This window comes from Somniosus microcephalus, chromosome 6, assembly GCF_052327205.1.
Source record: "Somniosus microcephalus isolate GS21.2 chromosome 6, FLI_Smic_1.0, whole genome shotgun sequence".
NCBI lineage: Eukaryota > Metazoa > Chordata > Chondrichthyes > Squaliformes > Somniosidae > Somniosus > Somniosus microcephalus.
In genome coordinates this window covers 280339865-280481014 of record NC_140992.1, presented here as the reverse complement: position 1 = coordinate 280481014, position 141150 = coordinate 280339865, and the positions used below count along the sequence as shown (strand labels likewise).

Sequence of the window (141150 nt, the reverse complement as noted above, 5' to 3'; positions counted from 1 at the left end):
GAGGAGGAGGGTGAGGGGAGGGGGTGTGATGGGTGGAGGGTGTGAGGGGCGGAGGAGGTTGAGGGGAGGAGGGTGAGGGGAGGGGGTGTGAGGGGCGGAGGAGGAGGGTGAGGGGTGTGAGACACTGCGGAGATTTGATGGAGAGCCATTGTAGCTCTGAGGACCGGGTGATGGGCGAGTGGGACTGGATAGAATGGGAGCGGCAGTGTGTTTGAGTTGGAACTTGTGTAGAGAAGGGAGTGAGGAGGTTCTTGGAAAAGTTAATGGTGTGGATGATGGTTTAATTGGGGCTGTGGTAGAGGCAGCCCCTTGTATTCCAGTCCTCTCGATATAAAGGCCAGCATTCTGATTATTTTTTGTACCTGTCCATGACAGTTTAATGATTTATGTACCTGGACCCCCCAAGTCTCTCTGGAGCTCCACCACTTCCAGCTTTTCACCATTTAGAAAGTACGCTGTTGTCTAAAGTGTGATAACCTCGCATTTGCTTACATTGAAATCCATTTGCCGTAGTTTTGCCCATTCACTTAATCTATTAATATCTCTTTTTACTTTTATTTTTCCTACAATGCTGCCTATCTGGGTCATCTAAGTTACTAAATACAGTCAACACAGATCCCTGCTGGACTCCACAGGTCGGTCAGTCACTGAAAGAGAAAGACCATTTAGTGTTTCTCAGATCCTGTTCTAATGAGGGCTTTCTCCAACCGGCTTCTCTTCCAGTGACTGACCCACGTGTGTATCTCCAGCTTTTCTTTCAATCCCTGCAGCATTAATGGGTGAAGAGTTTGACCAGCTCACACTGACCGTTTGTCCTCTCTTGTGTCAGGCACACCCTGAGGTTTTGGAATGCTGCCTTCTTCGACGCAGTCCACTGTGAGCGCAGGAAGCGATCGCCAACAACCAGGTATGGGACGGACTCGGCTTATTGCACGTGCTTCGGGCTTCACCGCCCGCGATCACCCAGGGACAGGGCAAAGTACTGATGGAGGACTAGGTCACAATTAGAGGCTGCTGGTAAACAGCGCTGACCCCTGACTGACCCCCCCCCCGAGCACTGACGCACTGTGTGACGGGGAGGGGTGTTGGGTGTCCCGCTGGGGTCACTGGATGGTATCCGGGGCTGGATCCACGGTCGATGAATTGCTCCCCCTCCCCCAGTCAGTCTCATGGTTAAACCCCTCGTTTTGCCGTGGGTTAGATCGCATTCCTGAGCAGCGATGGAGCCTGGAATCTCTGCTCTCTGGCTCAGTGACGCTGGTCAGTACATTTACTTGCCAAACATCGGGGGAGTTTGACCGGTGGGTTTGTACCGGACGCTGTTAACAAAACGTCATTATTTACAGAGAAAACCTGGCGTAGAGAAATAGGAGACAGATTTCGTGTAAAACATGGAGTCGAGAGATCCCGGGGCCCCGATATTGGCTGGGAGTGAACCGGAAATCCCGGAGACGCCAAATTTATCACGGGACCTCCCTATCATTTTTTAAATTCCATTTCTCGCCTGGCAGATGGCCAGATTGACCGGCGGGACAAGCAGCGGTGGGAGGCGAGGGACCGGAAGGGAGGGGGTTGGGGCTTGGGCCAATCGCAGGGGGTGGGGGGCTGGCAGCGAGGAGAGGCCACAATTGGCAGAAGGTTTGTTTGGGGGGCCGGGGGAATCTCTCCTGCTGCGACTGGCCCACAAGCAGTGCTGGAAAAGCGCTTACCCGTCTCCATTTCGCTGCCGGGTTTCCTGAGCCCTGGAAAACCCAGTCAGTGTTGTATTTAAATCAGGCTCCCGAATGCACCATGGGAGATTGATTTAAATATTAATTTCGTTTCCCGTTGCCTCTGCAAGACGGCTTGCACCCACTGCCTTAAAAATGGCGGCAGATACGCAGCGAGTTGGGTTCATGGTTCACAATATATTTTTAACCCTCCCCCCTCCCCCAAGCCCCTGACCTTCTCCCACCCGCAATGGGGGGTTGATATTGGGAGACGTGGAGGAGGGAGTTCAGGCTGTTCCACACACTGAGCTGCCTCTGATCGGGCTAACACCGGATGGATTTGTGAATTCTGCTCCGACAGGGAGAAGTGGTGTCACATGACCCCGGAGGAGCGCGACGACAGCCATCGATTTAACGAGAATATCGCATTCGGGCAACTTGGGTAAGAACTGGGGGCGTGTGTGTATGTGTGGGGGGGGGGGGAAGGGGTGATATGTGTGGGGGGGGGGATGGATGTGTGGGATGGGAGTGTTGGGGATGGGGTGATGGTGGATTGTGGGGGTGTGTGTGGGGGGGAGGGGCGATGGTGGATTGTGGGGGAGGGGGTGATGGTGGATTGTGGGGGAGGGGGCGATGGGGTGGGTGGGATGGGGGTGTGGGGGTGATGGTGGATTGTGGGGGAGGGGGGTGATGGTGGATTGTGGGGGAGGGGGTGATGGGGTGTGTGTGGGGGAGGGGGTGATGGTGGATTGTGGGGGAGGGGGGTGATGGGGTGTGTGTGGGGGAGGGGGTGATGGGGTGTGTGTGGGGGAGGGGGTGATGGGGTGTGTGTGGGGGAGGGGGTGGATGGTGGATTGTGGGGGTGGGGGTGTGTGTGGGGGGAGGGGTGATGGTGGATTGTGGGGGAGGGGGTGATGGGGTGGGTGTGGGGGAGGGGGTGATGGGGTGGGTGTGGGGGAGGGGGTGATGGGGTGGGTGTGGGGGGGGATTGCGGGGGAGGGGGTGATGGGGTGGGTGTGGGGGAGGGGGTGATGGGGTGGGTGTGGGGGAGGGGGTGATGGGGTGGGTGTGGGGGAGGGGGTGGGTGATGGTGGATTGTGGGGGAGGGGGTGATGGGGTGGGTGTGGGGGAGGGGGGTGATGGGGTGGGTGTGGGGGAGGGGGTGATGGGGTGGGTGTGGGGGAGGGGGTGATGGGGTGGGTGTGGGGGAGGGGGTGATGGGGTGGGTGTGGGGGAGGGGGTGATGGGGTGGGTGTGGGGGAGGGGGGTGATGGGGTGGGTGTGGGGGAGGGGGTGATGGGGTGGGGGTGGTGTGGGGGGGGGTGATGGGGGAGGGGGTGATGGGGTGGGGGAGGGGGTGATGGGGTGGGTGTGTGCCTGACCCTGGGGTAACTCCCCCGCTGCTGTTATCAATGCTGATCTGGGATTTGCTCCTTTCTCTGCCGCAGGACTTTCACACACAACATGGTGGCTTTCGGACTAAACAAGAAACTCTGCAGTGACTTCCTGAAGAAGCAATCGGTGATCGGGAACCTGAACCAAGGCAAGAGGGGCGCGGCGGGGCGCGGCAGATTGATTCTGGGCAGGACTGGTGTCCTTTGAGCTCTGCGACCAGGTTGTTCACCCAGCTCAGACTGACAGGATGAAAGTCTATTTGTTCTCGATCCAGCTGTTCAAAATTGAAACTCTAGTTTGGATTTAATGAACGTTAACTTAGCAATCTGATCAAAGACAGAAGTAGAAGTACGCAATGCACACAGAAGGAGGGATTCCTGATGTTGGGTCATTGGGACATTGTAGAGGGAGCTTTACCCTGTATCTAACCCGTGTGGTACCTGCCCTGGGAGTGTTTGATGGGACAGTGTAGAGGGAGCTTTACTCTGTATCTAACCCGTGCTGTACCTGCCCTGGGAGTGTTTGATGGGACAGTGTAGAGGGAGCTTTACTCTGTACCTGGGAGTGTTTGATGGGACAGTGTAGAGGGAGCTTTACTCTGTATCTAACCCGTGCTGTACCTGCCCTGGGAGTGTTTGATGGGACAGTGTAGAGGGAGCTTTACTCTGTATCTAACCCGTGCTGTACCTGCCCTGGGAGTGTTTGATGGGACAGTGTAGAGGGAGCTTTACTCTGTATCTAACCCGTGCTGTACCTGCCCTGGGAGTGTTTGATGGGGACAGTGTAGAGGGAGCTTTACTCTGTATCTAACCCGTGCTGTACCTGCCCTGGGAGTGTTTGATGGGACAGTGTAGAGGGAGCTTTACTCTGTATCTAACCCGTGCTGTACCTGCCCTGGGAGTGTTTGATGGACAGTGTAGAGGGAGCTTTACCTCTGTATCTAGCCCCGTGCTGTACCTGCCCTGGGAGTGTTTGATGGGACAGTGTAGAGGGAGCTTTACTCTGTATCTAACCCGTGCTGTACCTGCCCTGGGAGTGTTTGACGGGACAGTGTAGAGGGAGCTTTACTCTGTATCTAACCCGTGCTGTACCTGCCCTGGGAGTGTTGATGGGACAGTGTAGAGGGAGCTTTACTCTGTATCTAACCCGTGCTGTACCTGCCCTGGGAGTGTTTGATGGTACAGTGTAGAGGGAGCTTTACTCTGTATCTAACCCGTGCTGTACCTGCCCTGGAGTGTTTGATGGGGCAGTGTAGAGGGAGCTTTACTCTGTATCTAACCCGTGCTGCACCTGCCCTGGGAGTGTGTGATGGGACAGTGTAGAGGGAGCTTTACTCTGTATCTAACCCCGTGCTGCACCTGCCCTGGGAGTGTTTGATGGGACAGTGTAGAGGCAGCTTTACTCTGTATCTAACCCGTGCTGTACCTGCCCTGGGAGTGTTTGATGGGACAGTGTAGAGGGAGCTTTACTCTGTACCTGCCCTGGGAGTGTTTGATGGGACAGTGTAGAGGGGAGCTTTACTCTGTATCTAACCCCGTGCTGTACCTGCCCTGGGAGTGTTTGATGGGACAAGTGTAGAGGGAGCTTTACTCTGTATCTAACCCGTGCTGTACCTGCCCTGGGAGTGTTTGATGGGGACAGTGTAGAGGGAGCTTTACTCTGTATCTCAACCCGTGCTGTACCTGCCCTGGGAGTGTTTGATGGGACAGTGTAGAGGGAGCTTTACTCTGTATCTAACCCGTGCTGTACCTGCCCTGGGAGTGTTTGATGGGACAGTGTAGAGGGAGCTTTACTCTGTATCTAACCCGTGCTGTACCTGCCCTGGGAGTGTTTGACGGGACAGTGTAGAGGGAGCTTTACTCTGTATCTAACCCGTGCTGTACCTGCCCTGGGAGTGTTTGATGGGACAGTGTAGAGGGAGCTTTACTCCTGTATCTAACCCGTGCTGTACCTGCCCTGGGAGTGTTTGATGGTACAGTGTAGAGGGAGCTTTACTCTGTATCTAACCCGTGCTGTTACCTGCCCTGGGAGTGTTTGATGGGGCAGTGTAGAGGGAGCTTTACTCTGTATCTAACCCGTGCTGCACCTGCCCTGGGAGTGTGTGATGGGACAGTGTAGAGGGAGCTTTACTCTGTATCTAACCCCGTGCTGCACCTGCCCTGGGAGTGTTTGATGGGACAGTGTAGAGGCAGCTTTACTCTGTATCTAACCCGTGCTGTACCTGCCCTGGGAGTGTTTGATGGGACAGTGTAGAGGCAGCTTTACTCTGTATCTAACCCCATGCTGTACCTGCCCTGGGAGTGTTTGATGGACAGTGTAGAGGGAGCTTTACTCTGTATCTAACCCGTGCTGTACCTGCCCTGGGAGTGTTTGATGGGACAGTGTAGAGGGAGCTTTAACTCTGTATCTAACCCGTGCTGTACCTGCCCTGGGAGTGGTTTGATGGGGACAGTGTAGAGGGAGCTTTACTCTGTATCTAACCCGTGCTGTACCTGCCCTGGGAGTGTTTGATGGGACAGTGTAGAGGGAGCTTTACTCTGTATCTAACCCGTGCTGTACCTGCCCTGGGAGTGTTTGATGGGACAGTGTAGAGGGAGCTTTACTCTGTATCTAGCCCCGTGCTGTACCTGCCCTGGGAGTGTTTGATGGGACAGTGTAGAGGGAGCTTTACTCTGTATCTAACCCGTGCTGTACCTGCCCTGGGAGTGTTTGACGGGACAGTGTAGAGGGAGCTTTACTCTGTATCTAACCCGTGCTGTACCTGCCCTGGGAGTGTTTGAAGGGACAGTGTAGAGGGAGCTTTACTCTGTATCTAACCCGTGCTGTACCTGCCCTGGGAGTGTTTGATGGTACAGTGTAGAGGGAGCTTTACTCTGTATCTAACCCGTGCTGTACCTGCCCTGGGAAGTGTTTGATGGGGCAGTGTAGAGGGAGCTTTACTCTGTATCTAACCCGTGCTGCACCTGCCCTGGGAGTGTGTGATGGGACAGTGTAGAGGGAGCTTTACTCTGTATCTAACCCCGTGCTGCACCTGCCCTGGGAGTGTTTGATGGGACAGTGTAGAGGCAGCTTTACTCTGTATCTAACCCGTGCTGTACCTGCCCTGGGAGTGTTTGATGGGACAGTGTAGAGGCAGCTTTACTCTGTATCTAACCCATGCTGTACCTGCCCTGGGAGTGTTTGATGGGACAGTGTAGAGGGAGCTTTACTCTGTATCTAACCCGTGCTGTACCTGCCCTGGGAGTGTTTGATGGGACAGTGTAGAGGGAGCTTTACTCTGTATCTAACCCGTGCTGTACCTGCCCTGGGAGTGTTTGATGGGACAGTGTAGAGGGAGCTTTACTCTGTATCTAACCCGTGCTGTACCTGCCCTGGGAGTGTTTGATGGGACAGTGTAGAGGCAGCTTTACTCTGTATCTAACCCATGCTGTACCTGCCCTGGGAGTGTTTGATGGGACAGTGTAGAGGGAGCTTTACTCTGTATCTAACCCGTGCTGTACCTGCCCTGGGAGTGTTTGATGGGACAGTGTAGAGGGAGCTTTACTCTGTATCTAACCCGTGCTGTACCTGCCCTGGGAGTGTTTGATGGGACAGTGTAGAGGGAGCTTTACTCTGTATCTAACCCGTGCTGTACCTGCCCCGGGAGTGTTTGATGGGACAGTGTAGAGGGAGCTTTACTCTGTATCTAACCCGTGCTGTACCTGCCCTGGAGTGTTTGATGGGACAGTGTAGAGGGAGCTTTACTCTGTATGTAACCCGTGCTGTACCTGCCCTGGGGGTGTTTGATGAGCAGAATTTCCTACTAACCAATTCCTTGCTCTTGTATTCGTGTTTCCAGAGCAGTACAAGTTGCTGTGTGACCACATTGAGCAGATGGCGGTGGAATGAAGCACAGGAACAAGACACCGTGTTCGACACACGAGCAGCCGGGAGGCTCCACCTTAAGCTACTGCCCTTCGACCCTGCGTCTTGCACCACTGCCGACCCTGGCAGTGAGGTCATCGGTTACTGTGGTTACACGGGGCGGATATGCCAACGTATCTGACTTGCTCTACAGTGATTGGTCGAGTTCTGCTGCGCGCCCACGAGTGTTTTATTGTGTACTCCGCTGGCGGGGCGACATGATTGGCTATTTCACTGACAAAATGCGTCTGGTTACCATGAGGGAACAGAGGGCGGTTATTGGATCTGCAGTGAATAATGCAACCGTAATCCGGCCATGTTAAACCCTCTCGAGGAAGAGCTTGACAAAATGTGAGGAACACGTTGGCAGATCAGCCTGTACCACGGATAATATCACCGCTCGGACCCTGCTCCATAGAACTAGGTGCTGCCACCGTGCTTAAGGTTGTGTGGGTGTGTGTGTCTGTGTGCGTGTGCCGTTCTCATGTTTACTGAAATGAAGGACCAATCACATCTGATGAGTGTTTGCCACCACTTGTGTCCGGCTAACTGGTAGCAGCCTCTGGGTTAACCCCATCTGGATGTTTAAACAGGGAAACAACTTGGCATTTTACTGAGGAGTCAGTTCCAGGGAAGCTGGGGTGTTAGTTTGTAACCTGCTCATATTCTGGGCTTGCCGTCCTTTGTGGTGTTAAAACCTGTGTGTGTGTGTGTGTGTCTCTATGTTGAAAATTCTGTGTCTGTGTGTGTGTGTGAATGACCGTGTGGACATTTTCATTGAACAATCTCCTGGTTACGTGGGATTTTGGAGATGAGCAGATTAAATTCTAAAGCCCATTAACTTGTTTTCTCCACTGTCGAGTCACTCGTGCTCAGGATCGCTTCTGTCACCAGCAGCACCGTCGCTGTGCCCCCAGGATGTGGGCCTGCTGCTTGGTGTGTGGAGGCGTCACATTGAGTTGCTCTCACATCCAGCAGGCAGCTTGAGGCCCCAGTTCCACACTACAGTAAAGGGCCAAGCTCTGCAACCGCAGTGTAGTTTAAATGTTCAAGTGATGATCTCCCACTAGATGTCATTTACACAAACACTGAAAACCTCAATCACATCCGCCACCCTTTCCGTCCTCGAGTTTAGGCTAAACACGGACACCTGGATCCGCCCATTTCCCAATCCCGCCTCTAACTGTGTCCTGCCTTAAAGGAATGCTGACTGTCCCGGGACAATAGCTGCCCTTCACCCTCGGGCCACTGAGGATCGGGAAGTTTATTAATGTATCTGTCTCCTGACTATTGATCTTGCGGTGTATTCTGTCTGATGTGCTGATACCTGCCATGTGATGTTTACATTTCTCAGTATCAGTGTGTTTTTTCTATAAGTATTACTGTTTTATTCAACATATCGAGCGATTTTAAATGTGAGAAAGGCCAAGTCTTTGAGGGATCAGAATGAGCCCATTCTCCCTGTCGGTTTAATTCCTGGTTTGTGATTCCAGAGCTGATCTTTGTTGATTTTAAATTGACAACAGGCTCTGGCATTGGAAGGTTCCATCGACTCTCCACTCCGAGAGGGCCCACTCCAGCACTGTATATACTGCAGCTCAGTAAATGCTGCACCGTGCAGACCTCCCTCTGCACCATCCCCACTCCAGCACTGTATATACTGCAGCTCAGTAAATGCTGCACCGTGCAGACCTCCCTCTGCACCATCTCCACTCCTGCACGTATATACTGCAGCTCAGTAAATGCTGCACCGTGCAGACCTCCCTCTGCACCATCCCCACTCCAGCACTGTATATACTGCAGCTCAGTAAATGCTGCACCGTGCAGACCTCCCGCTGCACCATCTCCACTCCAGCACTGTATATACTGCAGCTCAGTAAATGCTGCACCGTGCAGACCTCCCGCTGCACCATCCCCACTCCTGCACGTATATACTGCAGCTCAGTAAATGCTGCACCGTGCAGACCTCCCTCTGCACCATCCCCACTCCAGCACTGTATATACTGCAGCTCAGTAAATGCTGCACCGTGCAGACCTCCCGCTGCACCATCTCCACTCCAGCACTGTATATACTGCAGCTCAGTAAATGCTGCACCGTGCAGACCTCCCGCTGCACCATCTCCACTCCAGCACTGTATATACTGCAGCTCAGTAAATGCTGCACCGTGCAGACCTCCCTCTGCACCATCCCCACTCCTGCACGTATATACTGCAGCTCAGTAAATGCTGCACCGTGCAGACCTCCCTCTGCACCATCCCCACTCCTGCACTGTATATACTGCAGCTCAGTAAATGCTGCACCGTGCAGACCTCCCTCTGCACCATCCCCACTCCTGCACGTATATACTGCAGCTCAGTAAATGCTGCACCGTGCAGACCTCCCTCTGCACCATCCCCACTCCTGCACGTATATACTGCAGCTCAGTAAATGCTGCACCGTGCAGACCTCCCTCTGCACCATCCCCACTCCAGCACTGTATATACTGCAGCTCAGTAAATGCTGCACCGTGCAGACCTCCCTCTGCACCATCTCCACTCCTGCACGTATATACTGCAGCTCAGTAAATGCTGCACCGTGCAGACCTCCCTCTGCACCATCCCCACTCCAGCACTGTATATACTGCAGCTCAGTAAATGCTGCACCGTGCAGACCTCCCTCTGCACCATCTCCACTCCTGCACGTATATACTGCAGCTCAGTAAATGCTGCACCGTGCAGACCTCCCTCTGCACCATCCCCACTCCAGCACTGTATATACTGCAGCTCAGTAAATGCTGCACCGTGCAGACCTCCCTCTGCACCATCTCCACTCCTGCACGTATATACTGCAGCTCAGTAAATGCTGCACCGTGCAGACCTCCCTCTGCACCATCCCCACTCCTGCACGTATATACTGCAGCTCAGTAAATGCTGCACCGTGCAGACCTCCCTCTGCACCATCTCCACTCCAGCACTGTATATACTGCAGCTCAGTAAATGCTGCACCGTGCAGACCTCCCTCTGCACCATCTCCACTCCTGCACGTATATACTGCAGCTCAATAAATGCTGCACCGTGCAGACCTCCCTCTGCACCATCCCCACTCCAGCACTGTATATACTGCAGCTCAGTAAATGCTGCACCGTGCAGACCTCCCTCTGCACTATCTCCACTCCAGCACTGTATATACTGCAGCTCAGTAAATGCTGCACCGTGCAGACCTCCCTCTGCACCATCCCCACTCCTGCACGTATATACTGCAGCTCAGTAAATGCTGCACCGTGCAGACCTCCCTCTGCACCATCCCCACTCCTGCACGTATATACTGCAGCTCAGTAAATGCTGCACCGTGCAGACCTCCCTCTGCACCATCCCCACTCCAGCACTGTATATACTGCAGCTCAGTAAATGCTGCACCGTGCAGACCTCCCGCTGCACCATCCCCACTCCAGCACTGTATATACTGCAGCTCAGTAAATGCTGCACCGTGCAGACCTCCCTCTGCACCATCTCCACTCCTGCACGTATATACTGCAGCTCAGTAAATGCTGCACCGTGCAGACCTCCCGCTGCACCATCCCCACTCCAGCACTGTATATACTGCAGCTCAGTAAATGCTGCACCGTGCAGACCTCCCGCTGCACCATCTCCACTCCAGCACTGTATATACTGCAGCTCAGTAAATGCTGCACCGTGCAGACCTCCCTCTGCACCATCTCCACTCCTGCACGTATATACTGCAGCTCAGTAAATGCTGCACCGTGCAGACCTCCCTCTGCACCATCCCCACTCCTGCACGTATATACTGCAGCTCAGTAAATGCTGCACCGTGCAGACCTCCCTCTGCACCATCCCCACTCCAGCACTGTATATACTGCAGCTCAGTAAATGCTGCACCGTGCAGACCTCCCGCTGCACCATCTCCACTCCAGCACTGTATATACTGCAGCTCAGTAAATGCTGCACCGTGCAGACCTCCCTCTGCACCATCTCCACTCCTGCACGTATATACTGCAGCTCAATAAATGCTGCACCGTGCAGACCTCCCTCTGCACCATCTCCACTCCTGCACGTATATACTGCAGCTCAGTAAATGCTGCACCGTGCAGACCTCCCTCTGCACCATCTCCACTCCAGCACTGTATATACTGCAGCTCAGTAAATGCTGCACCGTGCAGACCTCCCTCTGCACCATCCCCACTCCTGCACGTATATACTGCAGCTCAGTAAATGCTGCACCGTGCAGACCTCCCTCTGCACCATCTCCACTCCTGCACGTATATACTGCAGCTCAGTAAATGCTGCACCGTGCAGACCTCCCGCTGCACCATCCCCACTCCAGCACGTATATACTGCAGCTCAGTAAATGCTGCACCGTGCAGACCTCCCGCTGCACCATCTCCACTCCAGCACTGTATATACTGCAGCTCAGTAAATGCTGCACCGTGCAGACCTCCCGCTGCACCATCTCCACTCCTGCACTGTATATACTGCAGCTCAGTAAATGCTGCACCGTGCAGACCTCCCTCTGCACCATCCCCACTCCTGCACTGTATATACTGCAGCTCAGTAAATGCTGCACCGTGCAGACCTCCCGCTGCACCATCTCCACTCCAGCACTGTATATACTGCAGCTCAGTAAATGCTGCACCGTGCAGACCTCCCTCTGCACCATCCCCACTCCAGCACTGTATATACTGCAGCTCAGTAAATGCTGCACCGTGCAGACCTCCCGCTGCACCATCCCCACTCCTGCACTGTATATACTGCAGCTCAGTAAATGCTGCACCGTGCAGACCTCCCTCTGCACCATCCCCACTCCAGCACTGTATATACTGCAGCTCAGTAAATGCTGCACCGTGCAGACCTCCCTCTGCACCATCTCCACTCCAGCACTGTATATACTGCAGCTCAGTAAATGCTGCACCGTGCAGACCTCCCTCTGCACCATCTCCACTCCAGCACTGTATATACTGCAGCTCAGTAAATGCTGCACCGTGCAGACCTCCCTCTGCACCATCCCCACTCCAGCACTGTATATACTGCAGCTCAGTAAATGCTGCACCGTGCAGACCTCCCGCTGCACCATCCCCACTCCTGCACGTATATACTGCAGCTCAGTAAATGCTGCACCGTGCAGACCTCCCTCTGCACCATCCCCACTCCAGCACTGTATATACTGCAGCTCAGTAAATGCTGCACCGTGCAGACCTCCCGCTGCACCATCTCCACTCCAGCACTGTATATACTGCAGCTCAGTAAATGCTGCACCGTGCAGACCTCCCTCTGCACCATCCCCACTCCAGCACTGTATATACTGCAGCTCAGTAAATGCTGCACCGTGCAGACCTCCCTCTGCACCATCCCCACTCCAGCACTGTATATACTGCAGCTCAGTAAATGCTGCACCGTGCAGACCTCCCGCTGCACCATCCCCACTCCTGCACGTATATACTGCAGCTCAGTAAATGCTGCACCGTGCAGACCTCCCTCTGCACCATCTCCACTCCAGCACTGTATATACTGCAGCTCAGTAAATGCTGCACTGTGCAGACCTCCCTCTGCACCATCCCCACTCCAGCACTGTATATACTGCAGCTCAGTAAACGCTGCACCGTGCAGACCTCCCTCTGCACCATCTCCACTCCTGCACGTATATACTGCAGCTCAGTAAATGCTGCACCGTGCAGACCTCCCGCTGCACCATCCCCACTCCAGCACTGTATATACTGCAGCTCAGTAAATGCTGCACCGTGCAAACCTCCCGCTGCACCATCCCCACTCCTGCACATATATACTGCAGCTCAGTAAATGCTGCACCGTGCAGACCTCCCGCTGCACCATCCCCACTCCTGCACTGTACATACTGCAGCTCAGTAAATGCTGCACCGTGCAGACCTCCCGCTGCACCATCTCCACTCCTGCACTGTATATACTGCAGCTCAATAAATGCTGCACCGTGCAGACCTCCCGCTGCACCATCTCCACTCCAGCACTGTATATACTGCAGCTCAGTAAATGCTGCACCGTGCAGACCTCCCTCTGCACCATCCCCACTCCTGCACTGTATATACTGCAGCTCAGTAAATGCTGCACCGTGCAGACCTCCCGCTGCACCATCCCCACTCCAGCACTGTATATACTGCAGCTCAGTAAATGCTGCACCGTGCAGACCTCCCGCTGCACCATCCCCACTCCTGCACATATATACTGCAGCTCAGTAAATGCTGCACCGTGCAGACCTCCCTCTGCACCATCCCCACTCCAGCACTGTATATACTGCAGCTCAGTAAATGCTGCACCGTGCAGACATCCCTCTGCACCATCCCCACTCCTGCACATATATACTGCAGCTCAGTAAATGCTGCACCGTGCAGACCTCCCGCTGCACCATCCCCACTCCTGCACTGTATATACTGCAGCTCAGTAAATGCTGCACCGTGCAGACCTCCCTATGCACCATCTCCACTCCAGCACTGTATATACTGCAGCTCAATAAATGCTGCACCGTGCAGACCTCCCTCTGCACCATCCCCACTCCAGCACTGTATATACTGCAGCTCAGTAAATGCTGCACCGTGCAGACCTCCCTCTGCACCATCCCCACTCCAGCACTGTATATACTGCAGCTCAGTAAATGCTGCACCGTGCAGACCTCCCTCTGCACCATCTCCACTCCTGCACTGTATATACTGCAGCTCAGTAAATGCTGCACCGTGCAGACCTCCCGCTGCACCATCTCCACTCCAGCACTGTATATACTGCAGCTCAGTAAATGCTGCACCGTGCAGACCTCCCTCTGCACCATCCCCACTCCTGCACGTATATACTGCAGCTCAGTAAATGCTGCACCGTGCAGACCTCCCTCTGCACCATCCCCACTCCAGCACTGTATATACTGCAGCTCAGTAAATGCTGCACCGTGCAGACCTCCCGCTGCACCATCCCCACTCCAGCACTGTATATACTGCAGCTCAGTAAATGCTGCACCGTGCAGACCTCCCTCTGCACCATCTCCACTCCTGCACTGTATATACTGCAGCTCAGTAAATGCTGCACCGTGCAGACCTCCCGCTGCACCATCTCCACTCCAGCACTGTATATACTGCAGCTCAGTAAATGCTGCACCGTGCAGACCTCCCTCTGCACCATCCCCACTCCTGCACGTATATACTGCAGCTCAGTAAATGCTGCACCGTGCAGACCTCCCTCTGCACCATCCCCACTCCAGCACTGTATATACTGCAGCTCAGTAAATGCTGCACCGTGCAGACCTCCCTCTGCACCATCCCCACTCCAGCACTGTATATACTGCAGCTCAGTAAATGCTGCACCGTGCAGACCTCCCTCTGCACCATCCCCACTCCAGCACTGTATATACTGCAGCTCAGTAAATGCTGCACCGTGCAGACCTCCCGCTGCACCATCTCCACTCCTGCACGTATATACTGCAGCTCAGTAAATGCTGCACCGTGCAGACCTCCCGCTGCACCATCTCCACTCCTGCACTGTATATACTGCAGCTCAGTAAATGCTGCACCGTGCAGACCTCCCTCTGCACCATCTCCACTCCAGCACTGTATATACTGCAGCTCAGTAAATGCTGCACCGTGCAGACCTCCCTCTGCACCATCCCCACTCCAGCACTGTATATACTGCAGCTCAGTAAATGCTGCACCGTGCAGACCTCCCGCTGCACCATCTCCACTCCTGCACGTATATACTGCAGCTCAGTAAATGCTGCACCGTGCAGACCTCCCGCTGCACCATCTCCACTCCTGCACTGTATATACTGCAGCTCAGTAAATGCTGCACCGTGCAGACCTCCCTCTGCACCATCCCCACTCCAGCACTGTATATACTGCAGCTCAGTAAATGCTGCACCGTGCAGACCTCCCGCTGCACCATCTCCACTCCTGCACGTATATACTGCAGCTCAGTAAATGCTGCACCGTGCAGACCTCCCGCTGCACCATCTCCACTCCTGCACTGTATATACTGCAGCTCAGTAAATGCTGCACCGTGCAGACCTCCCTCTGCACCATCCCCACTCCAGCACTGTATATACTGCAGCTCAGTAAATGCTGCACCGTGCAGACCTCCCTCTGCACCATCTCCACTCCTGCACGTATATACTGCAGCTCAGTAAATGCTGCACCGTGCAGACCTCCCGCTGCACCATCTCCACTCCTGCACGTATATACTGCAGCTCAGTAAATGCTGCACCGTGCAGACCTCCCTCTGCACCATCCCCACTCCTGCACGTATATACTGCAGCTCAGTAAATGCTGCACCGTGCAGACCTCCCTCTGCACCATCTCCACTCCTGCACGTATATACTGCAGCTCAGTAAATGCTGCACCGTGCAGACCTCCCTCTGCACCATCTCCACTCCTGCACGTATATACTGCAGCTCAGTAAATGCTGCACCGTGCAGACCTCCCTCTGCACCATCCCCACTCCTGCACGTATATACTGCAGCTCAGTAAATGCTGCACTGTGCAGACCTCCCTCTGCACCATCCCCACTCCTGCACGTATATACTGCAGCTCAGTAAATGCTGCACCGTGCAGACCTCCCTCTGCACCATCCCCACTCCTGCACGTATATACTGCAGCTCAGTAAATGCTGCACCGTGCAGACCTCCCGCTGCACCATCTCCACTCCACGTATATACTGCAGCTCAATAAATGCTGCACCGTGCAGACCTCCCTCTGCACCATCCCCACTCCTGCACGTATATACTGCAGCTCAGTAAATGCTGCACCGTGCAGACCTCCCGCTGCACCATCTCCACTCCACGTATATACTGCAGCTCAATAAATGCTGCACCGTGCAGACCTCCCTCTGCACCATCCCCACTCCTGCACGTATATACTGCAGCTCAGTAAATGCTGCACCGTGCAGACCTCCCGCTGCACCATCTCCACTCCTGCACGTATATACTGCAGCTCAATAAATGCTGCACCGTGCAGACCTCCCTCTGCACCATCTCCACTCCTGCACGTATATACTGCAGCTCAGTAAATGCTGTGCTGTGCAGACCTCCCTATGCACCATCTCCTCTCCACTCCAGCACTGTATATACTGCAGCGCTGTGATTCAATCCAACAGCAACAATGCAAGACTGTCTTGAACGTGCAGCAGAGTTGTCTACGGCGAGTCTTGCTGTGAAATAATGTGGGATAACTTGTTTTAAGTGACTGTCGTGTCCACGTGCCCGTAGTGAGTGTGTTGACCTGCAACTCTGTGAAACGTTGAATAAATTTCCATTTCTCTCTCATTGAACTACGGAGAAGATTTTGAGAGGAGTTTATTTCCCTGTATAGTATCTTTCTGATCTGTTGGGCCAGGTGTCTGGGAGAATTGTCACCTGGTAGGTGGCCAGTTATATCGAGTATTTCACATCCCCTGCACGTCCCAAACCTCTTCCCACCCAGTGAACTGCTTTCGAATGAGTGCAGTGGCCGTCAATTTGGACACAGCGAGGCCCCACAGACAGCCCAGTTTATCTGCTTGTTTGTATTGGCCAGAACACCAGGGAATCCTCTGCTCTTCGAATAGTGCTGTGGGATCTTTAACATCCGCCTGAGCGGGCAGATAGGGCTTCAGTTTAACGTCTCATCAGAAAGTCGACATCTCCGACAGGGCAGCGCTCGCGTGTCGGCCCAGATTATGACCCAAGTCCTGGAGTGGAGCTTGAACCCATGACCTTCTGACTCTAAGGCGAGAGTGCTGCCCACTGAGCCCAGGTCACACTGGCCAGGATCTGGGACTGAGCCGTCTGGGGGCCACATTCACAATTAAGGTCATAGGGAACAAAGGAGTGGCGAGAAATGGTGCAAACCCTTCAGAGTGACCGTTTCAGGCAGGAGACCTTCGGCCCATCTAGCCCTCCTATCCCTAGTGTTCCCTTGGTGCATTTCCAATAACCCTGAATCCCAATTATTGACTAGAACCTGTCTAGATCCTTCTTGCTCCATCCCCCCACCTCCTCTAGTGAAAGCGCTCTGCTGCATTTCCTATTTTCTTTCGTCCTTAATGTGTAATGTGCTTTAATTCTGTACACGACAAAAAAATTTATTGGATCCAATTTGTCTAAACGTTTTGTAATTTTAAACACTTCTATCGTATCCCGTGTCTTTTATCAAGAGAAAAGAACCAGGGTAGTCGATATTTCCTCATGCATCAGTCCCTTTAGATCTTTGTGAGATGTTAATGGAGCCAAATACACACTACCCTTCCCACACAGTCATTTTTCTTTTATTTGTTCATGGGAATTGGGCATCGCTGGCAAGGCCAGCATTTATTGCCCATCCCTAGTTGCCCTCAAGAAGGTGGTGGTGAGCCGCCTTCTTGAACCGCTGCAGTCCGTGTGGTGACGGTGCTCCCACAGTGCTGTTAGGGAGGGTGTTCCCATACGCCCGCTGCCCTTGTTCGTCGAGGTGGTAGAGGGGGCGGGTTTGGGAGGTGTGTCGAAGAAATTAAGGGCAAAGTGGTGGAAAAATGACTGGTTAAATTATGAGGACAGGTTGCACGCCCTTGAGTTTGGAAGATGAAGGGGTGATCTCATTGAGGTGTTTAAGATGATCAAAGGCGTCGATAGCGAGAAACTGTTTCCTCCAGTGGGGAGTCCTGAAGGGCTTAGATGATGGAATAGAAAGACACATATCCAAATTTGCCGATGACACAAAGATATGCGGCATTGTAGATGAAAGCATAAAATTACAAAGAGATATTGATAGATTAAGTGAATGGGCAAAACTGTGGCAAATGGGTTTCAATGTAAGCAAATGTGAGGTCATCCACTTTGGACCAAAAAGGATCGAACAGGGTACTTTCTAAATGGTGAAAGGCTAAAAACAGTGGAGGTCCAGGTACATAGATCATTCCTCACTGCCCTGTGACGTATATTGTTGCCATGGATTTGTATTCGCTGAAGAGACGAAGGGGATCAGATTTGGATATTTAAAATTATTAAAAGGCACCACCCGCAAGGAGATAGTGTTTAATGTGAGGAGTCAGGTAGAACTCATCTCTCTTATCTGGAAGGAGGAGAGCATGCCAGGGGATCTCAGAGACGCCGTAATTGTGACCATCTTCAAGAAAGGTGACAAGTCCGATTGCGGTAATTACAGAGGAGTTTCTCTGCTGTCTGCCACAGGGAAAGTCATCGCAAGAATCCTCCTCAATCGCCTTCTCCCAGTGGCCGAAGAGCTCCTCCCAGAGTCGCAATGCAGATTCCGCCCACTAAGGGGCACAATGGACATGATCTTCACCGCGCGTCAATTATAAGAGAAATGCAGGGAACAGCACCAACCGCTGTACATGGCCGCCTTTGATCTCACAAAGGCCTTCGACACTGTCAACCGTGAGGGATTATGAAGTGTCCTCCTCAAATTCGGCTGCCCTCAAAAGTTTGTCACTATCCTCTGCCTGCTTCACGACAACATGCAAGCCGTGATCCTGACCAACGGTTCCACCACAGACCCAATTCACGTACAAACCGGGGTCAAGCAAGGCTGTGTCATCGCACCAACGCTCTTCTCAATCTTTGCTGCAATGCTCCATCTCGGCCTCAGTAAGCTCCCCACTGGAGTGGAGCTAATTTACAGAACAACCAGGAAACTGTTCAACCTCCGTCGTCGAATTACAGTATGCAGACGACACTTGCGTCTGCGCTCACTCGGAGGTCGAACTCCAAACCATCGTCAACACCTTCACTGAAGCGTACGAGAGCATAGGCCTTGCACTAAACATCCATAAGACAAAGGTCCTCTACCAACCTGCCCCCGCCACACAGTGCTGCCCCCCGATTATCAAAATCCACGATAAGGCCTTGGACAACGTGGACCACTTTCCGTACCTCGGGAGCCTACCGTCAACAAGGGCAGACGTCGACGATTAAGTCCAACACCGCCTTCAGTGTGCCAGTGCAGCCTTCGGTCGCCTGAGGAAGAGAGTGCTTGAAGACCAGGACCTCAAACCGAGCACCAAGCTCATGGTCTACAGAGCAGCAGTGATACCCGCCCTGCTGTATGCCTCAGAGACATGGACCATGTACAGCAGGCACCTCAAAGCACTGGAGAGGTACCACCAACGCTGCCTCCGCAAGATCCTGCAAATCCATTGGCAGGCTAGGCGCACCAACGTCAGTGTTCTTGCTCAGGCCAACATCCCCAGCATCGAAGCTTTGACCACGCTCGATCAGCTCCGATGGACGGGTCACATTGTCTGCATGCCCGATACGAGACTCCCAAAACAAGCGCTCTACTCGGAGCTCCGGCACGGCAAGAGAGCCCAAGGTGGGCAGAGGAAACGCTTCAAGGACACCCTCAAAGCCACCTTGGAAAAAGTGAACATCCCCACCGACACCTGGGAATCCCTGGCCCAAGACCGCACAAAGTGGAGGAGAAGCATCCGGGAAGGCGCCGAACACCTCGCGTCTCTTCACCGGGAGCAAGCGGAAGCCAAGCGCAGGCAGCGCAAGTCAACCCAAGCACCCCACCCACCCGCCCCTTCAACCACCGTCTGCTCCACCTGTGACAGAGACTGTAGGTCCCACACTGGACTCATCAGTCACCTGAGAACTCATTTTTAGTGTGGAAGCAAGTCATCCTCGGTTCCGAGGGACTGCCTAAGAAGAGGAGAACCGGGGGGTGGGGTTTGATACCCGGGGATGGGCCCAGTACGGGATGTTGGGGGTGGGGGGGGGGGGGGGGTGTGGCCTGTTGGCTTAAGTACACAGCGTAACCTGCGGTACCTCTGATGGGGGCTTTTATTTGGTATCAGTTCAAGAAAGACTTGCGTTTCTCCAGCACCTTTCACAATCTCAGGACGTCCCAAAGCGCTTTACAGGCAATGAAGTGCTTTTGATGTGTAGTCACTGTTGTAATGTGGGAAACGCAGCAGCCAATTTGCGCACAGCAAGCTCCCACAAACAGCAGTGTGATAATGAGCAGATCATCTCTTTAGTGATGTAGGTTGAGGGATGTTGACGAGGAGACCAGGGAGAACTCCCCTGCTCTTCAATATAGTGCCCTGGGCACTGGGAGTGTTGGCCTGGATTGGCTATTACTGAACCAAGGGTATACTAGTGAGTGCGTGTGTAAAATTCTGGATTATCAAGGCCAATCTGTTGCTTCCTTTACAGCGGTGTAATTCCCCCCTCCCCCGGGGTACAGTTCCCTGGTCTTTGCCACCCGAGGTGTCAGCACGTTGTTCCTGTGTGAGCCGAAAGAGCATGGTGGACGGACTGCGGGACTTGGCACCGGCTCCTGTGCTGTGGGTGAAGGGCCTGGTGTGGGCAATTGGCACAGGTCCATCACTGCACTGGGTGCGAGCGGCGAACAGCCCAGCCTGGGACCATCTCTCGGTGCATTTAATGGGAACAGGAGTTTCCGGGCGATGGGAATGTAAACGGTGTCCATGTGGGAGAAGATGGTTTGGTGAAGGGGGAAAAAACCTCTCACCGTGTGAATCTGATCAAATCACAGCGGCAGAATTAAGAGGACTAGAGTTTGTTGTAAGGACAAAGACCTGACAAAACACCGGACAGAATTTAATGTAGAATAATTTAATAAACACTTTACATAATTTTAACAGTTTCAACCACAATAAAGCTGGAGCTGTAAAAATTCTCATCCTTGTTTTCCAATCCCTCCATGGCCTCGCCCCTCCCTATCTCTAACCTCCTCCAGCCCCACAACCCCCCCCCGCCAGATCGCTGCGCTCCTGTGCAGTGTCTTGGGACGTTTCCCGGCACCCCGCTCCCCGGTGGTCCGGCCGGGGGGGGGGGGGGAGGCCTGTAATACCGTGGCGCTATGTGCCAACACGCGTGGCGCTGCGATATTGAATGTTAGCGCCCCAGGAAGGAGGGGGCGCGCTTCCAGTAGCCCCGCCTCCTGCTTGGGGCACTAAAAGCAGCGCCCCAAAGGTTGCGCGACTGAATTTCCCCCCCCCATGTTTTACACTATGCATAAACCGCATCCACCTCGGTGTAAAGCGTGCAGAGTGGCGGCACGTTTCTGGCGGGGTGGGGGCGGGGGGGAGAGAGTGGGTCAGATGCAAGCTGACTGGACAGCTAGAGGGTGAAGCTGTTTGTTTCCCCGCTCTTCAAGGACCCACAGCAACAGGAGGAGGCCATTCGGCCCCTCGAGCCTGTTCCACCATTCACTGAGATCATGGCTGATCTGGATCCGGACTCCATCCACCTGCCCTGGCTCCATAGCCTTTTATACCCATGGCTGGCAAAAATCTGTCGATCTTGGATTTAAAATGATTAATTGAGTTGGCATCTACTGCTTTTTGTGGGAGGGGGGTTCCACACTTCCACCACCCTTTGTGTGAAGAAGTGTTTCCTAACGTCTCTCCTGCATGGCCTGGCTCTGATTTTAAGGTGATGTCCCCTTGTATAGACTCCCCCCACCAGCGGAAAAAGTTTCTCTCGATCTACTCTCAGTTCCTTCCAAAATCCTAAAAACCTCAATTAAATCAAATCACCCTTTACCTTCCATATTCCAGGGAATACAAGCCCAGTTTCTGTAATCTCTCCTCATAATCCAACCCTTGGAGCCCTGGTCACATTCTGGTGAATCTGCGCTGCCCTCCAGCCAAGGCCAAAAGATCCTTTCCAAGGTGTGGTGCCCAGGGCTGTACACCGTGCTCCAGGTGTGGTCTAACCAGGGCTGTACACTGTGCTCCAGGTGTGGTCTAACCAGGGCTGTACACTGTGCTCCAGGTGTGGTCTAACCAGGGCTGTACACCGTGCTCCAGGTGTGGTCTAACCAGGGCTGTACACTGTGCTCCAGGTGTGGTCTAACCAGGGCTGTACAGTGTCCAGGTGTGGTCTAACCAGGGCTGTACACAGTGCTCCAGGTGTGGTCTAACCAGGGCTGTACACAGTGTCCAGGTGTGGTCTAACCAGGGCTGTACACCGTGCTCCAGGTGTGGTCTAACCAGGGCTGTACACAGTGCTCCAGGTGTGGTCTAACCAGGGCTTTGTATAGCTGTAGCAAAACTTCCTCCCCTTCATATTCCAGCCCTCTAGTTATAAAGACCAACATTCCGTTAACCTTTTTGGTTATTTTTTTGTACCTGACTTGCTATATTTTAGTGATCAGTGTACATGGAGCCAGTGAATTGCCCGATGGAGTTCCTCCTCTGGTACCTGGTCCACCTGCCCTGGCTGCAGAACGGGAAGTATTCGTAGTCACTGGTGTCGGAATACGAGGATTCCTCACTGGAGATGAGCAGGCTTCTGCCGGAGCTGTTGGGCAGCATCATGGCCTGTTCGGCAGCGGCCTGTGCTGTGTTCAGTCCCGATTGCCAGGGTCTTTCACACAGGGTCCATCGGCCGGTCGGAGGAATCTGCCCTGATCCTTGCCTCGGGCAGTTAGTTGCCCCACCCAGTTGGCAATGGCCTCTGTCTCTGCCCGGAGCCTCTCGCTCTAACCCCCACCCCTTGGGCGCAGTGGGTCGACCGTTCTGGTCAACACTCAATCTGAGCAGGACCACCTTGGGCTGGAACAGCGGAGAACATGAAAGTCGCTCTTGGAGCTCCCGAGACAGGGGAGCTGCTGCCAAGACCTTCAAGTCAATGCTGTTTCCTGGAGTCTGGCTTGGTGACGGTGAATGTGACCGAGGCGGGCAGCCGGCGTGTGCCTGGCCGAGCGAAGCTGTGGCGGGGTGGCTTTTACCGGCGGGACGATGAGAGTTTAACCCCAGCCCTGAGGGATTGAGCGGCTGGGACTGAGGCTTGGTGGCCTGAGTTTGGGGGTGGGTCCAGGCTGGGACTGGGCTGACGCTGTCCAGGTTAACCTGAGATTGCAGTGGGTCGGGAGGGGAGAGCATCAGGTAGTCCTCGGACTGTTCATCACACGACTGGTCGAAGTGCAGAGCAGAGAAGACCAGGTGTTGGCCTTGAACAGAAGAGGACCCGACCACCTCCCCATGGTGCTGCCTCTCTGCTGCGCTTCTCGGGGGATACAGCTTCCTGCCGCCCTCTGCGCCGGATCCCGTGCTCTGCCCATTGCCCGTGTTGTCTCGGTTCAATGTTTCCTCTCCTTGTCCCGGATCATGTGGCAGAATTCCCACCCGCCCCACTCCTGTCTCCTCAATCCGCTCGTCCTGCTGTTTGACGTTGCCCCGGGTTAGCTCAGCATTGCTCTCTTGTCCCTCCTGCCAAGGGTCAGGGGTCACCTCCACTTCAGGACAATGGCCTTTGCTTAGGATGGATTCTACTGAGGAGCTGATCTCAGGAATTCCAGACCTTGTCTCGCTGCCACCCCGACTGGGATCTAAAACACACAGTGCACATAGAAGTTTCATCAAGTCATCAGTACTTTGGCATTATGTCTGTTACTAAACATGTTTGGTGAGTGTTATGTTCATCAAAGTGAAAATTCTCAGTGTGGCAGGTACAGCACGGGTTAGATACAGAGTAAAGCTCCCTCTACACTGTCCCATCAAACACTCCCAGGGCAGGTACAGCACGGGTTAGATACAGAGTAAAGCTCCCTCTACACTGTCCCATCAAACACTCCCAGGGCAGGTACAGCACGGGTTAGATACAGAGTAAAGCTCCCTCTACACTGTCCCATCAAACACTCCCAGGGCAGGTACAGCATGGGTTAGATACAGAGTAAAGCTCCCTCTACACTGTCCCATCAAACACTCCCAGGGCAGGTACAGCACGGGTTAGATACAGAGTAAAGCCTTTTTAACGGCCTTCTCAACTTGTCCTGCCACTTTCAAAGATTTGCAAACTACCGTCCCCTCTCCAACCTCCCTTTCCTCTCAAGTCCTTGAACATGTCACCTCCCAAATCCGTGCCCATCTTTCCCGCAATTCCATGTTTGAATCATTCCAATCAGGTTTCCGCCCTTGCCACAGTACCGAAACGGCTCTCATCAAAGTCACAAATGACATCCTTTGTGACTGTGACAAAGGTAAACTATCCCTCCTCGTCCTTCTTGACTTGTCTGCAACCTTTGACACAGTTGACCACTCCATCCTCCTCCAACGCCTCTCCAACACTGTCGAGCTGGGTGGGACTGCACTCGCCTGGTTCCATTCTTATCGATCTAGTCGTAGCCAGAGAATCACCTGCAACGGCTTCTCTTCCCGCTCCCGCATCGTTACCTCTGGTGTCCCCCAAGGATCTATCCTTGGCTCCCTCCTACTTTTTCTCTTTCCTCCTTTAAGACGCTCCTTAAAACCTACCTCTTTGACCGAGCATTTGGTCACCTGCCCTAATTTATCCTAATGTGGCTCAGTGTCAAATGTTTTGTTTTATAATACTCTTGTGAAGCACCTCGGGACGTTTTACGTTAAAGGTGCTATATAAATACAAGTTGTTGTTGATGTACATACTGCCCCAGGTCTCTCTATGATTGTACCATTTTGTTTATGTTTCCTCACATTAACAGATCTTTTTAACTGAATTCTAATTCTCAAACTGCCCGTACTGGGATTTGAACTCAAAATTATTTCCTCAGTAACAGAACCAGGGCACAACGCATCCTCCCGAACTCCTGGGGGTGGAGCAGCATAGGCCGGGGAGGGGGCGGGCTACAGTAAAAGACGAGACTGTTGAACTCACCGCTCAGCTCCTGGCTCCGCTCTTGTCGGATTCGCTGCATCAGTGTGAGTAGAACATTGGGAACAGAGGTGGGGAGGTCGAGCAGGACAGACATGAGGGATTGTTCCCCCAGGGACAGGCGTCGAACGTCCACAGAGGTGCTCAGCAGCTGTCGAGACAATAGGGGGAAAAGGAGATGGATTGAATCACAGCGTGCGGTCCCAGTGATCCGTGGGGGCAAAGTGTTTCCCCCCACCCCCCGCTCCCGAGGGGTGCAGCACAGCGATAGGGCGGGAGGGGGAAAATGGGTTCTGTAAACCCCCCCAAACCCGACTTTCAGGGTGACAGGGCGCTCCGAGAGTTGGGGGCGGTGGGGGGGGAAGAGAACCAGAGAATGAATGAACTCTGACTCCTGTGTCAGTGTGGGGAGGTGCTGAGGGACGGGGGATATTTCCCAGTGTACATTTTATAACCAACTGACCTGCTATAGCGTACTACCGTAAAAAGTGGACAAATTGCACCTGTATATAACTCGCTCTCCTGGACTGGAGAGTGAGAGTGCAGCTTATACAAAGAATAGTGGATGGAGAAGGAGGGTGGGGTGGGGTGGGGTGGTGTCTCTGTGCCGGTTACCTGGTCGATCCTTGGACGGGGTAGGGCGCTCTCCAGCCTCTCCAGGAACTCCCACAGTAGTCTCTGAGCCGCAGCCATGAAGAGGTTGCCATACTCCTCCTCCAGCTCATCCTAGAGTACAAGCAGCAGCAACACACTCAGTCATTTCACCCTCGTCTGGTCTGTTGTGACTGGACACACAGCTGAGGAACACATTCTCCCAACGTACACACAGAGCAGGGGCTGACCGAGAGTCAGAGGCCTTTCGGGCAACACAAACAACGGAAACAGCTGCTTCAACGGACGAGCTCTGATTAAAAGAAAGACTTACATTTATATAGCACCTTTCACGACCACCGGATATCCCACAGGAAGCGCCGCACTGTGGGAGGGGCAGTACTGAGGGTGCGCTGCACTGTCGGAGGGGCAGTGCTGAGGGAGCGCCGCACTGTCGGAGGGGCAGTGCTGAGGGAGCGCCGCACTGTCGGAGGGGCAGTGCTGAGGGAGCGCCGCACTGTCGGAGGGGCAGTGCTGAGGGAGCGCCGCACTGTCGGAGGGGCAGTGCTGAAGGAGCGCCGCACTGTCGGAGGGGCAGTGCTGAGGGAGCGCCGCACTGTCGGAGGGGCAGTGCTGAGGGAGCGCCGCACTGTCGGAGGGGCAGTGCTGAGGGAGCGCCGCACTGTCGGAGGGGCAGTGCTGAGGGAGCGCCGCACTGTCGGAGGGGCAGTGCTGAGGGAGCGCCGCACTGTCGGAGGGGCAGTACTGAGGGAGTGCGCACTGTCGGAGGGGCAGTACTGAGGGAGTGCGCACTGTCGGAGGGGCAGTACTGAGGGAGCGCCGCACTGTCGGAGGGGCAGTACTGAGGGAATGCGCACTGTCGGAGGGGCAGTACTGAGGGAGTGCGCACTGTCGGAGGGGCAGTACTGAGGGAGCGCCGCACTGTCGGAGGGGCAGTACTGAGGGAATGCGCACTGTCGGAGGGGCAGTACTGAGGGAGTGCGCACTGTCGGAGGGGCAGTACTGAGGGAGTGCGCACTGTCGGAGGGGCAGTACTGAGGGAGTGCGCACTGTCGGAGGGGCAGTACTGAGGGAGCGCCGCACTGTCGGAGGGGCAGTACTGAGGGAGTGCCGCACTGTCGGAGGGGCCGTCTTTCACATGAGACGTTAAACCGAGACCCCTTTACCCTCTCAAGTGGATGTAAAAGATCCCACGGGCACTATTCGTAGAAGAGCAGGGGCGTGTTCTCAGGTGTCCTGGGGCCAATATTTATCCCTCAGTCATTATCACATTGCTGTTTGTGGGAGCTTGCTGTGCGCAAATTGGCTGCCGCGTTTCCCACATTACAACAGTGACTACACTTCAAAAGCATTTCATTGGCTGTAAACGCTTTGGGATGTCCTGAGGTTGTGAAAGGCGCTGGAGAAATGCTAGACTTTCTTTATCCTTTTTCAAACTGAGCCTATTTCACCAGCTGGATGGCAGAATGTGGCGTTCCTGGGCTGTAACTCGAGCGTGTCCAACCTCAGAATCTCTTCTGACAATCAGACGATAAGCAGATCGCCCGCTGAGCAGCTGAACCAATCAGAGTGCAGCTCTCGGGTTCGTCATTGCTGAGTCGCTGGTCTTGGGGGTGGGGATGTGGTGGGGCAGGGGGAGGGATGGGGGTGGGGTAGGGGAGGGACGGGGGGGCGGTGCAGTGGGTGGGGTGTTGAGGGGCTACACCTGACCTCAGAGCCCCTGGGGTATGGAGGGGAATCGGGGTTTCCTCGCTCCTGATCGGCACACAGCGAACCTCGCTGCACGGTGCGTGCGGACCGCGAGCGGGGACAGGATCCGAGTGAGGACATTCAATCCCCCCGTTTAAATAGCAGGCTGCCACTCACCAACACCGGGAATGGCCGTCTGAAGGAGCTATTCGAAGACAGTCAGTACCGGATCCCAGGGAAGGGTCAGAGGGGAGAGAGAGGTAACGACACGAAAAGGAGCAAAACAAATTCTATACTCTAACCGGCACGGCGATCCACTGCCCCTATTCACCGTGCTGGAGGCTGCCAGTGCCAGACCGCTGGCCGAGACCCCAGGACAGCCAATGAGGGGGGGATCGCGGGAGGGTCGGGAATCTGATCCGCACTTCAGTCTGGCGCCCCACCCTTACCTGCAGGAACTGTTCCCGGTATTCCTCATCCCGGATCAACAGCAGAACCAGTTTACGGAACTGCAGCAGGCACTGCCGCTCTTTCACAGCGTCTCTCCTAGTCTGTGGGGGAAATGCAACAGAAAGAATTACATCACTGCGGACTCGCCCCGTCCGTCCCCGCGGACTCGCCCCGCCCACCCTTCCCCGCGGGCTCGCCCCCCCGCCCGCCCGTCCCCGCGGACTCGCCCCCCCGCCCATCCGTCCCCGCGGGCTCGCCCCCCCGCCCGCCCGTCCCCGCCCCCCCCACCCGCCCGTCCCCGCGGACTCGCCCCCCGCCCGTCCGTCCCCGCGGGCTCGCCCCCCGCCCGTCCGTCCCCGCGGGCTCGCCCCCCGCCCGTCCGTCCCCGCGGGCTCGCCCCCCCGCCCGCCCGTCCCCGCGGACTCGCCCCCCGCCCGTCCGTCCCCGCGGGCTCGCCCCCCCACCTGTCCGTCCCCGCGGGCTCGCCCCCCCCCGCCCGTCCCCGCGGACTCGCCCCCCCCGTCCGTCCCCGCGGGCTCGCCCCCCGCCCGTCCGTCCCCGCGTGTACAGCACATCAGTACGAGGCCACTATCCTAAGGCAGTCCAGGCGATAGCCGCTGATATGTTTTTAACCATTTCTGGCCCTGAGTTAAAAAGCAGCGGAGGTTTCTTCCACTTTACCAGTAACCGGGAGAGGAGGCTCCGTCAGCACAACAGGAACCCATAAACTCACCGCCCTGGGGTGACCTTGCGCCAGTTTGGGGAAGTATCGGTCGAGAGTCTGAAGGATGTCCAACAAACTCCGTCGCTTCACAAACATCTCCATCACCAGCTGCACAGGGAAAGAATTCAGAAAGAAAACCTGTTGGTATTGCAGTTCATCACAGAGAAAAAGGAGCAAACGTCGACAGAGCCTCACCTCCCGAAGACATCCCGCGGGTTCGGGGGGATAGACGGGGGGTCGGGGGGGGGGATAGACGGGGGGTCGGGGGGGAACACACGGGGGTTCGGGGGGGGGAACACACGGGGGTTCGGGGGGGGGGAACACACGGGGGTTCGGGGGACATGGGGGTTGGAATCTCTCTATTTCCCGCCCAGCACTCCTGAGGCTGTTTTGCTGATCCAACGCCACTCTTGGTCTGGCTACCAGATGTTATCCTGGAAGACTCCTCGCCCTCTGTTATTCCTGATTGCCCCCTCGCAGCCCCCACCCCCAGTGGTGTGAGCTATGGGCCCTGTGTTGCCCCGCACCCCAGCACTGGGGCTTAGTGCAGTGACAGTTCAGGCAGTAATTACAGCGTTTTAAATTCGCCTTCAACAGTTAAGACAGAGTCGGATGTCCCCAGCTTGTACCTTGGCTTTGAAAGCGATGCAGAGTTTGAGGTAGTGTCGGTAACTGACGAGACCCGCAGCCTGTTCCCAGATCATATTCACAAAGTCCAGGACTCTGTCGTAATGCTCCGCACGCCGTCTCGTCACGCTACTCCATAACGCGGCGGAGATCATACGAAGCGGCAGAGCACCGTGCTCAGGGATACCGATATCCCGTCCCTCCAGGCAAACTGCAGGAGAAATTAAACAGGGAACGACAGCTCCCGATTAGTGAATACACCCTGAGGTGGTCGTACAGACCAGGCAGGTCTCAGTTTTGGTCTCCAGTCTGTGTTGTATCCCTCAATCTCAGCCAGACTCGGTTAGGATGCACTCATAGTGGAACAGCCCGCCAACACTCACTCTCTGCCAAGGATGGCTACTGAACGAGGTACTGGAGGCTGTCAGAGTCTGTGCAACCGCACCCCAGCAGAATGAGCTCCTTCAGGAGAGGAGTGGGGCCAATAAACACAAAATTACTGGTAGGTGGAGCACAGAGTGACTGTGGGAGGGGCCAGAACAAAGGCCAGCTGTAGGGGAGTGGGGGCGGACAGCGAGAGGTGGAGGGGCGGAGGGGGACAAGGGGGGGCGGACGGGGGGTGAGGGGCGGAGGGGGGCGGGGGGCGGAGAACTCAGGCTGGTTGGAGGGTGTAATGTAATTGGCTGTGTTTTTCTGGAATTCTTTGAATACGATTGGTTGTGTGGGCTGCAGGACGCGGTTATGGTGCAGCCACTCTACAATCAGCACTTCGTTAGATCCAAGACTCTGAGTCAAACAGACCCAACAGACGGTGCCTAAACCTGGGAGTCAAAGTGAGAGACAAGCTTGTTTTTTTTATATAGTCTATTAGACTGGATAAAAACAGGTATATCCAGGGACTCTAACGGGGTGATCGCTGGGAGCAGGCAGACTTGGACTCTCCAGGGAGATTTCTCACAGCCCAGTGAATCCTCCAGCAAATTCCGAATGGACTCCCCCGCTCACACTGACTCACTAACCTCGCTCAGACAGCTTCCAATTAACCCCAGTCTGCTCTCCGCTGCAGGAGTCCCGGGGGGTCCGCTCCGCGGTACACTTGTGGTCTGGGGGTGCAGCCTAGGTTGTCACACTGGGAACGTGCTTGCTGCTTAATCAGAAGTTGGGAAATCAGCAAGCTGCTTGCTCCCAATCCAAATTGTTTTTGTTGGAACGGAGGAGGCTGAGGGGAGATTTAATTGAGGTGTATTAAATTATGAGGGGCCTAGATAGAGTGGACAGGAAGGACCTATTTCCCTTAACAGAGAGGTCAATAACCAGGGGCCACAGATTTAAAGTAATTGGTGGAAGGTTTAGAGGGGAGTTGAGGAGAATCTTTTTCCACCCAGAGGGTGGTGGGGGTCTGGAACTCACTGCCTGAAAGGGTGGTCGGGGCAGAAACCCTCATCACATTTAAACAGTACTTGGATATGCACCTGAAGTGCCGAAACCTACAGGCTACGGACCAAGAGCTGGACAGTGGGATTAGGCTGGAGAGCTCTTTGTCGGCCGGCGCGGACACGATGGGCCGAATGGCCTCCTTCTGTGCCGTAAATTTCTGTGATTCTATGAAAGGGCTCAGTGTTGGTGCTCCAGGGCCCAGTGCCCCAACATGGTGTCGGTGCTCCAGGGCCCAGTGCCCCAACATAGAGTCATAGAGTTTTACAGCACAGAAAGAGGCCCTTCGGCCCATCGTGTCTGCGCCGCCCATCCCTCCCTGTCCAGTCTAATCCCATTTTCCAGCATTTGGTCCATAGCCTTGTATGCAATGGCATTTCAAGTGCTCATCCAAATGCTTCTTGAATGTTGTGAGGGTTCCTGCCTCTACCACCCTTTCAGGCAGTGAGTTCCAGCTTCCAACCACCCTCTGGGTGAAAAAGTTCCTCCTCAAATCACCTCTAAATCTCCTGCCCCTTACCCTGAATCTGTGCCCCCTTGTTATTGACCCCCCTACTAAGGGGAAAAGTTCCTCTTTATCTACCCTATCTATGCCCCTCATCATTTTGTACACCTCAATCAGGTCCCCCCTCAGCCTTCTTTGCTCCAAGGAAAACAACCCCAGCCTGTCCAGTCTCTCTTCATAGCTGAGGCGCTCCATCCCAGGTAACATCCTGGTGAATCTTCTCTGCACCCTCTCCAAAGCAATCACATCCTTCCTATAGTGAGGCGACCAGAACTGCACACAGTACTCCAGCTGTGGCCTCACCAGCGTTTTGTACAGCTCCATCATAACCTCCCTGCTCTTATATTCTATGCCTCTGCTAATGAAGGCAAGTATCCCATAAGCCTTTTTAACCACCTTATCTACCTGTTCCGCTGCCTTCAGGGAATTATGTACATGTACACCAAGGTCCCTCTGACCCTCTGTACTTCCTAGGGTCCTACCACTCATTGTGTATTCCCTTGCCTCATTTGTCCGTCCAAAATGCATCACCTCGCACTTTTCCGGGTTAAGTTCCATTTGCCACTTTTCCGCCCATCTGACCAACCCGTTAATATTGTCCTGTAGCCTGAGGCTTTCCTCCTCGCAATTTACCACCCCACCAATTTTCGTGTCATCCGCGAACTTACTGATCATACCCTTTACATTCTCATCCAAATCATTAATGTAGATCACAAACAGCAAGGGACCCAGCACCGATCCCTGAGGTACCCCACTGGACACAGGCTTCCAGTCACAAAAGCAACCTTCGACCATCACCCTCTGCCTCCTGCCACTCAGCCAGTTTAGGATCCAACGCGCCAAGGCCCCCTGGATCCCATGGGCTCTTACCTTCTTGACCAGTCTCCTATGCGGGACCTTGTCAAAAGCTTTACTGAAGTCCATGTAAACCACATCCACAGCATTTCCCTCATCCACACACCTAGTCACCCCCTCGAAAAATTCAATCAGATTGGTCAGACATGATTTACCCTTGACAAAGCCATGCTGACTATCCCCGATTAATCCTTGCCTCTCCAAGTGGAGACTAATTTTGTCCCTCAGAATTTTTTCCAATAATTTCCCTACCACAGATGTTAGGCTCACTGGCCTGTAATTCCCTGGTTTATCCCTGCTACCCTTCTTGAATAATGGTACTACATTAGTTGTTCTCCAGTCCTCTGGTACATCCCCTGTGGCCAGAGAGGTTCTGAAAATTTGTGTCAGAGCCCCTGCAATCTCCTCCTTTGCCTCACACAACAGCCTGGGATACATCTTGTCCGGGCCTGGGGATTTATCCACTTTTTGGCCTGCTAAAACCGCTAGTACCTCCTCCCTCTCGATGCTAATGTGTTCAAGTATGTCACAGTCCCCTTGCCCGACTTCTATATCTACATCGTCTTTCTCCATAGTGAACACTGAGGCAAAAAATTCATTTAAAACCCCACCTACTTCATCTGGCTCTACACACAGCTTGCCACTTTGGTCCCTAATGGGCCCTACCCTTTCCCTGGTTATCCTCATGCCCTTAATATACTTATAAAACATCTTAGGATTTTCCTCTATTTTGCTCGCCAGTGTTATTTCATGGCCCCTCCTCGCCCTCCTAATTTCCTTTTTAAGTATGCCCCTGCACCTCCTATACTCCTCTAGGGCTTCCACCGTCTTTTGTCTTTTGTAACTGCCAAAAGCCCCCCTTTTTTTCCTAATGCATTTTTGTATATCCTTTGTCATCCAAGGTTCCCTTTGCTTGTTGGTCCCACCCTTGACCTTTACAGGAACATGTTGGTGTTGTACTCTCTCTATTTCCCTTCTGAAAGCCTCCCACTGTTTTGATGTGGATTTTCCTATAAGTAGCTGCTCCCAGTCCACTTTTGCCAGATCCTGTCTTATCTTATTAAAATCGGCCTTCCCCCAATTTAGAACCCTGATTTCCGGGCCGTCTTTGTCTTTTTCCATGACCACCTTAAATCTCACCGAATTGTGGTCACTATCGCCAAAATGCTCTCCTACAGACACTTCCACCACCTGCCCGGCTACATTCCCTAGAATTAGGTCCAGTACCGCCCCCTCTCTTGTAGGACTTTCTACATGTTGGCTCAAAAAGCTTTCCTGGATGCACTTTAAGAATTCTGCTCCCTCCCAGCCTTTCACACTCTGACTGTCCCAATTTATATTGGGGAAGTTGAAATCCCCCACTATTACTACCCTATTATTTTCACACTTTTCTGATATCTGCCTGCATATCTGTTCCTCTATCTTCCCCTGACTGTTTGGGGGCCTATAGTACACTCCCAGCAAGGTGCTTGACCCCTTTTTGTTTTTAAGTTCTACCCATATGGCCTCATTAGAGGAACCCGCTAATATATCATCCCTCCTTACAGCAGTAATAGACTCCTTAATTAATATTGCAACACCCCCTCCCCTTTTACACCCCCCTCTGTCTCGCCTGAAGATTCTATACCCCGGAATATTTAGCTGCCAGTCCTGACCCTCCCTCAACCATGTCTCCGTGATAGCAACAATATCGTACTCCCATGTGTTCAACAACAACTTCAGTTCATCCACCTTATTTGCAAGACTCCTTGCATTAAAATAAATGCCTTCCAGCCCTGCCATATTCCCTTTTGCCTTCACATCTTTGCTCTGCCTTCCCTGCTGACTTGTTTTTTCCTCCTTATTTGGCTGTACATCACCCCCTACTATAGCTCCACTCTGTATCCCATCCCCCTGCCGAATTAGTTTAAACCCCCCCCAGCAGTGCTAGCAAACCTCCCCGCAAGGATATTGGTTCCCCTCTGGTTCAGGTGTAAACCGTCCGACTTGTACAAGTCCCACCTTTCCCAGAAGCAGACCCAGTGATCCAGGAAACTAAAGCCCTCCCTCCTGCACCATCCCTTTAGCCACGCATTCATCTGTTCTATCCTCTATTCCTATACTCACTAGCACGTGGCACCGGGAGTAATCCAGAGATTACAACTTTGAGGTCCTGCTCCTTAATCTTGCCCCTAGCTCCCTAAATTCTTGCTGCAGGACCTCATCCCTCTTTTTACCTATGTCGTTGGTACCAATGTGGACCACGACCTCTGGCTGTTCACCCTCCCCCTCCAGAATGCCCTGCAGCCGCTCAGTGACATCCTTGACCCCTGGCACCAGGGAGGCAACAAACCATCCTGGATTCACGTCTACGGCCACAGAAACGCCTATCTGTTCCCCTTACTATAGAATCCCCTACGGACTATTGCTCTCCCACTCTTTTTCCTCCCCTCCTGGGCAGCAGGAGCGCCCCCAGTGCCAGGAAGCTGGCTGCTGCTGCCTTCCCCTGGTGAGTCATTCCCCCCAACAGTATCCAAAACGGTATACTTGTTTGAGAGGGGAATGGTCACAGGGGTTTCCTGCACTACCTGCCTACTTCTATTGCTCCGCCTGGTGGTCACCCATTTCCTTTCTTCCTGTGCAGCCCTTCCCTGCGGTGTGACCAACTCACTAAACGTGCTATCCACGAACTTCTCAGCCCCGTGAATGCTCCACAACCCATCCACCCGCAGCTCCAGCTCCTCAATGCGGTCTGCTAATAGCTGCAGATGGATGCATTTCCTGCACACGTAGTCACCAGGGGCAGTGCCCCTGAATTCCCACATGGAGCAGGAGGAGCACATCACGGGGCTGGGCTCTCCTGGCATGACTTTCCCCTTAATTAATTTAAATTAATTTACTATCACCAATTAAAGATATCTCTAAGGCTCTTGTATAGTCTACCAACAGTACCTGCTACACCAGAAAAGACCCTAGTAACGATAAACTACAGAGTTAAAGTTTAAAAAAGAGAAATACTCACCAACCAATCACTTACCTGCTCCCTGGTGACGTCACACACTGACTATTTTTTACCTCTCTCCCCGCTGCGGAGTTGGTAAGCCTCGCTGGTCGTGGGTTTTTATACCCGGCTGCTGCTCCTCTGCTCCCGCTGGTGTCACACTGAGTGTCAGTAAGTTATTCAACCATGGGAATCGTCGCAGCGAGCTGCATTCTGTCCCCGCCAACATCCACACCCTCACAGTGAGCAGGGGGGTCACTGGATAGTGTGATTGGGAGCGGAAATTCTGGCAACATTCTCCTCCTCTCTAACCAAGGGTCACTGAAGTCAACTGAAGCTTCCCTACTGCCACCCGAACAAAGCACAGAGCGGGCAGGGAAACAGCAACCTCCCTGGTCTGTCTGGCTCACGGTCACTCGATAAATTCAAGCCACGAGGGGAGGGGGAAGGGGTGAGGGTGGGGAGGGGGTGGGGATGGGAGGGGTGAGGGAGGGGGTGGGGAGGGGAGGGGTGAGGGTGGGGATGGGAGGGGTGGGGTGAGGGTGGGGAGGGGTGAGGTGAGGGTGGGGATGGGTGGGGTGAGGGTGGGGAGGGGTGAGGTGAGGGTGGGGAGGGGAGGGGTGAGGGTGGGGATGGGAGGGGTGAGGGAAGGGGAGGGGTAAGGGTGGGGAGGGGTGAGGGGAGGGGTGGGGAGGTGAGGGGGGAGGGGAGGGGGGCCCTTTGCTGCAGGTTAACTCAGTCAGTCTTTGTGCAGTTACATGTTTCAAGACAGCAGCACTGGTGCTGTTGCTGCAGGTTTAATGGAGAAACCACCTGCAGTTCATCACCGAGATTATTGCAAAGCGTGGATTCCGGTGGGGGGAAAATAGGGATCCTTTGGGGTCTTCAACCAAGTGAGTATTCTCCAGGAGTGAGGAGAGACAGAGTGCAGGCAGCCTATTCAACTGCAGTGAAGTACTGAGGGAGTGCTGCACTGTCGGAGGGGCAGTACTGAGGGAGCGCCGCACTGTCGGAGGGGCAGTACTGAGGGAGCGCTGCACTGTCGGAGGGTCAGTACTGAGGGAGTCTGCACTGTCGGAGGGGCAGTACTGAGGGAGCGCCGCACTGTCGGAGGGGCAGTACTGAGGGAGCGCCGCACTGTCGGAGGGTCAGTACTGAGGGAGCGCCGCACTGTCGGAGGGTCAGTACTGAGGGAGCGCCGCACTGTCGGAGGGTCAGTACTGAGGGAGCGCCGCACTGTCGGAGGGGCAGTATTGAGGGAGTCTGCACTGTGGGAGGGGCAGAGTACTGAGGGAGCACCGCACTGTCGGAGGTGCTGTCTTTCGGATGAGACGTTAAACCGAGGCCCTGCCTGCTCACAGGCGGATGTAAAAGATCCCACGGCACTATTTCGAAGAGGAGCAGGGGAGTTCTCCCCGGTGTCCTGGGGCCAATAACTATCCCTCAACCAACATCACTAAAAAATATATTATCTTGTCATTATCACATTGCGGTCTGCGGGAGCTTGCTGTGCGTAAATTGGCTGCTGTATTTCCCACATTACAACAGTGACTACACTTCAAAAAGTACTTCATTGGCTGTAAAGCACTTTGGGACTGCCTGAGGTTATGATAGGCGCTATAGAATTGCAAGACTTTCTTTTCTTTTGCACAGCCAAGTCGGTTTCTGTCCTCAGCCAGCACCAACACACACTTCCAGCCAATGGACAGTGACCAGGAGCAGGCGGAGTGGTTACCCTCCCTTCCCCAGGGTAGACCCACAACTGCAGACCCCGCCAGGATCAACTCACCCAACACAGACCAGGGGCTGTACCCAGGTCCTTCCCGGTTTGTGTGGTTTGGTAACACCCCAGGCAGCAAACCTACCAACTGAACCATCAGGGTAACATGCACAGTATTTATATCAGAGCTCATCAAAGGCAATACAGGAAAACATCGGATTACATCGGATATACGGCACAGGAACAGGCCATTCGGCCCAACCAGTCTATGCCGGTGTTTATGCTCCACTCGAGCCTCCTCCTGTCTTTCCTCATCTAAATCTATCAGCGTAACCCTCTATTCCCTTCTCCCTCATGTGCTTGTCCAGCCTCCCCTTAAATGTATCGATACTATTCGCTTCAACCACTCCCTGCCTGTGGTAGCGAGTTCCACATTCTCACCACTCTCTGGGTAAAGAAGTTTCTTCTGAATTCCCTATTGGATTTCTTGGTGACTATCTTATATTGATGGCCTCTAGTTATGCTCTTCCTCACAAGTGGAAACATTCTCTCTGTATCCACTCGATCAAAACCTTTCATAATTTTAAAGACCTCTATTAGGTCACCCCTCAGCTGCCTTTTTTCAGGAGAAAAGAGACCCAGCCTGTTCATCCTTTCCCGATGTGTATACCCTCGCATTTCTGGTATCATCCTTGTAAATCTTCTCCGCACCCTCTCCAGTGCCTCGATATCCTTCTTATAATATGGCGACCGGAACTGTACGCAGTGCTCCGAGTGTGGTCTAACCAAGGTTCGATACAGGTTCAGTATAACTTCACTACTTTTCAATTCTATCCTCTAGAAATAAACCCCAGTGCTTGGTTAGCTTTTCTTATGCTCAAAACATCCCAGCAACATAGCTTTGTAAGAATTAACGAATTCCAACGAATAACAGAGATCGACACAAGAGAACAACTAAACAGGTCTTTACTCAACGGAGATGCCACAAGGACTGCCTGGGCAGCCCCGTGGTTTGCGACGTGACGTCATCGCGTTTGCTCGCGTTTTCCCGCGCTCTTAAAGGGGCCACGCCCGTACATGCAAAGTCTATATACAAAACACAGTAATGCCTAACACAATGGTACAGGCTTAGGCTGGTGTTAGAACATCGTTAAAGAGAATTATATACAGTTAGCCAGAGTCATTCAGTGGTTCTGCCACATGCGCCCCCCCAGAATTCGCTTTAACGGACAAAGTCAAACGGTGAGGGGGTCTGACGAGCCTGTCAGAACGACTCCTGTACTCTCGAGGCGGAGGCTGCTGGGCGGCTGGCGGGCGGTCGCACTTGGTCTGCCGTAACGACGATGGGTGGCTGACCCCGTCTCGGCGGTTGTGCTGTCTCGACGGGGCGGTCGAGCTCTAAATGTGCTGGCTTTAAGCGGTCGACCGAAATGTGGTCCGGTTTACCACCGACATCTACCGTGAAGGTTTTGTCCCGCTTCCAACACGCGGAAGGGACCGGTATATGGGGCCTTGAGCAGATCCCTATGTGCGTCATGGTGAATAAAAACGTATTCAGCCTTGTGAAGCTCCGTGGGAACGTGTGACCTCTGGAGCCCGTGGTGCGAAGTGGGCACCGGTGCGAAACATCTGGCCGCCTCTTGGTGACTAGCAAGCTGGGCAGACGCGGACCATGGCTCCGTTGATGTTGGTAGGAAGTCCCCTGGGACTCGCAGCGGCTGACCATACACAAGCTCTGCTGATGAAGAGTGAAGGTCTTCTTTGGGGGCCGTGCGAAGGCCCAACAGGACCCACGGTAGCTTGTCTGCCCATCCAGCGTCCTGGAGGCTGGCCCTCAGGACGGCTTTCATTGACCGGTGGAAGTGTTCGCAGAGGCCATTTGCCTGTGGGTGGTAGGCTGTGATGCGGTGTAATTTGACACCGAGTCCTTGGGCCACTGCATTCCAGAGTTCGGAGGAAAACTGCAGTCCCCTGTCTGACGAAATATCCGCGGGCACTCCAAAACGGGCGTTCCAGGAGGAAATGAACGCCCTGGCCACGTCCGCCGAAGTAGTGGATGACAGGGGAACCACATCTGGCCATCTGGTGGTGCGGTCAACCATGGTCAGGATGTGTGAAAAACCATGGGAGGGTGGGAATGGTCCTACCAGGTCCACGTTGACATGGTCAAAACGTCGCTCCGGAACTGTGAAGGTGGCCAACGGAGCTTTGATGTGGCGCTGTACCTTGGCCTTTTGGCAGACCACGCAGGTGTTGGCTCAGTCGCGGACATCTTTATGCATGCCATGTCATACAAATTTCGCTGACATCAGTTTCTGAGAGGCCTTCATTCCTGAGTGTGACAACCCATGTATGGCGTCGAACACTTTGCGGCGCCAGACGACCGGCACGACAGGGCGAGGATCCTGTACGGAGACGTCACACAACAGCGTGGTACCTGCCGAATGGAACTTGACGTCGGCCAACTGGAGGCCAGTGATGGCCGTTCTGTAAGCTTGGACTTCCGGGTCTGAGGCTTGGTCCGCTGCCATGAGGGCGTAGTCGATGCCCAAATGAACCGTATTGACGATCGCGCAGGAAAGGCAGTCTGCCACCAGGTTGTCCTTACCGGCCATGTGCTGTATATCCGTGGTAAATTCGGATATGTAGGTCAGTTGACGCTGCTGTCGGGCTGACCACGGTTCGGCGGTCTTGGCCATTGCAAAGGTTAGCGGCTTATGGTCCACAAAGGCGGTGAAAGGACGTCCTTCCAGTAGGAACCGAAAATGGCGGATGGCCAGAAAAAGGGCGAGCAACTCCCGGCCGAACGTGCTGCCAACGGCTGCCACGTCCCGTTCACCCACTGCTGTTGCACGGCACCGACTGCGTAGTCTGACGCGTCGGTGGTGAGGGCGATGGTGGCTCCTGGCAGCGGGTGCGCCAGCATAGTCGCGTTGGCTAAGGCGCTTTTGGTGTCGGCGAACGCTCGGGCCATGTCATCCGTCCAGTCTACCGGGTTCTTGCCAGTCTTGCCCCTGAGGGCCTCGTACAGGGGCTGCATGAGTAGTGCCGCCTTAGGCACGAAACGGTGGTAAAAGTTTACCATGCCTAGGAATTCCTGCAGGGCCTTTACGTTCTGCGGGCGTGGAAAGGATGTCACCGCCTCTACTTTCGAAGGTAAAGGAACCGCTCCCTCTGAGGTGATGCGATGCCCCAGGAAGTCAATTTGGTGCAGGCCAAACTGACACTTGGCCAGGTTGATAATCAGGCCGTGTTGGCTGAGGCGTTGAAAAAGGGTGCGTAGGTGACAGGTATGTTCTTCCTTAGTAGGACTGGCAATTCGAATATCATCCAGGTAGACGAAGAGGAACTTGAGGTCCCGCAGCACGGAGTCCATCAGGCGTTAGAAAGCCTGGGCGGCGTTCTTTAACCCAAACGGCATTCGTAAAAACTCGAAGAGGCCGAATGGGGTGATGACTGCGGTCTTTTGGACGTCTTGTGGATGAACTGGGACCTGGTGGTAGCCCCGGACGAGGTCGACTTTTGAGAACACGGTGTTCCCTGCCAAATGGGCAGAGAAATCCTGGATGTGGGGGATCGGGTACCGATCAGGAGTGGTGGCGTCGTTGAGGCGTCGATAGTCGCCGCATGGCCGCCATCCGCCGCCAGGCTTCGGGACGATATGGAGGGGTGAAGACCAGGGACTATTCGACCGGCAAATAATCCCTAACCGTTCCATGGTTGCGAACTCCGCCTTTGCGACCGTCAGCTTGCCAGGTTCCAGGCCCGCGCGCGGGGGGCCGCTGGTGGTGATGTGGTGTTCCACACCATGTTTTGTGGCTGTGGAGGAGAATGTGGGTCGTCGTCAGGTCGGGGAATTCGCCGAGCAGGCGAGCGAACTCATCAGGAGTCGGAAACGCACAGGAGACGGTGCGTGACGTAGTGTTACTGTGGTAACACGGAAGAGAATTAAAAGTTGCTGCGTTGATCAGCCGTCGGTTCCTAACGTCGACCAGGAGGCTGTTGGCGCACAGGAAATCTGCGCCGAGGAGTGGCTGGGAAACTCTGGCCGTAACAAACTCCCAGTGAAAACGTTGCCCCCCCGAGGCACACCTCCACTCGCCGTCTGCCGAAGGTCCGAATTGTTCCGCCATTGGCCGCTTCAAGGGTGGGGCCGTGATTCCCCGTCTGCACATCGAGGGCAGACGCGGATAAAATGCTGCACCGCACCCCGGTGTCGCACAGAAAACGACGACCGGAGAGAGTATCAGTGATGAACAGCAATTTTCCCGTGTTGCCGATCGCCATCGCGGCCGCGGGGTGCCCGTTAGACCCGTTCCTCGGTGGTCGCAGTGTCAGTTGTTGTTTGTTTTTTTGGGGAAAACTGCAGGGAGGGCGGCAACGCTTCGCCTCAAACTGCGCGTGGTAGAAACACAGCCCAGCAGGTTGACGAGCTGGGGCGGCGTCTGCGGGTGATGGGTGCCTCGTGGCAGCGCAGGACTGCCGAGTTACAGCAAAATTTTTGTCAGCCTCCGCAGCGAGTGTTGCGCAGTCTGCAATTTCAGATCTGGCCAGGGCAGCTTGTACCTGTTCAGGCAGTTGGCTGAGGAAAATCTCGTGGAATAGGAAACATTCCCGTTCTGAGCCCAGGAGTGTGAGCATTTGGCTCATCAACTCTGAAGGCTTGGAGTCCCCGAGCCCGGGCATAGCGAGTAATCGACAGGAGCGCTCCGATTTTGTGAGCCCGAAAACCTGCAGTAACCGCGCTTTGAGGGTTTCATACTTGCGCTCCATTGGGGGGTTTTCGAGGAGGCGGACGATCCGAAAGGCAGTAGAGCTGTCGAGTGCGGAGACCACATAAAGGTACTTGGTCTGATCTGCATCGATGTTCCTCAGGACGAACTGGGCTTCGACCTGAATAAACCACGAGGGCGCTTGCTGCTCCCAGAACTGCAGTAGCTTTAGCGAAATGGCGTTTGCTTCCATGCTGTGCTCTTCTTATGTGAAAACGTTCACAAAAAACGGGGTCACCAATGTAGGAATTAACGAATTCCAACGAATAACAGAGATCGACGCAAGAGAACAACTAAACAGGTCTTTACTCAACGGAGATGCCACGAGGACTGCCTGGGCAGCCCCGTGGTTTGCGACGTGACGCCATCGCGTTTGCCCGCGTTTTCCCGCACTCTTAAAGGGGCCACGCCCCGTACATGCAAACTCTATGTACAAAACACAGTAATGCCTAACACAATGGTACAGGTTTAGGCTGGTATTAGAACATCGTTAAAGAGAATTATATACAGTTAGCCAGAGTCATTCAGTGGTTCTGCCACAGCTTGTTAAAAATGCCAGAGCTGTCGCTGGGTTGTTGAGCCACAGTTGATGTTAATGCAATCACTCACATTCTGTTAGATGCTCCAGTCGGTGTCTGCAGCTGTAATCCAGCACCCAACTCTCCAGCTGTGGGATCGTCAGGCACCCTCTGACAGCAGACTCTGCCAGCATTCCCCAGAAAGGATCCCTCACACGGCTCGGCCCTGAGTTCCTGCAGCAACGGCCCTGACCACTGGCACTGGGCCCTGACCACTGGCACTGGGCCCTGAACCCTGACCACTGGCACTGGGTCCTGACCACTGGCACTGGGCCCTGATCACTGACCCTTGAACCCTAACCACTGGCCCTGACCACTGGGCCCTGATCACTGACCCCTGAACCCTGACACTGGGCCCTGATCACTGACCCCTGACCACTGTCCCCTGACCCTGTCCCTCTGTCTCTCTCTCCTGTCACACACTCTCTCTCTCCAGTAGCTCTCTCTCTCTCTCTCCAGTATCTCTCTCACCAGTATCTCTCTCCAGTATCTCCCACCTTCTCTCTCTCCAGCCCCTACATGTCCCAACTCGCACCCAGACAGCTACCACATGACACGGCCAACCAATCACAAGCGCCGGCTGAAGCTATCTGCCCAACCAATCATAACAGTGCAATTCTAGCCAATCAAATGACAGTTTTGAGCGGCCCGGCGTGTAGTCCAATCAGAACCGAGAGCGGGCCCGGCCTCGAGCGAAGCGCCCACCTCCCGGCTCCGCTCATTGGTGGAGAGCAGTCGCACGCTGATTGGCTCACGGTACGTCACTCGGCATAAATCAGCCTCTAATTGGCTGCTTTCGCTGTTCAATCTTGGCGGGGAGCGAGGAGTCGGTGAGTGAGGCGGCAGAAAAACTTCATCAACACACCGGCCCTCACCCCCCCTCCGACAGCGCGGCGCTCCCTCAGTACTGCCCCTCCGACAGTGCGGCGCTCCCTTGGTACCGTCCCTCCGACAGCGCGGCGCTCCCCCGGTACCGCCCCTCCGACAGCGCGGCGCTCCCTCAGTACTGCCCCTCCGACAGTGTGGCACTCCCTCAGTACTGCCCCTCCAACAGTGCGGGGCTCCCTCAGTACTGCCCCTCCGACAGTGCGGCGCTCCCTCGGTACTGTCCCTCCGACAGCGCGGCGCTCCCCCAGTACCGCCCCTCCGACAGCGCGGCGCTCCCTTGGTACCGCCCCCTCCGACAGCGCGGCGCTCCCTCGGTACTTGCCCCTCCGACAGCGCGGCGCTCCCTCAGTACTGCCCCTCCGACAGTGCGGCGCTCCCTCAGTACTGACCCTCCGACAGCGCGGCGCTCCCTCGGTACTGCCCCTCCGACAGCGCGGCGCTCCCTCGGTACTGCCCCTCCGACAGCGCGGCGCTCCCTCGGTACTGCCCCTCCGACAGCGCGGCGCTCCGTCAGTACTGCCCCTCCGACAGCGTGGCGATCCCCCAGTACCGCCCCTCCGACAGCGCGGCGCTCCCTCAGTACTGCCCCTCCGACAGTGCGGTGCTCCCTCAGTACTGCCCCTCCGACAGTGTGGTGCTCCCCCAGTCCTCCTAGATTATTGTGCTCAAGTCTCTGGCGTGGATCTGGAGTATGGAAATAATTTCAAAGTTTGCAGTTGATACGAAAATTGGAAATGTAGTAAACAGTGAGGAGGATAGTAACAGACTTCAGGAGGACAGCGAGCGACTGGTGAAATGGGTGGACAGGTGGGAAATGAAATTTAACACAAGGAATTGCGAAGTGATGCATTTTTAGCAATAATGAGGCGAGGCAATACGAACTAAATGGTACAATTTTAAACGGGTGCAGGAACTGAGAGACCTGGGGTATACGTACATAAGTCTTTGAATGTGGCAGGACAAATTGAGAAGGCTGCTAAAAAAGTACTGTATACAGAAACTGTGGTTTTATAATAGGAGGAATAGAGTATAAAAGCAAGGACATTGTGCTAAACCTTTATAAAGCGCTGGTTCGGCCCCAGCTGGAGTATTGTGTCCAACTCTGGGCACCGCACTTTAGGGAGGATGTCAAGGCCTTGGAGAGGGTGCAGAGGAGATTGACTGGAATGGTCCCAGGGAGGAGGGACTTCAGTTACATGGGGAAACTTAGGGCAGAGATTGTTAATAGGAGAATTAATAGTGTTCAAAATCATGAGGGGCTTTGAGAGAGTAGTTAGGGAGAAATTGTTCCCAGTGGCGGAAGGGTCGGTAACCAGAGGACCCAGATTTACGGTGATTGGCAAAAGAACCAGAGGCGACATGAAGAGAATTTTCTTACGCAGCGAGTTGTTGTGATCTGGAATGCGCTGCCTGAAAGGGCGGTGGAAGCAGATTCAATAATAACTTTCAAAAGGGAATTGGATAAATACATGAAGGGAAAACATTTGCAGGGCTGTGGGGAAAGAGCAGGGGGAGTGGGACTGATTGGAGAGCTTTCTCAAAGAGCCGGCACAGGCACGATGGGCCAAATGGCCTCCTGTGCTGTATCATTCTACGAGTCCATCACTGGGGGAGTCTGTCTTAATCGAGGTCTGTCCACTCAGCCTCCACAAGTCACTGATTTTTTTTCTTTAGCTATCGTCAAACGATCATCGTCTAGAAGATGGGCAGTGGTAGCGGATCAGTAGCGCTTGGGATAGAGATCCCTTATTTTTTGCTGTGTTCTTGTGCTGATAGTTTGAATATCCCTGGACTATTTATGATATAATACTGGAAATGCAGGATTGGTAAAGAGGAAAGATTGGTTCAAGTGTATACCCAGATTCCCAGCGTTTGCAGAATTTCTAAACCTGTCCACCTTGATTCCTGCTTATTTTCCAGAGAGATTCAGTAAATGGAACGAGTGTCAGACACGGCCAGGTGAGATTTCTGGGAGCAGCGATGGAGGTTTCCCTGAGTTCCAGTGCCTCCTGCACCCCTGTCCGTGCAGGGGCTAACGCAGTCCCCTACGGGCATGTCATTGTGAATGAGAAGTGGAGGGATTCGGAGCTGGCCCAGGGCTTTCAGGGTAAGTTGGAAGGACTGGAATCTCCTGGAGACAGAGAAGTCACGTCAGAACAACTCGGCTGTGTGTGCTTTCCCCGTCTAGTCTCAATGGCCAGAGAACAATCAGTCCTGGTTCCCACTCCTCATCGGTATCCATTGATCCCTGGAGGAAAGTAGGGGTGTGTGCAGGGCAGGTGAGGGCTCCGCCCACCGCAAGGCCACTCCGGCACTAAAACTCTCCCTTTTAAAACTGTCATTGTGACCCCAGACTTTAAAATAAAATGACCCTTGATACAGCGGTCCTCGCCAGCTGCTACCTTTTTATCTCTAAGGTCCTTCATTCCTTGTTCAAATCCCTTCGGTCCGCCGCCCACCCGGCTCACTGCAGCAGCACCATCCTGGCCAAGTCACATGAGCTCCTGTGTGAATGTGACGGCAGAGCATGATCCCTCTCGATCACTGAGCTCAGCAGCACCGTGGGCCGGCCACATCGTCCATCATTGCCTCTCCTCTGGCTCCGTCCAACTCTCAGGCTGCTTTGCGGTTGCACTCTGACCTGTCCAAACGCATCCAACGTATCCCTAGCCTTGGCTTTGCTTTCCACGCCCACACCATCACCCCCAGAGATCCCTGAGGTTTGGTTCCCTCCTCTTCCTTGTCTATAGCTACTTCATTCGCAGGCACGGCGCCAGTTTCCCTGACATCCAGCTCTCTCTCTCAACCCCACAGATATCTCTGTGCTATCAGATTGCTGCTCTGCTGTCCGTCTGAGTCGAGATTTCCTGCAATCCAACATTTGGAAGAAACCGTCATTTCAATCCATATCACCAATTGCACCAACTCTTCCCTGTCCGCTCCCTCAAGATGAACCAAAGCTGCGGGAAACCTTGGTGTCCAGTTCAAGCCACGGCTCAGCTTCAACCCCCACATCCTCTCCCTCACAAAGACCAGGCGCCCAACTCAACACCTCCCCTCTCTGACCCCCCCTCGCCCCCTGACCCCTCCCCACCTCGCCCCGACCCCTCCCCTCCCCCTCGCCCCCTGACCCCTCCCTGCATCGCTCATCCCCCCGACCCCTCCCCGCCTCGCCCCCTGACCCCTCCCCTCCCCACCTCGCGCCCCCCGACCCCGCCTCACCCTTCGCCCCCACCCCGCCTCGCCCCCTGACCCCTCCCTGCATCGCTCGTCCCCCCCGACCATTCGCCCCTTGACCCCCTCGCCCCCCGACCCCCTTCGCCCCCCGACCCCTCCCTGCCTCGCCCCCGACCCCTCCCTGCCTCGCTGCGACCCCCTCCCCTCCCCCCCTCGGCCCCTGACCCCTCCCTGCATCGCTCGTCCCCCCCGACCATTCGCCCTCCCCGCCTCGCCCCCCTCCCCGCCTCGCCCCCGACCCCTCCCCGCCTTGCCCCCCGACCCCCCGACCCCTCCCCGCCTCGCCCCCCGACCCCTCCCCGCCTCGCCCCCCGACCTCGCCCCCCGACCCCTCCCCGCCTCGCCCCCTGACCCCTCCCCGCCTCGCCCCTGACCCCTCCCCGCCTCGCCCCCCGACCCCTCCCCGCCTCGCCCCCCGACCCCTCCCCGCCTCGCCCCCCTCCCCGCCTCGCCCCCCGACCCCTCCCCGCCTCGCCCCCCTCCCCGCCTCGCCCCCCGACCCCTCCCCGCCTCGCCCCTGACCCCTCCCCGCCTCGCCCCCCGACCCCTCCCCGCCTCGCCCCCCGACCCCTCCCCGCCTCGCCCCCCTCCCCGCCTCGCCCCCCGACCCCTCCCCGCCTCGCCCCCGACCCCTCCCCGCCTCGCCCCCCGACCCCTCCCCGCCTCGCCCACCGACCCCTCCCCGCCTCGCCCCCCGACCCCTCCCCGCCTCGCCCCCGACCCCTCCCCGCCTCGCCCCCCGACCCCTCCCCGCCTCGCCCCCCGACCCCCCCCCGACCCCTCCCCGCCTCGCCCCCCGACCCCTCCCCGCCTCGCCCCCCGACCCCTCCCCGCCTCGCCCCCCGACCCCTCCCCGCCTCGCCCCCCGACCCCTCCCCGCCTCGCCCCCCGACCCCTCCCCGCCTCGCCCCCCGACCCCTCCCCGCCTGGCCCCCCCGACCCCTCCCCGCCTGGCCCCCCGACCCCTCGCTGTCTCTTTGCTCAGTCACTGAGTTACCCTCCACACTGATCCCAGCCTCTCGCTGGTGCTGTGCATCAAAGTGCTGAGTGTCCTGAACAGCACCACCAAGTGGCAGGGCTCATATACTGCAACAGTTACTGCTGGGCAGGAGAAATGCTGATAGAATCATAAAAATTATAGAAATTTACGGCACAGAAGGAGGCCATTCTGCCAATCTTGTCCGTGCCGGCCGACAAAGAGCTCTCCGCCCTAATCCCACTTTCCATCTCTTGGTCCGTAGCCCTGGCGGTTACGGCACTTCAGGGGCAAATCCATAGAAACATAGAAAAATAGGAGCAGGAGTCGGCCATTCGGCCCTTCGAGCCTGCTCCGCCATTCAATATGATCATGGCTGATCCTCTATCTCAATACCATACCCCTTGATGCCTTTTGTGTCTAGAAATCTATCTATCTACTTCTTAAATATATTCAGTGACTTGGCCTCCACCGCCTTCTGTGCTAGAGAATTCCACAGGTTCATCATTTTCTGAGTGAAGAAATTTCTCCTCATCTCAGTCCTAAATGTCCTACCCCGTATCCTGAGACTGACCCCTCTTTCTAGACCCCCCAGCCAGGGGAAACATCCTCCCTGCATCCAGTCTGTCTAGCCCTGTCAGAATTTTATACATTTCAATGAGATCCCCTCATTCTTCTAAACTGTAGTGAATACAGGCCTAGTCGACCCAATCTCTCCTCATACGACAGACCTGCCATCCCAGGAATCAGTCTGGTGAACCTTCGCTGCACTCCCTCTATGGCAGGTGTATCCTTTCTTAGGTAAGGAGACCAAAACTGCACACACTACTCCAGGTGTGGTCTCACCAAGGCCCTGTATAACTGTAGTGAGACATCCTTGCTCCTGTACTCAAATCCTCTTGCAGTGAAGGCCAACATACCATTTGCCTTCCTAACTGCTTGCTGCACCTGCATGTTTGCTTTCAGTGACTGGTGTACAAGGATACCCAGGTCCCTTTGTACATCAACATTTCCCAATCTATCACCATTTAAATAATACTCTGCCTTTCTGTTTTTCCTACCGAAGTGGATAACTTCACATTTATCCACATTATACTGCATCTGCCATGTATTTGCCCACTCACTCAACTTGTCTAAATCGCCTTGAAGCCTCTTTGTATCTTCCTCACAACTCACAATCCCACCTAGTTTTGTGTCGTCAGCAAACTTGGAAATATTACATTTGGTTCCCTCATCCAAATCATTGATATATATTGTGAATAGCTGGGACCCAAGCACTGATCCCTGCGGTACCTCACTAGTCACTGTCTGCCATCCCGAAAAAGACCCATTTATTCCTACTCTCTGTTTCCTGTCTGTTAACCAATTTTCAATCCATGTCAGTTTATTACCCCCAATCCCATGTGCTTTAATTTTGCACACTAACTTCTTATGTGGGACTTTATCAAAGGCCTTCTGAAAATCCAAATACACCACCTCCACTGGTTCTCCCTTATCTACTCTACCAGTTACATCCTCAAAAAACTCCAGTAGGTTTGTCAAACACGATTTCCCTTTCATAAATCCATGTTGACTTTGTCTAATCCCGTTGATATTTTCTAAGTGTCCTGTTATCACATCCTTTATAATAGACTCTAGCATTTTCCCTACTACTGATGTTAGGCTAACCGGTCTGTAGTTCCCTGTTTTCTCTCTCCCTCCTTTTTTAAATAGTGGGGTTACATTTGCCACCCTCCAATCTGCAGGAACTGTTCCATAATCTATAGAATTTTGGAAGATGACAACCAATGCATCCACTATTTCCATGGCTACCTCTTTTAGTACTCTGGGATGCAGATTATCAGGCCCTGGGGATTTATCAGCTTTCAGTCCCATTAATTTCTCCAGCACTATTTTTTTACTAATACTAATTTCCTTTAATTCCTCCTTCTCACGAGACCCTTGGTTCCCTAACATTTCTGGGAAGTTATTTGTGTCCTCTTCCGTGAAGACAGAACCAAGTATTTGTTTAATTGCTCTGCCATTTCCTTGTTCCCCATTATAAATTCTCCTGTTTCTGACTGTAAGGGACCTACATTTGTCTTCACTAATCTTTTTCTTTTTACATACTTGTAGAAGCTTTTACAATTCGCTTTTATGTTCCTTGCAAGTTTACACTTATACTCTATTTTTCCCCTCTTAATCAATCTCTTGGTCCTTTTTTGCTGAACTCTAAACTGCTCCCAATCCTCAGGCTTGCTACTTTTACTGGCAACTTTATATGACTCCTCTTTGGATCTAATACTACCCTTAATTTCTTTTGTTAGCCATGGTTGGGCCGCTTTTCCTTTTGTGTTTTTGTGCCAGAAAGGAATGTATAACTGTTGCAATTCATGCATTCGTTCCTTAAATGTCAGCCACTGCCTATCCACTGTCATACCTTTTAATGAAGCTCCCCAATCTATCATAGCCAACTCACTCCTCATACCTTCGTAGTTTCCTTTGTTTAGATTTAGGATCCTAGTTTCAGATTGGGCTTCTTCACTTTCCATCTTAATGAAGAATTCTATCATGTTATGGTCACTCTTCCCTAAAGGACCCCACACAACAAGATTATTAATTAACCCCTTCTCATTGCACAATACCCAATCTAGGATAGCCTATTCGCTAGTTGGCTCCTCAACGTACTGGTCTAAAAAACCATCTCGTACACACTCCAGGAATTCATCCTCCACAGTATTATTGCTAATTTGGTTTGGCCAGTCTATATGTAGATTAAAGTCACCCATGATTACTGTATTTTTTAAATGTGATGAGGGTTTCTGCCTCGACCACCCTTTCAGGCAGTGAGTTCCAGACCCCCACCACCCTCTGGGTGAAAAAAGTTCTCCTCAACTCCCCTCAAATCCTCCTACCAATTACTTTAAATCTGTGCCCCCTGGTTATTGACCTCTCTGCTAAGGGAAATAGGTCCTTCCTCTCCACTCTATCTCAGCCCCTCATAATTTTATACACCTCAATAAAATCTCCCCTCAGCCTCCTCTGTTCCAAAGAAAACAATCCCAGGAGTGAATTCCATTTGCCACTTTTCTGCCCACCTGACCAGTCCATTGATATCTTCCTGTAGTCTACAGCTTTCTTCCTCACTATCAACCACACGGCCAATTTTTGTATCAGCTGCAAACTTCTTAATCATGCCCCCTACATTGAAGTCTAAATCATTGATATATACCACAAAAAGCAAAGGACCGAGTACTGAGCCCTGCGGAACCCCACTGGAAACAGCCATCCAGTCACAAAAACACCCGTCGACCATTACCCTTTGCTTCCTGCCACTGAGCCAATTTTGGATCTAACTTGCCACTTTCCCTTGGATCCCACGGGCTTTTACGTTTCTGACCAGTCTGCCATGTGGGACCTTGTCAAAGGCCTTGCTAAAATGCACTACCCTCATCAACCCTCCTTGCTACCTCCTCAAAAAATTCAGTCAAGTTAGTCAGACACGACCTTCCCTTAACAAACCTATGCTGACTGTACCTGATTAATCCGTGCCTTTCTAATGAAGATTTATCCTGTCCCTCAGAATTTTTTCCAATAATTTTCCCACCACCGAGGTTAGGCTGACTGGCCTGTAATTACTCGGTCTATCCCTTTCTCCCTTTTTAAACAAGGGTAAAACGTTGGCAGTCCTCCTCCAGTTATAAATTGTGTGAGCTCTCGTCTGAGCCAAGCACCGTTCCCAAGCTGAGAAAACAGGCTGCTTGAAACCAGAAGCAAGGAGACGAGCTCCATTCTTGTATTTTTCCTTTCTCCGTTGGGATAGGCAGTTGGTCTTTTGCTTGGATCCTCCAACTGACTCCCTGATTGAGCCCAGAATTCCAGTGTGTGGGAAATGGGAAGTACACACCTGCAGTGTGCAAGATCCAGCCGGTTGGAGGGCCAGCCTCCTGTGTCCTGAAGGCCACAGCTTCTGGGATTCGCCTCATGGATCAAGATGCTCTTCCAGTCTTGTCTGCACTATGACACTAAAGCTCCACCGTCCACTATTGAGCGTGTGTGCAGCCGAGCCCCACATAACAAGAGTGTGACATCAGAAGCAACATCTTGGGTTACTGAGAACATTGGATATATGGAAGGGATGTTAGTCTCGCCATGTATTACGGGTTTAGCGAGTCGGGGACAAATGTTCCAAAGTATTTTCCTGAAATTGGCTGCCAGTTTGTGTTTTGCACCCCCTGAGTTAACATTACCAGTGATTGGGGAGAGTCCTGGATGAATTTGCACCGTCGACTGGGAAGGCCGAGTATGGGTGAGATGAGCATTTCTCCAAAACTCTACACTGTCCAAATGTTACAGTAACTTCTTCTCGCTGAACCCCGAGAGTGAGAGTGACTGTCGCTCGCTGAACCCCGAGAGTGACAGTGACCGTCGCTCGCTGAACCCCGAGAGTGACGGTGACCGTCGCTCGCTGAACCCCGAGAGTGAGAGTGACTGTCGCTCGCTGAACCCCGAGAGTGACCGTCGCTCGCTGTACCCCGAGAGTGAGAGTGACTGTCGCTCGCTGTACCCCGAGAGTGAGAGTGACTGTCGCTCGCTGTACCCCGAGAGTGACTGTCGCTCGCTGTACCCCGAGAGTGACTGTCGCTCGCTGTACCCCGAGAGTGAGAGTGACTGTCGCTCGCTGTACCCCGAGAGTGAGAGTGACTGTCGCTCGCTGTACCCCGAGAGTGAGAGTGACTGTCGCTCGCTGTACCCCGAGAGTGAGTGACCGTCGCTCGCTGTACCCCGAGAGTGAGAGTGACTGTCGCTCGCTGTACCCCGAGAGTGAGAGTGACTGTCGCTCGCTGTACCCCGAGAGTGAGAGTGACTGTCGCTCGCTGTACCCCGAGAGTGAGAGTGACTGTCGCTCGCTGTACCCCGAGAGTGAGAGTGACTGTCGCTCGCTGTACCCCGAGAGTGAGTGACTGTCGCTCGCTGTACCCCGAGAGTGAGAGTGACTGTCGCTCGCTGTACCCCGAGAGTGACTGTCGCTCGCTGTACCCCGAGAGTGACTGTCGCTCGCTGTACCCTGAGAGTGACTGTCGCTCGCTGTACCCCGAGAGTGAGAGTGACTGTCGCTCGCTGTACCCCGAGAGTGAGAGTGACTGTCGCTCGCTGTACCCCGAGAGTGAGAGTGACTGTCGCTCGCTGTACCCCGAGAGTGACTGTCGCTCGCTGTACCCCGAGAGTGACTGTCGCTCGCTGTACCCTGAGAGTGACTGTCGCTCGCTGTACCCCGAGAGTGAGAGTGACTGTCGCTCGCTGTACCCCGAGAGTGAGAGTGACTGTCGCTCGCTGTACCCCGAGAGTGAGAGTGACCGTCGCTCTCTGTACCCCGAGAGTGACCGTCGCTCGCTGTACCCCGAGAGTGACCGTCGCTCGCTGTACCCCGAGAGTGAGAGTGACTGTCGCTCGCTGTACCCCGAGAGTGAGAGTGACCGTCGCTCGCTGTACCCCGAGAGTGAGTGTGACCGTCGCTCGCTGTACCCCGAGAGTGAGAGTGACCGTCGCTCGCTGTACCCCGAGAGTGAGAGTGACCGTCGCTCGCTGTACCCCGAGAGTGAGTGTGACCGTCGCTCGCTGTACCCCGAGAGTGAGAGTGACCGTCGCTCGCTGTACCCCGAGAGTGAGTGTGACCGTCGCTCGCTGTACCCCGAGAGTGAGTGTGACCGTCGCTCGCTGTACCCCGAGAGTGAGAGTGACCGTCGCTCGCTGAACCCCGAGAGTGAGTGACCGTCACTCTCTGTACCCCGAGAGTGACCGTCGCTCGCTGTACCCCGAGAGTGACCGTCGCTCGCTGTGCCCCGAGAGTGAGAGTGACCGTCGCTCGCTGTGCCCCGAGAGTGAGAGTGACCGTCGCTCGCTGTGCCCCGAGAGTGAGAGTGACCGTCGCTCGCTGAGCCCCGAGAGTGAGAGTGACCGTCACTCTCTGTACCCCGAGAGTGACCGTCGCTCGCTGTACCCCGAGAGTGACCGTCGCTCGCTGTACCCCGAGTGACCGTCGCTCGCTGTACCCCGAGAGTGAGAGTGACCGTCGCTCGCTGTGCCCCGAGAGTGAGAGTGACCGTCGCTCGCTGTACCGTGAGTGACCGTCGCTCGCTGTACCCCGAGAGTGACCGTCGCTCGCTGTACCCCGAGTGACCGTCGCTCGCTGTGCCCCGAGAGTGAGTGACCGTCGCTCGCTGTACCCCGAGAGTGAGAGTGACCGTCACTCACTGTACCCCGAGAGTGACCGTCGCTCGCTGTACCCCGAGAGTGACCGTCGCTCGCTGTGCCCCGAGAGTGTGAGTGACCGTCGCTCGCTGTGTCCCGAGAGTGACCGTCGCTCGCTGTGCCCCGAGAGTGACCGTCGCTCGCTGTGCCCCGAGAGTGACGGTCGCTCGCTGTGCCCCCGAGAGTGACCGTCGCTCGCTGTGCCCCGAGAGTGACCGTCGCTCGCTGTGCCCCGAGAGTGACCGTCGCTCGCTGTGCCCCGAGAGTGACCGTCGCTCGCTGTGCCCCGAGAGTGACCGTCGCTCGCTGTGCCCCGAGAGTGACCGTCGCTCGCTGTGCCCCGAGAGTGACCGTCGCTCGCTGTGCCCCGAGAGTGACCGTCGCTCGCTGTGCCCCGAGTGACCGTCGCTCGCTGTGCCCCGAGAGTGACCGTCGCTCGCTGTGCCCCGAGAGTGACCATCGCTCGCTGTACCCCGAGTGACCGTCGCTCGCTGTGCCCCGAGAGTGAGAGTGACCGTCGCTCGCTGTACCCCGAGAGTGAGAGTGACCGTCACTCACTGTACCCCGAGAGTGACCGTCGCTCGCTGTACCCCGAGAGTGACCGTCGCTCGCTGTGCCCCGAGAGTGAGAGTGACCGTCGCTCGCTGTGTCCCGAGAGTGACCGTCGCTCGCTGTGCCCCGAGAGTGACCGTCGCTCGCTGTGCCCCGAGAGTGACCGTCGCTCGCTGTGCCCCGAGAGTGACCGTCGCTCGCTGTGCCCCGAGAGTGACCGTCGCTCGCTGTGCCCCGAGAGTGACCGTCGCTCGCTGTGCCCCGAGAGTGACCGTCGCTCGCTGTGCCCCGAGAGTGACCGTCGCTCGCTGTGCCCCGAGAGTGACCGTCGCTCGCTGTGCCCCGAGAGTGACCGTCGCTCGCTGTGCCCCGAGAGTGACCGTCGCTCGCTGTGCCCCGAGAGTGACCGTCGCTCGCTGTGCCCCGAGAGTGACCGTCGCTCGCTGTGCCCCGAGAGTGACCGTCGCTCGCTGTGCCCCGAGTGACCGTCGCTCGCTGTGCCCCGAGAGTGACCGTCGCTCGCTGTGCCCCGAGAGTGACCGTCGCTCGCTGTGCCCCGAGAGTGACCGTCGCTCGCTGTGCCCCGAGAGTGACCGTCGCTCGCTGTGCCCCGAGAGTGACCGTCGCTCGCTGTGCCCCGAGAGTGACCGTCGCTCGCTGTGCCCCGAGAGTGACCGTCGCTCGCTGTGCCCCGAGAGTGACCGTCGCTCGCTGTGCCCCGAGAGTGACCGTCGCTCGCTGTGCCCCGAGAGTGACCGTCGCTCGCTGTGCCCCGAGAGTGACCGTCGCTCGCTGTGCCCCGAGAGTGACCGTCGCTCGCTGTGCCCCGAGAGTGACCGTCGCTCGCTGTGCCCAGAGAGTGACCGTCGCTCGCTGTGCCCCGAGAGTGACCGTCGCTCGCTGTGCCCAGAGAGTGACCGTCGCTCGCTGTGCCCCGAGAGTGACCGTCGCTCACTGTATTCTTCAGCTGTCTGATTGTGTGAACAGTGTCCTTGTCACCGTTTGAGAAACGAGATGTTTCCACAATAGCAGCTGTGCGTCTGTTTCATCGCCAGCTTTCTGTCTCTCTTGGCTCTTGGCTGCATTAGTTGCTTTGAGCGCAGTGCGAGTGAACCATGTCGTGTGGTGCTGTAGTCACATGCAGGCCAGACCGGGCCGGGATAGCGGGTTCCCTGATGGACATTGGTGAACCTGTTGGCTTTCTCCGCTTCATGGTGCCAGCCCACAAATTAACCAGATTTCTTAAATTCAGTTTTACATGGTGGAATTTGGATTCCCGATCTGTGGGTTGCTAGTCCAGTGCCATCATCACCTCACTACCTTCCCTCTGCTGTGTCCTAACATACAGTAAACCATAAATCTAATGACTGGTATCTTTGAACAATCGCCCACCCTCTGGATGTATTTATTTTGCAGGCCGGATTGCAGTGATTTTTGAAGATGGTTTGGGTCTGGTAGATTTCCACATCTCCATGCGGCTGTGTGTCTTGTACATTTCCGAGGCCGATCTCGTGGTTGGAAACAGCTACAAAAGAAAGCTTGTCCGGTTTCGGAAAGTAAGTCTGCGGGCACTTCATTTAATTAAAAAATAATGATAAATTTCTCCGCTGCCAAGGTGCTGCCTGTTGGTGTAAAGTTCCACATGAAGTGACCACCCTCTGGTACCTCGCCCAGGGGCCCATACTTCACATGTTGCTCCCGGACTGTCAGTGTCTGTGTGTGGTGCTACAGGTGATCCAGCTGTGCCCACATCCCAGACACACCTCAGGAAGGATGTATCGGCCTAGGATGGGGGCAGTGCAGATTCACCAGAATGATATCGGGGCCATAAAGGGCTCAATTATCTGAGGATAAGCTGCATAGACGTTGCCCGTGTTTCCTGGAGTTTAGAAGGTTGAGGGATGATCTGATCGAGGTGTTTAAAATGATAGAGGATTCAATAGGGTAGATGGGGGATTTCCAGAACACAGGGGCACAACCTTAAAATTAGAGCCAGGCCGTTCAGGGGCGATGTCAGGAAGCACTTCTTCACACACAGGGCAGTGGAAATCTGGAACTCTCGCCCCCAAAAGACTGGATGCTGGGGGTCAAGACTGAGATCGATATATTCTTGTTGGGTAAGGGTATCGAGGGATTATGGAACCAAGGTGAGAAAATGGGGTTGAGGTACAGATCAGCCAGGTTCTAATTGAATGGGGGAACAGGCTCGAGGGGCTGAATGGCCTTCTGTTCCAGCAGGAGTCACAGGAGCGGGGTTCCTGGTTGAGGATTATTCCCTCCCCAGTGCAGGGCTGCTATGGTCAATTGTTCCTCTTCCACTGGGGCTTGAGCTGCCATGAGGTGGCCCAACACAATTCGTCAGTTCTACATTGGGTGGCTCGGGTACACACTGCACTGTTTGGGGGAACCTGGGTGGTTTGGGGGGGGGGGGGGGTGGGAGATGTTGGTATCAGCAGACAGTGTGGAGTGCGAGGATGCAATGGGCTGTCCACCAAGAGACATGGGCTGGTCACTGTTTCCTCTCTAGTTCTGGGCGGGGGGGGGGGGGGGGGTGGAAGACAGGTTCCTCCTCCCCAGAGAGGGAGGTCTCTGGTGTGCTAATGTCTGGCTCCAGAGCTGTATTGGCAGGGGGCTGAGTGTAGGCGGACCGTCTGCCAGTCACAACAACATGCTGTATTTTGCGGATGGCAGTCAGGAGACGGAACAAGTGGAATTGCTCTACTGATCCACATCTGCTTTGAAAACAATGTTTAAAATAATTAAAAACAAACATCACAGTCGAGAAATCTGGAGCAGCTGTTAAAGTGAGCCCTGCTGCGCTGGGCACGGAGAATCCCACGGCGCTATTTGAAGAGCAGGGAGTTCTCCCTGTCCTGACCAACATTCCTCCCTCCACCAAAACCGACCATTCATCGCGGTGCTGGCTGTGGGACTTTGCTAGTGCAGAATGGCTACTGTGTTCATCACTTCATTCATTGTATGAAACCCATTGAGATATTTCAATGTGGTTTTGAGTGTGTGCAGGGTCTCCGAGAATGAAGGTCACAAGTGAGATATCCTAATTATTTGTGGATGAAACGATCTGTTTGCTTTGCCAATAATTTCACCTGTTTCTTCTCCCCATGTTGTGACCAGGCGAGCACTTTAAATGGAATAGTTGTGGTGGAAAAGACCCGTTTGAGCGAGCAGTACTTCCCTGCGGTACAGAAGTTTGTGGTATTGGAACTGGGCATGACGCTGCTGCCTGTAGCCAGTCAGACCAAGGCCTCGCAACTCATCACCCAGTTGGTAAGGGCCGTTTGCCTTGTTTCGATGCATTCCTCCAATTCTGGCCTCTTGGGCATCTTCGACTTCCTTCACCCCACTGTTTGTGGCCGTTCCTTCAGCTGCCTGGGCCCTAAGTCTGGAATTCCCTCCCTAAACCTCTCCGCCTCTCCTCCTTTTAAGAAGCTCCTTAAAACTGACCTCTTTAACAAAGCTTTTGGTCACCGGTCCTAATATTTCTTTAATAAAAGCAGAAAATGCTGGAAATACAAAGCCGGTCGGCGGAGAGAAACAGAGTTAACGTTTCAGGTCAATGACCTCTCGTCCGACCTAGAAAGAATTGGAGATGTAACAGTTTTTAATCAAGTACAGAAGCAGGGAAAGGGGAGGCGGGAAGAACAAAAGGGAAGGTCTGTGAGAGGCTGGAAGGCTGGAGCGATGATGGTGCGAGGCGAAAGGGAAATAACTTCAGATCATAACCACTGCTGTTCTTTTTCGGACAGCAGCAGCTGGTAATGATTCACACCTCCTCTAGACCCATCTTTTGTTTCTTAACTTGTGCCATTACCATCTCCTTTTGCCTCGCACCATCATCCCTTGTATCTTTTAATCTCTCCGGCCTCCCACCCGATCACAGACCGTCCCGTTGTTCTTTCCTCCCCTCCCCTCTCCCTGCCTCTCTACCTGCTTAAAACCTGTTCCATCTCCAACTTTTTCCAGTTCTCATGAAAGGTCACTGACCTGAAACGTGAACTCTGTTCCTCTCTCCACAGATGCTGCCTGACCTGCTGAGTGTGCCCAGCATTCTCTGTCTTTATTTCAGGTTCCCAGCACCCCGCAGTACTTTGTGTTTGTTGTAATATCTCCTCACCCGGCGCGGTGTGAATCTTATGGTGATGATGCTCCTGTGAAGCGTCTCGGGACGTTTTACTCACCAATAGATGTCCAACTTCCTTCAGCGAGTGACACCTGCACTAACTGGGCGAGTATATCACACAGCGGAGAGTGTGCAGCCCATGGCCAACAGTCACCCGGTTTTACAGTAACACTGCCCATCGGAAATCGCTGTGTTCTCACTCCTCCTCCTGCCAGTTCAAAGGTGGAAATATTACAAGAGAAAATCACTGGAGTTTATGCCAGAGAAAACTTGCATTTATATAGCGCCTTTCACAACCTCCAGATTTCTGAAGTGTAGTCACTGTTGTAATGTAGGAAAAACAGCAGCCAATTTGCACACAGCAAGATCCCACAAACAGCAATGGGATCTTTTACGTCCACCTGAGAGGACAGACTAGGCCTCGGTATAACGTCTCATCTGAAAGATGGCCCCTCCGACCGTGCGGCGCTCCCTCAGCACTGCCCCTCCGACCGTGCGGCGCTCCCTCAGCACTGCCCCTCCGACAGTGCGGCGCTCCCTCAGTACTGCCCCTCCGACAGTGCGGCGCTCCCTCAGTACTGCCCCTCTGACAGTGCGGCGCTCCCTCAGCACTGCCCCTCCGACCGTGCGGCGCTCCCTCAGTACTGCCCCTCTGACAGTGCGGCGCTCCCTCAGCACTGCCCCTCCGACCGTGCGGCGCTCCCTCAGCACTGCCCCTCCGACAGTGCGGCGCTCCCTCAGCACTGCCCCTCCGACAGTGCGGCACTCCCTCAGCACTGCCCCTCCGACAGTGCGGCGCTCCCTCAGCACTGCCCCTCCGACCGTGCGGCGCTCCCTCAGTACTGCCCCTCTGACAGTGCGGCGCTCCCTCAGCACTGCCCCTCCGACAGTGCGGCGCTCCCTCAGTACTGCCCCTCCGACAGTGCGGCGCTCCCTCAGTACCGCCCCTCCGACAGTGCGGCGCTCCCTCAGTACTGCCCCTCCGACAGTGCGGCGCTCCCTCAGCACTGCCCCTCCGACAGTGCGGCGCTCCCTCAGTACTGCCCCTCCGACAGTGCGGCACTCCCTCAGCACTGCCCCTCTGACAGTGCGGCGCTCCCTCAGTACTGCCCCTCTGACAGTGCGGCGCTCCCTCAGTACTGCCCCTCCGACAGTGCGGCGCTCCCTCAGTACCGCCCCTCCGACAGTGCGGCGCTCCCTCAGTACCGCCCCTCTGACAGCGCGGCGCTCCCTCAGTACTGCCCCTCTGACAGCGCGGCGCTCCCTCAGTACTGCCCCTCCGACAGTGCGGCGCTCCCTCAGTACCGCCCCTCCGACAGTGCGGCGCTCCCTCAGTACCGCCCCTCCGACAGTGCGGCACTCCCTCAGTACTGCCCCTCCGACAGTGCGGCGCTCCCTCAGCACTGCCCCTCTGACAGTGCGGCACTCCCTCAGCACTGCCCCTCCGACAGTGCGGCGCTCCCTCAGTACTGCCCCTCCGACAGTGCGGCGCTCCCTCAGTACTGCCCCTCTGACAGTGCGGCACTCCCTCAGCACTGCCCCTCTGACAGTGCGGCGCTCCCTCAGTACTGCCCCTCCGACAGTGCGGCGCTCCCTCAGTACTGCCCCTCCGACAGTGCGGCGCTCCCTCAGTACTGCCCCTCCGACAGTGCGGCACTCCCTCAGCACTGCCCCTCTGACAGTGCGGCGCTCCCTCAGTACTGCCCCTCCGACAGTGCGGCGCTCCCTCAGTACTGCCCCTCCGACAGTGCAGCACTCCCTCAGTACTGCCCCTCCGACAGTGCGGCGCTCCCTCAGTACTGCCCCTCCGACAGTGCGGCGCTCCCTCAGTACTGCCCCTCTGACAGTGCGGCGCTCCCTCAGTACTACCCCTCCGACAGTGCGGCGCTCCCTCAAACTCCAGAAAGTATAGGCCCAATCTACTCGATCTCTCCTCCATAAGATAACTCTCACATCCCAGGAATCAATCTAGCGAACCTTCGTTGCACCGCCTCCAAGGCAAGTATGTCCTTTCTCAGTTAAGGAGACCAAAACTGTGCCCAGTACTCCAGGTTAGGTTTCACCAAAGCCCTGTACAATTGTAGTAAGACTTCCTTATTCTTGTACTCCAACCCCCTTGCAATAAAGGCCAACATGCCAGATGTTAAACCAAGGCACCATCTTCCCTCTCTGGTCGATGCAAAGGATCCTACAACACGATTCGAAGAGGAGCAGGGGGAGGTCTCCCGGCCAATATCTATCCCTCAAGCAGCATCATTAAAAACAGATGATCTGCTGATTATCACATTGCTGCTTGTGGGAGCTTGCTGTGCGCAATATGGCGGCCGTGTTTCTTACATTACAACAGTGACTACACTTCAAAAGTACTTCATTGGCTGTAAAGTGCTTTGGGATGTCCAGAGGTGGTGAAAGGCGCTGGAGAAATGTAAGTCTTTCTGTTGCAATCTCTTGTAGCCACTGTTGTGTGGAAGAAGTATGCTGTCGCTGGAGTGCGCGCTAACTCGAACACTGTTCATTGCAGGTTCACGAGGAGAGCAGGGAGCAGGGCCGCAATCCCTTCCTGCGCAGGGCACGCTCCGGTTTGTCCGATGCTAGTGTCCTGGCCTCCGTCCAGCAGATTCACGGGGTCGGGAAGGTCAAAGCCCTGAGCCTCCTCCAGCATTTCCCCAGCATTCAGCAGCTCAGCACCGCTGGTCCCCAGGAGCTGGAGACGGTGACGGGACGGGCGGTGGCTCAGCAGATCATGGCGTTCTTCTCGCCGACGCACTGAGGCCCAGCGTGGATCGGCCAGCCTGTGGATTGTTGATGTCTGTGCTTTACCCGGGAGCTGCACGGTGAAGGGGGCGTTACGCTGCGGGACACTTTCTCCCATGGCACTGCGTGAGTGAGAGTTTCAACGTGTGTTTCAGTTTGTGCCTGGGCCCCAACTGAACGTGTAACTGAGGTCAGGGAGGGGTGAGGACGAGCAGTCAATAATCTGGGGGAAGCCCTGGTAATCTAGAGAACTGTTTGTCCTCTGGTGCCCTGACCAAGTACCCATTCACTGAGACTTGACAGTAAATGTGATTGGGATATTCGACCAGGGAGGGTATCATCACCTAGCCTGATCCTGGCATCCACGTCGCTGTGTCCCTCCCCTGGCTCCCTAACCCAGGCATATTCTGGCCAGTCGCCCACCGCCTTGGATCAGACCTGGGATCCTGGTCTGTGGCTCAGCAACACACTGGGTGGTGGATTTTCCCACTGAGCGATTGGGGGCGGTGGTGTTTGTTACGCTCTGTGCCCCTGCCGGTCAAGCCTGGCGCTGTCTGCTGCGGTGACGGGTGGTTTTATAGAGTAAGGGGGCTGTGTCCTGGGAGATGCTGGACACAGGTGAGCTGACTGGGCAATGGATCTGTACAAAGAGCCTCAATAAAATGCTTTCAATATCTTTTGGTCCCTGTACTCTGAGCTGGGGTGGGTGGGATTTCCTGCCAGTCGCTGGGTGCGAGGTTGGTGCAGTGGAGTTGGACTGGAGCCTGTGCAGCTGATTAATCGCCCATCTGTGGGCTGTGTGGCCTTTCTCTGCGACGCTTCGAGAACCAAGGGGCCACAGTGTCTTACTGGAACTGTCGTATCTAAAAGCTGCAGCAGTTAAACATCTGGATCAGACAGTCCCACCAGCCTGTCACAGCAGGGAGCAACACCAATAACATGAACAGAAAATGCTGGAAACTTGGGTCAGTCAACGTGGGCGGGGAGAGAAGTGGAGTTAATGCTTCAGGTCAGATTTGCAGCATCCGCCATTCTGCAGCATCCGCCATTCTGCTTTTCTTTCACTGATTTTGAAAAGGCTGTAACCCCATGGAATTAAATGGGATTGGTTTCATTCCATCAGCGGAAGCCAGAACTTTAGGCCCTACAAATACTTCCCCGTGTGATTAATCCCCTTTATCCCTCAATCACCACAGGGATAGAACAGGAAGTGCTAGAGTTTATACAAAGTTGGGGTCTATGCCACCTGGAGAACTGAGCACAATTCTGATCGCTGCACTGGGAGCAGCTGGCTGTCGTTAGTTGCCTGTTCTGGACCCTATATAACTGCTGGGGATTGAACACCTGAGCTGCTGGGGAAGCTTTACACTGGGAAAAAGGCAGACCGGGGGAGACTTTACAAGACAGGATCTCACTTGCATTTGAATGAGTCAGTACTATCAGCTTCCACCGTCTCGCTAGGGAATCCTGCAAATCCATTGGCCAGGGTATGTGCACCAACGTCAGTGTTCTCGCTCAGACCAACATCCCCAGCATCGAAGCTTTGACCACGCTCGATCAGCTCTGATGGACGGGCCACATCGTCCGCATACCCGATACGAGACTCCCGAAACAAGCCCTCTACTCTGAGCTCCGACACGGCAAGAGAGCCCCAGGTGGGCAGGGGAAACGCTTCAAGGACACCCTCAAAGCCTCCTTTAAAAAGGGCAACATCCCCACCGACACCTGGGAATCCCTGGCCCAAGACTGCACAAAGTGGAGGAGAAGCATCCGGGAAGGTGCCGAACACCTCGAGTCTCTTCGCCGGGAGCAAGTGGAAGCCAAGCGTAAGGAGCGCACGTCAACCCAAAACCCACCCGCCCCTTCAACCACTGTCTGCCCCACCTGTGACAGAGACTGTAGGTCCCGCATTGGACTCAGTCACCTGAGAACTCATTTTTAATGTGGAAGCAAGTCATCCTCAGTTCCGAGGGACTGCCTAAGAAGAGGGAATCTGTTCCATAGACTGACCCCTCTCGCTCACTAACCATAGTTTCTGCAGATCGGGCACTAGTGTAATCCTGCCAAATTGCTGCCCTTTTAAGCAACAGATTCTGAACTGGCCCCTGCCCCTTGGTTTCATGCCTCGCGTTGCTGTTGCACTCTTTGCCTGGCGCCCCCCCCCCCGGGGGCTGGCAGAAGTTGAGCAGGGCAGATCGCCCCCGCCAGTGGTCATTTGCTGACCCTCTGTTCGAGGTGGCAGACATGTCCCTCTCCAGCAGGTTGCTGGGAATGTCACAGCTTGAATGTTTGCTGCTATTGGTCCAGTTCCCTCCCCCTGTTGGTCCGACGGCGACTAACTCTAATGCCGTTAGCCCAGCTCAAGAATACAGCAGGGAAGAGCAGCTTTACACTTCTTTTGATCTTTAATTTCTAAGCATTAAAAAAAATCTCTTTACAGATGTAATCACAACTTATAAATAATACAAAACAAAGGCTGGAGGATGTGAGCTAGGCATCTACCTGGGGAGAGTGTGTGTCTTTGTATTAATCGAATCATGTTGTGATGGGGGCGGTCATTGCAGGGACAGAGACTTTAAATATTAATGGAATCCTCCTGGGAGGGCACAGATTTCATCCACTTCATCACATTGGGATGGATAACAGTAAGGAGAAAAAGCAAGCACCCTTCAACAAGGCGAGCTCTTTACCCCCTTCGTATTCAATAAGAGTATATACAAATTATATGAATGTATATTTATACACTCAGGGATATATCTGTTTAAATACTGTATGGATAGATCTGTATTTATGTGTTCAACCATGAATGTTTTTCGATGCTTTGGCAACATAAGATGTACCTTGTCATGCCAATAAAGCGAATTGAATTGCACTCCCACCCAGCACAGCTAGAAAGTCCCATTACTTGGGGGGACAGATCCCATCGTGCAGAGTGAAGGTGTGCTCCGAGTCACATCATACATGTTGGAGACTGAGGGGCATTAATCTCACTTCCCCCTATCGCAGTAGAGACTGGGATAAAGTGCAGTAAACTATACAGTGGGAGCAGGGCTCAGTGAAAAGATGATCAAATCCCAAACATAGTGTAGTGATTAAATGAACTTGTTAAAAACAAGACAGGTTATGCACAAACTCTTTTAAACAATATATAAATACTTCTTGCAGTTAAACCCACACAGACCCTGGTAACATAAACCAGACACGTACCCAAAAATAAAAGTCAGCTATATAAACCGACTCAATTTACAAAATCACAATCTGACTTGAATATGTTTCCTTTGATTATTTAATTTCTAATTGTTAAATTAAGGCACAATTCTCATTTGAGTATCAAACAGTAATATTTTAAATCTACCCTGTAGACAGTATTTATAAACTAACAGAATGTAGCGTTGGCCATACAACCTTAAAAGAATCCAAAGCATTTCTTGAATTTCTTTTTAAATATAATGAATCAGCTTGCTGTTCATTCCTCGATGGCTAGAGTGTGCTGGAGGGGCTCTCAATTCACCTTCGGCCTTTGACCCCATTACTGGTGTGCACCAAACAGGATCATCATTGATCACAGCGCCCAGAAATTCTATTGTTTGAGATAGCATCACAGACTGAGGAGAGTTTCAGTCAGGTTTGGATGTGTGATAGTCAGGAAAAAAAAAAGTGGATCAACTCCTGTCTAACAATGTGCAGGTTTCACCCGAGGGACTTGGGTGGGGCGGAATGCACATTTAACATGTAGCCTGACCCTCTTTCCTCCTTGTATGTGTAAAGTGCAGCTTGAAACTTCTGGAGAGGAAGCTTAAACCCAACAAAGTGGACAGCGGGCAGGAGGCTGTAAAGTGCGTATTTGAGAACGTGAGAGAAACACTCGCACAGTGCATGGAGGTGGGAGGAGGCTGTGACGTCCCCAACAACCGGTTAGAGATCAGATATGACGGAGCGAGGACACCTCGGTTATGCTGTAGGACAGCGAGACATGAGCTAATTCTGGTGGCGGGAAGTGATGTGTGTGAGGGCTGCACATTCAGACATACATCTACGTCAGTCAGTCAGAGCCAGTGCGCTGCACACCATGAATCAGGATCAGGGCAGCTGCACTTTGGTCAGGAGGGATATCAGCGAGTTGTCTGCAACAGATACTAGATGGCTGTACCCAAAGTCACAATTCAGGAACTCTCTCTTTCTTTAATTATGGCTCATGGTCCAAGAGAGCACAGACAGGGTAGGATTGTCTACATAGTTTTAGGTGTTAGAATCAGGAGCCAGTGCAGGAAGATCCAGGGGAGGCTCCCGTCAGTAGATGGGGCCCCTCAGTACAGACAGCTCCCATCAGCTGGATCTCTGAAGGGTGTGGTGCTGTCGGAGACACTCTGGGGCCCACTGTCCACTGCGGAGGGAAGGCTGACTGTACTCGCCGTCTTCTTGGTGTTCTTGCTCCCCCAGCTCAGGAACGACAGCTTCTTTGCCACTTTCTTGCCCTTCCTGCTCTTCCCTTCGTCCAGAGTCAGGCACGTCAGCGAGTAGGTCTTGGGTAAGCCGCCACTGTACGTCGCACACTTGGGCTGAGATCGGAAATAAACAGGGAAAAAAAAAAAATAAGAGCAAGGAATCTGAAAACTGCCAAATCGGTCAATGAACTGCCTGTTCGATAAATCACAAACTATTCTGTGGGGTCTGAAAGGGGTTCATTATTTGCCAAACCACCTCTATTGGCTAAAGCTCAAAGGCTCAAAATTCCCCTCAAAGACAGAACTCCATAACTAGCAACTTGCTGAAGAAGCGGTGGGAACCCACAGCTTGGAAAGATGTAAGATCATCATTAGAGGAAAATTAGGAATTGGCCTGCTTTTAGGAATGGTCCCCTCCCCGAGTTCCCCTCCCATTTATTGCCATTGCACAATTCCTGCCGGAGAACACTCGGGTCGACCTTTGGCCGAAACATTTCTGCAATAGAAGCTTCCTTAAAGCACCACTCACCAACACCTGCACTGAAAGAGATGATTCTTCAGCAGGGTATGGATTAGAGGGGGGAGGAGAAAGAGACCAGTCATTATCAGCAGGCACACAGATCCTGAAAAAAGGACTCAAGTGACTGAGCCCTTGGCAGCCTGTTTATGCCAAACGATTCGTGTCAATCAATTCCAGCCACCAGTAGAGAGCAAGGCAGGAACTGAAGGGGGGGCGGCATTGACGAGTATACAGGTAGACTATCCTTTATCCGAAAACCTTGGGACCAGCTGTGTTTCGGTTTTCGGAATTTTTCGGATTTCAGAAGGTTTTCATCTCCGTATCTGACAACAAACACTGTTGCTTAGCAACAGCTCGTAAACACTCGGGCCCTGCCTTGGAAGCGTCTCTGAAGCTGTTGCTAAGCTACAGAGACTCTTGCCACAGCCTGACTGTTTAAAAAAAATGCTCGGGGAAGAAAAAAAACCTAACAAAACGGCTGCTGATTTCTGCCGTTAGATCGAGGTTTCCGGCTCCCCCTGCTCCGTATCTGAATTCCTTGACTTAGCGGGGGTCTGGGGCTCGACTGCCGCCGCCAGTTGTGGGAAAGCCGGATATCGGCTGACTCCTACACTAAGCTGGCCTGCAAATCAGGTCGGGGGGGGGGGGGGGGGAAGAAAAGACTATTGGACGGGCCGCTTTTTGTTGGGTTCACTCTCCCGGTACCTCCTTCACACTGCCCGGCTCGGCCTGCAATCTCCTACCCAGGAGGGAACTCTGTGACCCTCTGCCCTGCTCACAGGGCAAGGCAGAGCTCCCGGACCACTCGGGTCATGTCGTGCGCACGACTTACGCTCCACAGAAAAACTCAGTTTTTAGAGGTTTTCGGAAGTGCGGATAAAGGATAGTCTACCTGTATATATTTTTTAAAATAAATAGGTAGCCGAGGGAGAGTTACAGGCTGCGATAAATATAGGACTGAAACTAGTCATTCTTAAACCTGAAAACAGGAATAAAGTTTAAAAATAATAATCCTCCCTGCTTGGGCCAATATTTAGTGAAGTTTCTGCTTCGGATCATTTCCCTAAAGTGTGGCTTCTTGGGGTTTCAGGGAGGAGAGGAAGGGTTAGAAGCGGATGCTATCACAGAGAAATGATCAGCCCTTTCCCAATCTGCTCAAACAGGTACAATCACGGTGCGAAAACACACTCTGCTTTTAATAGGAGCCCTCACTCCACACGAGGGACCTGCGAACATGCTCACCTGATCCCTGTGTACAGTAACACGTCTCAAAGAACTCAATTTGCATTACGGTTGGGAGAAAACCATGACACGGAACCAAAATAAAGGAGCAGGTGTGGAGCCGGAGGCCCTGAGATCACAAAGGCAGGGCCAGAAACAGCCAGCTGGTAACTCCCAGAGAGCCAGACGCCATGGTGGGAAGGACAGATCAGCCTTATCCAGCTCCCCTGCTGGGCCAGTGTTTAAACAGCCAGGTTCATGTCCAACCCCTCACCAGTCTATGGGCAAGTCACCCGATCTCAGCTGGGCAGCGATACACCTGGCCTCAGGTGTATGGGGGAGGAACTAGGTGCTCTGCTACCCAGTGATGAGCTGAAAATGCATGGACATTGGGACAGGATCAGGCTGAGCTGTGATGCTCCCCATGGTCCAATAACTTGTTGATGCGCGCTGACGGGACAGGAGGAGGCCATTCAGCCCCTCAAGCCTGTTCCCCCATTCAATCAGATCAGGGCTGATCTGTACCTCAGCTGTTGCTGCATACCCAATGTAGGAAGAGTGGTCACTGTGGTGACTGCAGCCAGTACCCCAGTGAGAGTCACGTCTTTTACTGGGGGGGGGGGGGGGGGGGCGGGGGGGTGAAAAAGAGGGATGGCAAGGGGCCATCTCAGTCAAGGAGCCCAGGGGCTAATCTGTATATGGTGATAGATGGAGCGTTCCCTCAGCGGCCCAGGTAAAGTGTTTGACTGTACTATAGAGGAGGCAGTGTACTATAGGAGGAGGACAGTGACAGCGTAACACAAAGAATTCGACCCAACACAATCGTCGCTAAGCAAAAGGAAAAATATCTGTCATATTGGGCAGAAACAACAAAAACCCAAAGCAAACTCAATTGCTACTTGGCCCTAAACAGACAATACAACATGGCTGATTACCTGACCATGGTAAAGGATAGCAAACTGAGAAAAACCTTGACAATGTACAGACTTAGTGAACATAGCCTGGCGATCGAAAAAGGTAGACACAGGCAGACCCGGCTACCAAGAGAGGACAGGATATGCTCTCACTGCAGTCAGGGAGTGGTGGAGACAGAGATGCACTTCCTCACAGCTTGTAGAAAATATCAGGGCATCAGGGAGAATTTCTACCCAAAATTCACAAAAATATGCCCGGAATTCAGAAATTTGAATGACGACCAAAAACTCCCATACCTACTAGGGGAAGAGAGAAATTGTGTAACACTAGCGGCACACTATGTTACAGCTTGCCATAAACAGAGGGACAACCACTAAATATAAGAAAAGAGTATATACAAATTATATGAAAGTATATTTATACACTCAGGGATATATCTGTTTATACACTGTATGGATGGATAGATCTGTATTTTTGTGTACAAACATGAATGTTTTCGATGCTTTGGCTACATAAGATGTAACTTGTCATGCCTATAAAGCAATTTGAATTGAATTGAATTGAATCAGGTTTTCAGTATAAAAGAGATACTCCCTCCCTTCCTCCCCTCGTCGCCCCTTCCTTAAAGCAATGATTGCTTGCTGGACATTCCCACAGGAGCCAGAAGCACTCCACTCACTACCTGGCTCGGACGGTCAGACGTGCCGTGCAGAGTAAATCAACCAGAGAGCATCGAGGCCGAGTGCAGTCTGATCCTTACTCCGCCCACACACTGACGCTGATCAGGAGCGAGGACCTTGGCTGGATTTCTGCTCTCCGCCCCCCCCTCCCCAGGGCACCGAGACCCGCCCGCCCCCCTCCCCGGGGCACCGAGAGACTGCCCGCCCCCCTCCCCGGGGCACCGAGGACCGCCCGCCCCCCTCCCCAGGGCACCGAGATCGCCTGCCCCCCTCCCCCGGGGCGCCAAGACCGCCCGCCCCCGCCCCCCTCCCCGGTGCACCGAGACCACCCGCCCCCGGGCACCGAGACCCCCCGGGCACCGAGACCCCCCCCGCCCCAGCTACGCCGCACAGCCAGAGGGTCCGAATCTGGTCTGCTTGACGCAGTTGCTCACTCGGGTATTGACCAGAGCAATTGGTGGCGCCAATAACGTGCATCAACTCCATTCCATTCGGTTTAATAATCTCCCGTGTGCAGTCCCAATGCCCCACATTCCCGCTCACCATCTGCACAATCTCCAGGCCTTGAGGGCTGATGACCTGAATGTCCAGCCCATCCGCCGGCATCTCCTTCAGTATCTTCATCACCTCACTCACCGAGCTCCATTTACAGTCTTTCCCTGCGACTGACACAAGGATATCTCCATCCCTCAGCCCCGACCCCTGAATGGAGAGAGAGAGAGAGAGAGTCAGGACTCCTTCACAAACTGCTACATCAACCCCTCAACACACACCAGGATTGACTTAGGGATAGGAGAGGAGGGGAAGGAGAAAAGAAGGGGTTGGAATGTCGGAATATGTAATAAAAGGTCACAGAAACTGCAGGCGGGGATCTCTCTGCTCACCCACTGGATCCTCGGGCACAGTTAGACTCCCGAACCTTACCCTCGAGGCCAGCGTTCCCTCTAAGCTGCCCAGCACTCTGCAGCTTACCAGCCTTTTAAATAGGAAAAACCGCACATGCTGAATTTTGAAGGGGCCGCGCACCCAAAAAAAATGAAAGGGAACATTGCTCGTGGCCATTCTTCCCAAGTCAGACCACAGAGCACTGTGTGCAGTTCTGGTTACCATATTATAAAAAGGATAAAGAGGCACTGGAGAGGGTGCAGAGAATATTTACAAGGATGATGATACCAGAAATGCGAGGGTATACATATCAGGAAAGGATGAACAGGCTGGGTCTCTTTTCTCTTGAAAAAAGGCTGAGGGGTGACCTAATAGAGGTCTTTAAAATTATGAAAGGTTTTGATAAGTGGAAACATTCTCTCTGTATCCACTCTGTGGGGAAGAGCATAACTAGAGGCCATCAATATAAGATAGTCACCAAGAAATCCAATAGGGAATTCAGAAGAAACTTCTTTACCCAGAGAGTGGTGAGAATGTGGAACTCGCTACCACAGGGAGTGGTTGAAGCGAATAGTATCGATGCATTTAAGGGGAGGCTGGACAAGCACGAGGGAGAAGGGAATAGAGGGTTACACTGATAGATTTAGATGAGGAAAGACGGGAGGAGGCTCGAGTGGAGCATAAACGCCGGCATGGACTGGTTGGGCCGAATGGCCTGTTTCTATGCTGTATATCCGATGTAATCCTATGTAAAGTGCAGGCGGGCGCGCCACTGGGACTGGGGGTCAAAGAGGGGCGAGTATCACAGCCAAGCCAGACTCTGCCCTCCTGCAACATCCACCCGCAGGCTGGAGGTCACCGGACAGTTAGCAGAGCGCCAGCTCTGGCGTGGTGATTACCCTCCCTGGTCCAGGGCCGCCAGGCAGAGTGCTACTAGTCAGCACAGACCAGCAGGTTTCATGGCACAGATATTCCGTCTGGTGCGGTTACAAGTGGAGGCGGAGGCGGGCGGGTGAAAAATAAAGTAAATGGCGAGTGACGTTTGCTCCCAAGCAACAGGTTTGGAGCAAATAAAGTTGAGGGTTTAACCATTTACTTACAGCAGCATGACTGGTCGGGTCCAAGCTGGTCACCTGCACGGCAGGCTCCTCCCGGAGTGTGAAGCCGTGATCCCGGTCACTTGGCATCAGGTGGATTTTACGAGGTGCTGTCCATTTCTGTTTGGCCGAGAACACACTGAGCGGGCCCTGAAAGAAAGAGTTCCAGACACCGAGTTTAACGACATGCCTGAGAAACTGATCCAGTAAAACTACTTAAATGCAAGTGCTGTTTGTGGGATCTTGCTATGCCAATGAGATCGTGACCAGTTGATATTTTTTTGGCTGTGCTGAAGGAGGAATGTTGGGCCCAAGACACCAGGGGGACTCACAAGCTCCTCTTCCAATAGGAGAGCCAATATCCACCTGAATGAACAATCAGCCAGCTGGGCCTCTTGGACATCAGCCTGGCTCAGTGGGAGCACTCCCGCCTCGGAGTCAGAAGGTCCTGGGGTCAAGTCCCACTCCAGAGACTCCAGCACATAATCCAGGCTGACACTCCCAGTGCAGTACCGAACTGAGGGGGCGCCGCACTGTCCGAGGGGCAGTACCGAGGGGGCGCCGCACTGTCCGAGGGGCAGTACCGAGGGGGCGCCGCACTGTCCGAGGGGGTGCCGCACTGTCCGAGGGGCAGTACCGAGGGGGTGCCGCACTGTCCGAGGGGCAGTACCGAGGGGGCGCCGCACTGTCCGAGGGGGCGCCGCACTGTCCGAGGGGCAGTACCGAGGGGGCGCCGCACTGTCCGAGGGGCAGTACCGAGGGGGCGCCGCACTGTCCGAGGGGCAGTACCGAGGGGGCGCCGCACTGTCCGAGGGGGCGCCGCACTGTCCGAGGGGCAGTACCGAGGGGGCGCCGCACTGTCCGAGGGGCAGTACCGAGGGGGGCGCCGCACTGTCCGAGGGGCAGTACCGAGGGGGCGCCGCACTGTCCGAGGGGCAGTACCGAGGGGGCGCCGCACTGTCCGAGGGGCAGTACCGAGGGGGCGCCGCACTGTCCGAGGGGCAGTACCGAGGGGGCGCCGCACTGTCCGAGGGGCAGTACCGAGGGGGCGCCGCACTGTCCGAGGGGCAGTACCGAGGGGGCGCCGCACTGTCCGAGGGGCAGTACCGAGGGGGCGCCGCACTGTCCGAGGGGCAGTACCGAGGGGGCGCCGCACTGTCCGAGGGGGCGCCGCACTGTCCGAGGGGCAGTACCGAGGGGGCGCCGCACTGTCCGAGGGGCAGTACCGAGGGGGCGCCGCACTGTCCGAGGGGCAGCCGCACTGTCCGAGGGGCAGTACCGAGGGGGCGCCGCACTGTCCGAGGGGCAGTACCGAGGGGGCGCCGCACTGTCCGAGGGGCAGTACCGAGGGGGGCGCCGCACTGTCCGAGGGGCAGTACCGAGGGGGCGCCGCACTGTCCGAGGGGGCGCCGCACTGTCCGAGGGGCAGTACCGAGGGGGCGCCGCACTGTCCGAGGGGGCGCCGCACTGTCCGAGGGGCAGTACCGAGGGGGCGCCGCACTGTCCGAGGGGCAGTACCGAGGGGGCGCCGCACTGTCCGAGGGGGCGCCGCACTGTCCGAGGGGCAGTACCAAGGGGGCGCTGCACTGTCCGAGGGGCCGTCTTTCGGATGAGACTGTTTAACAGAGGCCATGTCTGCCATATCAGGGAAAGATCCCATGGCACTATTTCAAAGACGAGCAGGTCCGGACTCCAAGAAGCCCATCAGCGGAAGCAGAGGAACAAAGCTGACCCGGAATATCTGGAGACCAATCCTTCAGTCAACCTCCCCCCACCCACAGGAAATCTGAGCACCCTCTTGCCTCCCTCAATCTTCAAAAGTCTCTTAAACCCCCTTCTCTCTGACCCCCGCCCCATTCCTGATCAACAGGCACCTCTTGGCCCGGCTCTTCCATGAGCACTGTGGAAACACTGGTCACCATTACTGAGAGACTGAACAGAAAAGGAAAAGTTAAACACACGGGAAGGGGCAAGTCACCGTCAGTGAGGTCAGACGTGTAACGCGAGTCGGCCGTCAGTCCGTGAGGGGCAGCACAAGCGGGCGGACAGTCCAGAACCTGGCAGTCAGTCGCAGACATCACCCGACAGACCCTTCCACTGAAGGTCAGCACAAGTCCACAAAACACACACACACACCTCATTCAAGTGGGAAATACTCCATATGCTGAGATGAAGAGGGGTGGGAGGAGGATCGTGTGGAGCATAAACACCGGCATGGACCTGTTTGGCCAAATGGCCTGTTTCTGTGCTGTACATTCTATGGGATACTGATCTCCTACTGAGCTACATCACCCAGTGCAGCTCAAATCCACATCTCTGCTCCCATCCCCACTCCATCACTGCAGTCTGTTCAATCAGTGACTGCTCTCAGTGCAACCAGGGCTGCAGTGTGGGTGGGTGGGGGAGTCATATAGAAACATAGAAGATAGGAGCAGGAGTAGGCCCTTCGAGCCTGCTCCGCCATTCAACGAGATCATGGCTGATCATCCAAACCCTAGCACCCGGTCCCTACACCGACAGCCATCCCGCCCAAGCCTTATCCCCGTAACCCCACGTATTTAATCCCCCCTAACACTAAGGGCCAATTTTTATCATGGCCAATCAACCTAACCCGCACATCTTTGGACTGTGGGAGGAAACCGGAGCACCCGGAGAAAACCCACGCAAACACAGGGAGAATGTGCAAACTCCACACAGACAGTCACCCGAGGCCGGATTTGAACCCGGGTCCCTGGCGCTGTGAGGCAACAGTGCTAACCACTATCAGGATTGAGCTCAGCTGGGTGTCCCCTCCCCTGGTCGATTAGCCTGTCCACTCACTGCGGAGACACAAAGGACGGCCGCTCAGGCAGGAATGGCCATCATGGTGGAAGAGTCATTGTCTTAAGCAGAGGAGAAAGTTAGCAAATAAAAGGAAAGGGGAAGAGGAATGCTGGAGATTCCAGATATCAAACCGGGAGTTACAAACTCCCCCCCCCGGACTCCCCGACCTCCCCCGCTCCCATCCCCAGCCCAACCCTCCGGCCTCCCCCCCGCTCCCCGACCTCCCCCAAGCCCAACCCTCCGGCCTCCTCCCCCGCTCCCCAGCCCAACCCTCCGGCCTCCCCCGCTCCCCTCCCAAGCCCAACCCTCCGGCCTCCCCCCCCCGGACTCCCCGACCTCCCCAGCCCAACCCTCCGGCCTCCCCCGCTCCCCTCCCAAGCCCAACCCTCTGGCCTCCCCCCCCCCCCTCGGACTCCCCGACCTCCCCTGCTCCCCGACCTCCCCAGCCCAACCCTCCGGCCTCCCCCGCTCCCCTCCCAAGCCTCCGGCCTCCCCCCCCCCCCCCCTCCCCGACCTCCCCAGCCCAACCCTCCCCCGCTCCCCTCCCAAGCCCAACCCCAACCCTCCGGCCTCCCCCCCGCTCCCCGACCTCCCCCGCTCCCCGGCCTCCCCTCCCCAGCCCAACCCACCGGCCTCCCCCCCCACTCCCCGACCTCCCCCAAGCCCAACCCTCCGGCCTCCCCCCCGCTCCCCGACCTCTCCCCTCCCCCCAAGCCCAACCCTCCGGCCTCCCCCCCGCTCCCCGACCTCTCCCACTCCCCTCCCCAGCCCAACCCTCCGGCCTCCCCCCCGCTCCCCGACCTCCCCCACTCCCCTCCCAAGCCTCCCCCCCGCTCCCTGACCTCCCCCTGCTCCCAGCCCAATTCACCCCACTCCCCAACCCAGACCGCCCGCCACCCCGCCCTCCCCCCACTCCAGAGCTCGAACACGTACCAGCTTGTGGAAAAAATCCACCACTTTCACCTTGGAGAATTGTGGCAGCACAATTTCAATTTTCTGATCACTTTTGGCTGCGGGAAATAAAGCACAAAAGAATCATCAATAATCAATAACCAGACAGGAGAGAGTGATGGTTACTGAGCAACACAGCGGGGCACCGGGGGGAGGGCAGAGAGAGAGAGAGGAGTGGTGACTGGCGAGGGCACTGTACCGATTATATTGGGAGCCTTCATCATGTCAAAATCGTCCTCCTGTTCGTGTTCAGAATACTTGGTGAGCGAGCGTTTGTGGGAGACTCTCAGAATCTCCTGCAGGATCTCGATCTTCCAGAGAGATTTGCAGAAATTCTGAACTCTCAGAGCCTCCTCGTGCCCCATGATGGCTTTCCTTAAATGTGCTTTCCCTGGAGACACAAGGACAATGTATGAGGATGAGCTCAGCGCAAAGACTGATAAATAACAGCCCATCAGCGCAGGCTGAAACTCGCACCTTAGAACCGACTGGCCCAGTCACACCAGAATATTCAGGATTTTAAAATCTGTAAACACATTGTTAAACTTTTCCCTAGTTGGTGTAGTTAATCACCTAACAGCACTGTGGGAGTACCTTCACCACATGGACTACAGTGGTTCAAGGTGGCTCACCACCACCTCCTCAAGGCCAACTAGGGATGGGCAATAAATGCCAGAGACGCCCACATCCCAGGAACAAATTTTAAAAAATTTCAATCCCAGCCTCCTGCTCTCACCCTACCCCCTCCTGAAGGCAGAGTTCATTCCTGCCCTGTCCTGGTGTTCAACTTGCTGCAGAAATCACTGCAACACGCCACAAACCCTTCTCCAGCTCCACAGCCCGGGATAGTTTCAGCCGGGATTGTCCTTTAGTTTAATGATTCATTTGGTGTCGGCCATGGCTCAGTGGGCAGCGCTCTCTCCTCGAGTCAGAAGGCTGTGGGTTCAAGTCCCACTCCAGAGACTCGAACATAATCTAGACTGACACTCCAGTGCAGTACTGAGGGAGCGCCGCACTGTCGGAGAGGCGGTACTGAGGGAGCACCGCACTGTTGGAGAGGCGGTACTGAGGAAGCGCCGCACTGTCGGAGGGGCGGTACTGAGGGAGCGCCGCACTGTCAGAGGGGCGGTACTGGGGGAGTGCTGCACTGTCGGAGGGGCGGTACTGGGGGAGTGCTGCACTGTCGGAGGGGCGGTACTGAGGAAGCGCCGCACTGTCGGAGGGGCGGTACTGAGGGAGCGCCGCACTGTCGGAGGGGCGGTACTGAGGGAGCGCCGCACTGTCAGAGGGGCGGTACTGAGGGAGCGCCGCACTGTCGGAGATGCGGTACTGAGGGAGCGCCGCACTGTCGGAGGGGCAGTACTGAGGGAGCGCCGCACTGTCGGAGGGGCAGTACTGAGGGAGCGCCGCACTGTCGGAGGGGCCGTCTTTCGGATGAGGTGTTAAACCGAGGCCCCGTCTGCTCTCTCGGGTGGATGTAGAAGATTCCACAGCCACTATTGGAAGAAGAGCAGGGGAGTTCTCCCCGGAGTCCTGGGCCAATATTTATCGATCAACCAACATCACAAACAGATTATCTGGTCATTATCACATTGCTGTTTGTGGGAGCTTGCTGTGCGCAAATTCGTTGCCACGTTTCCTACATTACAACAGCGACCACACTACAAAAGTACTTCATTGTCTATAAAGCGCTTTGGGACGTCCTGAGGTTGTGAAAGGCGCTGGAGAAATGCAAGTCTTCTTACTCGAGAGGACAGAATTCCCGGGTTGCTGACCATTGCAACAGTGAAAGTGTGAAGATTTCGCCTGGTGGGGACTTGCAGTGAAACGGTCAGTATTTACAGTGACTCGGCGATTAAACAGTAATTCTTATACCCGGAACCTGCTCACTCCGCCACAAACCGATCTCCGGAGCGCAGACAGCGGTTTCTTACCCAGTCGCTTGCGTTCCTCTTTGCTTCTCAGGATGGACAGCGGCGCGAGCCCATCGGGCATTGCATCATAGAGCTGGGAGAGAAGCATCTCCTGCTGGTCAGCATCATCCCGGGGATTCACTGCAACAAACGGACACGGTGAGAGGGCACAGGCGGACACGGTGAACACATTGCTGGTACACGATAGTTTACAGACTGCCTTCTCCCCTCCGCCCACTCCCCCCCCCACCACACCCAACTGGCTCCGACACCGCACCCAAGTATAACCGCAGACAGCGAGCATTTGCTGGCTATTCGACTACGGAGGGCATCAAGTTGTGCGCATACGCGGTAGCCGCCCGCCCCTGCCTTCCAGGTCCCAGTACTCACACTGGTGATCCAGCATCGCAATGGACATGAAGTAATGTGCCAGAGCTCGGTAATGTTCCAGCTTCACCTGCACTGTGTAGAGCCAGGCCGAGGGAACATGCTCCTTGATCGGAGCCTGCATGATGAACCGGTTAACAAGGCTGTACACATCCGACACCTGGACACCCAGAAAGGAAACAGAACCAAGTCAGTCAACAACTTTAATCTGTCCAAATAAAACTCAACTCTCAAAATCTAATGAGTTTCAGTCCTGCAATTGTAAGACAAACACCAACCGTGGGCTTTATAAACAGTGTGGAACTCCTCACCTCCACCAGTCTCCCTTTCCTCCTACAGTCTGCAGCCAAGGCGTCAGTCGTGGCTCGTCAGAATGTTGAGAGTTCAAGTCCCACTCCAGAGACTTGAGTCCATAATCTAGGCCGCACTGTCGGAGGGGCAGTACCGAGGGAGCGCCGCACTGTCGGAGGGGCAGTACCGAGGGAGCGCCGCACTGTCGGAGGGGCAGTACCGAGGGAGCGCCGCACTGTCGGAGGGGCAGTACCGAGGGAGCGCCGCACTGTCGGAGGGGCAGTACCGAGGGAGCGCCGCACTGTCGGAGGGGCAGTACCGAGGGAGCGCCACACTAAAAGAGCAGGGGAGTTCACCCCGGTGTCCTGGGGCCAATATTTATCCCTCAATCAGCATCACTAAAACAGATGATCTGGTCATTATCACATTGCTGTTTGTGGGAGCTTGCTGTGCGCAATTTGGCTGCTGCTTTTCCTACATTACTACAGTGACTACACGTCAACAAAGCACTTCATTGACTGTAAAGCGCTTTGGGACGTCCTGAGGTCAGGAAAGGTGCTACAGAAATGCCAGTTCTTTTAAATTCCAAGTTTGGTATTAATCTCTGCTTCAGCCCAGCGTGGTACAGTGTGGGAGTGCGACAGCAAATCCACACACAGCACGACAGTGAGGAGGAGCGAGTTACCCGCGAGCATACCTCCAGCGCGAGGCATCACCCAATCACCTCACGTACCCTGGCAGCTTCCTGCGCCACCCGCAGCAGGCTGGAGTATTGGTTGCGGATCCCGGGCAGCACCATCTTCTCAAAGCCGCACTCCTGGGCTTGGGCGAGCATCAGGTGGATCAGCATGTTTTGCATCGACGGGCCCATGTCGAAGCTCGGGGTGTGTGTGAAGGTCTCTTTCAAGTGGCTCAGCACCCCTGAAAACAGAGTCAGAGGAGGAATGCGGTCAGGGGAGGGAGCCGGGAACCCACTCAGATGGCCCATTAACTCCAGCACGCTCGCTTTCACTTTGCGATTTAGCGGAAACCTCATCATTGCCGGTGCCAGAGAGCAAACATACATTACCCCAGGAGAGGGGGAAGAGTGGATCAGATTTACAGCCCCTCCCATTTACCACAACAAGCAGCGACGCTCGCGCACTCAGAGTAAGCTTGTTGCTGGATTCGGTTTGTGTCGGGTCAGTGCTCCTGCCCATAAACTCCCTCCCCTCTCCCACCAAGTGGGGTACAGGTCCACTCCCTCCAATAATCGCTAACTTGGATGAAGGAAGAGAGAGCCGTATATCTAAGTTTGCTGAAGACACGAAGTTAGGAGGCTCAGTAAATAGTGTAGACGGGAGCAGAAGTTACAAAGGGACATTGACAGATTACGTTACCAGGATGTTGCCGGGACCGGGGAATTTTAGCGATGAGGGAAGATTGGAGAGGCTGGGATTGTTTTCTTTGGAACAGGGGAGGCTGAGGGGAAATTTAATTGAGGTGTATAAAATGATGAGTGGCCAAGATAGAGTGAATAGGAAGGACCTATTTCCTTTAGCAGAGAGGTCAATAACCAGGGGGCACAGATTTAAAGTAATTGGTAGAAGGATTAGAGGGGAGTTGAGGAGAACTTTTTTCACCCAGAGGGTGGTGGGGGTCTGGAACTCACTGCCTGAAAGGGTGGTCGAGGCAGAAACCCTCATCACATTTAAACAGTACTTGGACGTGCACTCGAAGTGCCGTAACCTACAGGGCTAGGGATCAAGAGCTGGGAAGTGGGATTAGGCTGGAGAGCTCTTTGTCGGCCGGCGCGGACACAATGGGCCGAATGGCCTCCTTCTGTGCTGTAACTTTCTATGATTTGAAGTGAGTGGGCCAAACAGTGGCAGATGGAGTTCAATGTGGAAAAGTGTGAGGTCACCCACTTTGGACCCAAGAAAGATAAATCAGAGTATTTTCCAAATGGTGAGAAGCTGGGAACTGTGGAGGAGCCGAGAGATTTGTGGGTCCAAGTACAGAAATCACTAAAAACTAGTGGACAGGTGCAAAAAAATAATCGCGTCTAATGAACGTTGGGCTGGAATATAAAGAGATGGAAGTTATGTTCCAGTTGTACAGAGCTCTGGTTACGCACCTGGAGTCACTGGGTTCAGTTCTGGGCCCCGCACCTCAGGAAGGATATACTGGCCTTGGAGAGGGGGCATTAAAAGGGTTAAATTCCAAGGACAGGTTGCACAGACTAGGCCTATATTCCCTCGAGTTTAGGAGATTAAGGGGTGATCTGATCGAGGTGTTTAAGATTAAAGGAGTTGATCGGGTAGAGAGAGAGAAACGATTTCCTCTGGTGGGGGGAGTCCAGAACAAGGGGGCAGAACCTTCAAATTAGAGCCAGGCCGCTCAGGGGTGATGTCAGGAAGCACTTCGTCACACACAGGGGAGTGGAAATCTGGAACTCCCCCCCCCCCCCCCCAAAATGCTGCAGGTCAATTGAAAATTTCAAAATGGAGATAAATAGATTTTTCTTAGACTAGGGTATTAAGGGTTACAGAACCAAGGCAGGTAGATACAGTTCAGCCATGATCTAATTGAATGGTGGAACAGGCTCGAGGGGCTGAATGGCCTCCTGTTATGTTACTAAGACAGAGCGTGTCAGCACACAATAGGAGACATCACTGAGCCTGCCTCATCCTCCAGACATCAGGGTAGACACTTTCTATCAGAGGTCACTGGCTGATCAGGAGCTGGAGCCCTGGTCGATCTCCCCCACCCTCTAACTCCGAGCCCCAGCTGTAGAGCGTGTCCTGGGGGGGGGGGGGGGTGCCCAGACATCAGCCCGGTCTGTCTAAACCATCTCCAGGTGCTACACACAGCTGGCTCATGATCCACACTCGTTACAAAGACAAACAGCCCGTGTCACCAAACAAACACAGGCCTGTAGCCAGATGAGACATTGCCCCTTTCTAGCAACGGTTGGTATTCCAGGAGCGGTTTATTGGTGAACCTGGGTTAGCAGGCAGCAAGTGACACTGCACAGTGAGAGCCACTCGATGAAATCTCCTCTCCTCTCTTTACCCAGCACAGGTAGCCTTCCACAAGCAGCCTCCGGCTACCCAATAGACCATAATCCCTCCTCCCATCACCGAGGGCAGTTCACACAAGAAGCCAATCCCCCTCCTCCAATCCCTGGTGCCCGTTAGCGATGAGCGTCATTCCCACAGTTTACAGAAACCCAGCACCTGTGGAATGGGCGGAAGAGAAGAGAAGCTGGCTAGAGTTCACTAAAAGGACAAAATACGGAACAAGGATTCTGACCTGCGGCTCTCTGGAGAGCATCGATGGAGCTGTCGAGTCCAGCTGGTGTGCGGCGGTCACTCCGGGTCCCAATCTGGGTGTAGAGGGCTCCGATATTGAACAGAATGCTGGCTTTCTCCAGAGACAGGTGTTGCTGGCACACAGGCACCCCAGTGAAAGAGTCGTACCTAAAACAGTCGGGAACAGTCAACCCACAGGCACAGCACCAAGGAAGGAACCAACAGGTTTGAACAGGGGAAAGAAAGCTGTATTGTTCCAAACCTCTCCCATCTCAAATGCATTTCAGTCAAGGAATTACTTTTGAGATGCAGTCAGTGTTTTACAGGCAAACACAGCAAGATCCCAGACAGCAAAGCAGTAAATGAGCAGTTTGGCCTGGACACCGGGGAGAACTCCCCTGCTCTTCTTCAAAATACTGCCATAGGACATTTTACATCCACTTGAGTGGACATGGCCTTGGTTTAACGTCTCAACTGAAATAAGACACCTCCGACAGTGCAGCGCTCCTTCAGCACTGCCCCTCCGACAGTGCAGAGCTCCCTCAGTACTGCCCCTCCGACAGTGCAGAGCTTCCTCAGTACTGCCCCTCCGACAGAGCGGCGCTCCCTCCCTCAGTATTGCACTGGAGTGTCAGCCTGGATTTTGTGCTCGAACCCACGACCTTCTGACTCAGTGGCAAGAGTGGTTGGAAAAGAGCTGTAGTTTGTTGAACATGGCTCGTTAAAATAAAAGTAAACACCGGATGTGAGCTGGAAAGACGGTCTGGACACAGACACACAGAGACCTTACCAGGTGAAGAACAATCCCAGCTGCCGGTTGGGCTGGAAGAAGCGGCTCTCCAAGAAGTTGAGCTGATTGTAGTAGGATGTCAGCAGCTCGACACCCGACTCATTCCGGCTCGGAGTCCAGACAGCCTGTAGAGGAGAGAGGACGGATCTCAATCATAGAGTGCCACAGGGGGCAAGGCAGAGCAGGTACGGGCAGTGGGGGAGACTGCAGCGGCGGGGCCTGTACTTCTAATCCAGGGTAGTAAAACTCTGGCCGATTGAGCATGTGGGGAAGGAAAGGATTAAATTATTCAAATCGAGAGATTAGCCTCTTCATTGGCAAATTCAAAGGAGATTTAGCCGGGCTCCTTCTATCCCTGTTGTGAAGGAGGATCTCCAGGCAGCATTGGGGCAGGCCATTCGCCAGGGATGACCCAACTGGGGAGGGGGCAGAAACCAGGCCAGGAATTACCAGAACCAAAAATTGTACATGTATTTTTTTCCATTTAAAAGACTGCCAGCTTAACCCGGTCAGTGATGTAAGTTAGTGTTTCTGGTGCCACCCAAGAGGGAGAGTTCAAATGACGCCTGGGCAAGTTATCATAGTATGTACAGCACAGGACCAGTCCATGTCGGTGTTTATGCTCCACTCGAGCCTCCTCCCAGCCCTCTCCATCTCACCCGATCAGCATATCCTTCTGTTCCTTTCTCCCTCGTGTTTATCCAGCATCCCCTTAAATATATCTCTACTATTCACCTCAACCACTCCCTGTGGTAGCGAGTTCCACATTCTCACCACGCTCTGGGGAAAGAAGTTTCTCCTGAATTCCCGACTGGATTTATCAGTGACTGTCTTATATTGATGGCCCCTAGTTCTGGTCTCGCCCACAAGTGGAAACATCTTCTCTACATCAATCTTACAGCACAGGAGGAGGCCATTCGGCCCATCGTGCCTGTGCCGGCTCTTTGGAAGAGCTATCCAATTAGTCCCACTCCCCCCTGCTCTTTCCCCACAAGATCCAAAACTGGATTCAATAAATCCGGCACTGTATTGAGAAAAAGGAATCGCGTTATTTAAAACCCAACTGGTTCACTGATGTCCTTCAGGGAAGGGAAGCTGTCGCCCTATCCCGGTCTGGCCCACACACGACTCCACATGGATGGAGTTAAATGTCCAAGTGGCCCAACAACTGTAGCCTTGCCCACATCCCAAGAAGTGTTTGGATTCTGAATTATACTTTCCACCTTAATTAACTCATAGAAAATGGGCTGCTTGATGTGGAACTGACCCTTGTAGACTAGGAAGGTTCCAATGTGTGTGATCCCCGGTGCCCGAATTAGCCAATCTCAACTAGGACGGCGATAAGAGGCACTACAATTGGACTCAGCACCCTTGATCGCTAGCCAAGGACCTCTGCTGGATAGATGTGTTTGGCCTTTCAGCCCTCACATGAAGACTGGCGTTTTGGGCGAGGCAACTCAGGGCGTTTCCAACACACGGACAGCCTGGTCCTCCAGCAACAGTCAGCTCCTTCGGGAGAGGGGGAAGGGGGGGGACTCCTGCACACACAACGCAACACAGGCCCGAAACTGGCTCGCGTGCACAGGCCGCGCTCGTCCATGGGAAGCCCAACACAACACAACTGGCCCCCATCCGCACTCGTCCATGGGAAGCCCAAACGTAACACGCCCCCATCCGCAGCTCACCTGCCGCAAGTCCATCACATCCAGGATCTTCTCTTCGTACTCGGCTGGTTCCTCGCTGTAGTGTTCCTGAATGAAATCCTGCGAGAAAGAGGAGAAACATCAAGTATTTCAGAGGCTGCACTGCACTGGAGACCTACCAAAGGCGATGAAAACTCATGTGGATTTAATTAAAAAATCATTTGGAAAACGCAAATTACTGCAAGACTTGCTGAAGGTTACTGAGCCCTCAGTCTTGGCCCTGTTGTGCGATTATATTCTCTCGGAGTCCTGGTGATATTGGAATGCTTTGTCAACTGGCAATCGCCGTGGTAACAACTGACCACATACGAATCTCCTGCCTGCTACAGAAATGCCTCCCCTCGCGCCCCTCCCCGGTTAGTCTTGGGCTGGGCGACTGTAGAGTTGGCAGCAGCTCGCATCCCAAACCCGAGGCCACCAAGCGAGCTGGCCGCGCTGATGATGCGCAGGTTACCAACGGTCAGCCTGAGCGAACACTTCCATCAGGGCGATGTAGCCAATGAAGCATTGGATGGAGGGGGAGTTTATCAAAGATGTCCCGACAGGTGGGGCGCAATGTGGACTTGAACTCATGCCCTTCAGCACGAGAACCACCTTTCCTGAGGAGCGATGGGAAAGAGCGGAACACCGTACTGAAAGTAGGAATTCACACACAGAATGCAGTAGAATAGCCCGAGGCACGCTGACATTTTAATGTTCTTAAATAGTTGCTCGTTCTCACGGCCCAAGGACTGTGCAGAACCCAGGAATCCTCATCTGCAACAGGAGGAGCAGCTCCAGGCACAAAGTAGCACTGTGTGCAGTCTAACTCCCGTCTCCCAGGGTCCAGCAGTTACACGGACACCAGTGTCACAGGGAACCTCACAACAAGCTGCATTTATATAGCACCTCCAATGGAGTCAAACGTCCCGAATCGCTTCACAGCAACAATTATCAGGCAAAAAAAAATTGACATTAGAAAGAGATTTATTACTGGAATATATTAATCAGAAACTAAACAAACACCTAAAATCACTTTACCCATTTCCAAAAGTCCTCCTTTGCTTCCTGTTCTCACATTTAATTTTAAACAAATTTCATTTTTGAAAAAAAAAAGGCATCTTCTTTAACTCCCACCAAAAAACTGTTCACCATCGAGTCGCCAGTTTCCCAGCCGGTTCTGAGGCTAGCTTTGGACGATTGACAAACAACCGGAGCAATGAGGGAGCGCCGCACTGTGAGAGGGGCAGTACTGAGGGAGCGCCGCACTGTGAGAGGGGCAGTACTGAGGGAGCGCCGCACTGTGAGAGGGGCAGTACTGAGGGAGCGCCGCACTGTGAGAGGGGCAGTACTGAGGGAGCGCCGCACTGTGAGAGGGGCAGTACTGAGGGAGCGCCGCACTGTGAGAGGGGCAGTACTGAGGGAGCGCCGCACTGTGAGAGGGGCAGTACTGAGGGAGCGCCGCACTGTGAGAGGGGCAGTACTGAGGGAGCGCCGCACTGTGAGAGGGGCAGTACTGAGGGAGTGCTGCACTGTGAGAGGGGCAGTACTGAGGGAGCGCCGCACTGTGAGAGGGGCAGTACTGAGGGAGCACCGCACTGTGAGAGGGGCAGTACTGAGGGAGCGCCGCACTGTGAGAAGGGCAGTACTGAGGGAGCGCCGCACTGTGAGAGGGGCAGTACTGAGGGAGCGCCGCACTGTCGGAGGGGCAGTACTGAGGGAGGGCCGCACTGTCGGAGGGTCAGTACTGTGAGAGGGCCAGTACCGAGGGAGCGCCGCACTGTCGGAGGGCCAGTACCGAGGGAGCGCCGCACTGTCGGAGGGCCAGTACCGAGGGAGGGCCGCACTGTCGGAGGGCCAGTACTGAGGGAGGGCCGCACTGTCGGAGGGGCAGTACTGAGGGAGCGCCGCACTGTCGGAGGGGCAGTAATGAGGGAGGGCTGCACTGTTGGAGGGGCGGTCTTTTGGATGAGACCTTAATCCGAGGCCCCGTCTGCCCTCTCTGTTGGATGTAAAAGATCCCATGGTCACTATTTGAATAAGAGCAGTGACGTACACCAGTGTCCTGGCCAATATCTATCACTCAACCAACGTTTCTGAAAATTAGATGCTGCTGTTTGTGGGAGCTTGCTTTGCATAAATTGGCTGCCACATTTCCTACATTACAACAGTGACTCCACTTCAGAAGTACATCAGTGGCTGTGAGGCGCTTTGGGACGTCCTGAAAGGCGCTGGAGAAACAAGTTCTTTCAAGTTTTGACATGAATTCGTTGCCCAGGAACAGTCTCCCTGGCAGCCTCACCCGCTGCCACTCTGGCCTTACCTTGAAGGGCAATGCAAAGTCAACTTCCTTAGTTTCTTTCAGTCCCATGGGGATGAGGGGAAAGCAGAGTGCGTCCCTGTGTAAAAAAAAAAGACAGGGACAAAGTCAGGTGAACCCTCAGGAGCAGGTTTACGAACGGTCCATATTGTTCAGACACTGTCGGGACAGCATCCTGCCCGGGCCGCGAAAGGTTCAGTGTGCCAGCTGGGTGTCTGGGGACGAGGTGAGTTAACACTGCGAGTTCTGAAGCAAGGGGACTGATCTCCACGTTCAAACAGCCCCACTCCGATCACACACGACCGGAGGAAATCAATCAGCGCGTGAGTGTGGGGGAAGAGAGAGAAGAGGCAAGTGAAAAGAAACACACCAGCCAACATGAAAGATGGTTTGGGGGTAATAATTGTTTAGCTTTCATTTCACTGGACGAGCAGGCAGGATTTAAAGGGTTAAAGCCGCAGAATCAGTAGCGAGGGCAGAACTTTAAAGGGAAGTTGGGAGACAGAATTGGCAACGGGTCGCTCACAGGGGGAGGGAGAGAGAATAAAATCTTTGTCTGCAACATTAAGAACACGCTGGACGGAGTTGCAAGATCAGAGACACAATGAGGGTTTTCATCGCATTATCTCACCGGATTTGGACAAGGTCGAGTTACGCTGAATGGATGAGGAGTCCCGCCAATACATTCCACTCAATGCCAGGGAGATGAGCACAGAAACCGCCTTTGTTCAGGGTACTGACCAACAGAACCTCTCCACCCGGCTACTCTCGTTTACACCCACTGCTGTCACTCCCCATTCCCCGGCTACTCTCGTTTACACCCTCTGCTGTCGCTCCCCATTCCCCGGCTACTCTCGTTTACACCCACTGCTGTCACTCCCCATTCCCCGGCTACTCTCGTTTACACCCTCTGCTGTCACTCCCCATTCCCCGGCTACTCTCGTTTACACCCACTGCTGTCACTCCCCATTCCCCGGCTACTCTCGTTTACACCCTCTGCTCTCGCTCCCCATTCCCCGGCTACTCTCGTTTACACCCTCTGCTCTCGCTCCCCATTCCCCGGCTACTCTCGTTTACACCCACTGCTGTCACTCCCCATTCCCCGGCTACTCTCGTTTACACCCTCTGCTCTCGCTCCCCATTCCATGTCTCGCCTATGCCGACGTCAGTCTTCACCACCCCTCCCACTCCCCCTCCGCATTGCCCCCCGCTCCCTTCTCTTTCGCCCCCGCCCAAGCCTCATGGGTTTCTACCGACAGGGTGGAGGGACGGACTCGCTCGCGCAGGGCAGCTTGTAGTTCGGAGTTATAACTGGAGTAGCAGGTTAAGCTGCTCCAATTAGCGCCCAGGTGAGGGGGGGGGGGAAGAGTCTGCCCTGGGTCTGTGCTCCCGGTCACTGACCAGCCCCCGACCATTCCTGACAGCTGGCAAGGACAGGATTGGGTGCAACTGCCATGGTTGAACAGCCCACTAACTTATTGTCTAGGCTCACAGATAAAGAATGTCCCCCTTGGTCGAGGCACCAGGAGGCCCCCAGCGCCCGACAACCAGACGCCAGTGAAAGGCAGAACAGGACGGGAGAAAACGAGCGGCAAGATAAACTGATCGAGGGGCCTGGGCTTCAGCAACTGGGGCTTTCCCCGTTAGATAATGGGCCGGTAGGAAAGGGTCGAGAGAAGCAGACTGTTTCCAGTGGCTGAGGATCAAGAACAAGTGGCCGTAGAGAGAAGATAAAATGTCTGAGATTCAGATCAGAGGGAGGGAGAAACCTCTTCACATGGAGAGTTGTGAGGCTGTGGGATTCACTCCCAGGGTCAGTGATGGAGGCAGAAACTGTCAACACTTAGGATTAGATCGGAGAGAAGGATGGAGGAAAGGGGAATAAAGGGATATGGGAACAGGGCAGGTAAAGGTGCTCGCAGGGAGGGTAAACCCAGCACAGACTGGTTGGGCCGAATGGACTGCCTCCATGTTGTAATTTTCGTGTATTAACAATCAGGGGCTAGGGGACCCAGTGAATGAAGTCTGGGTTAAGAGTGAAGCCGATCCTTACACAGACGGAACAAATTAGTATTGAGAGGGAGGAGGTACTTGCGGTGTTAGCGGGCTTAAAAGTGGATAAATCCCCAGGCCCAGATGAGATGTATCCCAGGCTGCTGTGTGGGACAAGGGAGGAGATTGCAGGGGCTCTGACACAAATTTTCAGAACCTCTCTGGCCACAGGGGAGGTGCCAGAGGACTGGAGGACAGCTAACATAGTACCATTGTTCAAGAAGGGTAGTAGGGATAAACCAGGGAATTACAGGCCAGTGAGCCTAACGTCAGTGGTAGGGAAATTATTGGAAAAAATTCTGAGGGACAGAATTGGTCTCCACTTGGAGAGGCAAGGATTAATTGGGGATAGTCAGCATGGCTTTGTCAGGGGAGATCATGTCTGACCAATTTGTTTGAATTTTGAGGGGGTGACTAGGTGTGTGGATGAGGGTAGTGCAGTTGATGTAGTCTACATGGACTTCAGTAAGGCTTTTGACAAAGTCCCACCTGGGAGACTAGTCAAGAAGGTAAGAGTCCATGGGATCCAGGGCAATTTGGCACATTGGATCCAAAATTGGCTTAGTGGCAGGAGGCAGAGGGTGATGGTTGAAGGTTGTTTTTGTGACTGGAAGCCTGTGTCCAGTGGTGTACCGCAGGGATCGGTGCTAGGTCCTTTTCTGTTTGTGGTCTACATTAATGATTTAGATATGAATGTAGGAGGTATGATCAGTAAGTTCGCAGATGACACGGAAATTGGTGGAGTGGTAAATAGCGAGGAGGGAAGCCTCAAGCTACAGGACGATATAGATGGGTTGGTTAGATGGGCAGAACAGTGGCAAATGGAATTTAACCCTGAAAAGCATTTTGGGAGGACAAACAAGGCAAGGGAATACACAATGAATGGTAGGATCCTAGGAAGGACAGAGGATCAGAGGGACCTTGGTGTGCATGTACATAGATCCCTGAAGGCAACAGGACAGGTAGATAAGGTGGTTAAAAAGTCATATGGGATACTTGCCTTCATTAGCCGAGGCATAAAATTTAAGAGGAGGGAGGTTATGATGGAGCTGTACAAAACGCTAGTTAGGCCACAGCTGGAATACTGTGTGCAGTTCTGGTCGCCACACTATAGGAAGGATGTGATTGCATTAGAGAGGGTGCAGAGGAGATTCACCAGGATGTTACCTGGGCTGGAGCGCTTCAGCTATGAAGACACACTGGACAGGCTGGGGTTGTTTTCCTTGGAGCAGAGAAGGCTGAGGGGGGACCTGATTGAGGTGTACAAAATTATGAGGGGCATAGATAGGGTAGATAGAAAGGAACTTTTCCCCTTAGTAGAGGGGTCAATAACCAGGGGGCATAGTTTCAAGGCAAGGGGCAGGAGGTTTAGAGGGAATTTGAGGAAAAACTTTTTCACCCAGAGGGTGGTTGGAATCTGGAACTCACTGCCTGAAAAGGGTGGTAGAGGCAGGAACCCTCACAACATTCAAGAAGCATTTAGATGAGCACTTGAAACGCCAGAACATACAAGGCTACGGACCAAGTGCTGGAAAATGGAATTAGAATAGACAGGGCTTGATGGCCGGCGCAGACAGGATGGGCCGAAGGGCCTCTTTCTGTGCTGTATGACTCTAGGACTCTATGAGAACCTGCAGGTCTTAAACCAAGACTGTTTGTTTAACAACGTGAAATCCAGTCCCAAGTGGAGGGGGGAATAAAAATGAGAGAGGACAGCACCGATCACCGCCCCGTCAACCCTCCCAACCGGAACCCATCAAACCTCCTCCACCAAACACAGGCCCCGCCCCACCATCACAGGCCCCGCCCCACCACCACCGCCAGCAGGGACCACTTTATAGAAAATGCTTCAGACCGATCTGTCGAGTGGTTTGTGATCTCACTTTTCATTCTGATAAACCTCGACAGAGCCGTTTAACCCTTCGAGCTCCTCCTTCAGCAGCTGCAGGTTGGAGTTGACGAAGGTCAGTTCCAGCATCACCATATCACGGACCTTGTTGTTGTCAGTTGCCCTGTAACAGAGAGAGAGCAGTGAACCGAGGGCCCGAGTACCGAGGGGCCGTGAACCGAGAGCCAAGCCCTCGGCCAGCTCCAGGTATACCTGCGGCAAACCGTGCAGACATCCCGTATCCCCCCACCGCCTGCCCCAATCGGCACCCACTCTCGCTGGGGAACAGCTCCAGACACTGTACCGCGTCCAGACAGCACACTCAACCTGCGCATGTGAATAGGGCACAAAGAACGTCACAGACAAACACAACCCCATCTTCTCAACACAAAAGCAAAATACTGCGGGATGCTGGAAATCTGAAATAAAACCAGAAAATGCTGGAAACACTCAGCAGGTCAGGCAGCATCGTGGAGAGAGAAACAGAGTTAACGTTTCAGGTCGATGATCCTTCGTCAGAACTGGAAAAGGTTAGAGATGTAACAGGTTTTAACCAGGTGCAGAGGCAGGGAAAGGGGAGGAAAGAACTAAAGGGAAGGTCTGTGATCGGGTGGAAGGCAGGAGAGATTAATTAAACTATAAAAGGGATGATGGTGTAAGGAGATGGTAATGGGACAAGTTAAGAAACAAAAGATGGGTCTAGAGGAGGTGTAAATGGGAATAGAAGGATCATCAACAGCTGCCGTCCGAAAAAATGAGGCAGAGGTTATAGTCTGAAATTGTTGAACTCGATGTCGAGTCCAGAAGGCTGTAAAGGGTCTAATCGAAAGATGAGGTGCTGTTCCCCGAGCTTACGTTGAGCTTCAGTGGAACATTGTAGGAGGTAGAGGACGGAGAGGTCAGAGTGGGAGTGGAGCGGAGAATTTTTTTTAATTAGTTTTTATGGGATGTGGGCGTCGCTGGCAAGGCCAGCATTTATTGCCCATCCCTAGTTGCTCTCGAGAAGGTGGTGGTGAGTCGCCTTCTTGAACCGCTGCAGTCCGTGTGGTGAAGGTACTCCCACAGTGCTGTTAGGGAGGGAGTTCCAGGATTTTGACCCAGCGATGATGAAGGATCGGCCAATATACCTCTAAGCCAGGATGGTGTGTGATTTGGTGGGGAACTTGGAGCTGGTGGTGTTCCCATGCGCCTGCTGCCCTTGTCCTTCCAGGTGGAAGAGGTCGCGGGTTTGGGAGGTGCTGCCGAAGAAGCCTTGGCGAGTTGCTGCAGTGCATCTTGTAGATGGTACACACTGCAGCCCCGGTACGCCGGTGGTGGAGGGAGTGAATGTTTAAGGTGGTGGATGGGGTGCCAATCAAGCGGGCTGCTTTGTCCTGGATGGTGTCGAGCTTCTTGAGTGTAGTTGGAGCTGCACTCATCCAGGCAAGTGAAGAGTATTAAAGTGACATCCTCACAATCATTTACACCACAGCCCACCCTCCCAGTCTGCTCATAACCCACCAAAAAGCATAAGCCCGCAGTCAGTTACTGTACTCTCTCCAATTACTGACTGCCTCTGGGACTCGGTCTCTCACCGTGAGGGGCCTCTCCACTGGTGCTGCAGCTCATTTACTGCTACACGTTAGAAAGGGTCAAACAGGCGGTGCTCAATGGCTCAGGTGGGTAAACGCACTGCCGAGTGTGAAATGAGCCACAGCGCGGGTCCCAGCCCCGCACTGCTCAGTCAGCAGGTTGGACTCGGCTATTGAACCAGCGACGCGGGACGACTAACCCCGCCCCCCCCCATCACTGCCCAGCCACCTCTGCTGGAGAACTGGACCACAGGCAAAAACCTCGGCTTTAATAACCGGTTCACATGGGGAGAGTAGCCCCCAGAGTGCAGCCTGCTCCCGTCAGCAAGGTTCCCCCTTTTGGGGGGGGATGATGTGTCGGGAGGTGGTGTGGTGTGTCTGGGGGGGGGGGGGGTAGTGGTGTGTCTGGGGGGGGGGGGGGGTAGATTATGTGTCGCGGTAGGGGTGGGGGTATTGGGGGGGGGGGGGGGGGGGGAAGTTTGCAGCAGCGGGATCTCTCCTCCCATCCCCCACGGTGTGGCGATGCCGGCCCCGGAGATGCTTTGACTTGGAGTGAAGAACGCTCCGGCCTTGCTCGGGAGTAAATTCCTCGCATCCTCACCGTGTCCAATGACCCACCACAAACCAGACTTCCTCTCCCACTTCAGGGAGGAATCGAAGGAAATTGGAGCTCCGGGGGGGGGGGGGTGGGGGTGGAGCGCATTCAGAGCCAAGTGTGGCCTCACCCTAAACAAACCCCGTGTCCCCCCCACCCCACCCCCTGCCGACACCACAATCACGGCACAGGAACAAAGCCTGAAACAAGACATGCCGTGCAGGACACAACTTCCTTCTGATCAGCAGCCAAATATCTGCTCAGATATTTAATGAACAGTCTGTGATGTGGTGCGACGGGTCCTGGGCATCTTACAATGACTCCCAGTTCTCCAGCACCTTTCACCACCTCAGGACGTCCCAAAGCACTTTACAGACAATGAGGTACTTTTGAAGCGTAGTCACTGTTGTAATGTGGGAAACGCGGCAGCCAAATTCCACACAGCAAGATCCCACACACAGCAATGGGAGAATGACCAGATAATCAGTTTCAATAATGCTGATTGAGGGAAAATATTGGCCCCAGGACACCGGGGAGAACTCCCCTGCTCTTCTTCAAATAGTGCCGTGGGTTCGAGAGTGCAGACAGGGCCACGGTTTAACATCTCATCAAAAGATGACACCTCTGACAGTGCAGCACTCCCTCAGTACTGCCCCTCCGACAGTGCGGCGCTCCCTCAGTACTGCCCCTCCGACAGTGCGGCGCTCCCTCAGTACTGCCCCTCCAACAGTGCGGCGCTCCCTCACTACTGCCCCTCCGACAGTGCAACGCTCCCTCAGTACTGCCCCTCCGACAGTGCGGCGCTCCCTCAGTACTGACCCACCGACAGTGCGGTGCTCCCTCACTACTGCCCCTCCGACAGTGCAACGCTCCCTCAGTACCACACTGGAGTGTCGGTCTAGATTTTTATGCTCAAGTCTCTGGAGCGGGACTTGAACCCACGACCTTCTGACTAAGAGGCGAGGCTGCTACCCACTGAGCCACTGCTGACACTACAAGGAGAATCCCAGGATCCATCCCTGGTCCCTGGGCAGTGTTGAGGATGATTGCAATTGGACTCAGCTCCCCTGGGCCAGGGATCGGATGAGTAAAAAGAGCAGCAGAGATTCCCGCTGTCCAGTGATCGCGGGAGTTTAGTTTAACCCGGGAGCGGGTGTTGGGAGTGTGTAGCACTGTGTCCTGGAGAATCCCAGGGATTGTGTGGGCGGGGTGTCGGAGGAGCCCGCCCTGACATGGGCTGTTTCTGGAGAATCACAGGGCTGGGTTCAGAACACCCCAAAATCTACAGGCGCAAGAAGGGGGGAATGGGAAGAGAGAAAGATAATTGGTTGATAATGAAAATAGAAAATATACCAATTAGAAAGCAGAAAACAGCCTCCATTCAGTGTTAATCAGACTGTGCGACTGACCCACAACCTCTCCCAGCTCGAAACTCAGGTACATACACCAGAGCAGCAAGTTAAAGTGAAGGAGACACACATCCAAGACCGACACCCTAACCAGACACATGGGCACTGTCCCACTTCTGGAGAGGCTTTTGTTCATGTGAAGCAAGAGGGAGTGTGGTGGGGCTATTCAACTATAGGGGCGTCATGTCCAACATCCATCACCAGGGCTCACTGGGCAGTGATCAGGAGCAGGAACCCTGGCTGATTTCCCCTCCCTCTAACCCAGGGCTCACTGGGCAGTGATCAGGAGCAGGAACCCTGGCTGATTTCCCCTCCCTCTAACCCAGGGGTCGCTGGGCAGTGATCAGGAGCAGGAACCCTGGCTGATTTCCCCTCCCTCTAACCCAGGGGTGCGGAGGCCAATTACAGGTGGCCTACCTGAGCTGACTGGAATCAGGGAGCCTGGGCCGTATCGCCAGGACGGGACAGCCGTGGACCAATCAGTGCCGTTACTCACTTGGCCATCAGGAAGCCTCTGGCTTTTCATTCCCAGCAGAGAATCCTGTAGTTTGATCGAGACACTGGTGAATAAACAGCCCCCCCCCCCCCGTCGATCCAGAGCATCACCAACTCATCGCATTCCCGACTGACAGGGCAGGAACGAGTGAAACCGGCCGAGAGCTTCAGTGAAACTCATCGACTGACTGCAGTGAGGGCTCAGATCCCAGACCGGAGGCCAGGTCTCACGGGAACTCTTACATCCAAAGGGTTACAGAGGCTGCAGCACATTCCAGGACACTGAAGGTGACCGTACAAACAGGGCCAAGAGACAAGGGTGTGTTTCTAAACTAAGGCATATGGTGGGTGGGGGGTCTGGGCAGGTGGTGAGAGGGGTGGGCAGAGCACCTGTGGAACTGTAGCCCCCAAGGGTCCCCGTCTTCAGGTGGACTATATCGTGGGTGAGAAAGAAACTGAAATCGAGGCAGCAGGTTTAAAGGGGCAGAGTCCCTGGATCCAGAGATCGGGTTTAAAGGGGCAGAATCCCTGGATCCAGAGATCGGGTTTAAAGGGGCAGAGTCCCTGGATCCAGAGATCGGGTTTAAAGGGGCAGAGTCCCTGGATCCAGAGAGAGATCGGGTTTAAAGGGGCAGAGTCCCTGGATCCAGAGATCGGGTTTAAAGGGGCAGAATCCCTGGATCCAGAGATCGGGTTTAAAGGGGCAGAATCCCTGGATCCAGAGATCGGGTTTAAAGGGGCAGAGTCCCTGGATCCAGAGATCGGGTTTAAAGGGGCAGAGTCCCTTGATCCAGAGGTCAAGTTTAAAGGGGCAGAGTCCCTGGATCCAGAGATCGGGTTTAAAGGGGCAGAGTCCCTGGATCCAGAGATCAAGTTTAAAGGGGCAGAGTCCCTGGATCCAGAGAGAGATCGGGTTTAAAGGGGCAGAGTCCCTGGATCCAGAGATCGGGTTTAAAGGGGCAGAGTCCCTGGATCCAGAGAGAGATCGGGTTTAAAGGGGCAGAGTCCCTGGATCCAGAGATCAAGTTTAAAGGGGCAGAGTCCCTTGATCCAGAGGTCAAGTTTAAAGGGGCAGAGTCCCTGGATCCAGAGGTCGGGTTTAAAGGGGCAGAGTCCCTGGATCCAGAGGTCGGGTTTAAAGGGGCAGAGTCCCTGGATCCAGAGATCAGGTGTACAGGGGCAGAGTCCCTGGATCCAGAGATCAGGTGTACAGGGGCACAGTCCCTGGATCCAGAGATCGGGTTTAAAGGCTGGCGTTTGCTCCCGGTTGGCTCGGTGCTCCCGGGGCGAGGTCGGTGCAGAAACCAACACTCGCTGTGTTTGGCCATTTGATCAGGAGCCAGCAGAACAATCAGACAGAGTGTGTGTGGCTGGAGCACCAAGTGTTGTCACTGAGCCGCACTCTCTGCACAAACAGCGAGCCTCTTTGAAGTGCAAGTACTGAACGTCTCTGGGCAGGTACCACGGGCTGGGAGAGGCCACTCAGTCACTCAATGTTTGGAGCAGGAACAAAGGGTCTGTTGCCAAAATCTCTGAAAGCGATCCCGCCTGAGCTCATGGACGGGGAATCAGCTGCTCGCCTGAAGCCTGGTCAAATATCCTGGGCACAATGTCAGCCTGGAGTCACGGTGAGACTGTGGGGAGGCGAGAGTCAGGAGCAGACACACAGGATGTGATGTAGAGACAGGGACTTACCGCAAGAGGTTTTCAGCCCCAGCGCGCAGACGCATTGCTTTAATGATCTGCTGGTTGAGGGTCACTCTTTGGGTCTGGAGCTTGCTGCGGCCGGTCTGAGCATAAGGATTACACCCCTGAAAAACAAAACAACCCAGTCAGTGAGCGAGAGGGGGGGTGCAGGGAGTCTGTCTCTCTGTCTGAGTTTGGGGGGGGGGGGGGGGAGAAACAGTCTCTCTGAGGAGCGAGGGGGACAGTCTCTCTCTCTCTCTGGAGCGAGGGGGTCAGTCTCTCTCTCTCTCTCTCTCTCTCTCTCTGGAGCGAGGGGGGTCAGTCGCTCTCTCGAGCGAGGGGGTCAGTCGCTCTCTCTCTCGCTGAGTTTGGGGGGGGGGGGGGGGGGCAGTCTGTCAGTGAGAGTCAGACAGGGGGAAGCCTCTCAGGGGCGAGGCTGGGGAACAGCAATGTCTGCCACACTCCCTCTCTCCTTCCCCCAGCCTGTTCACACATAGCTCCCTAAACAGGTCCAGTTCACAGCTCGGGGCACAGTGACCTCTGCCTGAAGGTTTAACCAGCCCGGCTTCCAAAATTCAAACTTCCAGCCCATCGTAATAAATCGAGCGAGTTCAAATGAGGAGACAAACAGAATGAGAGAAACACAGAGTGTTTGGCCCGGAACAGTGAGGATTCAGAATTCAGGGTGCACCTGATAAAATCTACAGCACAAGGGGACCATTCAGCCCATCACACCTGCACTAGCTCGGAGAAAGAGGCAAGAAAGACTCGCACCTCTCCAGCACCTCGGCACGTCCCAAAAAACTTCACCGCCAATGAAGTACTTTGGAAGTGGAGTCACTGTTGCAATGTGGGAAACGCAGCAGCCAATTCACACACAGCAAGCTCCCACAAGCAGCCAATTCACACACCGCAAGCTCCCACAAGCAGCAATGTGCTAATGAGCAGAGAATCTGGTATCCAATTTGTTTGTGCTCTGCCTTCTCACCACATCTTTTTACACTTTTTCTTCTTTCAAATATTTATCCCCTTTCCTTTTAAAAGCCATTATAGATTGTGTTTCCCGCACTGTTGCTGGTCAGGCAGACCCGTGTGTAACAAAAACAGTTCATCAGTGGGACAAGAGGATTTAGCTTTAAATGAATGAAGTTGAAACCAAATTATATAAAAAGGTCTAATAATGATAAAACGTTTAGAATTTTGGGGCCCAAGATGTAGCAGGACATCTAACTTGAACATATGCATCGATCTCAGTCGTCGAGTCCATTCAAGGCTGAGATCGATAGATTTTTGGACTCTAGGGGAAATCGAGGGATATGGAGATTGGGCGGGAAAGTGGAGTTGAGGTTAAAGATCAGCCATGATCTTATTGAATGACGGATCAGGCTCGAGGGGCCGAATGGCCGACTTATTATCTACCAGGAGCAGAGAAGTTAGAGGGGCCCAAAATGTAGCAGGACGAGGCTAGGAGAATTGGGGCACTCGAAAGACTGTCTCATCTAACATTTCCTTGACGTCTTTTCGATGAGACGTTAAGCCGAGGCCCCGTCTGTCCCCCCCCTCGCACGGCCACGATTCAACGGAGCGCAGGAGAGTTCTCCCCGGTGTCCTGGGGCCAATATTTAGCCCTCAACTAGTATCACTAAAAACAGATTATCCGGTCATTATCACATCGCTGTTTGTGGGAGCTTGCTGTGCGCAAATTGGCTGCCGCGTTTCCCACATTACAACAGTGACTACACTTCAAAAAGTACTTCATTGGCTGTGAAGCGCTTTGGGACGTCCAGAGGTGATGACAAGTGCTATAGAAATGTAAGTCTTTATAGAAACATAGAAGATAGGAGCAGCAGTAGGCCATTCGGCCCCTCGATCCTGCTCCGCCATTCAATGAGATCATGGCTGATCATCCAAATTCGGTACCCTGTCTCTGCCTTCTCCCCATATCCCTTTAGCCTTAAGAAATATATCTAACTCCTTCTTGAGTTCTTACAGGTGATATATTATAATATATATAAGACCACAGGCTGCGATGAACCCACTAGGCCCATGAGCTGTATAACGAGTGCCTGACAGCGAGGAGGAGTCAGCAGCTACTTTCAGCTCGTGACCAGTGTGTGACTCATTCAATCCTGTGACATGGGTAAACTGCAATCTCAGGGTGTGGTTAGCACAGGGTGGGATCCTCCCGTGTGATCACATCCCAGCACAGGGCAGGCAAGACCATGACCCAGCCCAGGGCCTAGCCCCATCGCACCCCTCTCTCCCCAAACGCTCCCCGCCCCATCCCCCTCCCCAACACCCCTCTCCCCCCAAACGCTCCCCGCCCCATCCCTCGCCCCTCCCCAACTCGCCCCACCCCCCTCCCCCCAAACCCTCCCCGCCCCATCCTTCGCCCCTCCCCCAACTCGCCCAAACCCCCCCCCCAGCGCGGGGTCAGTGGGTCCGGCAGGTTCCAACCCACAGCAGAGGCCAGCAAGACCAGGGCTCGACCCCAGACCACCTTCATAATAAAAAGGGGGTGGGGGAGAAGGTTTAGAAGGGAATTGGACAAATACTTTTATTGCCCATCCCTAGTCGCCTTCTTGAATGGTGTGGAGATGCCGGAGTTGGACTGGGGTGGACAAATGTAAGAAGTCACACAACACCAGGTTATAGTCCAACAGCTTTATTTGAAATCACAAGCTTTCGGAGCGCTGCTCCTTCGTCAGGTGAAGTGGAGAAATGCATAAAGACACAGCTTATATAGTCAGAATAATGTCAGATGTTTACAGGTAATGTTTCCAACTGCCATTTATCACACCTCGGCAGAGAGATAATCACAGCAATCAAAGGTGTGGATGGTGTCCAAACAGGTCAGTCAGGAAAACATTACATCAAAGAACAATGAGGTGGGGTCACAAGGGGTCAAATATTGCAGATGCTGGGGTCTGTATGAAAAACAAAAAAAGACAAAAAACATTTTTTTTTGCTGGAAATCACAGCAGGTCCGGCCGCATCTGTGTGGAGAGAACAAGCCAACGACGACTCGAGTCTGGATGACCCTACGTCAGGTGGGGTTACATGTAGCGTGACATGAACCCAAGATCTCGGTTGAGGCCGTCCTCATGAGTGCGGAACTTGGCTATCAGTTTCTGCTCAACGATTTTGCGTTGTCGTGTGTCTCGAAGGCCGCCTTGGAGAATGCTTACCCAAAGATCGGAGGCTGCAACAGTGCTGTTGGGTAAATATTTGAAGTGGGAATATTTGCAGGGCCCTGGGGCAAGAGCCGGGGGAGTGGGGCTAACTGCAGAGAACCTTCCACACAGCTGGCACAGGCACGATGGGCCGAATGGCCTCCTTCTGTGCTGTATCATTCTGTGATTCCCTGAAAATCGGAAGGGAAATTTTCAGACGGACACACACGGTCAGTGAATGACCCTTGAACTCTCAGCCGTCAAATCCCACAGCTCACTCAGTGAGATGATGTTAGCAATACGAAAGAAAAAAAAGTGTTTAAATCACCATATCATTCTCAGCGAGGGAGGGAGGGAGCTGCACAACAGCCCTCCCCCAGAGTGATACAAAGCTCCTCATACACATCAACTTGCAATTCTATAGCGCCTTTAACGTAGTAAAATGTCCCAGGACATAAGCAATAGGAGCAGGAGTCGGCCATTCGGCCCCTCGAGCCTGCTCCGCCATTCAATAAGATCATGGCTGATCTTCTACCTCAACTCCACTTTCCTGCACTATCTCCATATCCCTTGATTCCCTTAATATCCAAAAATCTATCGATCTCTGTCTTGAATATACTCAACGACTGAGCCTCCACAGCCCTCTGGGGGAGAGAATTCCAAAGATTCACAACCCTCAGTGAAGAAATTTCTCCTCATCTCAGTCCTAAATGGCCAACCCCTTATTCTGAGACTGTGACCCCTGGTTCTAGACTCCCCAGCCAGGGGAAACATCCTCCCTGCATCTACCTTGTCGATCCCTGTAAGAATCTTGTATGTTTCAATGAGATCAACTCTCATTCTTCTAAACTTTAGAGAATATAGGCCTAGTCTACTCAATCTCTCCTCATAGGACAATCCTCCCATCCCAGGAACCAGTCTGGTGAACCTTCGTTGCACTCCCTCTATGGCAAGTATATCCTTCCTGAGGTAAGGAGACCAAAACTGTACACAATACTCCAGGTGTGGTCTCACCAAGGCCCTATATAATTGCAGTAAGACATTTTTACTCTTCTACGCTCCTGTGAAACATCATCAGACAAAATTTGACACTGACACACAAGGAGGTATTAGGACAGGTGACCAAAAGAGGTCGGTTTTAAGGAGTGTCTTAAGGTGGAGAGAGGCGGAGAGGTTTAGGGAGGGAATTCCAGAGCCTCGGGCCCAGGCAGCTGAAGGCATGGCCGCCAATGGTGGAGCAATGAAAATCAGGGGTGCGATGTAAAGCTCCGGGAGTTACTCCTGTGCCTCCCTAACCCTCTCGGGGGGATTCAAACACTCGCTGGTGTTGCTGCGCGCACAGCTCACTGACACTCGAGCAGTAACCCTCGACATCTTCCAGGAACACCGCACTCTGGCACTGTCAGAGTAACCTGCAGCGAACAGCCACAGAATATCAACGTGCAGCGGTTAAAGGACATTTTAAAAATTCAATTCACCATTGGATTAATCCCCACGTCACACATTCCTGCTATAAATGCAGCCATGGCAACCATCTGTTATCATTGTCGATTAATACATTCCAGAAGCTTCTCTCACACACACACCTTTGTGTACCTCAAGCAATCACAGCCACCAGCTGTAAACAGCAATAAAAACAGCTCCCCACCCCCAGGCTTCCAAGGGCCAGTATCTCCTTGCAGCAGAGACGCTGCGATTGATTGTTCGGTCGCGCCCCATGATATATATTTATGCTGGCTCACACCCCGATACACAGACTCTCACTGGGGTACCGGCTGCCTGCCAGCGCCCCACATTCCAGGCAAGAACCTGGACAACAAGCACTGGTAGGCTATTCGACTGCGAGGCATGACAGCAGAGCCCAATCAGACACGTACACGCTTCCACCAACTTTTGCTCACTTGTCCTAAATATTTCCTTCGGTGGCCTGGTGTCAAATTGTGTTACTTGTTCCTGTGAAGCACCTTTGGAGGTTTTACTAGGTTACAGGTGCTATATGAATACAGGTAGTTGTGGAGGACAGGATCAGGCTCCAGTGAGGCCCTTCAACCAGCTTCACTACCTAGGCTTATGCAACCAACCAACTCCCATTACAGGTTCCTCATTCCCCGTGGAACAGTAGCCCAGCCAATCAGACTCTGCCCACCCATCTCGAACACTCCTGTTCCAGGGTGGAGCTGGTTAATGCTGCACAACACAGCCTCCCCAGTGTCTCGCTCGCTCTGACTAACTGCTCAGTAAACAAACCGGTTTTATTGGCAGCAAATTAGTTTTGGGTAAACAGAACTATAAAAGCCGAGAGTCCTACAGATGGGAGCTGCCCTGCGGGAGGGTCCCTGTCCCCGTGGTGTGAACTATAAGCTGCGTATTAACCCAGTGCCCTGGCACAGGGGGGCGGGCACAGTGGGGGGGGGCAGATCACAGGGTCCCGGCTTCAATGCTTGGTTGGGATATTACAGTTGGCCTCAGTACCCTTGTCTTAGAGATCAGCTGGCCTTGCTGCTGATCACCCGTGCCTGCCTGCGCGCACGTGTGGACCCGCGCCTGCGTTTATCTGTGATTGAACTCTGCCGTGATGCCTCGCAGTCGAATAGCCTGCCACTGCTTACTGTGTTGGCTCCAGCACAGGGTGTGGGGTGCTGGAAGGCAGCCGGTGCCCCAGTGAGTGTCTGTGTCTCAGGGGAAGGGTAACCGTGCCGCTTCCTGTTAGTGGCTCCCTCTGCCAGACAGGGAAATTGATGGGGGTGTGCGTGACCCCCCAGCTCAGACTCTTAAGGAGCGTCTTAAAGGAGGGGGAACCAGAGCTTAGGGCCCAGGCAGCTGAAGGCACGGCCGCCAATGGTGGAGTGCAGAGATTCCAGAGGGTTGCAGGAGGTGAGAGATAGGGAGGGGTGAGGCAATGGAGGGATTTGAAAACAAGGATGAGAATTTTATAATTGAGGCGTTGCTACACCGGGAGCCAATGTAGGCCAGCGAGCACAGGGGAGATGGGCGAACAGGACTTGGTGCGAGTTAGGACATGGGCAGCCGAGTTTAGGATAAGCTTGTGATGATGTAGGGTGCAGGGAGGCCAGCCAGGAGTGTGTTGGAATAGTTGAGTCTCGAGGTAACAAAGGCAGGGATGAGGGTTTCAGCAGCGGATGAGCTGAGGCAGGGGCGGAGACGGGCGATGTTACGAGGTGGAAGTAGGCGGTCTTGGTGATGGTGCGGATAGGAGGACCTCACTGGAAGGGAGGTGCCTGTCTGATCTCCACCCTGCTCCCACACCCAGCCCAGGGGGCACCAGGCCTACTATTGCCTCAACACTGCTGGACAGGCCTGGACTGCGGGTCATGGAGCACAGGTAGAGGATACTGGGGAGAAAGATTCCCAATCGAACCAGTACTACTTCCGAGTTTCCACAGGGGGGGGGGGGGGGTGTGTGTGTGTGTGTGTGTGTGTGTGTGTGTGTGTGGAAGTGCCAGCACTGCCTCGAGCTGGCTGGGGGACACTTGGTGCCTCTTCACCGCAGGCAGACAAAGGAGCTCTTCATGCAACTCAACTCAACAGGAGCCAGTCGAGCAAACTGATGCCAACAGCCAGGGCAAGGTGCCCAGAGATCCTCTGCCAGGAATGAACAGGTAGGGAATCTGGACCCAGAAAATGGTGCCCTAGGTGGACGAGGCCCGGTCCGCTGCCCAGAGGAGGGGGGGGGGGGGGGGGAAGAAGAAAGGGTCGTATTTTTGTTCTTGGAATTTGGCCGATGCCAGCAACACAGTATTTATTGCCCATCCCGAGCTGCGAGGGCATCAAGAAGCCACAGCGTAGGCCGGGACTGGAGTCACGTGTAGGCCGGGACTGGAGTCACGTGTAGGCCAGGCCGGCTGCAACCCTGCCCTGAAGGGAGTTCAGGAACCAGTTGGGGTTTTATGACAATTAATTTATTGAATTCAATGTCCCTAACTTAGCCTGTGGGATTTCAACTCTCAACCTCTGGGTTTCCAGTCCAGTACCACAGCCCCTGCGGTTCTACCTGGGGGGCAGACAAGAAATCCGACTCAACCTCAGTCACTTTGTTCAGCTGCCTGTCAAAAGCAGTTATTAATATTATTCTCTATTGTAAACAGGGGCAGTGTTATCAGAACTAAAGGAGCATTGTAGTCCTAATTCTGTTAGAACAGTCCTTGATTTTGTACAGGACAATCTGAACTAACCACCCTTACAATGTGTAACATTAATCCTCTCCCACCGGCCCCGCCCCCCACCCAGAGCGGCATAAAGCAGGGCTAACATCTCACTTTGAACAACAAGAAATGCCAAACCCAGTACTGACAGGGTTGAAACTAATGGGGTCCCAGAGCTGCACCATCTGTACACAGCACTGCCCCTCAGTAACTGAAGGGAAGGCCTCCTCCTCTCTGCCTCGGGTTCTGGGCTGTTCTACTTGTTTAGTTCCTGTCAGCTCTGCTTGTCTGGGACCAGGACCATGGATCTACCAGTCACAGCGAGGCACTGTCCAGTGTGCCCATAAGCAGCATTTCTTCACTCAACACCACTTCTCAGTCTTTCCATCCCAGCTTTCACCCCTCCTCAGGGGTGTCACTGGACAATGATCAGGAGCAGGAACCCTGGCTGATTTCCCTCTCTCTCTAACCGAGGGGTCACTGGACAGTGATCAGGAGCAGGACCCTGGCTGATTCCCTCTCTCTAACCCAGGGGTCACTGGACAGTGATCAGGAACCCTGGCTGATTCCCCCTCTCTCTAACCCAGGGGTCACTGGACAGTGATCAGGAGCAGGACCCTGGCTGATTTCCCCTCTCTCTAACCCAGGGGTCACTGGACAGTGATCAGGAGCAGGACCCTGGCTGATTCCCCCTCTCTCTAACACTGGCTGAGTTCCTGGAAAGCGCGGGAGAAAAGCGAATGAAAATAAAGGGCCCTTGCTTATACTGTGCGTTCCCTTTCTCGCCACCTTCAATGATGCGAGCTCACAGAACTTGGAGACCAACCAGAACTTCCAGAAACATTGTCAGTAAACATATTGATTTTAGATAGCGAGTCACCTGTTCAAATTCCAGCCAACACCCAGTCCAGCTCGGGAGTATTGCAAACTTAACCCCACTCTGCATCTCGAGACTAACAGAAGAAAGCAGCTCCCCTTAATCAATAGATTTTTGGACTCTGGGGAAATCGAGGGATATGAGGATCGAGCAGAAAGTGGGGTTGAGGTCAAAGATCAGCCATGATCTTAATGAATGGCGGAGCAGGCTCGAGGGGCTGAATGGCCGACTCCTGCTCTTATCTCTTACGTCCTTATCTTCTTACACCTTCCACCCCGTTAACATGCAGGCTGCTGTCCCAGCACACCACCAGAAGCAGTGTGGAACAGGCAGCTTACACCAGTGATTCATTAACAGAAGGCAAATTAATTTACCACTCTGTCCAGTCTCAGCATAGTATCTAGCTGCCTCCCCTCCCATGTGAAGTGAAGTACGTTAGAGAACAGTGCATTTTCTTTGCCAAAATAATCCCACTGCCCCGCTCTCTCCCCATAGCCCTGCATCAATCCCAAACTAATCCCACTGCCCCGCTCTCCCGATAGCCCTGTATCAATCCCAAACTAATCCCACTGCCCCGCTCTCCCGATAGCCCTGTATCAATCCCAAACTAATCCCACTGCCCCGCTCTCTCCCCATAGCCCTGTATCAATCCCAAACTAATCCCACTGCCCCGCTCTCTCCCCATAGGCCTGTATCTCCCTCTGCTTCAAAAAATCATCCAGTTTTCCCTTTAACGAGTGGTCTCGGTCGCCCCCACTCCCTGTGGCAAAACATAAACACGCCATCACCCCTCTGTGTAAAGCTATTTCTCCTCAACAGTGGTGTAAGTGGAGACACTCAGTGTTTTCAAGGGGAGACTGGACAGGCACTTGAGGGGAATAAACTTGCAGGGCTACGGGGATAGAGCGGGGGAATGGCACAGACTGGATTGTTCTACAGAGAGCTGGCACGGACTCGATGGGCCGAATGGCCTCCTCCTGTGCCGTTATGACTGACGATTCTGAATTGATGACTCCTCATCAACGATTGCCCAGAGCAAACAATCTTTCCATTTTCACTATCAAAACCCTTCATCAACTTTAAAAAAAGTTGTGAATCAACTCTAAGCCAATTCTGACGGCTATAAAGGACGCGTTGTCGCCTCTTTGGCCCTTCCCACCCCCAGCAACACACCCACTGAACACAACCCCCCCAGCAACACACCCACTGAACACAACCCCCCCAGCAACACACCCACTGAACACAACCCACCCAGCAACACACCCACTGAACACAACCCACCCACTGAACACACCCACTGAACACAACCCACCCAGCAACACACCCACTGAACACAACCCACCCAGCAACACACCCACTGAACACAACCCACCCAGCAACACACCCCACCCAGCAACACACCCCACCCAGCAACACACCCACTGAACACAACCCACCCAGCAACAACCCACTGTACACAACCCACCCAGACAGTGCCTGACCCCAGACAGCTCAGGATTAATCCCCAAAAACCAAGTTCCAACTACCTCAACCCCGGCTCAACAATCACAAGAGAAGCTCTGCTGTCCCAGTGCAGCCTCTGCCCCGTACCACACACACACACAATTACACCAAGAATAAAAGAACTTTAATCAAAAAAATTAGTCAACACTGACATGAAGTTCGTAAGCAAATCCAAGTGTATCGCTGCCCCAGTTTTATTAATTTATACTGCGCTCGTGTTTACTAATTCCTGATGTAATTTGATAGAGGTGTGCAAAATCACGAGCAGTTTTGATCGAGTAAATAAGGAGAAACTGTTTCCAGTGGCAGGAGGGTCGGTAACCAGAGGTCACAGATTTAAGGTGATTGGCAAAAGAACCAGAGGATAAGAATGTTTTTTAATAAACGCAGCGAGTTGTTGTGATCTGGAATGCACTGCCTGAAAGGACGGTGGGAGCAGACTCGAGGCAATACATTTTGGAAGGAAGAATATGGAGGCCACATACTGCTTGGATAATAAGAGACTAAATGGGGTAGAGGAGCAGCGGGATCTGGGGGTACAGATACACAAATCACTAAAAGTAGCGAGGCTGGTTAATAAGGCCATGAAAAAAAGCCATCAAATCACTGGGGTTCACTTCTAGAAGGATAGAATTGAAAAGCAGAGGTTCTGTTAAACTTGTACAGAACCTCTGTTAGACCACACTTGGAGTACTGCGAACAGTTCTGGTCCCCATATTATAAAAAGGATACAGAGGCAGTGGAGAAGGTGCAAAAAAGATTTACTAGAATGATACCAGAACTGAGAGGTTCTAACTATCGGGAAAGACTGAACAGGCTGGGGCTCTTTTCTCTAAAAAAAAAACCTGAGGGGTGACCCGATCAAGGTCTTTAAAATGATGAAAGGATTTGATAGGGTAGATATAGAGATGATGTTTCCTCTTGTGGGGGGAGACCAGAACTAGGGGCCATCAATATAAGATAATCACTAATAAATCCAATAGGGGATTCTTTACCCAGAGAGTGGTGAGAATGTGGAACTCGCTACCACAGGGAGTGGTTGAGGTGAATAGTATCGATACATTTAAGGGGAAGCTAAATAAACACAGGAGGGAGAAGGGAATAGAGGGATATGTTGATAGGGTGAGATGGAGAGGGGTGGGAGGAGGCTCGTGTGGAGCATGAACACCAGCATGGACCTGTGGGATCAAATGGGCTGTCTGTGCTGTCAATACTTTGTAATTGTAACTTTCAAAATGGAGAATTGGATAAATACTTGAAAAGGAAACATTTGCAGGACTATAGGGATAGATCAGGGGAGTGGGACTAATTGGAGAGCTCTTTCAAAGAGCCGGCACAGGCACAATGGGCCGAATGGCCTCCTACTGTGCTGTGTGATTCTGTCATGGGGATGTGCACAGTCTCTTACCTTCACTGCCCCAGTGGGAACAGTCCCAGTATCAGTCTCTCCCCATTACTCTAGTTCCCATCCCTGAACACCCTGGTGAATCCACACTGCTCCCTGAGGCGGTCCTGTCCTTCCTGGAAAGGGACTCCCGGAGGTGCTCTCACTGCAGTCCCTGGAATCAGCAACACCCAACCCCGGGACCCCAACCCCGGGACCCCACCCCGACCCCAACCCCGGGACCCCCAACCCCGGGACCCCACCCCAACCCCGGGACCCCACCCCGACCCCAACGCCAGGACTCCACCCCAACGCCGGGACCCCACCCTCGGGACCCCACCCCAACCCCGACACCCCACCCCGACACCCCAACCCTGGGACCCCACCCCGACACCCCAACCCTGGGACTCCACCCCGACACCCCAACCCCGGGACCCCACCCCGACCCCAGGACCCCACCCCGACACCCCACCCCGACACCCCAACCCTGGGACCCCACCCCGACACCCCAACCCCGGGACTCCACCCCGACCCCAACCCCGACACCCCAACCCCGGGACTCCACCCCGACCCCAACCCCGACACCCCAACCCCGGGACTCCACCCCGACACCCCAACCCCGACACCCCAACCCCGGGACTCCACCCCGACCCCAACCCCGACACCCCAACCCCGGGACCCCACCCCGACACCCCAACCCCGGGACTCCACCCCGACCCCAACCCCGACACCCCAACCCCGGGACTCCACCCCGACCCCAACCCCGACACCCCAACCCCGACACCCCAACCCCGGGACTCCACCCCGACACCCCAACCCCGACACCCCAACCCCGGGACTCCACCCCGACCCCAACCCCGACACCCCAACCCCGGGACTCCACCCCGACCCCAACCCCGACACCCCAACCCCGACACCCCAACCCCGGGACTCCACCCCGACCCCAACCCCGACACCCCAACCCCGGGACTCCACCCCGACCCCAACCCCGACACCCCAACCCCGACACCCCAACCCCGGGACTCCACCCCAACCCCGAAACCCCGACACCCCAACCCCGGGACTCCACCCCGACCCCAACACCCCGACACCCCAACCCCGGGACTCCACCCCGACCCCAACCCCGACACCCCAACCCCGGGACTCCACCCCGACCCCAACCCCGACACCCCAACCCCGACACCCCAACCCCGGGACTCCACCCCAACCCCGAAACCCCGACACCCCAACCCCGGGACTCCACCCCGACCCCAACACCCCGACACCCCAACCCCGGGACTCCACCCCGACCCCAACCCCGACACCCCAACCCCGGGACTCCACCCCGACCCCAACCCCGACACCCCAACCCCGGGACTCCACCCCGACCCCAACCCCGACACCCCAACCCCGGGACTCCACCCTGACCCCCCAACCCCGGGACTCCACCCCAACCCCGACACCCCAACCCCGGGACTCCACCCCGACCCCAACCCCGACACCCCAACCCCGGGACTCCACCCCGACCCCAACACCCCAACCCCGGGACTCCACCCCGACCCCAACCCCGACACCCCAACCCCGGGACTCCACCCCTACCCCAACCCCGACACCCCAACCCCGGGACTCCACCCCAACCCCGAAACCCCGACACCCCAACCCCGGGACTCCACCCCGACCCCAACCCCGGGACTCCACCCCGACCCCAACCCCGGGACTCCACCCCGACCCCAACCCCGACACCCCAACCCCGGGACTCCACCCCGACCCCCCAACCCCGGGACTCCACCCCGACCCCCCAACCCCGGGACTCCACCCCAACCCCGACACCCCAACCCCGGGACTCCACCCCGACCCCGACACCCCAACCCCGGGACTCCACCCCGACCCCAACCCCGACACCCCAACCCTGGGACTCCACCCCGGCCCCAACCTCGCCGCTCAACGCAAACAACGATTGGGGCAAAGAGGCGATTGTAAGGCGGAGCCCCGGGAAGGGAGCAGGAGACTCACTGCACCCCCAGACTCGGGCCCCTCTCCCCAGGACCCCCCGGTCACTGACCTTGCGGAAGTAGCTGTTTTCCCGCAGGGGTCTGGGCGGGTGTCCGGCGGGCAGGATGGTGTCCATGGCGGGGCCGGAGCGGGGTCTCCGGGCTCCGCTCTCTCTGTGTCTGTGCTGTGCGGGGCGCGGACTCTCTCTCTCTCTCTGAGCTCCGCTCTCAGTCTGTGTGTGCTGGACTCCTGTCTCTCCCCGGGCTCCGGCTGCTCTGAGCTCTCTCTCTCTCTCTGTGTGACTTTAATCTCGGCGGGTTCCTCCCACTTGACGCATCACACCCAGTGTCAGAGCCACAAACAGCCGCTCCTGACCCAGGGTTCAGGGTGCGATTGCAGGGTTTGCAAACATAGAAACATAGAAGATAGGAGCAGGAGTAGGCCATTCGGCCCCTCGAGTCTGCTCCGCCATTCAATGCGATCATGGCTGATCATCCAAACTCAGTACCCTGTCCCTGCCTTCTCCCCATACCCCTGGATCCCTTTAGCCTTAAGGAATATATCCAACTCCTTCTTCAATATATTTAATGAATTGGCCTCCACTGCCTTCTGTGGTAGAGAATTCCACAGGTTCACCACTCTCTGGGTGAAGAAATTCCTCATCTCTGTCCTAAATGGCCTGCCCCTTATCCTTAGACTGTGACCCCTGGTTCTGGACTCCCCCGCCATCGGGAACATCCTTCCTGCATCTAGTCTGTCTAGTCCTGTTAGAATTTTATAAGTTTCAATGAGATCCCCTCTCATTCTTCTAAACTCCAGCGAGTATAAGCCCAATCGACACAATCTCTCCTCATACGTCATTCCTGCCATCCCAGGTATCAGTCTGGTGAATCTTCGCTGCACTCCCTCCATGGCAAGAACATCCTTCCTCAGATAAGGCAACCAAAACTGCACACAATACTCAAGGTGCGGTCTCACCAAGGCCCTGTACAACTGCAGCAAGACATCCTTGTTCCTGTACTCGAACCCTCTCGCTACGAAGGCCAAAATACCATTTGCCTTCTTAACCGCCTGCTGCACCTGCATGCTTACCTTCAGCGACTGGTGCACAAGGACACCCAGGTCTCGTTGCACTTCCACTTCTCCCAATCTATTGCCATTCAGATAATTCTGCCCAATCACCCAACCTGTCCAAATCATACTGGAGTTTCTCGGCATCCTCCTCACAGCACACATGCCCACCCAGCTTTGTGTCGTCTGCAAACTTGGAGATATTACATCTAGTTCCCTTGTCTAGATCATTAATATATATTGTGAATAGCTGGGGTCCTAGGACCGATCCCTGCGGTACCCAACTAGTCACTGCCTGCCACTTGGAAAAAGACCCATTTATTCCAACTCTTTGCTTCCTGTCTGCCAACCAGTTCTCTATCCAAGTTAGTACCTTGCCCCCAATTCCATGTGCTTTAACTTTACACGCTAATCTCTTATGTGGGACCTTATCAAAAGCCTTCTGAAAGTCCAAATACACCACATCCACTGGTTCTCCCTTATCTATTCTACCAGTTACATCCTCAAAAAATTCCAGTAGATTAGTCAAGCACGATTTACCTTTTGTAAATCCATGTTGACTTTGTCCGATCCTGTCACTGTTTTCCAAGTGCTCTGCTATTACATCTTTTATAATGGACTCTAGCATTTTCCCCACTACCGATGTCGGGCTTACCGGTCTATGATTCCCCGTTTTCTCTCTACCACCTTTTTTGAATAGTGGGGTTACATTAGCTACCCTCCAATCCATGGGAACTGCTCCAGAGTCTATTGAATTTTGGAAGATGACCAGCAATGCATCTACTATTTCTAGGGCCACTTCCTTAAGTACCCTGGGATGTAGATTATCAGGCCCTGGGGATTTATCGGCCTTCAATCCCATCAATTTCCCTAACACCATTTCCCTACAAATACTGATTTCTTTCAGTTCCTCCCTCTCATCAGACCCTATGTTCCCCGGCATCTCTGGGAGGTTATTTGTGTCCTCCTTTGTGAAGACAGAACCAAAGTATGTATTTAATTGGTCTGCCATTTCTTTGTTCCCCATTATAAATTCCCCTGATTCTGACTGCAAGGGACCTACGCTTGACTTCACCAATCTATTTCTCTTCACATATCTATAGAAGCTTTTACAGTCAGTTTTTATGTTCCCTGCAAGCTTACTCTCATATTCTATTTTCCCCCTCTTAATGAATCCCTTTGAACTCCTTTGCTGAATCCTAAACTGTTCCCAATCCTCAGGTGGAGGCCATTCAGCCCCTCGAACCTGCTCCACATTCAATGAGATCATCAACTCCATATACCCACCTTTTCCCCCATATCCCTTAATACCTTTAGTTAACAGAAAGCTATCAATCTCTGATTTAAAATTAACAATTGACCCAGCATCAATTGCCGTTTGCAGAAGAGAGTTCCAAACTTCTCCCACCCTTTGTGTGTCGAAGTGTTTCCTAATTTCACTCCTGAAAGGTCTGGCTCTAATTTTTAGACTCTGTCCCCAGTCCGAGACTCCCCAACCAGCGGAAATAGTTTCTCTCTATCGACCCTATCTGTTCCCCTTAATATCCTGAAAACTTCGATCAGATCACCCCTTAACCTTCTAAATTCTAGGGAATACAACCCTAGTTTGTGTAATCTCTCCTCGTAACTTAACCCTTGAAGTCCGGGTATCATTCTGGTAAACCTGTGCTGCACTCCCTCCAAGGCCAATATATCCTTCCTAAGGTGTGGTGCCCAGAACTGCTCCCAGTGCTCCAGGTGTGGGCTAACCAGGGCTTTGTACAGCTGCAGCATAACTTCTACCCCCTTGTACTCTGGTCCTCTCGATATAAAGGCCAGCATTCTATTGGCCTTTTTGATTATTTTCTGTACCTGTTCATGACATTTTAATGATCTGTGTACCTGGACCCCCCGAGTCTCTTTGGATCTCCACTGTTTCTAGCTTTTCACCATTTAGAAAGTACCCTGTTCGATCCTTTTTAGGTCCAAAGTGGATGACCTCACATTTGCTTACATTGAAATCCACTTGCCACAGTTTTGCCCATTCACTCAATCTGTTAACAACAACAACAACTAGTTTTATATCCCTTTGTAATTTTATGCTTCCATTTACCCTGCCTACAATGCCGCCTATCTTTGTGTCATCAGCAAATTTGGATATATGACTTTCTATCCCATCATCTAAGTCATTAATAAATATTGTGAATATTTGAGGCCCCAACACAGATCCCTGTGGGACACCACTAGTCACCTCCTGCCAATTACAGCACCTGCCCATTATCCCCACTGCCTGTCTCCTGCTGCTCAGCCAATTTCCTAACCAGGCCAATAATTTGCCCTCAGCTCCATGGGCTTCTACCTTAGTTAACAGTCTCTTATGTGGGACTTTATCAAATGCCTTCTAGAAGTCTATATAAATAACATCCATAGACATTCCCCTGTCCACTACTTTAGTCACCTCTTCAAAAAATTCAATCAGGTTTGTCAGGCATGACCTACCTTTTACAAATCTAATAGGGTTCCGATTGCGGGGTTTAAGGGTGCTGATTGCAGGGTTTAAGGGTGCTGATTGCGGGGTTTAAGGGTGCGGATTGCGGGGTTTAAGGGTGCTGATTGCGGGGTTTAAGGGTGCCGATTGCAGAGTTTAAGGGTGCGGATTGCGGGGTTTAAGGGTGCTGATTGCGGGGTTTAAGGGTGCCGATTGCAGAGTTTAAGGGTGCGGATTGCGGGGTTTAAGGGTGCTGATTGCAGGGGTTTAAGGGTGCTGATTGCAGGGGTTTAAGGGTGCTGATTGCGGGGTTTAAGGGTGCGGATTGTAGGGTTTAAAAGTGCTGATTGCGGGGTTTAAGGGTGCTGATTGCGGGGTTTAAGGGTGCGGATTGCGGGGTTTAAGGGTGCTGATTGCGGGGTTTAAGGGTGCTGATTGCGGGGTTTAAGGGTGCTGATTGCGGGGTTTTAAGGGTGCGGATTGCAGGGTTTAAGGGTGCCGATTGCAGGGTTTAAGGGTGTCGATTGCAGGGTTTAAGGGTGCTGATTGCAGGGTTTTAAGGGTGCTGATTGCGGGGTTTAAGGTGCTGATTGCGGGGTTTAAGGGTGCGGATTGCGGGGTTTAAGGGTGCTGATTGCGGGGTTTAAGGGTGCTGATTGCAGGGTTTAAGGGTGCGGATTGCGGGGTTTGAGGGTGCTGATTGCAGGGGTTTAAGGGTGCCGATTGCAGGGTTTAAGGGTGCCAATTGCAGGGTTTAAGGGTGCGGATTGCGGGGTTTAATGGTGCAGATTGCGGGGTTTAAGGGTGCTGATTGCGGGGTTTAAGGGTGCTGATTGCGGGGTTTGAGGGTGCGGATTGCGGGGTTTGAGGGTGCGGATTGCAGGGTTTAAGAGTGCTGATTGCGGGGTTTAAGGGTGCTGATTGCGGGGTTTGAGGGTGCTGATTGCAGGGTTTAAGGGTGCTGATTGCGGGGTTTAAGGGTGCTGATTGCGGGGTTTAAGGGTGCGGATTGCGGGGTTTAAGGGTGCTGATTGCGGGGTTTAAGGGTGCTGATTGCGGGGTTTAAGGGTGCGGATTGCGGGGTTTGAGGGTGCTGATTGCAGGGTTTAAGGGTGCTGATTGCGGGGTTTAAGGGTGCGGATTGCGGGGTTTAAGGGTGCTGATTGCGGGGTTTAAGGGTGCGGATTGCGGGGTTTAAGGGTGCTGATTGCGGGGTTTAAGGGTGCGGATTGCGGGGTTTAAGAGTGCTGATTGCGGGGTTTAAGGGTGCGGATTGCGGGGTTTGAGGGTGCTGATTGCGGGGTTTAAGGGTGCTGATTGCGGGGTTTAAGGGTGCTGATTGTAGGGTTTAAGGGTGCTGATTGCGGGGTTTAAGGGTGCGGATTGTAGGGTTTAAGGGTGCTGATTGCGGGGTTTAAGGGTGCTGATTGCGGGGTTTAAGGGTGCTGATTGCGGGGTTTGAGGGAGCGGATTGCGGGGTTTGAGGCTGCGGATTGCGGGGTTTGAGGGTGCTGATTGTGGGGTTTCAGGGTGCTGATTGCGGGGTTTAAGGGTGCCGATTGCGGGGTTTAAGGGTGCTGATTGCAGGGTTTAAGGGTGCTGATTGCGGGGTTTAAGGGTGCGGATTGCGTGGTTTAAGGGTGCTGATTGCGGGGTTTAAGGGTGCTGATTGTGGGGTTTAAGAGTGCTGATTGCGGGGTTTAAGGGTGCTGATTGCGGGGTTTGAGGGTGCTGATTGCAGGGTTTAAGGGTGCTGATTGCGGGGTTTAAGGGTGCTGATTGCGGGGTTTAAGGGTGCGGATTGCGGGGTTTAAGGGTGCTGATTGCGGGGTTTGAGGGTGCGGATTGCGGGGTTTGAGGGTGCTGATTGCAGGGTTTGAGGGTGCTGATTGCGGGGTTTAAGGGTGCGGATTGCGGGGTTTAAGGGTGCTGATTGCGGGGTTTGAGGGAGCGGATTGCGGGGTTTGAGGCTGCGGATTGCGGGGTTTGAGGGTGCTGATTGCGGGGTTTAAGGGTGCGGATTGCGGGGTTTAAGGGTGCTGATTGCGGGGTTTAAGGGTGCTGATTGTAGGGTTTAAGGGTGCTGATTGCGGGGTTTAAGGGTGCGGATTGTAGGGTTTAAGGGTGCTGATTGCGGGGTTTAAGGGTGCTGATTGCGGGGTTTAAGGGTGCTGATTGCGGGGTTTGAGGGAGCGGATTGCGGGGTTTGAGGCTGCGGATTGCGGGGTTTGAGGGTGCTGATTGTGGGGTTTCAAGGTGCTGATTGCGGGGTTTAAGGGTGCCGATTGCGGGGTTTAAGGGTGCTGATTGCAGGGTTTAAGGGTGCTGATTGCGGGGTTTAAGGGTGCGGATTGCGGGGTTTAAGGGTGCTGATTGTAGGGTTTAAGGGTGCTGATTGCGGGGTTTAAGGGTGCGGATTGTAGGGTTTAAGGGTGCTGATTGTGGGGTTTAAGGGTGCTGATTGCGGGGTTTGAGGGAGCTGATTGCGGGGTTTAAGGGTGCTGATTGCGGGGTTTAAGGGTGCGGATTGTAGGGTTTAAGGGTGCTGATTGCGGGATTTAAGGGTGCTGATTGCGGGGTTTAAGGGTGCTGATTGCGGGGTTTGAGGGTGCTGATTGCGGGGTTTGAGGCTGCGGATTGCGGGGTTTGAGGGTGCTGATTGCGGGGTTTGAGGGTGCTGATTGTAGGGTTTAAGGGTGCTGATTGCGGGGTTTAAGGGTGCTGATTGTAGGGTTTAAGGGTGCTGATTGCGGGGTTTAAGGGTGTGCGGATTGTAGGGTTTAAGGGTGCTGATTGCGGGGTTTGAGGGAGCTGATTGCGGGGTTTGAGGGAGCTGATTGCGGGGTTTAAGGGTGTGGATTGTAGGGTTTAAGGGTGCGGATTGTAGGGTTTAAGGGTGCTGATTGCGGGGTTTAAGGGTGCTGATTGCGGGGTTTGAGGGAGCGGATTGCGGGGTTTGAGGGAGCGGATTGCGGGGTTTGAGGCTGCGGATTGCGGGGTTTGAGGGTGCTGATTGCGGGGTTTGAGGGTGCTGATTGCGGGGTTTGAGGGTGCTGATTGTAGGGTTTAAGGGTGCGGATTGCGGGGTTTAAGGGTGCTGATTGTAGGGTTTAAGGGTGCTGATTGCGGGGTTTAAGGGTGCGGATTGTAGGGTTTAAGGGTGCTGATTGCGGGGTTTGAGGGAGCTGATTGCGGGGTTTGAGGGAGCTGATTGCGGGGTTTAAGGGTGCGGATTGTAGGGTTTAAGGGTGCGGATTGTAGGGTTTAAGGGTGCTGATTGCGGGGTTTAAGGGTGCTGATTGCGGGGTTTGAGGGAGTGGATTGCGGGGTTTGAGGGAGCGGATTGCGGGGTTTGAGGGTGCTGATTGCGGGGTTTGAGGGTGCTGATTGCGGGGTTTGAGGGTGCTGATTGTGGGGTTTCAGGGTGCTGATTGTGGGGTTTCAGGGTGCTGATTGTGGGGTTTCAGGGTGCTGATTGCGGGGTTTAAGGGTGCTGATTGCGGGGTTTAAGGGTGCTGATTGCGGGGTTTCAGGGTGCTGATTGTGGGGTTTCAGGGTGCTGATTGCGGGGTTTAAGGGTGCCGATTGCGGGGTTTAAGGGTGCTGATTGCAGGGTTTAAGGGTGCTGATTGCGGGGTTTAAGGGTGCTGATTGGGGGTTTTAAGGGTGCTGATTGCGGGGTTTAAGGGTGCCGATTGCGGGGTTTAAGGGTGCTGATTGCAGGGTTTAAGGGTGCTGATTGCGGGGTTTAAGGGTGCTGATTGGGGGTTTTAAGGGTGCTGATTGCGGGGTTTAAGGGTGCTGATTGCTGGGTTTGGGGGTGCGGATTCAACAATCAGTACCCTACACCCCAATAATTCATGCAATCAGTGGGCTGCAGCTCAGTAAACCCATATGTAAACACACACCACCCTGAAAATTAAACAGTTCTGCCGACCAAACCAGCTGCTCCTATTTCCTCAACCGTTCCCACAGCAACTCCTGAACAGCTCTGGCACATTTCCAAGGTTCAGAGAGAAGCGAATGATTCCCAGAAGATAAAAAGCCTGCTAGGTGGCAACCAGCCTGCCCAGAAATACAACACTCGCAGGAAAGCTACAAGGACTGCATACAAAACACAAATGATAATGTGGCGTGTTGTTGTGAACCCGTTCCACTGGGAAAGCTTTAGAAAACAAATCCATCTATTTAAGAGGGAATTATTGTCAGACACCGAACTTATTGTGAACAGCGGCCAATTCTGCATCTCAAGGACGTTGGCTCACAGAGGGACAAGTCACAAATCGTCAACTGGAAAAGTTTCAGATCATCCACCTGTTCTCGGCACATTGAGCCGATCGCAGCCAAGCCCAGTGGCAGAGCAATTGGGTTTCAGCATCTGTCGGCTGGGAGGGTGGAAGCTCGGCGAGTGTTCCCAGTGTGTTCATGCAGCCTGTGCCCGCACCTGAACTAGGAGAGCCCGGGATCCAGCTCATTTCGTTGTTGTTTGGGATGAGGCAGACACCGACAAGGCCGCATTAATTGCCCACATTTAGTTGCTCCTGAGGGCATTAAGAGTTAGCAACAGCGTGTGGGACGGGAGTTCCTTTAGTGAGCCAGGTGGATTTTTTACAACAATTCCGCAGATTTCATGGGCATTTTATATGGTGCCAGCCCACAGATTACCCGATTTACTGAATTCAGTTTCACAACTTGAGAAGGGTGTGAGGATGAACTCATTAAAGAAAGAACTCGCTTTTTACAGCGCCTTGCACCATCTCAGGACGTCCCAAACGCTCCACAGCCACTGAATGAAGTGCAGTCACTGGTGTAATGTGGGAAACGCGGCAGCCAATTTACGCACAGCAAGCTCCCACAAACAGCAATGTGATAACCTGTTTGTTAGTGATGTTGGTTGAGGGATAAATATTGGCCCCAGGACACCGGGGAGAACTCCCCCCCCCTGCTCTTCTTCCAATAGCAAAACACTCAGCAGGTCAGGATTGATCTGTGGAGAGAGAAACAGGGGTGTACATTGGTGCTGTGGGACTGTACCCCAGTAAGGGGGAGTGTTGGGGACTGTACCCCAGTAAGGGGGAGTGTTGGGGACTGTACCCCAGTAAGGGTGTGTGTTGGGGACTGTTCCCCAGTAAGGGGGGGTGTTGGGGACTGTACCCCAGTAAGGGTGTGTGTTGGGGACTGTACCCCAGTAAGGGGGTGTGTTGGGGACTGTACCCCAGTAAGGGTGTGTGTTGGGGACTGTACCCCAGTAAGGGGGGGTGTTGGGGACTGTACCCCAGTAAGGGGGTGTGTTGGGGACTGTACCCCAGTAAGGGGGGGTGTTGGGGACTGTACCCCAGTAAGGGTGTGTGTTGGGGACTGTACCCCAGTAAGGGGGGGTGTTGGGGACTGTACCCCAGTAAGGGTGTGTGTTGGGGACTGTACCCCAGTAAGGGGGGGTGTTGGGGACTGTACCCCAGTAAGGGTGTGTGTTGGGGACTGTACCCCAGTAAGGGGGGGTGTTGGGGACTGTACCCCAGTAAGGGGGTGTGTTGGGGACTGTACCCCAGTAAGGGGGGTGTTGGGGACTGTACCCCAGTAATGGGGTGTGTTGGGGACTGTACCCCAGTAATGGGGGGTGTTGGGGACTGTTCCCCAGTAAGGGGGGGTGTTGGGGACTGTTCCCCAGTAAGGGGGTGTGTTGGGGACTGTACGCCAGTAAGGGTGTGTGTTGGGGACAGTACCCCAGTAAGGGGGGGTGTTGGGGACTGTACCCCAGTACGGGGGAGTGTTGGGGACTGTACCCCAGTAAGGGTGTGTGTTGGGGACTGTACCCCAGTAAGGGTGTGTGTTGGGGACTGTACCCCAGTAAGCTGGTGTGTTGGGGACTGTACCCCAGTAAGGGGGTGTGTTGGGGACTGTACCCCAGTAAGGGGGTGTGTTGGGGACTGTACCCCAGTAAGGGGGTGTGTTGGGGACTGTACCCCAGTAAGGGGGTGTGTTGGGGACTGTACCCCAGTACGGGGGAGTGTTGGGGACTGTACCCCAGTAAGGGTGTGTGTTGGGGACTGTACCCCAGTAAGGGTGTGTGTTGGGGACTGTACCCCAGTAAGGGGGTGTGTTGGGGACTGTACCCCAGTACGGGGGAGTGTTGGGGACTGTACCCCAGTAAGGGTGTGTGTTGGGGACTGTACCCCAGTAAGGGTGTGTGTTGGGGACTGTACCCCAGTAAGGGTGTGTGTTGGGGACTGTACCCCAGTACGGGGGAGTGTTGGGGACTGTACCCCAGTACGGGGGAGTGTTGGGGACTGTTCCCCAGTAAGGGTGTGTGTTGGGGACTGTACCCCAGTAAGGGGGTGTGTTGGGGACTGTACCCCAGTAAGGGGGTGTGTTGGGGACTGTACCCCAGTAAGGGGGTGTGTTGGGGACTGTACCCCAGTACGGGGGAGTGTTGGGGACTGTTCCCCAGTAAGGGTGTGTGTTGGGGACTGTACCCCAGTAAGGGTGTGTGTTGGGGACTGTACCCCAGTAAGGGTGTGTGTTGGGGACTGTACCCCAGTAAGGGGGTGTGTTGGGGACTGTACCCCAGTAAGGGGGTGTGTTGGGGACTGTACCCCAGTAAGGGGGTGTGTTGGGGACTGTACCCCAGTAAGGGGGTGTGTTGGGGACTGTACCCCAGTAAGGGGGTGTGTTGGGGACTGTACCCCAGTAAGGGGGTGTGTTGGGGACTGTACCCCAGTACGGGGGAGTGTTGGGGACTGTTCCCCAGTAAGGGTGTGTGTTGGGGACTGTACCCCAGTAAGGGGGAGTGTTGGGGACTGTACCCCAGTACGGGGGAGTGTTGGGGACTGTACCCCAGTAAGGGGGTGTGTTGGGGACTGTACCCCAGTAAGGGTGTGTGTTGGGGACTGTACCCCAGTAAGGGGGTGTGTTGGGGACTGTACCCCAGTAAGGGGGTGTGTTGGGGACTGTACCCCAGTAAGGGGGTGTGTTGGGGACTGTACCCCAGTAAGGGGGTGTGTTGGGGACTGTACCCCAGTAAGGGGGTGTGTTGGGGACTGTACCCCAGTAAGGGGGTGTGTTGGGGACTGTACCCCAGTAAGGGGGTGTGTTGGGGACTGTACCCCAGTACGGGGGAGTGTTGGGGACTGTACCCCAGTAAGGGGGTGTGTTGGGGACTGTACCCCAGTACGGGGGAGTGTTGGGGACTGTACCCCAGTACGGGGGAGTGTTGGGGACTGTACCCCAGTAAGGGGGTGTGTTGGGGACTGTACCCCAGTACGGGGGAGTGTTGGGGACTGTACCCCAGTACGGGGGAGTGTTGGGGACTGTACCCCAGTAAGGGTGTGTGTTGGGGACTGTACCCCAGTAAGGGTGTGTGTTGGGGACTGTACCCCAGTAAGGGGGTGTGTTGGGGACTGTACCCCAGTACGGGGGAGTGTTGGGGACTGTACCCCAGTAAGGGTGTGTGTTGGGGACTGTACCCCAGTAAGGGGGGGTGTTGGGGACTGTACCCCAGTAAGGGGGTGTGTTGGGGACTGTACCCCAGTACGGGGGAGTGTTGGGGACTGTACCCCAGTACGGGGGAGTGTTGGGGACTGTACCCCAGTAAGGGTGTGTGTTGGGGACTGTACCCCAGTAAGGGGGTGTGTTGGGGACTGTACCCCAGTACGGGGGAGTGTTGGGGACTGTACCCCAGTACGGGGGAGTGTTGGGGACTGTACCCCAGTACGGGGGAGTGTTGGGGACTGTTCCCCAGTAAGGGTGTGTGTTGGGGACTGTACCCCAGTAAGGGGGTGTGTTGGGGACTGTACCCCAGTACGGGGGAGTGTTGGGGACTGTACCCCAGTAAGGGTGTGTGTTGGGGACTGTACCCCAGTAAGGGGGTGTGTTGGGGACTGTACCCCAGTACGGGGGAGTGTTGGGGACTGTACCCCAGTACGGGGGAGTGTTGGGGACTGTACCCCAGTACGGGGGAGTGTTGGGGACTGTACCCCAGTACGGGGGAGTGTTGGGGACTGTACCCCAGTAAGGGTGTGTGTTGGGGACTGTACCCCAGTAAGGGTGTGTGTTGGGGACTGTACCCCAGTAAGGGTGTGTGTTGGGGACTGTACCCCAGTACGGGGGAGTGTTGGGGACTGTACCCCAGTAAGGGGGAGTGTTGGGGACTGTACCCCAGTACGGGGGAGTGTTGGGGACTGTACCCCAGTACGGGGGAGTGTTGGGGACTGTACCCCAGTAAGGGGGTGTGTTGGGGACTGTACCCCAGTAAGGGTGTGTGTTGGGGACTGTACCCCAGTACGGGGGAGTGTTGGGGACTGTACCCCAGTACGGGGGAGTGTTGGGGACTGTACCCCAGTAAGGGGGTGTGTTGGGGACTGTACTCCAGTACGGGGGAGTGTTGGGGACTGTACCCCAGTACGGGGGAGTGTTGGGGACTGTACCCCAGTACGGGGGAGTGTTGGGGACTGTACCCCAGTACGGGGGAGTGTTGGGGACTGTACCCCAGTAAGGGTGTGTGTTGGGGACTGTACCCCAGTAAGGGTGTGTGTTGGGGACTGTACCCCAGTACGGGGGAGTGTTGGGGACTGTACCCCAGTACGGGGGAGTGTTGGGGACTGTACCCCAGTACGGGGGAGTGTTGGGGACTGTACCCCAGTACGGGGGAGTGTTGGGGACTGTACCCCAGTAAGGGGGTGTGTTGGGGACTGTACCCCAGTACGGGGGAGTGTTGGGGACTGTACCCCAGTACGGGGGAGTGTTGGGGACTGTACCCCAGTAAGGGGGTGTGTTGGGGACTGTACCCCAGTAAGGGGGTGTGTTGGGGACTGTACCCCAGTACGGGGGTGTGTTGGGGACTGTACCCCAGTACGGGGGAGTGTTGGGGACTGTACCCCAGTACGGGGGAGTGTTGGGGACTGTACCCCAGTACGGGGGAGTGTTGGGGACTGTACCCCAGTACGGGGGAGTGTTGGGGACTGTACCCCAGTACGGGGGAGTGTTGGGGACTGTACCCCAGTACGGGGGAGTGTTGGGGACTGTACCCCAGTACGGGGGAGTGTTGGGGACTGTACCCCAGTACGGGGGAGTGTTGGGGACTGTAGGCAGCTTCGAGCTTTAATGAGAACTAATGATTGGGCTGTAAATTTCGGCCCTGAGCTGTGTTTCGGGTATTGCCTGCTTCTGTCCTTTTCGTGCTTGTCTCCCCAGACTCCTCGGGCCAAGTTGCTGGTGGAACCAGTTTTGCTGAAACTCGTTGTACATTTTCTTCTTTATCAGAAAGGAGTCAAATTCCATTCTGGGGAATCGGGTTTGGTTTCAGAAAGCTGTGAGTTCGTTTCTTTCCGCCAGTTGTCCAGGGGCACAATCCTCAGAACAGCAGGAGTCTGTTCACCCCCTCGAGCCATTCAATTAGATCGGGGCTGATCTGTATCTCAACTCCATTTACCCGCCTTTGCTCCACATCCCTCGATCCCCTGACCCAACAAACATCGATCGCTCCCAGCGTTGAAAGCTCCAATTCACCCCCAGGCTCCACAGCCTTTTGCGGGGGTGAGTTTCAGATTTCCTCCGCCCTGTGTGTAAAGAACTGCTTCCTGACATCACCCCTCAATGGCCTGGCTCAGATTTTAACATTGCGCCCCCTTATTCTGGACTCCACCCCCCCACCAGAGGAAATAGTTTCACTGTATCTAACCTATCGAATCATTTTAAGCACCTCGATTAGATTACCCCTGAATCTTCAAAACCCAAGGAAATACAAGCAGAGTCTGTGCAACCTGTCCTCATAACAACAACGTGTATTTACACAGCTCCTTTAACGACCAGATAATCGGTATCAGTGATGATAAGAAGGATGAATATTGACCAGAACACCAGGGATAACTCCCCTGCTCTTTTTCAAAGTAGTGCCATAGGATCTTTTACATTCACCTGAGAGTGCGGCGCTCCCTCAGTACTGCACCTCCGACAGTGCAGCGCTCCCTCAGTACTGCCCCTCCGACAGTGCAGCGCTCCCTCAGTACTGCCCCTCCGACAGTGCGGCGCTCCCTCAGTACTGCCCCTCCGACAGTGCGGCACTCGCTCAGTACTGCCCCTCCGACAGTGCAGCGCTCCCTCAGTACTGCCCCTCCGACAGTGCAGCGCTCCCTCAGTACTGCCCCTCCGACAGTGCAGCGCTCCCTCAGTACTGCCCCTCCGACAGTGCAGCGCTCCCTCAGTACTGCCCCTCCGACAGTGCAACGCTCCCTCAGTACTGCCCCTCCGACAGTGCAGCGCTCCCTCAGCACTGCCCCTCCGACAGTGCGGCGCTCCCTCAGCACTGCCCCTCCGACAGTGCGGCGCTCCCTCAGTACTGCCCCTCCGACAGTGCGGCTCTCCCTCAGTACTGCCCCTCCGACAGTGCGGCGCTCCCTCAGTACTGTCCCTCCGACAGTACTGCCCCTCCGACAGTGCAGCTCTCCCTCAGTACTGCCCCTCCGACAGTGCGGCTCTCCCTCAGTACTGCCCCTCCGACAGTGCAGCGCTCCCTCAGTACTGCACCTCCGACAGTGCAGCGCTCCCTCAGTACTGCCCCTCCGACAGTGCGGCGCTCCCTCAGTACTGCCCCTCCGACAGTGCGGCGCTCCCTCAGTACTGCCCCTCCGACAGTGCGGCGCTCCCTCAGTACTGCCCCTCCGACAGTGCGGCGCTCCCTCAGTACTGCCCCTCCGACAGTGCGGCGCTCCCTCAGTACTGCCCCTCCGACAGTGCGGCGCTCCCTCAGTACTGCCCCTCCGACAGTGCAGCGCTCCCTCAGTACTGCCCCTCCGACAGTGCAGCACTCCCTCAGCACTGCCCCTCCGACAGTGCGGCGCTCCCTCAGCACTGCCCCTCCGACAGTGCGACGCTCCCTCAGTACTGCCCCTCCGACAGTGCGGCTCTCCCTCAGTACTGCCCCTCCGACAGTGCGGCGCTCCCTCAGTACTGTCCCTCCGACAGTACTGCCCCTCCGACAGTGCAGCTCTCCCTCAGTACTGCCCCTCCGACAGTGCAGCGCTCCCTCAGTACTGCACCTCCGACAGTGCAGCGCTCCCTCAGTACTGCCCCTCCGACAGTGCGGCGCTCCCTCAGTACTGCCCCTCCGACAGTGCAGCGCTCCCTCAGTACTGCCCCTCCGACAGTGCAGCGCTCCCTCAGTACTGCCCCTCCGACAGTGCAGCGCTCCCTCAGTACTGCCCCTCCGACAGTGCAGCGCTCCCTCAGTACTGCACCTCCGACAGTGCAGCACTCCCTCAGTACTGCCCCTCTGACAGTGCAGCGCTCCCTCAGTACTGCCCCTCCGACAGTGCGGCGCTCCCTCAGTACTGCCCCTCCGACAGTGCGGCGCTCCCTCAGTACTGCCCCTCCGACAGTGCGGCTCTCCCTCAGTACTGCCCCTCCGACAGTGCGGCGCTCCCTCAGTACTGCACCTCCGACAGTGCAGCGCTCCCTCAGTACTGCACCTCCGACAGTGCAGCGCTCCCTCAGTACTGCCCCTCCGACAGTGCAGCGCTCCCTCAGTACTGCGCTCCCTCAGTACTGCACCTCCGACGGTGCAGCGCTCCCTCAGTACTGCACCTCCGACGGTGCAGCGCTCCCTCAGTACTGCACCTCCGACGGTGCAGCGCTCCCTCAGTACTGCACCTCCGACGGTGCAGCGCTCCCTCAGTACTGCACCTCCGACGGTGCAGCGCTCCCTCAGTACTGCCCCTCCGACGGTGCAGCGCTCCCTCAGTACTGCCCCTCCGACAGTGCAACAATCCCTCAGTACTGCCCCTTCAACAGTGCGGCGCACCTTCAGTACTGCCCCTCCAACAGTGCGGCGCTCCCTCAGTACTGCCCCTCCGACAGTGCGGCTCTCCCTCAGTACTGTCCCTCCGACAGTGCAGCGCTCCCTCAGTACTGTCCCTCCGACAGTGCAGCACTCCCTCAGTACTGCCCCTCCAACAGTGCAGCCCTCCCTCAGTACTGCCCCTCCGACAGTGCAGCAATCCCTCAGTACTGCCCCTCCAACAGTGCGGCGCTCCCTCAGTACTGACCCCTCTGACAGTGCAGCACTCCCTCAGTACTGCCCCTCCAACAGTGCAGCCCTCCCTCAGTACTGCCCCTCCGACAGTGCAGCAATCCCTCAGTACTGCCCCTCCAACAGTGCGGCGCTCCCTCAGTACTGACCCCTCTGACAGTACAGCACTCCCTCAGTACTGCCCCTCCAACAGTGCAGCACTCCCTCAGTACTGCCCCTCCAACAGTGCAGCGCTCCCTCAGTACTGCCCCTCTGATAGTGTGGCACTCCCTCAGTACTGCACCTCCGACAGTGCGGCGCTCCCTCAGTACTGCACCTCCGACAGTGCGGCGCTCCCTCAGTACTGCACCTCCGACAGTGCGGCGCTCCCTCAGTACTGCACTGGGAGTGTCAGCCTAGATTTTTGTGCTCAAGTCTCTGGGGTGGGACCTGAACCCACAACCTTCTGACTCAGAGGCTAAGGCTGCTACCCAGTGAGCCCCAGCTGACAATTAAGGAGTTATTGGGACAGGTGACCAAAAGCTTAGTCAAAGAGGGAGGTTTTTCGGAGCGTCTTAAAGGAGGAGAGGTGGAGAGGTTTAGGGAGGGAATTCCAGAGCTTAGGGCCTCGGCAGCTGAAGGCACGGCCGCCAATGGTGGAGCGATGGAAATCGGGGATGCTCAAGATGCCAGAATTGGAGGAGCGCAGAGATCGCGAAGGGGTGTGGAGGTTACAGAGATAGGGAGGGGCGAGGCCCTGGAGAGATTTGAAAACAAGGATGAGAATTTTAAAAGGAAGGAAGGGCAAGAGATGGATTTTCCTGTACTATTTTCATTGTGCGCAATTGACTGAAAGTACAGCAGCCACTTTGCAAACTGCAATCTCTTACAAAGAGCAATGAGATGAGTGACCAATCGATGTGTCTGGTGTTTGAGGGAGGAATATTGACCAGGATACTGGGAGAACTCCCTGCTGTTCCTCGAATCAGCCTGTGGGATCTTTAACATCAGCCTGAATCCTCGAGACCTGGGTTTAACATTTGGGACTAAGGCCGTTCCCCACCAAGAGGCCGAGTCCTTCCAGAGAGGAGGAAATTGGCAAGAAAAAAGATTTTTAAAAACATAAAAGAGTCGCCATATGTTAAGAGCTGTGTTTCGGAGCTGAAAGAGTTACACGAGGAATGTCGGGCTGGGAGGATTTGCATTGTTAGGCAAATTTAAAATCTGGTTTGACAAAGACTGATTATAATTCAAGTGTGCTCAGCTCAGAGCATTGGGGAGATCGTATCATAGAAACTTAGAAACATAGAAGATAGGAGCAGGAGTAGGCCATTCGGCCCCTCGAGCCTGCTCCGCCATTTAATGAGATCATGGCTGATCATCCAAATTCAGTACCCTGTCCCTGCTTTCTCCCCATATCCCTTGATCCCTTTAGCCTTAAGCAATATATCCAACTCTTTCTTGAATATATTTCATGAACTGGCCTCCACCGCCCTCTGTGGTAGAGAATTCCACAGGTTCACCACTCTCTGGGTGAAGAAATTCCTCCTCATCTCTGTCCTAAATGGCCTACCCCTTATCCTTAGACTGTGACCCCTGGTTCTGGACTCCCCGACCATCGGGAACATCCTTCCTGCATCTAGTCTGTCCAGGCCTGACAGAATTTTATAGGTTTCGATGAGATCCCCTCTCAATCTTCTAAACTCCAGTGAGTATAAGCCCAATCGACACAATCTCTCCTCATACGTCATTCCTGCCATCCCAGGTATCAGCCTGGTGAATCTTCGCTGCACTCCCTCCATGGCAAGAACGTCCTTCCTCAGGTAAGGCGACCAAAACTGCACACAATACTCAAGGTGCGGCCTCACCAAGGCCCTGTACAACTGTAGCAAGACATCCTTGTTCCTGTACTCGAACCCTCTTACTACGAAGGCCAACATACCACGGTGGCATAGTGGTTAGCACTGTTGCCTCACAGCGCCAGGGACCCGGGTTCAAATCCGGCCTCGGATGACTGTCTGTGTGGAGTTTGCACATTCTCCCCGTGTTTGCGTGGGTTTCCTCCGGGTGCTCCGGTTTCCTCCCACAGTCCAAAGATGTGCGGGTTAGGTTGATTGGCCATGATAAAAAAATTGGCCCTTAGTGTTAGGGGGGATTAAATACGTGGGGTTACGGGGATAGGGCTTGGGTGGGATGGCTGTCGGTATAGGGACCGGGTGCTAGGGTTTGGATGATCAGCCATGACCTCGTTGAATGGCGGAGCAGGCTCGAAGGGCTGAATGGCCTACTCCTGCTCCTATCTTCTATGTTTCTATGTTTCTATTTGCCTTCTTAACCGCCTGCTGCACCTGCATGCTTACCTTCAGCGACTGGTGCACAAGAACACCCAGGTCTCTTTGCACTTCCCCTTCTCCCAATCTATTGCCATTCAAATAATAATCTGCCTTCCTGTTTTTGCCACCAAAGTGGATAACCTCACATTTATCCACATTATAGTGCATTTGCCATGTTTCTGCCCAATCACCCAACCTGTCCAAATCGTACTGGAGTTTCACGACATCCTCCTCAAAGCTTACCCTCCCACCCAGCTTTGTGTCGTCTGCAAATTTGGAGATATTACATCCAATTCCCTCGTCCAGATCATTAATATATATTGTGAACAGCTGGGGTCCTAGGACCGATCCTTGCGGTACCCCACTAGTCACTGCCTGCCACTCGGAAAACGACCCGTTTATTCCAACTCTTTGCTTTCTGTCCGCCAACCAGTTCTCTATCCAAGTCAATACCTTGCCCCTAATCCCATGTGCCTTAATTTTGCACGCTAATCTCTTATGTGGGACCTTATCAAAAGCCTTCTGAAAGTCCAAATACACCAAATCCACTGGTTCTCCCTTATCCTACCAGTTACATCCTCAAAAAATTCCAGTAGATTAGTCAAGCACGATTTACCTTTTGTAAATCCATGTTGACTTTGTCCGATCCTGTCACTGTTTTCCAAGTGCTCAGCTATTACATCTTTTATAATAGACTCTTGCATTTTCCCCACTACCGATGTCAGGCTTACCGGTCTATAATTCCCCGCTTTTTCTCTACCACCTTTTTTGAATAGTGTCTCCAGACAGTGACAGACACAACCCATCACAGAATCACACAGCACCGCAGGAGGCCATTCAGCCCATCGTGCCTCTGCCGGCTCTTTGAAAGAGCTCTCCAATTAGTCCCACTCCCCTGATTTTCCCCCATAGCCCAGCAAATTTTTCCTTTTCAAGTATTTATCCAATAGATAATTGTATATGAAGTGATTTTCAATGCTGACTGGTGTGACATACATTGTCACAGAGAGAGGTGTGAGAAAATGTCTTTACTCAGAGGGGTGTTTTGCTGCAGTTGTACAGGGCCTTGGTGAGACCACATCTTGAGTATTGTGTGCAGTTTTGGTCGCCTTATCCGAGGAAGGATGTTCTTGCCATGGAAGGAGTTCAGCGAAGATTCACCAGGCTGATACCTGGGATGGCAGGAATGACGTATGAGGAGAGATTGGGTCGATTGGGCTTATACTCGCTGGAGTTTAGAAGATTGAGAGGGAATCTCATCGAAACCTATAAAATTCTAACAGGACTAGACAGACTAGATGCAGGAAGGATGTTCCCGATGGTCGGAGAGTCCAGAACCGGGGTCACAGTCTAAGGATAAGGGGTAGGCCATTTAGGACAGAGATGAGGAGGAATTTCTTCACCCAGAGAGTGGTGAACCTGTGGAATTCTCTGCCACAGAAGGCAGTAGAGGCCAATTCATTAAATATATTCAAGAAGGAGTTGGATATATTTCTTAAGGCTAAAGGGATCAAGGGATATGGGGAGAAGGCATGGACCGGGTACTGAATTTGGATGCTCAGCCATGATCTCACTGAATGGCGGAGCAGGCTCGAGGGGCCGAATGGCCTACTCCTGCTCCTATCTTCGATGTTTCTATGTGTTGGAGGCCCGAATGTTCTGCCACAGGGAGTGGGTGGGGCTGAGACCATTGCACCTTTTAAGGAAAAATTGAATAAAAATTTTAAACCGAGGTAGATACAGGGATATGAGGAGAGCGCGGGGCAATGGAGGTGGGGTTCTGAGATAAAAAGCAAGATCCAGAAAACAGAACTTGAATTTCATTGGCAGAGGGAGAGTGCAGGGACATGACCCCAATCTTTGAGACGGTGAGTCTGCGCATGTGGGGCTGTCAGTGAATGACTGTGAAGACCGGCTCGGGGCTACACACGCTGCCCAGTGTGGGACTGAGGCCCGCTTCGATCCCCAGTCTGAACTGAATGAGCTGATCTCAGTAGTGGCAGTACAACTGGCCTCAGAAGCCCGGCCATGGGGAGAGAGCGGGGCCATGGGAGCGAGAGTAGGGTAGGGTTCCAGCTTACGATGTCTATTCATGACCCCTGCTGCAAAGTGCATTGGTGCAGACATCGCGGGAGGACAGAATCGGGCTCGGCCACGATGCCTCTCACAGTTAAATAGCCGTGGCTCCGTTGGTAGCACTCTGAGTCAGAAGGTTGTGGGTTCAAGGCCTACTCCAGAGACTTGAGCGCATAAATCTAGGCTGACACTTCAGTGCAGTACTGAGGGACCGTCTGCTCTCTCAGGTGGATGTAAAAGATCCCGCGGCACTATTTTGAAGTAGAGCAGGGGGAGTTCTCCCCGGTGTCCTGGGGCCAATATTTATCCCTCAGTCAACGTCACTAAAACAGATTATCTGTTCATTATCACATTGCTGTTTGTGGGAGCTTGCTGTGTGCAAATTGTCTGCCGCATTTCCTACATTACACCAGTGACTATACTTCAAAAAGTACTTCATTGGCTGCAAAGCGCTTTGGGACGTCCTGAGGCCGTGAAAGGCGCTATAGAAATGCAAGTCTTTCTGTCTTTCTCCCGAGACGGACTCTCCAGGCTCACACAGGGAGCACGCGGGACAGGGAGAAGCGCGGGTAAGAAGTAACATAGGCCCACAGTTCCAAGAGAGGAGGAAACTGGAAGAAGAAAAGGAATGGTTGAAGGAGCAACCTTGGATAAAAAGAATGGTACTGAAGGTTATAAGGATGAGCCCAGATATAATCACAGGCCGTGCAGAACACAATGGCTGCAATACTGACGGGAGAAATGGAAACATTAACTGTGGAATGCAGCCTGTCCGGATTGAACAATGTCCATTGAGACGACACACTGAGAGCCTGGAATTCTGCCAGGTTAACTGAGCAGAGTCAACAAGAAAGGTCCCGGCGTTTCACAGTCCTCCCAGCTTTCCTCCCCTGCTCTGCTGGATTGCGGAGCCCGTGCTGGGGGAAAGATCGCACAGGCAGTAGGCAGTGAGACAGCGAGCTTTGCAGGCTATCCAACTGTAGAGTCACCACAGCCCAAACCAGTCCTGCCCTTAAACAGACCGATCGCATGCCCTGCTGCCCCGCCTCGGGAGATTCTTCGGCTCAGAGCTGACGAGCTGGAGTCCGAGCTTCAGACACTGCGACACATCAGGGAGGGGGAGCGTTACCTGGACACTATGTTCCAGGAGGCAGTCACACCCACGAGAATAATTACTTCCAATTTGGGTCAGGGACAGGAGGGTGTGACTACAAGCGAGGCAGGTATTGGGATCCAGGAGGTAGTGGTGGAGGAGCCTCAGCCCTTGGCCTTGTCCAACAGATACGAGATTCTTGCTCCCTGTGTGGACGAGGCCAGGGACTGCAGGGAGGAGGAGCAAACTGACCACAGCACCGTGGTACAGGGAGCCATTCAAGTGGGGGGAGCAAAAAGAAATGTTGTAGTGATTGGGGACAGTATAGTGAGGGGGGTAGATACTGTTCTCTGCAGCCGAGAGCATGAGTCCCGAAGGCTGTGTTGCCTGCCCGGTGCCAGGGTTAAGGACATCTCCTCTGGGCTGGAGAGAAACTTGGAGTGGGAGGGGGAAGATCCAGTTGTCGTGGTCCATGTAGATACCAATGACATAGGTAGGACAAAGAAAGAGGTTCTGCTGAGAGAGTATGAGCAGCTAGGGGCTAAATTAAAAAGCAGAACCACAAAGGTAATGATCTCTGGATTACTACCTGAGCCATGAGCGAATTTGCATAGGGTAAATAAGATCAGAGAAATGAACGAGTGGCTCAAAGACCGGTGTGGGAGAAATGGGTTTCGATTTGTGGGGCTCTGGCACCAGTACTGGGATAAGAGGGAGCTGTTCCGTTTGGACGGGCTTCACTTGAACCATGCTGGGGCTAGAGTCCCGGCAAATCGAATAACTAGGGCTGTAGAGAGGGCTTTAAACTAAATAGTGGGGGGGGAGGATGCAGGTGAGCGGGAATTTAAAAAGTCAATGAGAAATGAGAAAGCAACAGAGCAGGCTAGAGATGGAGGAAATAATAACCAGAGTGTGACAGGAAGAGACAGAGGGGGAAAAATTCGGTTGGTTTGCGCCTCCCATTAGCGCCTTAAGAGGGCACTAATGGGGCACAAAGCAACTAGCGCCCGGGCACGGCGATGTTTGCGCCGCTCACGAAATTGACCAGACATTTTACGGCGGCGCAAAACACTACCACCATGCTCTCCTGCGCCGGCAGATCGTGACGTCAGTCAACCGTGCAACGCCCCGGTAATGCCCCAGACCGGATATTGAGTGGCGCCCCCTGCCTTACCGCCTGCCGCTAGCAACGACAGGTTGAGGGGAGCGTTTTTCAGTCGGGAAGGGACTGGGGGAGCGCTATTTAAAGGCGACCGCTTCCTGCCTTTTTTTGTCGGTGACATTTTTGCACCAGGCATTCTGAGAGAGAGAGAGAGAGAGACTTCTGGAGAGATTCAACGCTGTGTGAAGGAGTTTTGCCTACTGAGCAGCACTTCGCAGGTTCATTTTGATTTGATCTTCCTTGCATCGATTTAGAAGAGACTATGGGGGCTGCACTCTGAGCTCTTTCCCTGGGCCTCTCCATTGTTCTTTCCAGCAGATTTGATGTACAGGTCTCTCCAGGCCGAGATTCAAGGCTGCAATGAGCAGGGTGTGGATGGAGAGCAAGATCGACCCTCCCCTTTAAGAACTGGCCGGTGCCAGTGTGTCTGTGTTCCATTGCTGAGTGACATCACATGAGCTTCGCCAGCGCTCTGAGGTAGCGCCTCGCTCCTCGGCCTTTGCGCCTTAAGAGAGGTGTGTAGCACCTGATTTAGCGCTCCAATCACCTCCAGGGGCGATAGAAGCCAAGTTTGCAGTCGGAGGCGATAATTAGCGCCAGGCGCTGAACTTTGCACCCGGCCGATAATTGCGCCCCAAACGGGGCGATATCCAATTTCTCCCCCAGAACGTTTAAAAATAAGAGTGCAACCGGAAATGGGGCCAAAACAAGGAGGAATGGTAAAAAGACAAAGCTAAAAGCTCTATATCTGAATGCACGCAGCATTCGTAACAAGATAGATGAGTTCACAGCACAAATAGATACAAATGGGTATGATCTGATCGCCATTACATAGAAGATAGGAGCAGGAGTAGGACATTCGGCCCCTCGAGCCTGTTCCGCCTTTTAATGAGATCATGGCTGATCATCCAAAGTCAGTACCCTGTCCCTGCTTTCTCCCCATATTCCTTGATCCCTTTAGCCTTAAGAGATATATCTAACTCCTTCTTGAACACAGAGACGTGGTTGCAAGGTGACCAGGGCTGGGAACTGAATATTCCGGGGTATATGATAATTCGGAAGGATAGACAGAAAGGAAAGGGAGGTGGGGTGGCTTTGTTGGTAAAGGATGGGATCGGTGCAGTGGTGAGAAGTGATATTGGCTCAGAAGATCAAGATGTAGAATCGGTTTGGGTGGAGATAAAAAATAATAGGGAAAAAGTCTCTGGTGGGCGTAGTCTACAGGCCCCCGAACAGTAGCAATACTGTTGGACAGAGTATAAATCAACAAATAATGGAGGCCTGTAAAAAAGGTACGGTAATAATCATGGGTGATTTTAATCTCCATATTGATTGGACAAATCAAATTGGCCATGGTAGCCTTGAGGAGGAGTTCATAGAGTGCATCCAGGATGGTTTCCTAGAATAGTATGTACTGGAACCAACCAGGGAGCAGGCTATCTTGGATCTGGTACTATGTAATGAGACAGAATTAATAAATGATGATTTCATACTAAAGGATCCTCTAGGAAAGAGTGATCTTAGCATGGTTGAATTTCAAATTCAGTTGGCGGGTGAGAAAGTTGTATCTCAAACCAACGTCCTGATCTTAAACAAAGGCAATTACAGTGGCATGAGGACAGAACTGGCTAAAGTGAACTGGAAAAATAAATTAAAGGGTAAGACAGTGGAAATGCAGTTGCGGACATTTAAGGAGATATTTCATAACTCTCAACAAAAATATATTCCAGTGAGAAAGAAAGATTTTAAGAGAAAGGAGCACCATCCGTGGCTAACTAAGGAAGTAAAGGATGGTATCAAATTGAAAACGAAGGCATTTAATGTTGCCAAGATTAGTGGTAGGCCAGAGGATTGGGAAATTTTTAAAAACCAGCAAAGGATGACTAAAAAAATAATAAAGAGAGAGATGAATTATGAGAGTAAACTGGCAAGAAATATTAAAACAGATAGTAAGAGCTTCTACAGGTATATAAAAAGGAAGAGGGTAGCTAAAGTAAACATTGGTCTCTTAGAGGATGAGACTGGGGAATTAATAATGGGGAACGGGGAAATGGCAGAGTCTGAACAAATATTTTGTATTTGTCTTCATGGTAGAAGACACTAACAACATCCCAATAATGGATAACCAAGGGGCCACAGGGAGGGGGGAACTAAAGACAATCACTATCGCTAAGAAAATAGTACTTGGTAAAATAATGAGACTAAAAGATGACAAGTCCCCTGGACCAGATGGCCTGCATTCCAGGGTCTTAAAAGAAGTGGCGGCATTGGTTGCAATATACCAAAATTCCCTGGACTCTGGAGAGGTCCCAGCGGATTGGAAAACCACAAATGTAACATCCCTATTTAAGAAAGGAGGAAGACAGAAAGCAGGAAACTATAGACCAGTTAGCCTAACATCTGTTGTTGGGAAAATGCTGGAGTCCTTCATTAAGGAAGCAGTAGCAGGGCATTTGGAAAATCATAATGCAGTCAAGCAGAGTCAGCATGGTTTTATGAAAGGGAAATCATGTTTAACAAACTTGCTGGAGTTCTTTGAGGAGGTAACGAGCAGGGTGGACAAAGGTGAACCAGTGGATGTGGTGTATTTGGATTTCCAGAAGGCATTCGATAAGGTGCCACATAAAAGGTTACTGCATAAGATAAGAGCTCACGGAATTAGGATAATATATTAGCATGGATAGAGAATTGGCTAACTAACAGAAAGCAGAGAGTTGGGTTAATGGGTCATTTTCTGGTTGGCAAACGGTAACTGGTGGGGTGCCACAGGGATCGGTGCTGGGGCCTCAACTATTTACAATCTACATTAATGACTTGGATGAAGGGACCGAGTGTAATGTAGCCAAGTTTGCGGATGATACAAAGATGGGTGGGAAAACAAGTTATGCAGAGGACTCAAAGAACCTGGAAAGGGATATAGACAGGCTAAGTGAGTGGGCAAACATTTGGCAGATGGAGTATAATGTGGGAAAGTGCAAGGTTATCCACTTTGGCAGGAAAAATAAAAAAGCAAATTATTATTTAAATGGAGAGAGTTTACAAAATGCTACAGTTCAGAGGGACTTGGGGGTCCTTGTGCATGAAACACAAAAAGTTAGCATGCAGGTACAGCAAGTAATCAAAAAGGCAAATGGAATGTTGGCCTTTATTTCGAGGGGGTTGGAGTATAAAAGCAGGGAAGTCCTGCTACAACTGTACAGGGTATTGGTGAGACCACACCTGGAGTACTGCGTACAGTTTTGGTCTCCTTATTTAAGGAAGGATATACTTGCATTGGAGGCAGTTCAGAGACGATTCACTCGGTTAATTCCAGAGATGAAGGGGTTGACTTATGAGGAAAGGTTGAGCAGGTTGGGCCTATACTCATTGGAATTTAGAAGAATGAGAGGTGATCTTATCGAAACATAAGATACTGAGGGGGCTCGACAGGGTAGATGCAGAGAGGATGTTTCCCCTCGTGGGGAAATCTAGAACTCGGGGCACAGTCTCAGAATAAAGGGTCGCCCTTTTAGAAATGTAAGAAGTCACACAATACCAGGTTATAGTCCAACAGCTTTATTTGAAATCACAAGCTTTCGGAGCGCTGCTCCTTCGTCAGGTGAAGTGGAGGAATGTCCTTGACTGCTGAAGTGTTCCCCGACTGTTCCCTCCCAGTCGGGGAACACTTCAGCAGTCAAGGACATTCAGCCTCCGATCTTCGGGTAAGCATTCTCCAAGGCGGCCTTCGAGACACACGACAACGCAAAATCGTCGAGCAGAAACTGATAGCCAAGTTCCGCACCCATGAGGACGGCCCCAACCGAGATCTTGGGTTCATGTCACGCTACATGTAACCCCACCTGACGCAGGGTCATCCAGACTCGAGTCGACATTGGCTTGTTCTCTCTACACAGATGCGGCCGGACCTGCTGTGATTTCCAGCAAAAAAAAAAATGTTTTTTGTCTGTTTTTTTGTTTTTCATACAGACCCCAGCATCTGCAATATTTGACCCCTTGTGACCCCACCTCATTGTTCTTTGATGTAATGTTTTCCTGACTGACCTGTTTGGACACCGTTCACACCTTTGATTGCTGTGATTATCTCTCTACCAAGGTGTGATAAATGGCAGTTAGAAAGATTACCTGTAAACATCTGACATGATTCTCTGACTATATAAGCTGTGTCTTTATGCATTCCTCCACTTCACCTGACGAAGGAGCAGCGCTCCGAAAGCTTGTGATTTCAAATAAAGCTGTTGGACTATAACCTGGTGTTGTGTGACTTCTTACATTTGTCCACCCCAGTCCAACTCCGGCATCTCCACACCATGGCCCTTTTAGAACTGAGAGGAGGAGGAACTTCTTCTCTCAGAGGGCCGTAAATCTGTGGAATTCTCTGCCCCAGAGAGCTGTGGAGGCTGGGTCATTAAATACGTTTAAGGTGGAGATAGACAATTTTTTGCAAGATAAGGGAGTGAAGGGTTATGGGGAGCGGGCAGGGAAGTGGCTTTGAGCCCAAGATCAGCCCTGATCTTACTGAATGGCGGAGCAGGCTCGAGGGGCCAAGTGGCCGACTCCTGCTCCTATTTCTTATGTTCTTATTAAATAAACTGGGCAGAGTCCATGTTGCAGACAGACCCGACTGAGACCAGGATACATCGGCTATGATCTGATTGAATGGTGGAGCAGGCTTGAGGGGCTGAATGGACTCCTCCTCTTCCTGATGTTGGGTGAGACACAGGCAAGTGGCCCCAGGTTGAAATATGCAGATTCAGAAACTGTGAAACCCAACAGACACACGCAACCTGCAAATGGAGAATGCTACAACAGACAACATTCATCCCTCAACCACCATCACTAAAACAGATTATTTGGTCATTATCATATTGCTGTTTGTGGGAGCTTGCTGTGCGCAAATAGACTGCCACGTATCCTAAATCATCACGAGGGGTCGAGACAGAGTAGATAGAGAGAACCTGTTCCCATTGGTGGAAGGGTCGAGAACCAGAGGACACAGATTTAAGGTGATTGGCAAAAGAATCAAAGGTGACATGAGGAAAAACATTTTTAGGATCTGGGATTCACTGCCTGAAAGGGAGGTGGAGGCAGATTCAATCATGGCTTTCAAAAGGCAATTGGATAATTATCTGAAGGAAAAAAATTTGCAGGGCAACGGGGAAAGGGCAGGGAGTGGGACCAGCTGGAGTGCTCGGCAGAGAGCCAGCACGGGCTCGACGGGCCGAATGGCCTCCTTCTGTGCTGTAACCTTTCTCTGATTCTCTGACTTTATTACAACAGTGACGACACTTCAAAAGTACGTCAGTGGCTGTGAAGCACTTTGGGACGTCTGGTTTGTCAGCTTTGTTAGAATGTCATCTCTGAATCAGGAGGTCGTGGGTGCAATCCCCATTGTAGAGACTCGCGCTCATAATCCAGGCTGATGCTCTGACTGCAGTACTGAGGGAGCGCCGCACTGTCGGAGGGGCAGTACTGAGGGAGCGCCGCACTGTCGGAGGGGCAGTACTGAGGGAGCGCGGCACTGTCGGAGGGGCAGTACTGAGGGAGTGCTGCACTGTCGGAGGGGCAGTACTGAGGGAGCGCTGCACTGTCGGAGGGGCAGTACTGAGGGAGAGCTGCACTGTCGGAGGGGCTGTACTGAGGGAGTGCTGAACTGTCGGAAGGAAGGTACTGAGGGAGCGCTGCACTGTCGGAGGGGCAGTTCTGAGGGAGTGCTGCACTGTCAGAGGGGCAGTACTGAGGGAGTGCTGCACTGTCGGAGGGGCAGTACTGAGGGAGCTTTACCTCGAGAGAGTCAGCACCTTCAGGATCTGTACTGTAGTGTGCCTTTAAGAGCCCCAGGTGTGCTGTAATGCCGGTAATTGCCACTCGGGCTATATAAGCCTGTATATTGTGTACATCCGTTAGAACCCCCCCCAGACTTTGCTTAGTAAACACCTATGAACCAACTCCTGTCTTCAGTGTCTTTATCAACACACGGACACTACAGTGGCGACGAAGTGGAAACGGACTTACCTGCAATTCGGCAGCACCTCAAGGACATCGATTCCTCGGGCGTCCAGAAGACTCAAGAAAGTGAGAGAGGCTGTGGTTTCACCAGCTGGCCAAGCTGGTGGCAGGTACTGCGCTAATCCTTCCTGGGTGTCAGGCTGGGGCTCCAGCGGCTGGCTCTACAGCTGAGACAGGCAGCGAAATCGGAGGCAAGCAATAACAGATTGGGAGGGAGCACTCGGGAGACGGCCGGTGCGGCAAGCAGGTCAGCGTTCAGACCTGGAAAGAAAGTCCGGCGGGAACGAGTCTCCAACAGTAAATATTTTTTTTTTTAAAGAACGGAAACCGCGGTAAACAGCGTTGTCATCGGCAGCAGCAGCAGGAAAGCGCGGGAAGCGCCATATGTTTGCTGCAGAAAAGAAAGAAAAGCGCGGGAAGCGCCATATCTTTTCTGAAATGCCTAAGTCTGGCAATATTGATGCTTTTGATAGCGAAATAGAGGATTGGACCACATACGTGGAAAGAGCAGAGGTATATTGCACTGCAAATGGAATAGAAGATGAAAAAAAAGCTTCAGTACTGCTGAACCTAATGGGCGCAAAGGCATACGGGCTGTTACGAAATTTAATCGCTCCAGCCAAACCAAAGGACAAGAATTTTAAAGAAATTGTTGATACCCTGCAGGAGCACTTAAACCCAACACCGCTGCTGATAGCGGAACGATTCAAATTCTTCAAGAGAAATCAACACAAGAATGAAAGTAACGCTGATTACCTAACCGAATTAAGAAAGCTATCAAAGTACTGCCAATTCGGGGCAGGACTATCAGATTATCTTTGAGACAAATTCGTTTGCGATCTCTTAAGTGAAGGAACACAAAAAAAGCTGCTTTCTGAAAAAGATTTAACATTGGACAAAGCTTTCAGTATGGCTGTATCATATGAAGCAGCAGCAAGAGGAGCTGCAGAGATACAACAAAAGACACAGGACTTCGGCACCCATGAAATGACACAGGGTTTTGAAAGATGTTATCGCCGCGGCAGATCCACCCATAACCAGAGGGACTGCTGGTTCAAGGACAAAGCATGCAGGCAATGCGGAAAGATTGGACACATTGCACGGGTATGCCGATCTGGACAAAATAAATCCACAGACAGAAAAAAAAAATCAATAAAGAAAAGCACAGGAAGGTACAAATGATGACGGACAGTAGCTCCGAAGACCAGAAGAGCGATAGCGACTCCGAAAACAAGAGACTAAGCTGTCTCAAATTACATAATGTACTTGCCAAAGATGATTACCAAACCATTTGGGTTACCCTCACGATAGCAGGGTCCCCAGTTAAAATGGAGCTAGATACAGGATCAGCTCTAACCGTAATAAATCGACGGGATTACGAGAGGCTATTTTTGCACATACCTCTAAAAGACACATCCATTATCTTAAAAACATATACGGGGCAGAAAGTATACCCCAAAGGAAAAATAAGGGTGCCTGTTGTATACAACGGCAAAGAAATACAAAAGTTGTATTTATATATTCTACAAGATGGTGGTCCACCGTTGTTGGGACGTGAATGGATCAGAAAGATACGTTTAGACTGGCACTCCATTCAGGCACTGACGGTGACCAGTAAGAAAAAAAACAATGATGACATCATACCTGAACGATTAAAAGACATCTTGGCCAACGCCAAAGAAGTGTTTCAAGAGAAACTAGGAACCTTGAAAGGCATCACCGCCTCAATAAAAGTGGAAGATGCAGCAATTCCCAAATTTTTTAAGGCAAGACCGGTGCCATACGCAATACGTCCAGCAGTCGAGGCAGAGCTGGAGAATTTGGAAAAAGCAGGCGTATTATCCAAAATAGATTGGAGCGAGTGGGCAACACCCATCGTTCCAGTCATGAAAAAAGCATTGAATAATGATAAATCTGAAGAACAAAGAAAAATTTGCATCTGTGGAGACTTCAAGGTGACTGTAAACCCGGTCCTTCACACACTACAGTATCCTCTTCCGAGGATAGAAGATATTTTCGCCTCACCATCCGGAGGGAAACGTTTCACCAAAATTGACTTGGCACAGGCATATCTACAGATGGAGGTTGAGGAGGCCTCTAAAAAGTATCTCACGATAAACACGCACAAAGGCCTGTACCAGTACAATCAACTGGTTTTTGGAGTAGCATCAGCTCCAGCTATCTGGCAAAGAGCTATGGAGCAAGTCCTGCAAGGGATTCCGGGGACTCAATGCTACCTAGACGACATCCTTGTAACAGGAGAAAACGACAACGAGCACCTTGCCAATTTGGAGCAGGTGCTCACTAGGCTGAAAGAACGGGGCCTACGAGCAAATCGCCCCAAGTGCGAATTTTTCCAAAATCAGATATCATATTGTGGCCACATAATTAATAATGAAGGGTTGCATAAGTCACCTGAAAAAATTGAAGCGGTCATAAAAGCCCCAGCACCTGAAAATGTTTCACAATTAAGGTCGTTCCTGGGATTAATAAATTACTATCATAAATTTTTACCGAACTTATCAACTCTTCTACACCCTCTTAATGAACTTCTACAAACAGGAGTGATTTGGAAATGGAACGAAGACTGTAAACGTGCCTTCCATAAATGCAAAGACTTAATCATATCCGAAGAAGTTTTGGCTCATTACAACCCATCACTGCCAATCAGACTGGCGTGCGATGCATCCCCTTACGGCATAGGAGCAGTATTATCCCATAAATTCCCTGATGGCTCAGAACGGCCGATAGCTTTTGCGTCACGCTCATTAAACTCAGCTGAGCGTAACTATGCCCAAATCGACAGGGAAGCACTCAGCCTGGTATGGGGAGTGAAGAAATTCAACCATTACCTACACGGACAAAAATTTACCTTGTTGACTGACCATCAACCCCTCATCTCCATATTCAACCCTAAAAAGGGTGTTCCCATTATGACAGTGCAAAGGTCCCTTTTTCTAGGGGCACACCAATATAACATAGAATACAAAGGATCAAAACAGCATGGGAATGCTGACGGTTTATCGCGCCTACCGTTGCCAACGGTAGAAGAGGCACCTACAGTAGACCCAGTAGAGATGTTCCACTCTACCATAGTGGAATGTCTACCAGTAACAAATTCTGCCATTGAAAGGGAGACGGGAAATGACCCGACTCTCTCACGGGTCTACGATTTAACAGTGAAGGGATGGCCAGCACATGGCGAACCACTGTTGCCAGCATTCTCGCAAAGAAGAGAACAGCTGTCAGTGTGCCGAGGAACCTTGATGTGTGGATCCAGAGTGGTGATTCCACCCAAACTCCAGGATAAAGTGCTAAAGGAGCTTCACGAGGGGCATCTGGGTGGAGTGAAAATGAAGAACCTAGCTAGGGCGTTTGTATGGTGGCCAGGTATCGATGGAGACATCGAAGAAATGACCAAGAGCTGCCTAGGGTGCCAGAAGGTCCAAAACGCTCCACCACAAGCCCCTCTACATCCATGGGAGTGGCCCTCATCTCCATGGCAAAGGGTACACATCGACTTTGCTGGTCCATTTATGGACTCAATGTTCTTAATCGCGGTTGATGCACACTCCAAGTGGCCGGAGGTAATAAAGACGTCCTCCACCACCACGGAAAAAACCATCACAGTATTAAGGACCATATTTGCCAGGAATGGACTGCCGGAACAGATATGTTCTGATAATGGACCGCAATTTGTGTCCGAAGAATTCAGAAAGTTCTTAAAAAACAATGGGGTTAAGCACTACACGTCTGCCCCATACCATCCCGCCACCAATGGATTGGCTGAAAGGTTTGTCCAGACCTTCAAGAAGGCCATAAAGGCCATGGGTAATGAAGACATAAAACTTCAGCACAAGGTGGATAACTTCTTATTCGCATACAGGAATGCAACACATATGATTACCAACCAAACTCCCGCCATGATGTTCTTCAATAGAAACCAAAGATGCCGGCTGGATTTGGTCAAGCCCAACATCAGAAGGGACGTGGTGAACCGGCAGTTTCAAGGCATGAATGAAAGGCCAACTAGAACCTTCCAGATAGGTCAACAAGTTTTGGCCCGGGACTACCGTACCGAGAAATGGCAGCCTGGAACTATCTGCACACGACTAGGACCACTGATGTATACCGTGGACATCGGAGAAAGCATAATAAGGCGCCATGCTGACCAAATCATAAAGTCATCCGAAAAGGGACAACCTACACCACAACTCTATACGTCTAACGATGAAGTAGAGATACCCATATCTACCTCCGATCCGGTGATACTGGAACCCGATGAACCCAACACTGGCATTCAAGCCGAATCAGCCTTGCCAGAAGAACCTACTACACCACCAGAAACTACTACACCCCCGAGGTGTTATCCGGACCAAGTCAGGAAGCCTCCTGAGAGACTGACTTATAATTAATTAACTACAGCAATGTGTATATTATTTTTCTTATAACATGTAATTAATAATTACTTAAAATATGATGTACTGGTTAGCTAAAAGGGGAAGAATTGTAGTGTATGTGCCTTTAAGAGCCCCAGGTGTGCTGCAATGCCGGTAATTGCCACTCGGGCTATATAAGCCTGTATATTGTGTATATCCGTTAGAACCCCCCCAAGACTTTCCTTAGTAAACACCTATGAACCAACTCCTGTCTTCAGTGTCTTTATCAACACATGGACACTACATGTACCCCAGAGAGAGTCAGCACCTTCAGGAACTGTACCCCAGGGAGAATCAGCACCTTCAGGAACTGAACCCTAGTGAGAGTCAGCACCTTCAGGAACTGAACCCCAGTGAGAGTCAGCACCTTCAGGAACTGTACCCCAGGGAGAGTCAGCACCTTCTGGAACTGTACCCCAGTGAGAGTCAGCACCTTCTGGATCTGTACACCAGTGAGAGTCGGCACCTTCAGGAACTGTACCCCAGTGAGAGTCAGCACCTTCAGGAACTGAACCCCAGTGAGAGTCAGCACCTTCAGGAACTGCACCCCAGTGAGAGTCAGCACCTTCAGGAACTGTACCCCAGGGAGAGTCAGCACCTTCTGGAACTGTACCCCAGTGAGAGTCAGCACCTTCTGGATCTGTACACCAGTGAGAGTCGGCACCTTCAGGAACTGTACCCCAGTGAGAGTCAGCAACTTCAGGAACTGAACCCCAGTGAGAGTCAGCACCTTCAGGAACTGCACCCCAGTGAGAGTCAGCACCTTCAGCAACTGTACCCCAGTGAGAGTCAGCACCCTCAGGAACTGTACCCCAGTGAGAGTCAGCACCTTCAGGAACTGTACCCCAGTGAGAGTCAGCACCTTCAGGAACTGTACCCCAGGGAGAGTCAGCACCTTCTGGAACTGTACCCCAGTGAGAGTCAGCACCTTCTGGAACTGTACACCAGTGAGAGTCGGCACCTTCAGGAACTGTACCCCAGTGAGAGTCAGCACCTTCAGGAACTGTACCCCAGTGAGAGTCAGCACCTTCAGGAACTGAACCCCAGTGAGAGTCAGCACCTTCAGGAACTGTACCCCAGTGAGAGTTAGCACCTTCAGGAACTGTACCCCAGTGAGAGTCAGCACCTTCAGGAACTGTACCCCAGTGAGAGTCAGCACCTTCAGGAACTGTACCCCAGTGAGAGTCAGCACCTTCAGGAACTGCACCCCAG

General features: G+C 53.7%; 4 protein-coding genes across 8 annotated transcripts in view; 2 read left to right on the top strand and 2 right to left on the bottom strand.

The window, feature by feature from the left end:
• Window positions 1-8759, top strand: part of kiaa0513 (KIAA0513 ortholog) — a 128002-nt gene extending 119243 nt beyond the window's left edge. For both annotated transcript variants that reach the window (XM_085991927.1, XM_085991928.1), the window contains 4 exons: window positions 830-907; window positions 2071-2151; window positions 3158-3252; window positions 6943-8759. In XM_085991927.1, coding sequence (XP_085848053.1) covers window positions 830-907; window positions 2071-2151; window positions 3158-3252; window positions 6943-6992 — 304 coding nt within the window. In that variant the 3' untranslated portion in view covers window positions 6993-8759. The remainder of the gene's footprint in view (window positions 1-829; window positions 908-2070; window positions 2152-3157; window positions 3253-6942) is intronic.
• An 11788-nt stretch (window positions 8760-20547) lies between these two features.
• On the bottom strand, window positions 20548-42095 carry LOC147116770 (uncharacterized). Of its 2 annotated transcripts, XM_085991916.1 has the most exons (7): window positions 41563-42095; window positions 28690-28898; window positions 28070-28168; window positions 27336-27437; window positions 25201-25311; window positions 24589-24736; window positions 20548-23284 (listed from the first exon to the last, which is right to left on the bottom strand). In XM_085991916.1, exons 1-7 carry the CDS (start codon window positions 41663-41665, stop codon window positions 22098-22100), a joined length of 1959 nt encoding a protein of 652 aa, XP_085848042.1. In that variant the 5' UTR covers window positions 41666-42095; the 3' UTR covers window positions 20548-22097. The 2 variants fall into 2 exon arrangements, with proteins under 2 accessions (XP_085848042.1, XP_085848043.1); XM_085991917.1 differs by lacking the exon at window positions 25201-25311 and having other exon boundaries at window positions 41563-42094.
• A 222-nt stretch (window positions 42096-42317) lies between these two features.
• On the top strand, window positions 42318-65921 carry faap24 (FA core complex associated protein 24). Of its 2 annotated transcripts, none has more exons than XM_085991926.1 (5): window positions 42318-42361; window positions 44340-44526; window positions 54832-54971; window positions 56551-56703; window positions 60078-65921. In XM_085991926.1, exons 2-5 carry the CDS (start codon window positions 44400-44402, stop codon window positions 60324-60326), a joined length of 669 nt encoding a protein of 222 aa, XP_085848052.1. In that variant the 5' UTR covers window positions 42318-42361; window positions 44340-44399; the 3' UTR covers window positions 60327-65921. The 2 variants fall into 2 exon arrangements, with proteins under 2 accessions (XP_085848052.1, XP_085848050.1); XM_085991924.1 differs by lacking the exon at window positions 42318-42361 and adding an exon at window positions 42981-43226.
• Window positions 62697-107589, bottom strand: rhpn2 (rhophilin, Rho GTPase binding protein 2). 2 transcript variants are annotated; one of them, XM_085991919.1, is made up of 15 exons: window positions 107361-107583; window positions 94229-94344; window positions 88459-88587; window positions 84527-84602; window positions 82207-82284; window positions 80522-80646; window positions 79733-79899; window positions 77172-77359; window positions 76151-76307; window positions 75782-75901; window positions 74047-74238; window positions 73830-73906; window positions 70077-70223; window positions 68635-68793; window positions 62697-64869 (listed from the first exon to the last, which is right to left on the bottom strand). In XM_085991919.1, the coding sequence occupies exons 1-15, from the start codon at window positions 107424-107426 to the stop codon at window positions 64618-64620; spliced, it is 2049 nt and encodes a 682-aa protein (XP_085848045.1). In that variant the 5' UTR covers window positions 107427-107583; the 3' UTR covers window positions 62697-64617. The 2 variants fall into 2 exon arrangements, with proteins under 2 accessions (XP_085848045.1, XP_085848044.1); XM_085991918.1 differs by lacking the exon at window positions 94229-94344 and having other exon boundaries at window positions 107361-107589.
• Between the last annotated feature and the right edge of the window lie 33561 nt (window positions 107590-141150).

What these genes read in the sequence shown, in the direction of transcription:
- LOC147116770 (XM_085991916.1), bottom strand. Translation starts at nt 41,665, where the DNA reads ATGCTGGCAGAGTCTGCTGTCAGAGGGTGCCTGACGATCCCACAGCTG. An exon ending in CGCAAGGTCACCCCAGGGCG is followed by an intron (nt 27,438 to 28,069) that starts GTGAGTTTATGG and finishes TTTCCCCCACAG; the next exon opens with ACTAGGAGAGACGCTGTGAA. An exon ending in CCCGTCCAAGGATCGACCAG is followed by an intron (nt 24,737 to 25,200) that starts GTAACCGGCACA and finishes TTGTCTCGACAG; the next exon opens with CTGCTGAGCACCTCTGTGGA.
- faap24 (XM_085991924.1), top strand. An exon ending in GCTGGCCCAGGGCTTTCAGG is followed by an intron (nt 44,527 to 54,831) that starts GTAAGTTGGAAG and finishes TTTATTTTGCAG; the next exon opens with GCCGGATTGCAGTGATTTTT. An exon ending in AGCTTGTCCGGTTTCGGAAA is followed by an intron (nt 54,972 to 56,550) that starts GTAAGTCTGCGG and finishes TGTTGTGACCAG; the next exon opens with GCGAGCACTTTAAATGGAAT.
- rhpn2 (XM_085991919.1), bottom strand. Translation starts at nt 107,426, where the DNA reads ATGGACACCATCCTGCCCGCCGGACACCCGCCCAGACCCCTGCGGGAA. An exon ending in TGCTCTCCAGAGAGCCGCAG is followed by an intron (nt 77,360 to 79,732) that starts GTCAGAATCCTT and finishes CTCTGTTTTCAG; the next exon opens with GGGTGCTGAGCCACTTGAAA. An exon ending in TGGATTTTTTCCACAAGCTG is followed by an intron (nt 70,224 to 73,829) that starts GTACGTGTTCGA and finishes TCTTTCTTTCAG; the next exon opens with GGCCCGCTCAGTGTGTTCTC.